The sequence below is a fragment of the Ursus americanus genome, chromosome 17, assembly GCF_024610735.1.
Source record: "Ursus americanus isolate L20-20 chromosome 17, mUrsAme1.1.p, whole genome shotgun sequence".
Lineage (NCBI taxonomy): Eukaryota > Metazoa > Chordata > Mammalia > Carnivora > Ursidae > Ursus > Ursus americanus.
Window position 1 is genome coordinate 189,527 of NC_142143.1, and position 121,896 is coordinate 311,422.

The 121,896-nt window shown below is 54.3% G+C and overlaps 9 protein-coding genes and 1 long non-coding RNA gene across 24 annotated transcripts; 5 read left to right on the top strand and 5 right to left on the bottom strand.

Annotated features, from left to right (window-relative positions):
* Window positions 1-11,544: 11,544 nt before the first annotated feature.
* Window positions 11,545-27,095, top strand: SYCE3 (synaptonemal complex central element protein 3). The gene is made up of 2 exons (XM_045815460.2): window positions 11,545-11,653; window positions 26,889-27,095. Exons 1-2 carry the CDS (start codon window positions 11,545-11,547, stop codon window positions 27,044-27,046), a joined length of 267 nt encoding a protein of 88 aa, XP_045671416.1. The 3' UTR covers window positions 27,047-27,095.
* A 1,272-nt stretch (window positions 27,096-28,367) lies between these two features.
* Window positions 28,368-32,134, bottom strand: KLHDC7B (kelch domain containing 7B). The gene has a single exon (XM_045815518.2). The coding sequence runs from the start codon at window positions 32,117-32,119 to the stop codon at window positions 28,487-28,489; it is 3,633 nt and encodes a 1,210-aa protein (XP_045671474.2). The 5' UTR covers window positions 32,120-32,134; the 3' UTR covers window positions 28,368-28,486.
* Window positions 32,135-47,378: 15,244 nt separating this feature from the next.
* LOC123803771 (uncharacterized) lies at window positions 47,379-55,463 on the bottom strand. 2 transcript variants are annotated; one of them, XR_015727056.1, is made up of 3 exons: window positions 55,314-55,463; window positions 53,936-54,130; window positions 47,379-48,559 (listed from the first exon to the last, which is right to left on the bottom strand). It is a non-coding gene; the product is annotated as an uncharacterized LOC123803771 (long non-coding RNA). The 2 variants fall into 2 exon arrangements; XR_015727055.1 differs by lacking the exon at window positions 55,314-55,463 and having other exon boundaries at window positions 53,936-55,135.
* CIMAP1B (ciliary microtubule associated protein 1B) lies at window positions 50,170-53,609 on the top strand. 6 transcript variants are annotated; one of them, XR_015727053.1, is made up of 6 exons: window positions 50,170-50,721; window positions 50,856-51,059; window positions 51,305-51,409; window positions 51,554-51,601; window positions 51,813-51,953; window positions 52,065-52,192. XR_015727053.1 is itself a non-coding variant. In XM_045815458.2 (6 exons), the coding sequence occupies exons 1-6, from the start codon at window positions 50,572-50,574 to the stop codon at window positions 52,143-52,145; spliced, it is 786 nt and encodes a 261-aa protein (XP_045671414.1). In that variant the 5' UTR covers window positions 50,430-50,571; the 3' UTR covers window positions 52,146-53,609. The 6 variants fall into 6 exon arrangements, 5 of the variants coding, with proteins under 5 accessions (XP_087724707.1, XP_045671414.1, XP_045671413.1 ...); XM_045815458.2 differs by having other exon boundaries at window positions 50,430-50,680; window positions 51,554-51,675; window positions 51,813-51,977; window positions 52,065-53,609; XM_045815457.2 differs by having other exon boundaries at window positions 50,430-50,680; window positions 51,554-51,675; window positions 52,065-53,609.
* Window positions 55,464-56,344: 881 nt separating the features above from the next.
* NCAPH2 (non-SMC condensin II complex subunit H2) lies at window positions 56,345-69,943 on the bottom strand. Of its 6 annotated transcripts, none has more exons than XM_045815453.2 (22): window positions 69,680-69,820; window positions 69,030-69,125; window positions 68,225-68,334; window positions 65,110-65,211; window positions 62,470-62,525; window positions 62,276-62,360; window positions 62,130-62,198; window positions 61,924-62,003; window positions 61,700-61,833; window positions 61,345-61,425; window positions 60,785-60,915; window positions 60,042-60,104; window positions 59,622-59,688; window positions 59,322-59,429; window positions 59,169-59,222; window positions 58,945-59,015; window positions 58,776-58,866; window positions 58,611-58,682; window positions 58,469-58,524; window positions 58,288-58,389; window positions 58,045-58,194; window positions 56,345-57,979 (listed from the first exon to the last, which is right to left on the bottom strand). In XM_045815453.2, the coding sequence occupies exons 3-22, from the start codon at window positions 68,225-68,227 to the stop codon at window positions 57,839-57,841; spliced, it is 1,716 nt and encodes a 571-aa protein (XP_045671409.1). In that variant the 5' UTR covers window positions 68,228-68,334; window positions 69,030-69,125; window positions 69,680-69,820; the 3' UTR covers window positions 56,345-57,838. The 6 variants fall into 6 exon arrangements, with proteins under 6 accessions (XP_045671409.1, XP_045671411.1, XP_045671410.1 ...); XM_045815455.2 differs by having other exon boundaries at window positions 68,199-68,334; XM_045815454.2 differs by lacking the exon at window positions 69,030-69,125 and having other exon boundaries at window positions 69,680-69,818.
* Window positions 56,737-57,565, top strand: SCO2 (synthesis of cytochrome C oxidase 2). The gene has a single exon (XM_045815456.2). The coding sequence runs from the start codon at window positions 56,737-56,739 to the stop codon at window positions 57,535-57,537; it is 801 nt and encodes a 266-aa protein (XP_045671412.2). The 3' UTR covers window positions 57,538-57,565.
* A 113-nt stretch (window positions 69,944-70,056) lies between the features above and the next one.
* LMF2 (lipase maturation factor 2) lies at window positions 70,057-74,731 on the top strand. The gene is made up of 14 exons (XM_045815494.2): window positions 70,057-70,197; window positions 70,730-70,983; window positions 71,137-71,165; window positions 71,295-71,512; window positions 71,588-71,766; window positions 72,205-72,346; window positions 72,485-72,619; window positions 72,690-72,795; window positions 72,870-72,966; window positions 73,037-73,219; window positions 73,304-73,472; window positions 73,620-73,731; window positions 73,805-73,901; window positions 73,992-74,731. Exons 1-14 carry the CDS (start codon window positions 70,104-70,106, stop codon window positions 74,292-74,294), a joined length of 2,118 nt encoding a protein of 705 aa, XP_045671450.1. The 5' UTR covers window positions 70,057-70,103; the 3' UTR covers window positions 74,295-74,731.
* An 8,891-nt stretch (window positions 74,732-83,622) lies between these two features.
* On the bottom strand, window positions 83,623-86,331 carry MIOX (myo-inositol oxygenase). Of its 2 annotated transcripts, none has more exons than XM_045815486.2 (11): window positions 86,276-86,331; window positions 86,026-86,092; window positions 85,438-85,518; window positions 85,166-85,246; window positions 84,881-85,043; window positions 84,667-84,734; window positions 84,419-84,450; window positions 84,277-84,344; window positions 84,135-84,184; window positions 83,925-84,037; window positions 83,623-83,831 (listed from the first exon to the last, which is right to left on the bottom strand). In XM_045815486.2, exons 2-11 carry the CDS (start codon window positions 86,038-86,040, stop codon window positions 83,723-83,725), a joined length of 780 nt encoding a protein of 259 aa, XP_045671442.1. In that variant the 5' UTR covers window positions 86,041-86,092; window positions 86,276-86,331; the 3' UTR covers window positions 83,623-83,722. The 2 variants fall into 2 exon arrangements, with proteins under 2 accessions (XP_045671442.1, XP_045671441.1); XM_045815485.2 differs by having other exon boundaries at window positions 84,419-84,528; window positions 86,276-86,329.
* A 148-nt stretch (window positions 86,332-86,479) lies between these two features.
* Window positions 86,480-91,906, bottom strand: ADM2 (adrenomedullin 2). Its single transcript, XM_045815487.2, has 3 exons — window positions 91,346-91,906; window positions 91,098-91,218; window positions 86,480-90,055 (listed from the first exon to the last, which is right to left on the bottom strand). The coding sequence occupies exons 2-3, from the start codon at window positions 91,205-91,207 to the stop codon at window positions 89,737-89,739; spliced, it is 429 nt and encodes a 142-aa protein (XP_045671443.2). The 5' UTR covers window positions 91,208-91,218; window positions 91,346-91,906; the 3' UTR covers window positions 86,480-89,736.
* A 3,753-nt stretch (window positions 91,907-95,659) lies between these two features.
* Window positions 95,660-121,657, top strand: SBF1 (SET binding factor 1). Of its 3 annotated transcripts, none has more exons than XM_045815504.2 (41): window positions 95,660-95,873; window positions 102,211-102,296; window positions 102,723-102,860; window positions 103,087-103,245; window positions 103,331-103,441; window positions 104,044-104,149; window positions 104,256-104,388; window positions 104,466-104,574; window positions 104,665-104,778; window positions 104,871-104,948; window positions 105,343-105,456; window positions 105,535-105,663; window positions 105,747-105,845; window positions 105,950-106,154; window positions 106,235-106,347; window positions 107,212-107,361; window positions 107,668-107,736; window positions 107,814-107,972; window positions 108,049-108,314; window positions 108,401-108,573; window positions 108,657-108,730; window positions 108,808-109,003; window positions 109,260-109,387; window positions 109,833-110,011; window positions 110,120-110,256; window positions 110,365-110,572; window positions 110,705-110,901; window positions 110,982-111,119; window positions 113,907-113,984; window positions 114,297-114,478; window positions 114,556-114,735; window positions 115,047-115,148; window positions 115,223-115,408; window positions 115,477-115,603; window positions 115,688-115,818; window positions 115,888-116,118; window positions 119,730-119,837; window positions 119,932-120,143; window positions 120,785-120,872; window positions 120,979-121,110; window positions 121,195-121,657. In XM_045815504.2, exons 1-41 carry the CDS (start codon window positions 95,819-95,821, stop codon window positions 121,291-121,293), a joined length of 5,679 nt encoding a protein of 1,892 aa, XP_045671460.2. In that variant the 5' UTR covers window positions 95,660-95,818; the 3' UTR covers window positions 121,294-121,657. The 3 variants fall into 3 exon arrangements, with proteins under 3 accessions (XP_045671460.2, XP_087724699.1, XP_087724698.1); XM_087868573.1 differs by having other exon boundaries at window positions 114,420-114,478; XM_087868572.1 differs by lacking the exon at window positions 113,907-113,984.
* The last annotated feature ends 239 nt before the right edge of the window (window positions 121,658-121,896 follow it).

Genomic DNA, 121,896 nt, shown 5'->3' on the forward strand with positions numbered 1-121,896 from the left:
CTCTCTCCCACGGCTCCCCACCTGGGCCAGTGGGACCTCCCTCCGGCCCCCACCCCACTCCTTTCTGCCTCACCTCCCACGTAACCGAGCCGGTCACGTCTGCCTTCCGAATGGCTTTGCCCATGTGCTTCCCTCCAGCACGACCACCGGGCGGTCCACATCTCCAACATCATCCACCCAAACAGCCCGCTCACCTCGCCCTCCGAAGACCCCGACACCGCGTCGCTCCTCTGCTTCCTGCCCTTCCAAGGTGCCCGCAGCACTCTAAGTAGAGACCGAGCTCCTTGGAGCGGCCCGCGGAGGCACGAGCCGTCTCTCTGGTCTCCGCCCGACCGCCGCGGTGCGTGCCCGCCTCGGGGATCTGCGCTTCTCCTGCCTGCAGGCCGGCGGCGCCGGGCGGACCTGGGCTGGCACCAGTGCTCGCTCTTCCGGCACAGGTACCCCAGTCCCCGCGCCACCGCCCTGAGCCGCAGCTTCCTGCGCTGAGACACGTGCGACCACGCACGCCAGCACGGTCGTCGTCAAACGTAGAACACTCGGGCACTGCGCTAACTGAACAGACGCTCACTAGCACCTGCTGGGCCGAGGGCTGTCCGGCACACTGAGGACACAGCGGTCAGGAGGGCAGGGCTCTGCGTGCATGGCCTGGCACTCACGAACCACGGAGGAACACACAACCGTCAGGACCACGAGCGGCCCTCCCTTGAATTTTGCTCTCCCGCCACCTCAGCCAGGGCTCAGTCAGGCGAGACCAGGCAGGGCGACCCCGCCCCTTCCGCTCCGGAGCCCAGCCAATGAGACCTCGAGGCCGAGATTCCGAACCGGCCAGAGGGCAGCGCACTCACGTGTTTGCGGCCCAGCCCCTTCCGCCCCGGCAGACTAGCCAATGAGGGCGAGAAGCTATCTCCGGGGGGCGGGTCTGGTAACGGAAAGGGGCGGGGTGCTGTTCCCGGTTCGGCCGCGTGCGCGCTGCAGCACGGGTGGGCCGCGGATACCCACGCGAGAGCCGGCGGCGCAGGAGGTGAGCGAGGCCGGCCCGGCCACGGGTCCCGGGCCCTCCCTGCGCGCCCTGACCCCCGGGACCACGACGCCCCCGAATGTGCCCGCCGCCTCACCCGGTATCCCGCCCTCACCCGTCCCCTCGCCGCGGGCTGCTCGTCGCCTCCCGCACCCCCCCCCACTCCCGGCTCCTCGCCCCCCACACCCCACCCTCACCCCCCCCTCACCCCCCTCACCCCGGGCTCCTCGCCCCCCACACCCCGCCCTCACCCCCCTCATCCTCGCCCCCCCCACACCCCCTCACCCCCCTCATCCTCTTCCCCCATACCCCCCTCAACCCCCCAAACCCCCCTCACCCCCCTCATCCTCGCCCCCCCATACCCCCTCACCCTAGCCCCTAGTCCCCCACACCCCTCTCACCCCGGGCTCCTTGCCCCCCACACCCCGCCCCCACCGCGGGCTCCTTGCCTCCCCCCACACCCCTCCTCACGCCTGGCTCCTCGGCCCCCCCACACTCCACCCTCACCCCAGTTCCTTCACTCCACATCTCCAGACCCTTTACACTGCACATTCCAGACCCTGGACTTCCCACAGAACCTAACCCTCTCACCTGTTGCTCCCACACCTGGAACACCTGCACTCCACACACCACACACTCCAGTCCCTGACATCTGCACACCAGGGGTGCTCCCAGAGCCTCCTGCCTCTCTGACTCCAGGACTTCCACCACACATGCACATGCTATTCCTGTGCTGTTCACACACACGCACCCCTCACAAAGAACCTCTGACCCAAGAGCCCCTCTTCTCCTTTCCAGTTCTCATTTCCAGGGGGATCCCAGCCTCTACCAAACTCTTCAGACCAGGCAAGACCCTGAGACTCAAGGGCCCTTGAGCTCTGCACACCCCTGGAGTATCCAGTCCCCGGGACCCCTGTGACCTCAAGCCCTTCACACCCAAAGTGATCCTCAAGCCCATCCTCTCCCACTCCCACACTCCTTCTGCCCACCTAATGCCATTAGTCTGCTGTTACTCTCATTCCCTTGGGCTCTGACACTGGTCTAGCCCTCCTTTCCATCCTAGTCTTGCTCACCTGCAGCAACCTCATCAGGAAGGAAAGCTATGGACTCCAATCCCATGGTCTTCCTCTGCCTCAGCTCACACCCTTTCCCTCGATCTGCCCGTCCCTCCTCCGAAATCCAACATCACTCTGGTCACAACCTCCATCCCCAGTCCACCTGCCCCTCAACTAGATGGTCTCCATGCTTCTGCTTTGTCCCCACCCATCATCTTATACACTTCTTAATCCACCCTCTAACCTGTGCCCTCACCTTGTCTGTCCACCACACATATGTTTCAAAATCCCAGGTCAGCTACACTCCATCCCTTTTCTCTGTGGTACCCTAGAGTCCTGAGGGTACTGTGCAGCCATGTGGCCCCAGCCACACAACCACTGCTTCTCTGCTGCATATCCAAGTGCCTCTAGTGAGGCACACAGCTTTGCCAAACCTGTATCATTCTCCTGAAACCAAGAATGTCTGTTAGGAGAAGAACATTTTCACTGCCATTCGTGGGTGAGCTAGAGACCTCAGACCTGAACCTGGATCACCTGGACCCTTACCTACCTTACCCTTCTCTTCCCTTCATGGGGTAAGGTGACCTTTTTCCTCTCCGAAACCAGCCCATGCACCATCAGTTACCCTTTCTCCTGATTTCAGACTTCTCTGTTCAACTAGTTCTTTCCACATAAACATAAGACAGGCAAATCTCTGCCTCTGTAAATTAAAAAAGAGAAAACCTTCCCTCTATCATCTTGTCATTAATGATCTCCTGTTTCTCCTACCTGTCTCAACTGAATCTGCATTCCCTGTCTATTTTGTCTAATGCTCCGTTAATTCTTTACTCATGGAGATCTTGTTGTCATTGTTACTGTTATTCAGTTACTCACTGAGACCTGACACCCAAATAAAATGTCCTAAATTCATTGGGCCCTTTTGTAATATTTGACACTGGTGTAACGTCTCCCAACTTAAAAACAAAAGACACCTATAACTCCACATTACATTCCAGCTACTGGCCCTTTCTCTGCTTCTCTTTGAGCCAGAACACACAAGTTTTACTTCTCTTCTTCCTTTCTCTTTAAACACATTGCAGTCAGGCTTTTTTCCCTGCCACCCCATGAAAACAGCTTCTGTCAGGTTTGCCAGTGACCTTCAGATTGTCGAATCCATGGTCACTTTTTATTCCTTACACTACTTTATATGAGACACAATTGATCACTCTTTGTTTGCTTTCTTTGCTTGGCTTCCAAGACTTGGCTTCCATTGATCTCTCCTGGTTCTTCTGGCTCACTGGCTGCTGCTTTTCATTCTCCTTTGCTGGTTCCTCTTCTTTCCAAATTCTACACATTGGAGAGCTCAGATATCCCTTCCATCCACCCTCACTTCCCAGGAGATCTCAGCTATTCCCTGGGCCTTAAGTGTCATCTGTACCCCAGTGACTCCCCAATATAGATGTTCAGCCAGGCTTTTCACCACACTGCAGATTTATATTTCTACTTGAATGTCAGCACATACTGTTGGCTCCATGTTTCCAGCATATTTAGAATCCAGTCACTTCTCACTACTGCCACTTCTCATACTCTGGTCCAAGCCCTGTCATCCCTTACCTGGCGTTTTGCAGCAGCCTCCTCTCTGCTCCACCATCCCATCCCAGTCTGCTCTCAACATTGACGCCAGAATGATTCTTTGATTTATTTGTTTGTTTTAGAGAGAGACAGTGAGCACATGTGCATAAGTGGGGCTGGTGGTCAGAGGAAGAGACAGAATCATAAGCAAGCCCCACATCCAGTGTGGAGCCTGACCCGGGGCTCGATCCTACAACCCTGAGATCATGACCTGAGCTGAAACCAAGAGTCGGACGCTCCCAGAGAAATCCTTTTAAATCATAATTCAAATCGTGTCACTCCCTCAAATTTCTCTAATATCTCCTAATCTCACTCAGAATAAAAGTCATTACATAAACTGCAATATCCTCCCTAGCTTCTCAACTTCATCTCTAACATCCTGCCCTCCTTCATTCCTCTCCAGCGTTTCTAGCCTTCTTGTTCTTCTTTAACCACATTCAAGCACAGTTAGTCTCAAGGCTTTTTCATCCCTGTTTCCTCTGCATAGAACTCTTATCTGAGGTATCCGTAGGGTTCACATGCTCACTTTCTTGAGTCTATTTGAAGACTCACATTCTCAGAGGGGATTTCCGTAGTTCACCATAGATGGAGGGGGTTCTTGCCACTCCATTATTGTGTAAGCTACCTTACTTTGTTTTATTTTCTATTACCACCTGACATTTTATATATTTATGTGTTTATTGCTTATCTCCCTTGACTAGAATGTAAACTCTACAAGGGCAAGTATTGTCTTTTGTTTGCTAATATACTCCTAGCACCTAAAACAGTGCCTGATATTCAATAAATATTTGTTGACTAAATGAATTAACTGGCCCGTCCCTCCTCTCTTCTGTTGGTCTCAACTACACACTCTCCAGTTCTCTGCATCTGTTCATCAGTGTCTTTTATGGGCTTGTTTCCTTCTGCTTTTAAGAGCTGATTTTTAAGGGCTTCTTCCAAGTCCATTTTCTCTTCTTTTATACATTCACTGTAAATGATTTTATCTTTTCCCATAATTTAAACCACCATCAAATCTTTATTTTCAGATTACCCCCTCTCTAGGGCTCTAATCCTGTATTTCAGCTGTTGAATAGCTTGCCTGGATACACCAGAGGCATCACACACTCAAGCTGCCCCAAATTGAGTTCATTGTTTAGCCTCTTCATTCCATTCCTCTACCCCCATTCTTTGTCCTTTGTTCCATCCCTCCTGACAGTCAAGCTCAAAACCACCCACTGTATTGTCTGAGGCAGTTCTAAGAAAATGTCATGCTAACTAGTTCCACCTCTAGAATCAGGACTACAGTCCAGCTCTACTACTGTTTGGCTGTGTGACTTCGGTTAGTTTCTTCCACAATCCTCAGTTTCCTTATCTGTACAACAGGGAGGGTAATAGCACTTACTTGGTTACATGGTTGTGAAATCATCAGTGCTCGTTGAGAACTTACACAGTTCCTGGCACATATTAAGCATGAAATAAATGTTAGCTTTTGTATTATTGGCTTCCTATCTCTTTCTCACCTCCTTATAGTAAAATATTTTCTGAGCAACTACTCCGTCTGTACCTGTTGTTACACTTATAGTCATGACAACTATTTCATTTGGTAAATGTGGGCGCCTACTATACCCATAGCTGTGTGCATCTTCACAATAACCTGCAAAGGAGCTATTATTTCCATTTTACAGAAGAGGAAGCTGAGGCTTAAGGAGATGGGGTAACTTGCCAGGCTTTCACAGCCGATACGTGGCAGAGCCTGCATTCTAGCCTGGGATTTCAGCGTACACACAAGTTCTTCTTTAGTTGCTTACTACATCTCGTTAGTTCTGTTCACTCACGTGTTTATCAAGAATTAATGGCATACCAGTAGTATGATGTGTGAGCACACAGACTGGAGCCAGATTCTCAGGGCCCGGCTCTCAGATCTGTGTCTTTGCTGTCTGATCTTGGGCAACTTAATTCATTTCTCTGAGCCTTGCTTTTCTCATCTGTAAATTGGAATAATAATAGTACTTACTTTTTAGGGTTCTTCTAAAGATGTAAATGCTTAGAACAGTGTCTGGCTGGAAGAGGTGCAGAAGCTGTGGGAATATAAAAGAGGTGCGACCTTCAGAGTTGGCAATGGGAAATGTGAGGAAAGACTTCTAGAGGTGACCCTTGAGCTGAATCTTTAAAAACAAGAGAGAGTGAGGGAAGGGTGTTTCAGTAGACTAATATATGTAAACACATGGAGGCAAGAGTGAATGTGGTGTTTTCAGAGTTCTCAATGACATGGCTATAAGGGCCATTTTATATGAGAAGGCTTTGGTTTGAAACCGAGCAAGGACATCTGGATGAATGGCTATGGCTCTTTAAAGAATCTTGCTTCACAACAGGTTTCTTTTTGCCAGACTTATTTCCTTGATGGCAGGACTGAGTACCTATTTATTTTTTAATCCCCAGTTTTTGTAGTGCTGGTTGGCATATGGTAGATACCCCAATTTACCAAATATTGGATATGACTGAAGCTTAGGGTAAATATGAGGGCATGCCTAGATATTGATAAATATGAGCTTTGGTGACTTTAAAGGCATTACTTAGAGAAAAGAATATTTGAACGTTTACTTTGGTTTTTAAAATTAATATTTATTTTATTAAAGTTACTAATATTAAAAATCCAATCTTTCTTGAGCATTTACATTTAATTTATGTTCTAAATCAGATTATTAGATTATTCTTAATAAGATTATCTCATTCTAAACTCTTAATCTTATTCTAGGTCTTGCAAATTTAAACAGTAATAATGTTATGTTTTTGTTCCATGTACAAACTTAAATTCATTGTGTGTGTGTGTGTTTTAAGAAAAGTTTAATCCCTATTCCCATAAGGTCGTCACACATGTGCAAGACTCTAGAACAACTGCTCTCCGTGTGGGCGGCTCAGCATTCCAGACTACTTTGACCCTGTGGCCCCTATTTCTGTGTGGGCTTCCATGATTGACGCAGGAAGAGTACTACAGAGTCTTGGAAGTACCCTCAGTTGTCTTAACAACAAACCTTCCCACTTTCTTAAATAATTTTATAAATATCATAAATCAAACTTCTATATATGGTGAACTTCAAGTTCTCTTAAATGTCCTAAAGCTCTTTGTAAAGTTACAAAGATTTTGTTTTTGTTTTTAAAGATTTTATTTATTTATTTGACAAAGAGAGACAGAGAGAGAGGGAACACAAGCAGGGGGAGTGGGAGAGGAAGAAGCAGGCTCCCAGCTGAGAGTAGGGAGCCCGATGAGGAGCTCAATCCCAGGACTCTGGGATCACACCCTGAGCCGAAGGCAGACGCTTAACGACTGAGCCACCCAGGTGCCCCTAAGGTTACAAAGATTTTGACTTAAAATCATAACCCATAATCAGGGGTTCCTGGGTGGCTCAGTCGGTTGAGCATCTGTCTTCAGCTTGGGTCATGATCTCGGGGTCCTGGGATGGAATTCCGTGTTGGGCTCCCTGCTCAGTGGGGTGTCTGCTTCTCCCTCTGCCCCTCCCCCTACCCCCCAGTTTTGTACTCTCTGTCAAATAAATATAAGCTTTTAAAAATAAAATAAAATTATAACCCATAATCAATTTCACATTTTAAACTAGAATGACAAAGCTGACCTGTTACTCTAATAAGCCAAATTCTCTTAAACATAGAAATGCTTAAAATACCAAATATTCATAGGAATTCTACCTTTTTTTAAAGATTTTATTGATTTATTTGAGAGAAAGAGAGAGAATAAGAGAGAGCACAAGTAGGGAGCCCAATGCAGGGCTTGATCCCAGAACCCTGGGATCATGATCTGAGCCAAAGGCGGACGCTTACCCAACTGAGCTACCCAGGCACCTGATGAATTCTACTTTTTTATGCTTTTCATCATGTCCTGTCTTAATTCCTTACCGTCTCAGCATTATAAGTTATTCACCCATTAAGGAAGCACCTATTTTAGCCCATACAGTTTTTGGAATTCCCATCTCTTGTACTCTTCAGAGTTGTCTTCTCAGCTTGCTGAGATTTCTTGTGATCAGAGGACATAAGCTGGTGTCCAGCGACTCTGAGAGTCTGGACTTGACTTAGGAGTTGGGACTGGTTCTCCTTCTACCTCTCTGGCTCTTCTTCCTCAGTCTCTTTGGTTCCTTCACATCTCCCCAAACTTGATGGACCTCTTCTCCATCTGTATTATTTCCCTTGATCTCATCCATTCTTGTGTCTTAAATAGCATCTGTATGCTAATGACTCCCAAATTTCTATCTTCAGCCTACTCTCTCCTCTGAATTCATTTATCCAGTTGCTTACTCAGCTTCCCCACTTGGATGCCTCATAGGCATCTTAACATATTCAAAACTGAGTTCTTTCTTCCCCACACAACCCAGTGTCTTCTAGTTTTCCCCCATCTCAGTTAACGGTATCTCCATCTCTGGTTGCCCAGCCAAAAATCTTCGTGTTGTCTCTGACTCCATGTTGACTCATCAGCAAATCTTGTTGGCTCTGCCCTCAAAATGTACCCTGAATTATCCTTTCATACTACTTTCATCATTTCTATGCCAATCCAAGCTGTTATTATCTCTCACCGGCATTATTCTAGTGGACTCCTAGTCTCCCTACTTCCATCCAGGTCCAGACAAGCTACTTTCAACCTAGTGATTTATTAACATGTAAATCAGATTATCACCCTCCAGACTCCCATCTCACTCAAAGAAAGTGTCTTTTTGGTGGCCTACAAGGCCCACCATAATTCTAGCCCCGACATTTTGACTTTATCTATTACTCTCCCCTTCCCTCTCTCTATACCTACTACATTGCCCTTGTTGCTCTTCCTCCAGCTCGTCCAGCTGACTCCAGGGTCAGGGCCTTTGTTCTTACTCTTTTCTCTGCCTGGGATGCACTTTTCCCAGATATCTGTATGGCCCATTCTCTCACTTCCTGCAACTCTCTTGTCAAAATGACTTCAGTGAGGCCTTCCCTGCACACTTATTTATTTCTAAGTTTTTATTTAAATTCCATTTAGTTAACATGCAGTGTAATATTAATTTCAGGTGTACAATACAGTGATTCAACACTTTTAATCAAGACTCGGTGCTCATCACAAGTGCACTCCTTAATCTCTATCACCTATTTAACCAATCCCCCCACCCACCTCCCTTCTGGTAACTGTCAGTTTGTTCTCCATAGTTAAGAGTCTGTTTCTTGTTTTACCTCTCTCTTTCTTTTTTTCCCCCTTTGCTCCTTTGTTTTGTTTCTTTTTTTTTAAGTTTTTATTTAAATTCTAGTTAGTTGACATACAGTGTAATATTAGTTTCAGGCGTACAATATAGTAATTCAGCACTTCCATACAACACTCTGTGCTCATCACAACAAGCCTGTACACTTATCTAAATTGCAGCCACCCCCTTCACACACACTCTTCCACCTCCATCTCTGGTTGACTTTTTTCCTTGGTGCCTATCCCCTCATATTTATTTCACTTATTAATCTTGTTTATGTTCTCCTCTTACCACTAGAATATAAATTCCATGAGACCAAGAATTTTAACCTGTTTTGTTCACTGCTGTATCCTCAAAAATCTAAAATAGTGCTCAGTAAATATGTGTTGAACGTATGGGTAAAAGAATATAACTAGTATCTTATAAATTAATGAGTTGAGCAAGTAGCCCACACGACTTAGATATAAATTGTGTCGTTATCTACTTCTTTGCCTTCACACAGATTTTATAACCACCTATATGATAGAATGATTTTATTCCATTCTGTATTTCTTTAGCTCTTTTATAGGAATACTGTAAATTTTCTAACTTTACAGAGTTTTGTGTTTTTTCATGGGTCTTTTTAAATCACATCCCATGGAAATACACAACTCTTAAAGATTTTAATTTGAGATCTCTTAAGGTTTTCTTCAGTTACCTGGTCACAACCCAAAACTGGATGAGAATGGGAACAGTCAGGAGCTAGGTTATAAAGGATCTTATATATGTAGTAAAGAGATTATATTTTGTCCCAAAATGGGAGTTATTGAAGGGTTGTAAACAGAGTGACATGGTCAGATGCATGTTAGGTAAAGTCATTCGGGAGGTGAACTGGAAAATGGATTTGACAAGATGAAGCCAGAAGCAGGGAGAGCAGTTAGGAGTTTATGAAAATAGTTCAAGTGAAAGGTGAAGAGAGCATGCACCATTAGTTCCGTACTTTTTATTTTCAGCTCCAACCTTTCTCCTGAACTCCAGGCTTATATATTCAACTACGTATTTGAATCTCTACTCAGAGCCCTAATAGGCATCTCACGTTAACAGATTCAAAACAGAGCATTTTGGGGGGCACCTGGCTGGCTCAATTGGCGGAGTATGTGACTCTTAATCTCAGGGTTGTTAAGTTCAAGCCCCACATTGGGTGGAGATTACTTAAATAAATAAAACTTTTTTAAAAAATCGAGCATTTGGTTTCCCTTCTAATCTGTTCTTCTCTTAGTCTTCCCCACTTCAGTTAGTAACACCATCACGTATCAAGTTGTTCTCATCAAAATGAGGAGTCATTTTGATTTTTCTCTTCCCACCACTTACCCCTGCAAACCTAGACACATCAGATCCTTTTCCAAATTCTTTTGTCTCATCTTCCAAAATATAGCCTGAATCCTTCCACTTTTCACCATTGATATTGTTACCTACCACCCTAGCCCAAAGCTACTTCCATCTCTAGACCATTCTAGTGCTCTCTTAACTAACTGGTTCTCCCACTCTTACCTCCTCTCAACCTTCCGTAGTAGTCCGTTTTCCAAACAGCAGCTGAAGTCATTATCTTAAAACATAATCCCCTGCTCTCAGTTTCCAGTGGCTTTTCCTCACACTCAAAACAAAACCAAAATTCTTGCCTACCGAACTCATCTCGCCTCATACCACTTTTCTGCTCAACCTCATTCTGTACTTTCTTTCCATGCTTTAAAACATGTAAGAACCACTCCCACCTTTTCTTGAGCCATTCTATCTGTAACCCTTCCCCTAGCTCTTTACATGTCAACTCCCTTTTATCATTCAAGTGTCAGCGGTGCCTGGGTGGCTCAGTCGGTTGAGCATCTGCCTTCAGCTCAAGTCATGATCTCAGGGTCCTGGAATTGAGCTGCATGTCAAGTTCCCTGCTTAGCAGGGAATCTGCTTGTCCCTCTGCCACTGCCCCTCCCCCAGCTCATGCTCTCTCTCTTACTCTCTCTCAAATAAGTAAAATAAAATAAAATCTTAAAAATCCTTATCATTGAAGTGTCAATTCAAACACCGCTTCATTAGAAAGAACTTAGCTGACTTGACAAGCTAAAGGACCCCTCCTCGTGAAAGATCCTCCTTGTTAAACCATGATGTTTTGTTTTCTTTGTGCAGTGACCACAGACTGAAGGTATCTCTACCATTCTGTTTATTATTTATGTCTCCCCCTGGAATGGAAGCTCGGTGAGAGCATGGATTTTATCTGTCTGGATCCACAAATATACCACAGTATCTACAGAGCCATAGTAGATGTCTGGCACATAGTAGATGTTCAGTAAATCTATTCAATGGTGGGTGATAGAATGGACCTCAAGTAAAGCTGCAACCTTGAAGAGGGGCGGATAAAGACTTTAAAGAGCTGGGTGAGGCTATGAGTTCCACAAAGGCAGTGTTCACTGGCAACTCCCAAGCATTGGGCCTTCTTGACCCATAGATGAGCAAATATTCCATGAACAAATAAAATGGGTGAGTTTCAGTGACCCCTTAGGTCAGGAAAATAAGATAAGGAGGAATTAAAGATGACCTCAGATTTCTGGCTTGGGCTATCCAGGTGTGAGAAATAGAGCTGGAATTGAAACATCAGTCTATCTCACTGTGTCTTCTTTCTGTGCACTGCCTAGACTAGATGGCTGATTCTGACCCTGGAGAAAGAAACTATGACAACATGCTGAAAATGCTGTCAGACCTGAATAAAGACTTGGAAAAGCTATTGGAAGAGATGGAGAAAATCTCAGGTAGGTGGTTTTCCCGCTTATTTCCAGTAGCTCAAATTCTTCCTACACTTCTGAGCTCAAATCAACTACCTTAACAAGGCCTCCCTTGACCACCTCCCAACTTCTATACCATGTAACTACTATATCACAAAATTGACACTACCACTAAATATTGCCTTGAAGTGTTTTCTGATTACTTTATGTGTGTTTGTATCTTATTTCTGCTACTGGACTCTTACCTTCCTGAGGGTAGAAATAGTGATTTCTTTTTTGTAACTGGGCACAGTACCAGACCCAAGCTCAAATGCTCAGCAAATGACAAACAATATTAATATAACACCTGTGAACAGAATTGGAACTTCCTTTCTATGAGTTGTTTAAATAAAGAATTCAGAGTAATAGTGCTAAGACGGATGAGGTGTTGAAATGGGAGGTACAGTTAGTTCAGCAGAATAAAGGAGTAATGGAGTTGAACAAATTTCTCCATTTTGGGAAAAGAATGTTAGTCTGTTATTCAGTATGTTTCCATTAAGTGATAAACATCTGTGGTAGTGATACCATTATAATTTCTTTATTTTTTTAAAGATTTTATTTTTAAGTAATCTCACAACCAATGTGAGGCTCAAACTCATAACCCTGAGGTCAAGAGTCATACGTTCCACCGACTGAGCCAGCCAGGCACCCCCCCATTATAATTTCTTTAATTTGTTCTAATTCAGAATCTGTATAATTCTTTAATTTGTAAGCCTAAGTTATATTAGAGAAAATACTAATATAAAACAAATTTTAGAAAGCATGCATACTCTACTCAAATGAGAAACAAACTATTTTTAAGGATGGTATTAGTTTGCAAATAATCTCCATTTATTACAATAGGCTTTAGAAAATTTCCACTTAGAAATGTTTGCAATTTTTTTGTCTTTGTAGTTGAAAGTTTTTTATATTTTTAAACCACCTTTTTAAAAAGTTCTATAATTCGGGGTGCCTGAGTGGCTCAGTTGGTTAAGTGGCTGCCTTCGGCTCAGGTTGTGATCCTGGGGTCCTAGGATCAAGCCCCACATGGGGCTCCCACCTCAGTGGGAAGTCTGCTTCTCCCTCTGCCCTTCCTCCAGCTCATGCTCTCTCTAGTACTCTCTCTGTCTCTCAAATAAATAAAATCTTCTTTAAAAAAAAGTTCTATAATTAGTTTTCTACCAAAAGTTATATAATTCCTTCAATCTAATGAAATACTCTCCTAACAGCATTCACTTAGCACCCACTATGTCCTATTCTAGGATTAAAGTTGAATAGAGAGGGGCACCTGGGTGGCTCAGTCAGTTAAGTGTCTGCTCAGTGGGGAGTCTGCTTCTCCCTCTCCCTCTCCCTCTCCCTCTGCCCTTCCCCTGCTTATGCTCTCTCTCTCTCTTTCTCTCAAATAAATAAATGAATAAAATCTTAAATAAATAAACAAACAAACAAGCAAATAAAGTTGAATAGAGATGTCAAATAGAGATGCTCCTTCATCAGAAGAAGTAGGTAGGGGCCAGAAACAGACATCAAGATGACTAATTATAATTTAAATATGTAAATTAAAACACATTTTAATTTTACATTAAAACTATAATCTGGCAAATGCTGATAATGGTATATACCAAGTACTGGGGAGGGAACAGAGAAGAAAGAGAGGCTGATGCTTGGGGAGGCAAGTGAGGTTTTTAACAGAGCATTAGGGAAGGAATTGAGATTGGACAGATGAGGTGGGGATGCTGGAGGTAGACAGGAAGGGCAACCCTATAGAAGAGATAGCCAAAGCTGTGTGCCAGTGAAGGAAAGCCAGGCATAGTCAGGGAACGAGATTAGTGCATGGGAATCACAAGACCACAGGCCAAAGAAAGAAGAGGGTGAAAAGGTGAGAAGGGTCTCAGTGCCAAGCTAAGGAGTTTGACCTTTCTTATTTAGGTAATAGGAAGCCATTTGGGATTTCAAGGAAGACACTTGTGTCTTAGAAAGATACCTCTGGCGGTGCCCGGGTGGCACAGTCAGTTGAAGCTTCTGACTCTTCTTCAACTCAGGTCTTGATCTCAAGATTGTGAGATTGAGCCCCATATGGGGCTCCTCGTTCAGTGAGGAGTCTGGTTGAGTTTCTCTCTCACCTTCTGCCCCTCCCCCCTGCTTGTGCTCTTTTTCTCTCCTCAAATAAATAAATCTTTTAAAGAAAGAAAGAGAGAGGGAGGGAGGAAGGAAGGAAGAGAAAAGGAAGGAAGGCAGGAGAAAAAGAGAAAGAAAGAAAGAAAGAAAGAAAGAAAGAAAGAAAGAAAGAAAGAAAGAAAGAAAGAAAGAAAGAAAGAAAGAAAGGAGAAAGAAAGAAAGAAAGAAAAAGAAAGAGGAAGGAAGGAAAAGAAAGAGAAAGAAAGAGAAGAAAGAGAAGAAAAAGAAAGAAAGAAAGAAAGAAAGAAAGAAAGAAAGAAAGAAAGAAAGAAAGAAAGAAAGAAAAAGGGAGGGAGGGAGGGAAGGAAGGAACGAACAAACGAACTTCTGGTAACCTAGGAGGGATGATTTGGAAAGGGAAGACTAGAAGAAAGATCATTTAGGAAGCTTTGCAAAACTAAAAGCTAAAAAGGGGGCCCCTTGGGTAGTTTAGTCAGTTAAGCTACCAACTCTTGATTTCACCTCAGATCATGATCTCAGGGTCGTGTGAGATCAATCCCCACATTACATGGAGTCTGCTTAAGATTCTCTCTCTGTCTCTCAAAAATAAATAAAATGAAACAACATGAAAACTAAAATCAACAAAATTTAGTCACCCAGAATTAACTATTCACATTGTTGAACCTTATGGCAAGTCTCTGTCTATGCAAAAATAGAATGAAAGATCAATAGATTGATGCATGAAGGAATCTCTTTTTTTTTATAGATATGCTTTCATTAAAATGGACTCATACTATATAAGCTACTTTTAAAATAGTGTATTCCCCTTAATTTTACTTAAGAATTTAAATTGAAGTGAAAATGAAGAAATTCTTCGCTTTAAGATTTTATTTATTTATTTATTTTATATTTTATTTATTTATTTGAGAGAGAAAGAGCGAGAGTGAGAGAGTACAAGTAGGTGGGAGGGGCAGAGGGAGAAGCAGACTCCTGCTGAGCGGGGAGCCCTACCCGGGGCTTGATCCCAGGACCCCAGGATCATGACCTTACCTGAAGGCAGACGCTCAAACACTGAGCCACCCAGGTGCCCCAAAATTCTTCACTTTAAACAAATATTTCCTCACCATAAAAAATACATTAGCTTCTATAAGATTGTTCCAAAATTAAGAAAGTTTGTGGGAAAATACCAAGGAAACTCATGTTATTTCTTCAGCTATTTCATTTATCTTTGTTCAGGATCTAATAACACTAATCAGTAACATTTATTCGGTACTTATTAAATGCTAGATGCTGTTCTAAGCACTTTACATGAAGTAGTTCATTTAATCCTCACAACATTTTTATGAGCTATCCCTATTTTACAGATGAAGAAATTGAGGCACAACTGCCATTTATTATACTAGTATTTGTTCATTATCAACTACAAATAACATTTATATTAATAATATTTACAACACTCACATTCTGTTCTCTAATCATAAATCCTACAGTTGTTGAGATTTACATATTCTGTATTCAGATGGTTCAAATATTTAAACCTAGAAACTATACCTATGGATATCATGTTCCTCGAAGTTGTAAAGGCAGGGGCACCTGGGTGGCTTAGTCAATAGAGTATGTGACTCTTGATCTTGGGGTTGTAGGTTCGAGCGTCATGTTGGGTGTGGGATTACTTAAAAATAAAATTTAAAAAATATATCTACATTTATAACTGGGTGGTAATTTGTTTAGGTGATAATTTTCTTTACAAACTTAGAAGATGTTTTCAGCATTTAGTGGCTCTGTGGAATAGTGTGAAGCCTGCCCATGTGTTTCCTCTTGAAAGTGACTTACTTTTTCTGCCTCTAAGATTCTTTATTCCGAAAGTTCTATACTTCACCAGCATAACATTGGTGTTACTATTCTCTTAACACTTTTCCTGGGATACGTTAGACCTCTAGAGCTGTAGACTTGAGTGTTTTTTTGGTTTTTTGGTTTTGTTTTTATTTTGAGAGAGAGCATACACATACAAGCGGGGGTAGGGGCAGAGGGAAAGGGAAAGAGAGAGTCTTAGGCAGGCTCCATGCCCAGCACAGAGCCAGATGCAGGGCTCGATTTCACCACCCTGAGATCATGACCTGAGCAGAGATCAAGAGTTGGACGCTAAACTGACTGAACCATTCAGGCGGTCCTTTAGTATTTTTTGTAAGAACTTTTTCATTTATCATATCTTGGGATACTTTTTGTGCTGTTTCTTTGGTTTACTTCTTCAGAAATCCAGGTATTCATATTGTACATCTCTTTTTGTGTTTTCCTCTTTATCATCATCTCTGTAATCTGTTTTATTACTTTGTCATTTTCCATTTTATTTTCTGTTGGTTCCTCAAGACTGTTCCTCTAGTCCCTGACTGTGCTGTTGCAGAACAAATTGTTTGTTCGTTTTCGGTCTCTGACGTAGAAAACTGATTTTATCATACCGCTCAGCTCATGGTACGTTATGATCATTGGCCCATGAAGGACCCCTCTAGTTTATTTTTTTATTCATTCCCTTCTTCCCGTAGCCCATTCCCTTTCCTCTCTCCCATAGACAACAATTCTAATACATACTTTTGTGTGTGTGTGTTCTTGTGAAATGTATATTGCTATTTTATAAATTTATTTTAAATTTCTATAAATAGTATTGTGTTATATGTCTCGTGCTATTTTTTTCATTCAGAACCATGTATGTCAGCTCTTTCCAAGGTGCTATATATACATCCAATCTATTGCTTTTAAATGCTGAGAAGTTCGCACATGCAGTAGTGTACGTCATTCATAGCCAGGATCGGCTAAGCCGCGTGGGTGATAACATGGAAGTTAAAGCTCAGGCCATCTATAGGACCTGTGGATGAAGACAAATTCTCAGGGAAGGGCATTTGGGCCAGGAGAGCATCTCAATATGTATTTATTTTTCCGTATTTGAGCTTAATTGGATTTCTAGGCTTTTTCCTCCAGCCTTTCCTAATTTTTTTATTATTGTTTTATTAAACCTTTGCATTGAATACTTTTGTTTATTCACTTTTATTCCTTTTTTATTTCTTTTTAAGTCATGAAAACATTTGGGGCTGTGAATTTATCTCTAGATATTTTTACTGCAATCCATAAGAATTGATAAATTGTGTTCTTGTTTTTTATTGTTAAGTCATCTTTATTTAGGTATAATTTACAAACAATAAAATAAGCACATTTTAAGTGTGCAGTTCACTGAGTTTTGCCAAATGTATACACCAGTGTAACCCACACAACTGTCAAAATACAGAATATTTCTATCACTCTGAAAGTTTTTCTTCTGCCCCTCCCCAGTCATTTCCCACTCCTCCTTCCCCAGTACCAGGCAACAACTGATATAATTGCCTAGAGTTTCATATAAATGGACTTACACAGTATATATTTTTGTGTCTGGCTTCTTTTGCTCAGCAGGTCCAGTCAGCCTAGTATCATCAGTGTAATGGACCAGCTTGATGTCCTGTGGAAGAGAATGGCATTAAATGTCCCTGCCCACTAAATTGTGACACAGAGCTGGAGAGTTGATACACCTGAGTTAGGGTAGTGAAGATGCGTTGTTAGTGTTGTCAGCAGAAAACAACTGCTTCTGGTGGCCTTTACTAATAAGTACAGAGAAAAAGCATCTGCCAGATCAATAGCTGCGTATCAGATATCAGGGTGCGTTAATTTGCTCAAGCCACAATACCTCATCTGGAATAGCGGCTACAACTGGAGCCACCGTCTGACTGAGTTCAGAATAATTCACTGTCATTCTCTAAGATCTGTCTTCAGTTCAGGTCAGATAAGCAAATTGAATGGGAATCTGGTGAGAATTACCCCCTGCATCTTTCAAATCCTTACTCGTGGCACCAATCTCCGCCATCCCTCCAGGAATGCAGTGTTGCTTTTGCTTTACTGCTTTCATAGGCAGAAGCAGTTCTAGTGGTTTCCACTTGGCCTTCCCTACCACACTACCCCTCACTCCATGGATCAGGGAATAAATGTGGGGATTCTCCCAGTTGCCAAGTGATCTATTTCAGTTATGCATACTGAAACTGGGAAAATTTTCACAAATTGAGCCCACTGTGAGACAGACTTGAGCTAGAATTCCATTGACAACCTGACCTCCCTAAGCCCCTATTCTGACTGGCAGATCACTCTACTGATGGCTAGTGATGTTCTGGATCTCCAGGAATTAGTATCAATTCAGAGCCAGTGTCCAGTAATCCCCAAAACGTCTGATTATGTCCCTTTTCCCAGTGTACAGCCCTGCAACAGTATTGTGATAAGGTCCCTGTTCCTAAAGCTGGTGGTCACAGAAGGAAGAAAAATAACTAAAAAGTAATTACTTTTCTGGGCTCCTCCTCTGGGAGCCTGTTTCTCCCTCTCCCACTCCCCCTGCCTGTGTTCCCTCTCTCGCTGGCTGTCTTTCTCTCTGTCAAATAAAAAAAAAAAAATCTTAAAAAGTAATTACTTTTGATGAATATTAAGATTGAATAGTTTACCTGGTACTATGAGATAGCCAAGAAGGGGACTTAATTTTAAAAAAAGGGGAGCCAAGAAAGGCATCCTAGAGTAAATGACTTCTCATCTAAGACTAAAATATGGGCATGAGTTAAAAAGGAGCAGGTTTGAAAGGAGATGGGGGAACGTGAGTTCAGTTATGGACATGCCGAGTTGGAAGTATCAGTTTTACATGGAGGTGAAGGTGTTCTACACACTGTCAAAAATGTGATCATAGAGCCCAATGTAAATTGGTACAGCCATGTGAGCATAGCTGCCTTCCAAATACATGAAATGATAAGCCACTGGGAGTGAAAGTCCCCAGAAACAGGAGTCAACATATTTAGATCTCCACAGACTGTAGATGATGTCAGATGCAGAGTGTAAGTAGCTGTGTATAAAAGGTCTGAAGAGGTAATGGCTGCAAGTACAAAGTTGAGCATAAAAGAAACTCAGGAATAGACAGATTGAAAAACAAAAACAAAAACAAATGGAGCCTCTCAAAAGGAAAAGTAAAATTGTAAGATAAAAAAGAAATCAACAACAGTTGAAGAAATAAACAATTGGAAAATAATGCATCAAAAAGAGATAAAGTAAAAGTATGAAGAGATAAAGAGACTTGTGATGTAGACCAAGAAGGTCTAACGTATATCTAGTTGGAGTCTCAGGGGAAAAGACATGAGAGACAGTGGAACAATAACAATATATTAACAATATAATGTCTCTGAGTTTCCCAGAACTGATGAAAAATGAAATCACAAATCCAAGAAACAAAACACATCCAAAGCAAAATAAAATGATATCTATACCTAGACACATAATAGCAAAACTTCAGAACACCGAAGACAGAGAGAAGAACTACAGGAAAGCAGAGAGAAAGAAAACAGAAGGAGTGACCGCTTGAGTGGAATTTTCGGCAATAATCATGAGAACCACAAATTAGTGGAATAATATCTAAATGTCATAAAAACACTATTGACCCAGAATAATGGATCCAGCAAAATTTTCTTTCAATAATGAGGGGAAGATAGGGCTACTACTGGGGTCAGCTTGGAGGCTGGCTGCCAATTTATGAAGAGTGTCTAGAACATATATTATTAGAAATAATAAAGCTTAGCAAGGCGGCTGCAGATAAGATCAGTATACAAAAGTTAATTGCATTTTTACATACTAGCAACAAAGAATTAGAGCACATTTTTAAAAGGCATTTACAACAGTAACACACACACTCACACACACAGGTGTGTGCGCACACACACATCTATGAATTCCCCTGGAAAAAATTTAACAAGAAATGTACAAGGCCTATATGCAGAAAATTATAAAACTTGACTAACAGAAGATACTAAAGATCAAATAAACGGAGCTATAGCGACATTCGTGAATAGAAAGACTTAAAGCAATCAATGTGTCTATTCTCCCCAAATTTCATCCTAGGCTTTAAAGTAGTTTTAGTGAAAATCCTAATAGGGTTTTTCATGGAACTTGACAAGTTTATTCTAAAACATTTATGAGAGACTTAAGAGCCAAAAATAGCTGCTATATTTCTGAGGAAGACAAGGACAGGGGATTTACCCTACCATTAGCAAGATTTATCATAAAACCGTATAGTTAAGGGGCGCCTCGGTGGCTCAGTTGGTTAAGCGTCTGCCTTCGGCTCAGGTCATGATCTCAGAGTCATGGGATTGAGCCCCACATTGGGCTCCACGCTCAGCGGAGAGCCTGCTTCTCCCTCTGCCCTTCCTTGTGCTCTCTCTTTCTGTCTCAAATAAATAAAATCTTAAAAAGATATATATTTTAAAACTGTATGGTTAAGATAGTGTCATGTTGACTTAGGAATAGAGAAGTTGAGCAACAGAATACAATGGAGAGCCCAGAAACAGACACACACGCACTCACACAGACATACACACATGACACATTCATATACACACATATACACATTTGCACACACGTAACACACACACTGTTATACACACACAAGAATTTTTATTTATTTATTTTATTTGTTTATTTGACAGAGAGAACACGCGAGCAGCAGAGGGAGAGGGTGAAGCAGGAGCCTGATGCTGGACTCGATCCCAGGACTCTGGGATCATGACCTGAGCTGAAGGCAGATGCTTAACCAACTGCGCCCCCAGGCACCCAAGAATTTTTATATGTAACAGAGGTGAAATGGCAGATCAGTGGAGGAAAAGGAGGAACTATTTAATAAGTAATCTGGAGAAATTGGTTATCCGTAAGAATAAAAATTTGAAAAGGATTCCTACCCACGTATACACACAATAGCGTCAGAATGATGAAAACTTAAGTGTCAAAAATAAGTATAAAACATGGGAAGAAAATAGGGGAGAGTATCTTATGACTTTGAGGGTAGGGTAGAATTTCTTCTTAAACAAGAGGCAAATGCTAAACACAGAATAAAGGATTGGTAGACTGAGGGGCGCCTGGGTGGCTCAGTCAGTTAAGTGTCTGCCTTCGGCTCAGGTCATGGGCCCAGGGTCATGGGATTGAGTCTCAAGTCAGGCTCCCTGCTCAGTGGGGAGCCTGCTTCTTCCTCAGCCTGCCACTCCCTCTGCTTGTGCTCTCTCTCTGCTCTCTCTGTGTCAGGCAAATAAATAAAAATCTTTAAAAAAATAAAAATAAAAGATTGATAAATTGAGCTACATTAACAATAAGAACTTCATCAAAAGGTAATTTAAATGTCACTTTCTCAGTGAAGTTTCCTGAGCGCCCTTCTTAAAATTGCAAATCCTTTTTCCCCTGCCACTCTCAACCCTCCTTCATTGATTTTTCTTCTCAGTACTTACTGCCTTTTAACATACTACGTAAGTTTACTTACTGTTATTTATTATATAATGGTCATGAGGACAAGACTTTTTGACATTTTTTCTCATTGCTCCAACCCCAGAGCTTAAATAGGTGCTGACCCATACCAGGTATTCAGTAGATATTGTTTAAATGAATGAATGTGTCTTAGCTCCCTGACTTTTTAATGCATTTTTTTAAAGATTTTATTTCTTTATTTATTTGTCAGAGAGAGAGCCAGAGCACAAGCAGGGGGAGCTCCAGGCAGAGGGAGAAGCAGACTGCCCACTGAGCAGGGAGCCTGACTCGATTCCAGGGTCCCAGAATCATGACATGAGCCAAAGGCAGATGCTTAACCAGCTGAGCCACCCAGGCATCCCAACTTTTTATGTATTTTAAGAAAGCTTATATCTTAATCTTCTTGACATCGTCCTTGCCTAGAACAGTGCTAACAATGAAATAGGTATTGGAGTATGATTGTCTCCTTAGTACCTCCTTACATGGCACAGTGAGGAAAATGGGTTTTTTTCAATTTGTGATTGATAATAAATAATCCCCTCTCTACCATAGTGGGTCCTTCATTTATTGTTTTCTGATGATTTTGGTTTTGTTGATTTGTTTTTCTTAGTGGTTCTCTGGCGGAGAGTTTGGCTTACTTCTCAGTTCACAGCATGTTATCATCACTGATCCATATAACAACCTTCGCTTATTTGTTTACATTCTTTTATTTCCATTTCTTTTTTTTTTCTTATCCCCTTTCTGTGTGTTTTTGTAAATTTTGTACTTTTGTTTTTATGCATATATTTTTAAGTTACATAAACTATATTGCATTTTATCTCCAACCTGTACCTTCCTTTATAAACTCAGCTGTATTATGAATATCTATTTGAGGGGCATCTGGGTGGCTCAGTCGCTAAGCATCTGCCTTCAACCCAGGGCATGATCCCGGGGTCCTGGGATCGAGCCCCGCATAAGGCTCCCTGTTGCGCTGCGAAGACTGCTTCTTTCTCTCCCACTCCCACTGCTTGTGTTCCCTCTCTCGCTAGCTATGTCTCTCTCTCTGTCAAATAAATAAATAAAATCTTTAAAAAAAAATGAAGATCTATTTGAGTAGAGTTCCAGACTTTCTTCATATGCTTATTAGTCTTTTGGATTTCTTCTTATGGACCATAAGAAGTAGTGTACTGTAGGTAGTTAAAAATATGGACTCTGGTGGGGTGCCTGGCTGGCTCAGGCAGTAGCGTATATGACTCTTGATTTTGGAGTCATGAGTTCAAGCCCCATGTTGTGTGTAGAGCTTACTTAAAAATAAATAACCAGGGGTTCCTGGGTGGCTCAGTCAGTTAAGTGTACAACTCTTAGTATTGGCTCAGGTCATGGTCTCGCGGTCGTGGAATTGAGCCCCACGTCGTGCTCAGCAGAAAATCTGCTTCAAATTCTCTCTCCCTCTCCCTCCCACTCACTCTCTCTCTCTCAAATAAATAAATAAAATTTAAAAAAAATGTTAGGTGAAATTCACACACCATATAATTAACCATTTTATTTTTTTAAAGATTTTATTTGAGAAAGAGTGAATGAGAGAGTATGAGGGGGGGAGGGTCAGAGGGAGAAGCAGACTATGTATATATATACATATATATACCCGTATACCACACTATTTTTTAAAATATGACCTAATAGGGGAGCATCTGGGTGGCTCAGATGGTTAAGCGTCTGCCTTTGGCTCAGCTCATGATCTCAGGGTCCTGGGATCGAGTTCTGCTTTGGGCTCCTGCTCAGCAGGGAGTCTGCTTCTCCCTCTCTCTCTGCCCCTACCCCTGCTTGTGCTCCCTCTCTCTCTCTCTCAAATAAATAAATAAAATCTTTAAATATATATATATATATATATATATATATATATATATATATATATATATATATATATATATGACTTTATAGGATGTCTTGATATCTGATAAGGCATATTTCCCCCTTCTGGCTTTTATTTTCTAAAATTGACTTAGCTATTAGATCTTTCTTTGTTCACATACATTTTTATAATTTACAAATACTGATAGTTTGTTTTTTGTTTGTTTGTTTTAGAGAAAAAGAGAGCGCACAAGTGGAGGGAGGGGCAGAGGGAGAGGGAGAGAGAATCTGAAGCAGATTCCCTGCTAAGTGCGGATCCTTTGTTGTCATGGTGGGGCTTGATCTCAGGACTCTGATAGTATTATCTCTTACCTTCCAATCCTTACACCTGTACTTCTTTTTAAATTCTTTATTCCATTTACCAGCATCTCCTATACCAGTAACATTGTTAGGTATCCTTGTTTGATCCCAGTTTTAAAAGGAATATATACATTGTTTCTCCATTAAATATAATGTTCCTTGTAGGTTTTGGTATATTACTTTTAATAAGTTAAGGGTGTCTCATTCTATTTCCAGTTTGTTAGAATTTTTATTTTTTTAATTATAAATAGGTATTAAACTTTGTTAACTGCCTTTTTTTTGCCTTTAACTGGGATATTCCTCTGATTTCCCCTTTTTTATTAATGTGATTACACTGATTGGTTTTCTGATACTCAGTCATCCTTGAATTTCTTTTACAAACTCTACTTGATCATAACATACTATTTTAACTCACTGTTAGATTTGATTAGTTCATATTATATTTAGAGTTTTACATCTATATTGATATAAAACAGACTTATGATTTTTTCATATAATCTTTGATTTTAGCACAAACCAGCTTAGGGAAAATTGCGTTTTAATTTTTGCTTATCTGTGTTCTCAAATTTCCTATAATGTAAATGGAAAGCTTCTATACCTATACAGTGTGATTATCAGTCTTCTTTTCCTAATTTCTGGAATCACTTGTATTATATAAGAATGAACTGTTCTTTCAAAGTTTGGTAGAATTCAACTGTAAGACCATCTGGGGCCTGAGACTGGGAGGTAGAACTTCACCATTTACATTTTAAAATGTTGATTGGTCTATTGTGCCAAAGGTGGGAATTTGCATATGGCTGTAAACCCCAGGCCCATCTCTGTCCCTTCATCGCATGATTCAGCTGGCCCTCTTATCATTGTTCCTTTACTCTCTGGTCTCCATTTTTACCTTCCAGGCCCACCCAGCAAATTCACTTAGGACGTCACTAAGCGATACCCTCCCCTGTCCTGCAGCAGATTCTTGGAGCACTTTATTTGCACCCTTTATCGAACCCTGCATGTAGCTGTACATCTTGACCACTTTTTCTTAATTTCTCTGGGAGAACTTCAACCTTACCAGAAGGTTATCAGAGTATTTGGGGTGAGCCCTAACTGGCTTCTTAGAATACCTGCTGTTCAGGCTTTTCCAGAGATGATGACCTTGACCTTACCAAAATCTCACAGAGAGAGCCTGCCCTTACCGCCTGGTTTAAAGTAAGATTCCTCCTACCCGTTTCTCCGTCACAACACACACTGCTTATCGCCTTCACAACCTGTGACTGCCCTCTGTGTCCCTTCTGTCCCCTCCCACGGCAGCCAGCGCCGAGGCTTCATGAAGGCAGGGTGTGTCTGTCTCCTACACTGCTGTATTGCCAGGGCTGCCGTGGCAAAATGCCGGCACAAACGTGCTCACTAAGTATTGAATGAATGAAAAACTCAAGAGACATGTATTTCTGGAGAGTTTTCTGATGATCATGAATCCTTCCTATTCTATGTATTCTGAATTTTCTTCCTTGGACCAAATCAAAGAGGGCTTTGCTCCCAATACAGTGTTTCGGTGTCTCATTGACTTGCCTGCTCAGAGCTGTGCTTCGGCGCTGAGCCCCGCGCTCACATGTAGCTATAGTCATAGGGGAACCACCTTGCGTTTAAAGTAGGGACCCAGTCAGTTGAGCAGCCGACTCTTGATTCTGGCTCTGGTCGTGATCTCAGGGTCCTGGGAGCTTCAGCTCTGGCGTCAGGCTCTGTGCTCAGTACAGGGTCTGCTTGAGATTCTCCCTCTCTCTCCCTTTGACCCTCCCCCCCTAAAAATAAATAATCTTTTAAAAAATAAAATAGGATGTTGTCAAGGACATTTTCAACTATAATACATACGTCTCAAAAAATATACCTATCAGAAATTTTTTCTTAGGATAAAAGTGTCTTAATGGGTTTGTTTTTATTTTATGGTCACTGAGTCTTAAACCTGAGCGTGTTTCCTCTGCTTTGGCCTTAGGAAACTCAGAGACAGAATTCCAGCTACCATGTGGAACCACATGAGACTCATTTCTGCAAGCTCTTTTTTTTCTCCTAAATTTTTATTTCTTACCACCCTAACCCTGTTCCCTGAGTATCTCAATTATTCATTTTGTAGTAAGAGTTTCTCCCGTCTTGAACACCCTAATGTGTTCTAGGCAAATTACATATATCCTCCATTTAATCTTCATAGCAAGCCGTGAGATTGGGATGTTGTCTGTCCTTTACAAATGAGGTTAATAAATTTAAGTCACTTGTTCCTGGTCACATAGGTAGCAAGCGGAGAGCCCAGAAGCCAACTGCTCTGACTCCCAGGTGCATGCTCCATCTGCTGTCCAGGTGGTCTGGAAGGGTGGTCTACTTACCAAGATACAGGTTCCTGGGCACCACTCCTAACCTGCTAAATCAGAACCTCTTTGAGGGGCACCTGGGTGGCCAAGTCATTAAGCATCTGCCCTCAGCTCAGGTCATGATCCTAGGGTCCTGGGATTGAGCCCCACATCCGGCTCCTTGCTCTGGGGGAGCCTGCTTCTTCCTCTCCCTCTGTCCTTGCTTGTGTTCCCTCTCTGTCTCTCTCTGTGTGTCAAAAAAATAAAATCTGGGGCGCCTGGGTGGTGCAGGCATTAAGCATCTGCCTTCAGCTCAGGGCGTGATCCCGGCGTTATGGGATCGAGCCCCACATCAGGCTCCTCCGCTATGAGCCTGCTTCTTCCTCTCCCACTCCCCCTGCTTGTGTTCCCTCTCTCGCTGGCTGTCTCTATCTCTGTCAAATAAATAAATAAAATCTTTAAAAATAAAATAAAATAAAACCTTAAAAAAAAATAACCTCTTTGAGTTGTGGGAGGAGCCAGTAACCTGCACTTCAATAGGTGTCCCAAGTGACTCTCATGCATCCAAAAGCTCGAGAATTCCTGTACAAGCTATATGCCCTCTGTCTGTTGAGACTCTGCATATAGCTTTTCTAACAATTCTTCCCTAACCAAACAGATATCACTTGCTATAAAACACCAGGTCTGTCATGCTGCTGACCTCGATCGTGTGTAGATTTTCATATGCAATTATTATGATTCATTCTACCTATCCTTCTTTGGACTGGCCCTAATGAAACACAGAGGTACCCAGATAGAAGTGGGCAGGCATCCCAGGCCACTATACATATGGTAACATAAGGCTCAGGACCTTGCTGGAGTAAGAGTAGTCGCCCCTACATGAGCTTGGATAGGCGTTATGACTCCTCAGAGTTCACCCTGCAACCACTAGCTGCGAGCTGTTGACGAGTAAGGACTTAAGTTTGCTCTAATTCTTCCTAACGTTTTATAGCAGACTGGCCTCCAGCCTTAATGTCATGGGCTGATGCATCCAGAAGTTCAGACCTGGGTGAGTTCAGAGAAGTCTCAGTACTGCACTGTGTAGGGAGAAGTTTTAATAGGGGTTTTTATGAACCCTGTAGCATGTAGCCTGCCAGTTTCCTCTCCTTAGAGAAATTGGGTAACTCAGCGGGATCTAGTCCCTGGGATGCTCAGCATGGTTGGAGGCATGTGGCCCTCCCGGGGGCGCTCCAGAGCCCCAGCCCCACTCTGTGGCCTGATCGGGGCCTGTCTGGTTGTTGCAGTGCAAGCCACGTGGATGGCCTACGACATGGTGGTGATGCGCACCAACCCCGCGCTGGCAGAGTCCATGCGCCGGCTGGAGGACGCGTTCCTCAACTGCAAGGAGGAGATGGAGAAGAACTGGCAAGAGCTGCTCAATGAGACCAAGCACAAACAGTAGGCCCCCTGCCCACCCACGGCCACCATCCTGCCGTCTGCTGATGTGGAGAAGCCCCTGAGGCACGGAGTCTTCTCTGCTGGCAGAGTAACAGCGACCGAAATATAGAGCTATATGAACAGTACTGTTTCTCAATAAACTTATTTTTAAGAACAACCTGAGGACCCCTTTCTGTCCTACCCAGCAGCATATCGAAGCTTGTGAACAAAAAATGAGAATTAGAAGATGTGATGCTTTGAATGAATTAAACGTACTTAGTGCCAGTAGCACCAAGCATAGAATAAAAAGCAAACATGGGGCCAGAGAGGGACAAACCAGGTCAGAGGGTCGGACAGGCAGCAGTATCAGTCAGATTTATTTACCTTCCGATGGTGGATTCCAGAGTAGGCAAAGAGGAACATTATTTATTCATCCCGGGCACTGTGCTAGGTGCTCACTTATGTGACCTTATGTTCTCACAACTCTCCTGAGTAACAGATGTTCATTATTCCCATTTCACAGATGAGAAGAATGAAATTAGATGTCTCTTCTAAGTCCACAGCGAACAAGGGGAAGAGCTCAGCAGAAACCTGGGTCTCACAGAAGAACGGGGGTTGCTGGGAAGTGAGGCTGGCTTCTAGAGCAGGTGGGCGAGACCCCACAGAGGGGCATGAGCCCAAGCGGTCCTGGCCAGGCCTGGGTTGGGGTTACAGGCGGGGGCTGCAGACCGCAGAACGGTTTCATAGACAAGGGTTCTGGGCCTCTGGGGACCAATTAGACAAAGGAGGGCTACAGAGTTGTTCCTAGGAAGAGCCAAGCCAGGCTCCCGAGGCCTGAGGCAAGCACGTTTTCCTGGGGAATTTTCTGTTCCTTGTTCCCCCTTCCCACTCCCTTGTAGACTCCTTGCCCAGCTTGGAGCCCTAGGGACAGAACACAGGAAGTGTGACTGTGTTTCTAGCCACGTCCTTCCTCTGCTCAGCAGTCACTCAGCTCCTGCACAGGCCAAATCCTGGTCCTTGAGGACACATCAGTCCCTGGTTCTCAGAGTAGCAGTAGACCCACAGACCGATGTTTTTCCAGGCAGTGCAGTGCTGGGAGAGGGAGCTGGGCCCTGAAGCCCAGAGAAGGAGAACCATCCTGGAGGAGGAGCTGTGTGAGCCAGCTGAGGTGTGAGGGCAAGAACTAAGTCCTACAGACAGTAGCCGGTATGCTGTGGTGGGAGGGTGGGAAGCAGGCTAGGGAGGCCCTTCAACCAGCTCACAGGTACAAGGAGCCTGAGCTCCCAGGCAGAGAAATCTCTCTTACCGGGTGGGGAGTATGGAAGGGGTAAATCACGAGTCGTCTTATAACAGAAAAAGAAATCTGTCCCAGAAACAACGCCAGAAAGTTCTGGATCCCAGCCACCTTCTGTGCCCCAGCTGCCCTCAGACCCCCAGCCCCCGGGTCTCCCTGGGGAGCAGCAGCTCAGAGGGCAGTCTGCAGTGCATCCGTGGCAGGCAGAGTCAGGATGAATGGACAGAGGACCCCCTTACTCCCCAGAGGAAAGGGCTGCAGCTCCCTGGCCTGGAACTGGGCAGTCCCCTCGGAGACCGTAAAGGTGGCTGTGACCTGGTGGTTGAGGCAGTAAATGGTGTTGCCCAGCGCGGTGCAGTGGAGCGGGGCCGGGTCGGGCAGGGGCAAGGAGGCCGCCCGGCTCCAGGAGCCGGTCACGGTGTTGTAGCGCATTACCGCAGCGCCCACGCCCCGCAGAAGGTCGAAGCGGTAGAGGAAGCCTCCCAACGCCACCATGTCGCTGGAACGCCGGTGGCTGGCGCTGTAGGGGCACTCATCCCACGCATCCTTCCCAGGGCTGTACCTCAGCAGGCGGTAGAAGAGGTGGCCCCCAGTGACATAGATGTCCCCGCGGCAGGCCACAGCCTCGTGCGCCACAGGGAAGGTACCCGCAGGGAGGGGCGCGCGCGAGGTCCAGGCATCCGTGCGCGGGTCATAGCGCTCCATGCTATACAGGCACTCGCCACCGATGGCGTAAAGCAGCCCGTCCAGGGCCACCAGCTTGAGCTGGGCACGGGCCTGCTGCATGGGCCGCACTCGGCTCCAGATGTTGGTCAGCGGGTTGTAGCAGAAGACCTCGTTGGAGCAGACGGCCTTGGCCCCAGAGCCACGGATGCCGCCCGCCAGGAACAGGTAGTTGTGCATGGTGCAGAGACCGCAGCCCCGCAGCGGGGCCTCCTCCGGCACCTGAGTCAGGGGTCGCCAGGTGTTTTCTCGGGGGTTGAACACGTGCAGGTGCGTGCGGGGAGGCAGGGGTGCAGGCCCTGCGGTAGGAGCCTCCTCCCCACAAGGGCCCCTGGTGAGCCCCGAGCGGCTCACCTGGTAGAGGCTGGGCAGCACAAGGACCCCCAGCACCGCCTGGCCCCGGCCAGTCCGAAGGCTCAGGATGCGCTCCCGGTCCGCCCCACTCAGCTGCCGGTAGAGGTTCGGGTCTCCCAGCACGTGCAGCAGGTTGTCGCTCATCAAGGCATAGGTCTCCTGCGCCAGGCGGGGCTCCCCGTGCCGCTGGGCGAAGGCCAGGACGTCCAGGCAGTTGCCCAGGTCCAGCCGTTGTCGCAGAGCTGCTGCTGAAGCCGGCTCTCGGACGAGGGAGCTGGGCCTCCGCGGCCCCTCCACCACCCCCCAGCTCCCCGGCCTCTGCAGAAGCACCATGAGCTTTCGGGCCTCTTTCTGCTTTTCGATGAAGACTACCCCGCTGCCTGCAGGGCGGGGCTTCTCCCCTGGAGCCTGTCCCTGGCGCCTCGGTGGTGGCAACGCCTGGCTCACCCCACGCTCAGAGCTCTCTGCTCTTTCACACACGCTGCGTTTCCGTGGCTGCGGGACCCGCGGCGAGGCGCCCCCCCCAGTGGGGGAGGGTTCGGGGCCAGGTTGCGGCGGCTCAGGGGGCTGTGATGGGGCCCTGGGCATTGCGGCTCTGGGCAGCCTCCGCTGCCCGCCTTCTGCACGCTTCTCCTCCACTGCATCGCCTCTCAGAGCTGAGGGAGGGTCTGGGGTGGGAGCCTCCTTGGTCTCTAAGCTGCTCGGCTGTGGCTGACGTCCAGCCTCAGCCACGCCCCCTGTGTCTGCCCCTGGGACCATTCCATCTGAGGAGCCATTCCTGACCTCCAGGCGGGGGGCTTCGCCTTCAGGGGGAGAACCAGACTCTCTGTTCTCAGAGGGTGCACCAGTGCTGGGATCTCTAGGGCTCCCGGGAGCTGCCCTTGGGGCTCTCCCTTGGGGTCTCTCTTGCCTGGGGAAAGGGTGACTCCTAAGAACCATGGAAATAAGGTTTTCCCAGCTGGTTGAGATTTGCTCCTCCTGCTTGTCCTTGTGGAGAGCCACACTGTGCTCCTGGGACATAGGCCTTGACCCACTACTGGGGGCACAGGATGGGGCTGGGGCTGGGGTCAGGGATGGGGTTGGGGCTGACTCTAGGGCTGGGGATGCGGCTGAGGCTTGGGCTGCGGCTGGAATTGGGGCTGGGGCTGGGGCTGCAGCGGGGGCTCTCACTGCACTGAGAGTTTCATCCTCCGCAGGACCCTGGCTAACTCTGAGGTACAAAGAGTCTGAAGGAGAGATCAGAAGAGTTGGGCCTTCAGGTAAGAGACCTCCGTGGGGACGCGCTGTCAGAGGGGAAGCCAAGGGTGGAAGGGGCGTAGGGATGCGTGGGGAGGGCATGGCTGAGGGACTCAGGGAGGGGACGCTGCAGGCTGTGTCTGTGGAGGGCTTTCCTCTGTCCCCACCGCCTCCTTCCCGCTCACTGCTAGACTGCCCCTGGCCTTGCTGGGATTCTTTCCCGTCTCTGATGCCGTGGCCCACTTGCTCCTCTGTCCCACCCGGCCCTGAGCTGAAGAAAGAGCCAACTTCAGAGCCGTCAGCCCCAGCCTTTTCCGCATTGCTGGAGTCTGTGGTCCCCCACCCTTGAGACAAGAGTGGGTGTCCACACTGCGACCCCCCTGGCCATGGGCCCATGGAGCCTGGGGCCTGGCTGAAGCTCCTGGTGACAAGAATGTCCCTCCTCTCCCAGGGCCAGCCTTCCACGGAGGCTGGGGATCCCTGAGACTCCCTGGGAGCCTGGGGCCCAGCCTCCCTGCTCTCCAGAGCTAGGACTGGAGCTGGTTGGAGGCTGCTCTCCCTGCACCCCTTCTCTGTGCCCTCAGCCAGGGCCCCACTCTGAGTGGTGTGTGATGGAGGCAGCTCCTGGGGGATAGGGGGCCTCTGAGAGCCTGTGGAGAGGCTGCTGGCTGCACCCACAGCCTCCCACACACTCACCACAGCACCCAGGCGCAGGGAGTCCAGCTTCGGGAAGTGGAGGCTTCTATCTGCTGAGCTGCGGCCCACCTGCCACCGCCGGCTGCTGGGGCCTCTCTCTAGTGAGCCAGGTGGCCCTACACCTTGTTGCCAGGGACTGGTGTCCAGTTCTGTGGTGTGGACCAGGCCCTGGTGAGTTGGCACCTTGACTTGGACGCCTCCTGCCTCCACCTGTCCTTCCATCTGTCTGCCAGGACTCCGAGGGGTGAAGTGTATCAGGATGGGGCCAGATGTCCCCCCTACTTTGCTCCTACCCAGGAGGGCAGTACCTGGCCTGAGAGGCTCCCTTCCTTTACCTTGGGGGGCTTCTGGACTGGCATTACCTTGCTGCTGCCCCAAGGCCCCTCCAGTGGTCACCTCGCCAGTTGTCTTGCGTGGAGTCACAGCTGCGGCAGCCAGACCTCCACCTCCCCAGAGCTTCTGATCCTGGGTCCCTGCTGCAGCCGGACTCCCCTGGCCACATCCTGGAGGGTCTGGTTTCCCCTGCCCTGAGCTGTGTCCCTCGACGTCACCACTGACCTTGGACTTCAGGGACAGGACTGGCCTGGCTCCTCCCGCCTGAGAAGGCTGGGCCCCAGGGGTTGTGGATGCGGGTCCTGCTGCCTCCTGGTCCTGCCCAGAGCCAAACCAGTGCAAGGCCAGTGCCGTGGCAGCCACCACAGCCAGTGCCAGCAGGGTCAGGACAGTGCCGTCCCAGTCATCCTCCCCATCCCAGCCCCAGCCGAGGCCATCAGGCTCCAAGGCACCCTGGAGCATGGTGCTGGGCTGCAGACTCAGCGTGAGGAACCGGGTCAGTAGGCTGGAAGCTGCGTGTGCTGCATGCAAGTCGGTCCTGCACTCAGGCCTGGGCTGCTGTCTGCACAGACGCATCGATGAGCCCCGCCCACAGGGCTGCGCAGTTAGGGTGGACCTGTGCTGGGGGACGGTGCTCTGCCTGGCCCAGGAGGGGGTGGGTCTCTGTGCCCGCACCTGGATTGCCAGTGGAGCCTAGGTGGAGCTACCAGGAGACAACATCATATCCAAGAGCTCTGGGAGCTCAGGGGCCTCTCCAGGACCCCCTGCCCCCCTTCCTTTTCCACAGGGCCAGTGGCAAATGGCATTGTTCCTCACCACTGTTCTGGATCCCAGCCAACCTGCTTCTACCTACAGACCCTCAGACCCCCGCCAAACGTCTACCCCGATGTTCCGACTCTGAGCCTGGGTCCAGCCTCAGGGGCTCTGTCAGGGAGAGTTACCCAGAGGGAGATGTTATCTGTAGGGTTAGCAACATGATGCAGCCCTGATGAAATTACCAGAAACCCAAGAAGACAGTTCCACTGTGGGCCAGCGGGGGAGGGGTGGGAGAGGCACACGCCCCACGGTGCCAACCCTGCAGGCTGCTCTCAGACTGAGGGAGACCACGGAGGGCATGCGTCCTGACAGTAAGCACGGCCTTAGAAAGTGCAGCCTCCTGTCACCTCAGGTGTGAAGTGGAGAGTTGCCCTCCTCTCCCAGGTCGCATAAGGGTGCTTGAGAGGGGCCAAGGCTAAAGCCCCCACCTCCCCTCTTTCAGCAGCCTCTGGACTTCCTTTACCCTGAGTTCAGCAGAGATGGGATAGAGTTTTCTAAAGGAAATTTCTAAGCTGTCAAGAGAAAAAAAAAAAATGAACAAAATAAAGAAAATCTGAAAGCTGTATTTCTGTCTTTATCGGCCTGGCTTATTACAACCCACCTGCCCTTTCTAGAACGTCCTGGGCCTCCCCCTGCACCCTATGGGCCATCTTGACCACTCAGATGCCTCTGTCATGGTGCTCCTAGAAAGCCCTGAGCCCAGCTGCTCTTACCCCTGTTCCCTCATCAGCCAGCCCCCAGGATCCCTCAGAGACCCTCCTCTGACCCCAGGTAATCTATCAGCCTGACTTCTGGGAATCCCATCTCATTCTTTGGCCTTCCCTCATCTCAGCCAAATCACTCCACTCCAGTGTCCTCACTGGAACTCAGCCCCTTTACAGGTCAGCATGCACCTGGCCTCCCTCAGCTTGGTTTCTCAGGGGAGGAGCCACGTCTCCTCCATCTGCTTCTCACTTAACCTGATCTCGGGAATAAGTCTTGGGACAAGTGGGGCCCAGATATGAAAAAGAGCTAGGAGTCTCTGGGACAAAAGCAGGCCCCCACAACACGTATTCATTCCTTTTCTAGGACACAGGACTTCTCCCTGACTCAGGCAGTGAGGAGATGGCCAAGGAGCGTCCCTGGCACCCAGCCTGGGCTCTGCTGGACCTCAGGTACCTCACCCATCTGGTCACCTCCCAGCTCCCCTGAGCATATTAGATGACAGTAGGAGGGTGGAAGGCGGGCCCGTGCGTTAAGGTGGACCTCAAGTTGGTGGCAGGCTTTATGGACATCGCACTTATTCCTGTCCCAGATCCTGCCTCTTGGTCGTTTGGGGTCCAAAGACCTTGAAAAGTGGGAGATGACATGCCCACCTGCACCTCGTTATAGGCCATGCCGTACCCTCTCAGGCATTTCTACCCAGCTTCTGAAAACACCTGTTGTTAGCAGAACGTCAGGCTGCTGTCAGAGGACAGGAGGGGTCTCCAGTGATACCTTAGGCTGCCATGGTGGGAAGGAACCAAGCACAGGAAATCACCCCATCAATTTCACAAGGTGTCAAGGACTGTGAGGGGTCTTGGTGGCACAAGGTCACCAAGGAAGGGCCTAGTCCCATTCTCTGTGGAAAGAAAATACCTCCCTTTGTCAAAATCCACAGGGAGGGAAAAACTCTGCTGCATGGAGAAACTCCCTATTGGGAAGGTGACTGGGGACATGTTACCTCCCTAAATTGTGGGAGATTCACCCTCCTAACTTCCCAGAGAAAGTAAAAATGTAGTACTGTTGGAAAGGTGACAGAGCATGAAGTCACCTAGACAAACTGTGAAACAGAAACTGTTTTCTAGTCGGGCTACAAGACAGCGTAAATATCAAAGTTACTGTCAAGGTGAGAAACATCCAGAAAGGGGACCTGACCGTTAGTGGAACCCTGCTGAGGCAGAAACCCTGTTCCAGTCTACAAGGAAGAGAGAGGGAGTCATGTCTAGTACCGGAAGCTTCTGTTTCCTCAGACAGCCTCCTGCCTATCAGCGACCAAGCATCCGTACACTGGGAGCCTAGGAAGAGAAGACGTGTCCACACAGGAGCTGGTCCACCGCAGTCCCTCACAGAAGAGCCCAGGGCTACCCAGTCACTGACCCTGAACAAAGCTGGACGGTGCCCTGGCCACCGGTGTGCCCTCTCCGAAACATTTAGTGGAAGAAAAGCACAGTGACGTGATGACATAATTCCAAACGGAGAGCTAACACACATAAGATGAGCAGCAAACCTCATCAAATGTAGGGTTTCTCCATTACTGGAATTTTTAAAAGCAGGAAATACTGTATAATCAGAAATGATATAAAACAAAGAATATTAGAAAAACGAAGAATATAATATATAATCCTACACTTAAAAGTATACATGTATTTTTATATGTGTATAAATAAGCCTAGAATAATGTTTAAGGCTTAGAAAATATAAATCCCAGATTTAATAATCACACCCTACAGGGAATGCCTCTTAAGGAATTCATCTGACATGGGAAAAGATTTATGCAAAAAAGAAAAAAGTTACTTTAAAAAAAACAATACAATATGATTTAAAATGGAAAAAACTAAAACATGTAACCTTTCAACAATATGGGAATGATGAAAACATGTGGTTTTGAAAAACTTAAATAATTATTAATAATGTAGCTGTGAAGTTTCATACCAATATTAATGGAGAGCCCATAATAGAAAAGGCATAATAAGAGGCATAATATTTTAAAATAAAGACAAAGGATGGGAAGGGAGGAGAAGAGATAAAGCATAATGAAAGTCCCCTCGTATTCCAAAGGGAAGACTGTGTATCTAAATCTTGAAATCAGTTGTTAAACTCAGTTCAAATGTAAGTATAATTTTTTTTTAATTCTAAATTGATGTAGACATTTACCACGTTCAGGGATTGGAAAATTTAATGTCATAAAGATAACAACTGATGAAGACAATTCAAGATTCAAAAGACACAATGAATGTCAAGCGGGAGAAATAAAAAGAAAATCGTATCAAGATACACCAGAGTAAAAAACTGCAGCAAAGACAAAAGATGGAAAAATCTCAAGAGCAACCCCCAAAAAGACAGATCACCTACAGAGGAATGACAGCCTTCAGCTGACCTCTCAATGACAAAAGAACCGTAGCCCAAAAGACAACTTTAATGAAATGTTCAATGTGCTGAAACAAAATAACTACCAATAGCTGGAAGACATAGCTTTCAAGAACGAAGACAAAACAAAAACCTTTCCAGATAAATACTGAGAGTCTTCACTGAAGGAAATGCTAAACTCTCTCTGAATTTCAGGCATAAAGAAAATCATACCAGATGAGAGAACTAAAAATGCCAGAAGGAAAGAAGAGCAAACACAACAAAAATGGCAAGATTGTGAATAAAATCTAAATGAACATTGACTTTGTAAAACAATAACAACTTCTTGTGAGTGTCTTAATTATTTAGAATTAAAAGAAAAACAATAGAATCAATGAAACCAAAGTTGGTTCTTTGCAAAGATCAACAAAATTGACAAGCCTTTTTAGCTAGACTAGCAAAGAAAAAAAGGGAGAAGACACAAAAAACTAAAATCAGAAGTGAAAGTGGGAATGGTACTACCAACCCTACAGGGAAGAAAAGGGTTATAAGAGAACACCGTGAACAACTGTCCACCAACAAATTAGATAGCCTAGATGAAGTGGACAAATTCCTAGAGACACACAAACTACCAAAACAGACTCAGAAGAAATAGAAAATATCAACAGGTCTATAATAAGAGATGGAATCTGTAATCACACAGCTCCTAGCAGGGACGCCTGGGGGCTCAGTCGTTATGTGTCTGCCTTCAGCTCAGGTCATGGTCCCGGGGTCCTGGGAACAAGCCCCACATCAGGCTCCCCCCTTGGTGGAGGGCCTGCTTCTCCCTCTCCCTCTGCCTGCCTCTCCCCCTGCTTGTGCTTGCTCTCCCTCCCTCTCTCTCTCTCTGTCAAATAAATAAATAAAATCCCAAACAAACAAACACAGCTCCCAACAAAGAAAATTCCAGGACTAGATGGCTTCACTCGTGAGTTCCACCAAACATTTAATGAATTAACATCAATCCTTCTCAAACTCTTCCAAAAAATTGAAGAGGTAAGAATACTTCCTTATTCTATAGGGCCAGCATTACCCTGATACCAAAGCCACATAAACACATCACAAGAAAAGAAAATTACAGACCAATATCTCTTATGAATATAGATGCAAAAATCCTCAACAAAATACTAGCAAACTGAACCCAATAGCATATTAAAGAGATTATATACCATGACCCAATAGGGTTTATCCCAGGAGTGCAAGGGTGATTCAACAAAAAAAATCAATCAGTAATACATTGATTAGAATACATTACTGTAAATAGAACAAAGGGAAAAAATACATGATCATCTGAACTGACACAGAAAAAGCACTTGGCAAAATCCAATATCCTTTCATGATAAAAACACTCAGAAAACTAGAAATTAAAAGGAAAGAGCTCAACATGATACAGGGAATTGAAGAAAAACCCACAGCTAACATCATTCCCAACGGTGAAAGATTGAAGATGTTCTCCCCACCTATGATCAGAAACAAGGAAAGAATGCCTGCTTTCACCTCCGCTATTCAGCGCTGTGCCAGAAGCTCTAGCCAGAGCTATTAGCGAATAAAAACAAATAAAAAGGCTCCCAGATTCAAAAGGAGGAGGCAAAACTCTCTATGCGCAGATGATGTGATCTTATACACAGACAATCCCAAAGAATCACCAAGAAAACAACTAGAGGTAGTAAAAGAAATTTCAGCAAAATTGCAACAAGAATAACACACAAAAATCAGTTGTGTCTCTACACACCAGCAACGAACAATATGAAAAGGAAATTAAGAAAGCAGCTCCACTTACAATACTACTTAAAAGAATTAAAAACTTGGGAACAAATCTAACCAAGGAGGTGACAGACTTGTATGCTGAAAAGTACAAACCCTGCTGAAAGAAATTAAAGCCCTAAATATGGAAAGACATCCATGTTCATGGATTGGAAGACTTACTATTGTTAAGATGCCAACACTACCTATGTGACCTATACATTCAATGCAACCTCTATCAAAATTCCAATGCCCACTTTTGCAGAAATGGCAAAAACAACCCTCAAATTCATATGGAATTGCAAGAGGCCTCAAACAGACAAAACAAACTTGAAAGAGAACAAAATTAGAGAACTCACATTTTCCAACTCCAAAACTTAGTACCAATTTACAGCATTCGAAACAGTGTGGTACTTGGGGCACCTGGGTGGCTCAGTCCTTAAGTGTCTGCCTTCGGTTCAGGGCCTGATCCCGGGGACCTGGGATCAAGCCCCACATCGGGCTCCCCTCTCGGCGGGAGGCCTGCTTCTTCCTCTCCCACTCCCCCTGCTTGTGTTCCCTCTCTCGCTGGCTGTCTCTCTCTCTGTCAAATAAATAAATAAAATCTTTAAAAACAACAACAACAACAACAACACAGTGTGGTACTGGCACAAGGATAGACATACAGACCAATGGAATAGAACTGAAAGCCCAGAAATAAATCCACGGATCTATGACCAGTTGAGTTTCGGCAAGGGTGCGAAGGCCGTTCAATGCAGAGTAGTCAGACTACTGAAGTTGGACCCCGACATCACAACACACACAAAAATTAACCTCAAATGCACCAACAATCTGAGATCTAAAACCATAAAACTCTTAGAAGAAAACATAGGGGGAAATATTCATGACCTTGGTTTTAACAATGGATTCTTAGAGAATGACATCAGCAAAATGAGCAGAAAAGGGGGCACCTGGGTGGCTCAGTTGGTAAAGTGTCCAACTCTTGATTTTGGCTAAAATTGTGATCTTGGGGTCCTGGGATCAAGTCCCGCGTCGGGGTCCGCACTCACTGGGGAGTCTGCTTGAGGATTCTCTCTCTCCCTCTCCCTCTGCCCCTCCTGCTCACGCTCACTATCTCGCTCTCTCTCTCAAATAAATCAATCTTTTTAAAAAATGAGCAACAAAAGAAAAAGTAGATAGACTAAAACTTTTGTGTATCAAAGGACATTATCAAGAAAATGACAACTTGCAGAATGGGAGGAAATTATTTTCAAATCATATTTCTGATCAGGGTCTAGTATCCAGAATATACAAAGAACACTTACAACCAGCCACAAAAAGACAATAACCCATTGTTTGTAAATAGGCAAAGACCCTGAATAGGCGTTTCACCAAAGGAGATGGAGAAATCACCAGCAAGCTCATGAAGAGATGCTCAATGTCGTTAGGGAGACGCAAATCAAAACCACAATGAGGTTTCACTTCACACCCACTAGGGTGGCTATAAATGGAAGAGAGAAAAGGAAAGTGTCGGCACAGACATGCAGAAACTAGAACGCACACACACTTCTGGTAAGAATGTAAATGGTTCAGCCACTGGGGAAAACAATTTGTTAGGTTTTCAAAAAGCTAAACATAGAATTACCATATGACCTACCAATTTGGTATATACCTAAACATTAAAAACAGACACTCTGGCAGACGGACACACAAGTTCGCAACCGCAGTGTTCATCAGAGCCAAAAGGAAGAAACAGCCGCGATGCCCTTAATAGAGGTAACCTGGTGCTGAGCACAATAAGCCAGACACGAAAGGACAGTGCGTGTTTCACTTGTATGAGGCACCTGGGCTGGTCGGATTCATAGAGACAGACAGTGGGTTGGAGGTTACCAGGGCCTGGGAGATGAGGAGAAGGAGTTTTGTTTCATGAGTACAGAGCTTATGTTGGCAATGATGAAAAAGTCTTGGATATAGATGGTGGTGATGGGTACAGAACACTGTGAACGTCTCTGATGCCACTGAATTGTGCCCGTGCAGATGGTCACCATGGTGAATATTACACACAGTCCCCAAACTGTCATTATCCTGCAGCACAGACCAGCCGCAGATGTTCTGAAGGCATCACGTCGGGTCCCAACGGCGAGGGTGGCCAGGAGCACTCAGCACTTTATATACCTCTAGGGCCCGCAGAGGGGGACTAGGCACGTCTAGTTTGTCCAAGTGACAAGAAATGAATCAAAGAATTTCCAAGCCCAGGAAGAGCCCTAGGAGAGTGAGCACATAGAGGAGCCCGGCAACAAGAACGTGGACGTCACCAAGGCCTTGCTGTCTCCCGCCAGACTGGCTCAATCCAGGTGGGTCTGCTCTCAACACAGCCCCTGAAGAGGGAAGGAATGTCTAGACCCCTGCCTCAACCATTAAGAGTCACTAGGCTGGGGCACCTGGGTGGCCCAGTCAGTGAAGCGTCTGACTGCGGTTCAGGCCATGATCCCAAGGTCCTGGGATCAAGTCCCACATCAGGCTCCTTGCTCAGGGGGGAGCCTGCTTCTCCCTCTGCCCCTCCCCACCCACCCCCGCCCCCAGCTCATGCGCTCTCTCTCTTGCTCACTCTCAAATAAATAAATAAAATCTTTTTAAACATTAAAAAAAGTCACTAGGCTAATTGCTACCATCGACAACCAGTATTTAATAAATGAAACAATCAAGGAGTGACAGTGGAGAAATGTGTTTTCTTTACAGGTACTTCGAACAACTTGAAGTGTACACATTCCCACAGGTACGCATTGCTCTCAGGTGCACGAATGCCACTGGCTGTGTGATCGTAGGTAGACTTTTCCTCGTTTCCCTTTTCTTGCTCTACTCCCAGGACCACATCAGCACCTGCAGCCCACTCACACTTAGCGTAAGAATGCATTTATTGTATTCCTTAAATTTTACTTTGTTTCTAATTTTTACAGTGTTTTTCCTCTCCTCCCCTCCCCCATGGGGGGGTAGGGGGACAGGGTCTCCGTTTTCTGGCTTTTTCATTTGGAAACTTCCCAAACTTTTCTATTCCACATTTTCCTGCTGCACATTTTCCTTCCCTGCCCTCTGAATTCAGATACTCACGATCCCATCACTGGTTACAAACCAAATGTCTAGTATGTTCTCCCAACAAGATCCCTCCACAAGACAAAACCTCTAGAATAATTTCCCTGTCCCTTCCCTCTCCCTGAACTCCGATCCCCATGAGAAGTTTGGAAGGATTTTACTTCTCCCAAGCATCTGTTCTTAAGCTTTATTAGAACCTCTCTCTCCCTCTCTGTCTCTCTCCCTGTTTCTCTCTGTGTGTCTATCTCTGTCTCTCTGTGTGCGTGTCTCTCTCTCTGTTTCTCTCTGTCTGTCTGTCTCTGTGTGTGTCTCTCTCTGTGTCTCTCCATCTCTGTCTCTCTGTCTCGGTGTCTCATTTCCACCATGTGTGTCGGGATAGAGAGATTCCTTGCTCAATGATATTTCTTTTTGCTCTCATGTTGGGGTCCGGTTCTGGTGTGTTTGCTGTTGGCTTGCGGTCTTTCCCTACTATTTCCCTCACCGGATGCTCTGCCCCTGACTCCTGGCACATCCCAGCGCTGTGCCATGCTTGGACCAGTGGGGGCTGTGCTCATGGAGCCATGGGTTCCTGGCTGGTCTCTTCCTACAGCGATCTTCTTGCTATCCTACTGTCCTCCGGCTCCCAGTGTTGAAGACAACATGCCTGATGCCATCTGGTTTTGCCTTTTGTAGGTTAAGCTGGGTTTTCTTCCTAGAAGCTTGTAGGGTATCTTTTCAAGTAATCTCTACACCCAATGTGGGACTCGAACTCAGGACCCTGAGATCAAGAGTTGCACACTCTACCCACCCAGCCAACCAGGTGCCCCAGGACATCTTTATCTTAGAATCAAAACGGGCAGAGGACCTGAATAGACATTTTAAAAAAAAAGAAGAAGAATCGGATCGTTGTCTCGTCTTGTCAGGCTGGCCTGGAATTCAGGGAGCTCCTTGCCAACCAGACTCAAGCCTTCTCCAGCTGAGCAGATGCTCTTGTAGCTTTGCGCCAGGAATGGCCGCTGTACCAGCCTTTCCTTTTTCCCCTTTGGGACCTTACACCTCCTACTCCTCTCCTCCAAGTTGCTCATCTTTTTCGCATCTCTTGGTTCCCATCTCTTGGTTTTCCCCGTGCTGTGAGAGGCTTCTTCTAGACGGTGTTCCAGGCCTCCCGCTCACATTTTGGCCATGACCACTCTCTACTGAGGGTCAGATTAGGAGAGTTGGAACCTGGCATAGCATGATTCTGAAGTGCGCGTATCACCTGAGAGAGCTTTGAGTTGTCGGGGCGTTGTTTCCGAGTGCGTGTGTTTGCACGCTGCACTTGTACCTTTCCCCGTGCTCTTACTGTTGGTCTAGTCAAGAGTTCGGCTGTTTTCCTCACCATCGGTTCCATTTCACTGGCTTCGAGAAATGGCCTTCCTCATGGGGCCTGGGTGGCTCAGCAGTTAAGTGTCTGCCTTCGCCCAATCATGATCTCAGGGTCCTGGGATGGAGCCCCGCATCGAGCTCCCCTGCTCGGCAGGGAGCCTGCTTCTTCCTCCCTCTCTTTCAATCTCAATCTCGCTCTGTCAAGTAAACAAATCTTAAAAACAACAGCGACTCTCTCCCTCCCTCTCTGCCCCTTGCTCCTCTCAAAATGAATAAACAAATCTTTAAAACAAAACAAACAAAAAGAAAAGAAATGGCCTTCCTCAGTTTCTCACCGACGTTAAACAGCTGGCCAGTGTGACCCCATCACTGGTTGCTGGTTCCTCCTCTTCTTCCCACCCAAACGTGTGTGCAGGTCTGTTGTGGCCTGGCCAGGCCTTGAGCTTGGCCCTCCCAAGCCTTGCAGACGACAGTGACCATTGTGCGGACCCTGCTCCACATGAATGATGCCTAATGTGGGCAGGACACCTCGATGGCCCTGGGGACATAAACAGAGATTGCACCAGGAGCCCTGGTGCAGACCCAGGTGACGTTCGTCGTAAACAGCCTTCGTCCCAGCCATGTAGGGCACCGACGCGGGGTTACGTCAGGGTAACGTGGTTGGGGAGGTCTTCCTGCCATCTGACAGGCTCTCAGTCTGGAGAGCACGATACTGTGCTGCCGACGTGACCGTCACCCGTGAGGACTCTCGAACCTTGAGAAGCTGTGCTCGCCAAAGGTCCCGCCACCTGATGGCTCTCGAGATTGTTAGCTGAGACGTGGCCTTGGAGCTGAGCCCAGGAGACTGTCACTTCCTTATGAATTATGTATCGAGGACTCACTGCTGTCAAATCTCTAGCCGGGGACGACTGCAGTACCCAAGAGCTCAGTGCTCCTTCTGCTCTGCCTCACCCATGTCCACGCCAAGTCAGGGGTCTGCAATGTCTATTTTTGTAAGGAGCCAGATTAGAACTACGTTTGCCTTTGCAGGTCATATGGTCTCTGCTCTGCTCTCGTAGCATGAAAGCAGCCACAGGAACTAGCAAGTGAGGTAGGCTGGGCTCAGCGGCCCTACTTGGAGGAATCCATTCCCACGGCTTGCGGACATTGCCTCCCCGCTGAGCCCCAGGTGTGTGTGTCTAACCCATTTAACACATTCACTTGAGGGAGTAATAGACGTCTGGAGCCTCAGGGGCTCAAATCTAGACTTTTGATTTTCCACTAATCTGAGTATGGCCAACTGCATTCAAACCTCATTCTCATCGGCTGCTTCTATTTATTTTCCTGTATTTTAGAACCAAAAAGCGAAACACATTTTTCAGACTCCCTTGCAGCGGTACTTCTGAGTGTGATGTGGGAAAGAAGGGCGGACGAGAAATTATTGAATTGCGTTAGTCCCTACAGCCCATCGATGAGTCCTTGAAACAGGCAGAGAGATGCTGCTCTCAGGGCTCAGCTGCCGTGATGTTAGTACTTTGCTGAGGGCAAAAGGCAGTCCGAGCCCGAGCCGCCCCACCCCCCAGGACCCTCTAAGTCTACTTTAACGTAGAAAAGTTCCTTTAGAAATGTCCTTTATCTCTAAACCCCCCAAGATCCACGTTGGCAATCACCCCCCAAGCATAAGGCCCACCGATATACATCTGAAGGGTCTTGTGACTAAGATTTTATTAGACAGTAAAAATGACATTTTCCCAACAACAGCTGGCCCCCTCAAGGTCCTGGAAACCTTGCTTCCAAATTTCTTAGAGACTTACACTAACCCTAACCCCCTCCCAACTTGAGGGCATATAATGGGCCACCCCTCATGACTCTGGGGCAGCTCTCTCTGCCCACGGGTCCTGTCCCTGTGCTTTAATAAAATCACATTTTTGCATCAAAGACATCTCAAGAATTCTTTCTTGGCCGTCGGCTTTGAACCCTAATGTCTTTCCTACATCAAGTGGACTTCTTGCCTCCACGTGCGACAGCCACAGACGGAGCTGCCCAGAGGGGCGTCACGGAGCTGGCCGGTGCAAATGCCAAGGTCCCAGGTTCCTGGTCTCCCGCACGCAAGGGGCCACCTTGCAGCTGCTACGCCGCCAGCCCATCCGATGGCTTCGCAACATTCCCTGTAATGAATCCACACGCGCCGTAAATACTTCACAATGGTTTCTGTTTTCTGCACTGACCCCTGACTGATATACCCACCCAAACTGCTCTGCTCCCCATCATCTCAGTAAATGACATCTCCATCCATACCTGTGAATTCAGTTCCAGTCAGAAGAGTAAAAACCACACCAGTAATGCAAAATGGAAAAAAAAATAATATAAAGAATTGTTGGGATGCCTGGGTGGCTCTGTCCACTGAGCATCTGCCTTCGGCTCAGGTCATGATCTCGGAGTCCTGGGATCAAGTCCCGCATCAGGCTTTCTGCTCGGCGGGGAGTCTGTTTCTCCCTCTCCCTGTGCCCCTCCTCCCTGTTTGTGTTCTCTGTGTGTGTGTGTGTCAGATAAATAAAATCTTTAAAAATTTTTTTTAAATTTAAAAAATGAAAGAAAAAAAGAATTATTAACTAGGAAAAGGAGGCTACCCACTGAGGTAGTTGGAAGAGCTCCAAGGGATGCAGGAGGAGAGAACATGGGAAGTTTCTGCTATGGCCGACCCCTGAGCAATGTAGGAGATGGGGTACTGGCCCCTCCTCACACTGTCAAAAATCCACATAAAACTGTTGATCCCCCAAACCTAACTACTAATAGCTTACTGTTGACCAGAAAGGGAGCCTTATGATGACACAAATATGTGAAAACAACTGTCTGGTGTGTTACATGTATTATATACTGTGTTCTTACAATGAAGCTAGAGATGTCATCAAGAAAATCATAAGGGGGCTCCTGGGTGGCTTAGTCGGTTGAGTGACCAACTCTTGGTTTCAGCTCAGGTCATGATCTCAGGGTCGTGGGATCGAGCCCCATTTCCGGCTCCGCACTCAGCAGAAAATCTGCTTTTCTCCCTCTCTCTACCCCTCCCTCCGCGTTCTCTCTCTAAAATGAATAAATAAATCTTAAAAAAAAAAAAAGAAAAGAAAAGAAAATACATTTACAGTTCTGTACTGTATTTATCAAAAAAAGTCAGCATATAAGTGGACCTGTGGGACACCTGTGCTGTCCAAGGCTCCCCACTGTACCCGCAGGGCTGAAGGAGAGAAGAGCCCCGCCCCCGCCACAGGGTGCGGCCGCCACAGGTGGCCAGGACAGGAGGGGGCGCGTCTGAGCTGCCTGCAGGAGCAGCTGCCACACGGCGGAGAAACTCGAGAGGAGGCAAGCGGGAAGCAGCTGCCCGGGAGGGCTGCTCGGGTGACAGACAGCCTCCCACCTCCTGCCATCGGACCCCGGCCACCGCACCAAAGGGCCGCACTCCAGCGCAAGAAATGAAGGCCCTTCTCTAGGCCAGTCCTGGCCGTGTCCCTCCAGCACCCTCTATGGACAAAACGTAAGACCACACGAGCGGGCAAAAGGGAGGCCATGCGTGGGGCCCCTCCAGGGTCAGGGGTTTAGGGCTGGGAGGAGCTAGAGTGACGGGGGCACACTGCGCAGTCCATCGAGCCAAATCGCAACTCGCCACCCCCACTTTCCCTTCATCTCTTATGGCCAGTATATTACCGAAGCAGGTCAGTTTTACGTCCAAAAATACCTCCAGCCACGCTCTCTCTCTCCATCACAACAGATCCAACCTGGACCTGCAGAAATATAACCTGTTCCTAAACGGGAAACTCAAAACCATAACCTAGCCCATCCTCCCCAAAGTAATCTACACAGCCAACGCAATGCCTATCAATTTCAACTGATTCAGAAATTCACCTAGAAATAAAATGTCTAAAATTATCCAAGTGATTGGGTCTCCTGGGTGGCTCAGTTGGGTAAGCGTCTGCCTTCCGCTCAGGTCATGATCTCAGAGTCATGGGACGGAGCCCCACATCAGGCTCCCTGCTCAGTGGGGAGCCTGCTTCTCCCTCTCCCTCTGCTGCTCCCCCTGCTTGTGCTCTTTCTCTCTCTCTGACAAATAAATAGATCTTTAAAAAAATAAATAAAATAAAATATAAAATAAAATAATCCAAGTAATTTTGGAAAGGAAGCCAAAAGAGAAGGGACTTGCCCTATCAGAAATCAAAGGCACTAGAAAGCCTAATAAAACATTACAGCATTGGTACAGGAATAGACAGGCATGCAGAGCCCAGAAACAAACCTATGGGAGCTTAGAATATGACCAAATAATCAGGGAAATTATTTTCTTTGATGAATGGTATTGAAGGAGGGGAGGATATACTATATTATTCCTTCATTCTATACATAGAGTAAATTCCGAGTGATGAAAACTTCGAAGTCATAGGTGTGTGTGTGTGAGTGTGCATGCTAGAAGAAACCACAGAACGGTGCTCTTTGTGCCACGAATCTAGAAGCCCCAATACAAACATGCGACATATGCGACTATATAAAAATGTCTGTCATTCTTCCGTACAGCAGAAATTACCAATAACAAAATAGAATGAAAAATAACAAATCTGGAAAACATATGACCCCCCCAAAAAAGTTAACACATGTAACAAAAACATCCTGGACGCCTGGATGGCTCAGTCAGTAAACTGTGAGACTCTTGATCTCAGGATCATGAGTTCGAGCCCCAAGCTGGTCATACAGATTAAAAATATAATATTTTTGTGGGCGCCTGGGTGGTTCAGTCGTTAAGCGTCTGCCTTCGGCTCAGGGCGTGATCCGAGGGTCTAGGAATTGAGCCCGCATCGGGCTCCCTGCTCCACTGGGAGCCTGCTTCTTCCTCTCCCACTCCCCCTGCTTGTGTTCCCTCTCTCACTGGCTGTCTCTCTGTCAAGTAAATAAATAAAATCTTTAAATAAAAATAAAATATTTTTTAAAGATTTATTTTGGGGGGTAGGGGCAGAGGGAGAATCTCCAGCAGACTCCCCTCTGAGCTCAGAGCCCAACACAGGGTGTGATCTCACGACCCCGAGATCATGACCTGAGACGAAATCGAGAAGTTGGGTGCTTAATCCACTGAGCCCCCCAGGCGCCCCCAAAATAAAATCTTTTTTAAAAAATGTCCTAAAAGTCAATAAGAAAAATATGAAGAAACCAACAGAAAAACTGGCAAAAACACATTAACAGGCAGTTTGCCAAAATATATTGGCCAATAAATACATGAATTATGTTCATTCTTCCTAAGAATCAATGAAACTCAAATCTTAACAAAATAAGACCTTATTTTCATGTGCAATTGGCCAATTTTTAGAGGCAGTGTGATTCACTAAGGATCTGGAGTGGGAGAGCCAGAGAGTTTGGATTTGAATCTCACTTTCTAAGCATGTAGCCCTTCGTGTCTGTTTCCTTATCAGTAAAATTGGAATAAATAATAGCACTTAACTCTAAGCTTCGCTGTGAGGATTAAACAATGTCAGTAAATTAGTACTCAGAATAGTGCCTGACACATAACACATGCTCTATAAATATATTTGGCTATTACTACTTAAAAGGTTGATCTTAACTTTCCCTGGTTAGGGCATACAGAAATAGAACCACTCATAATCCACTGAAAAAAAGTATAAATGTGTTTATTTATTCACCAAATATTTATGACCCACTAGGGACACAACAGTGAGCAAAAGGGACTCAGACTCTACCCTCACCGGCCAGCATTCTCGGGAGGTCTGAACCTTTGAGGAGGGCAAATAGGCAACATATGCTAAATCATAAAATGTTTACCCCTTGACCCTCCAGTTCCACATTAGGAAGTTGATCCTGAAGAAGTATTTGGGGAAACTTATGAAGGTTTATTTAGTGGCATTCATAGTCCCTGGGATCCCAGTCTTAAAGCTGCAGGACCGACCGAAGTGTGAGCACTGGTTAAATCGACCACAGGACGTCATGCAGCCTCACACAGGAAGTGCCGTCCCTGCTGAGCGGGGGCAGGCACTCTGGGGCAGCACAAGCCCAGGGGACGTCCTGCTCCGGGCTGTGTGTCCTTCCGCACTGGCTGGCTTTTCCTTGCGGCGGGATGCACCATGCTCGTGTCTTGTGTAGAATTCAAGCTATTTCCATGGGAGGAGTGAAACAGAGGACTCATTGACTGAAAAACCATGGCCTCTCACTCACTGTCCACGACCCCAAGCATGCAGTCCCGTCCCCAGTCCTCACTTTCTGCCCACATTCTGGGAGCGCATCCTTCTCTGTCTTTTCACAGCTGCTGCTTCTCCTGGTGCCTGAGTGAAGGCAGAGTCCGGGGCACAGGGGTGCACACTGGCCTTAGGACTGCCTTCGCAGGTCCCCAGTCCCATGAAAATGCTGGCCCTGGATGGCCAAGCCGCTAGGAGTGCCTCGGAGCCCACAGCTCAGCACACCCCAGAGATCCCACATCTAGGTGGACAAACCTGGTATCTCTGATCCCAGCTTGGATCTTTGGTCAACACCCCCTCTGCTATACTGCAACATGATTTTCAGTAATAATCATCTAATAATCAGCAACAATTATTCATTCTTTAAATAAGCAATCAAAATTAGCAATTTTTAAATACTTCTGTTTTTAAAATATTCAAATTCAGTAAGATATTTCACATATGAAATAAAGTTTGCACCAACCAAACAAAATTATTACAGCTTTTAAATTTTAAACAGAAATAAAAACTCCAAACGGTCACAGAATTATAGAAGTGAGAAAGCTGAAGTTGTTTCTTCCTTGTTACAATCACTCTGGTGTCACTGTCCATCTCAAATCTAAGGCTTAAAGAGAGAAATATGTGTTATCACAGGGAGAGGAGACCCTACCTGCCCCTTGAGTTCTAAAAACCATTCACAATCCCCAACCATGAGGCACTTAGCCTCCTAAGAAAACCTTGCAGTGAGTCTGAATTACTGTCCATACAGAATACAATGTTTCCTAAAGGATGGGTAATAAAAATGGCTAATCGGAATCTTACATATGCCCTACTAAGATTCAACAGTAACCACAGTATTGTTTAAAACTTGACCAAAAAAAGATTTGTGGAGTAGGAGTATTTTATCTCTGACCTTTAGAATTGCAGGTCTCATGAGGATAATAAAACCTGATCACCTTTGCCTCACTGTATTATTTTTAAATTCTCTACAGACAGTGCACCCTGGACCTGCCTCTCCCTTTCAACCCTCAGGTCCCCTTGGAGGGCCCGGAGCTCCCAGCAATCCCCACCTCGGTTCCCATTTCCATGCCACACTGGGCTCCGTGCTCCGTTGGCAAAGACCAGAATCCCCACAAACCACTGGGCCCTCCCCAGCCCCTGCCTGCTCCTGGCAGAGCTCAGTAGAATGGACACTCTTTCACTTTACCTGGTTTTTCTTTTCCCTGTTTCTAAGATAAATAAGAAGTTTCTTTATATTTAATTTTTTCTTCATTAAGGTTGTGTGTTTTTCTCTGAACACAGCTTCAGCTATGTCTTACAGGGTTGGGTATGCGGTATCCACCTTTGCAAGGTTTTATATATAATGTGTAACGTCACATTTGAGTTTCTCTTTGATCCAGTGGTTTTTAAGAGAATTTGTTAATATCTAAGTACTTAAGTTTGTTTCTTTTTAAAAATATTTTATTGTTTGCTTAGATGTATTTTGGACTTTGGGGGCACCTGGGAGACTCAGTTGGTTCAGCCTGGGACTCTTGGTTTGGCTGAGGTCATGATCCCGGGGTGGAGGGATGGAGCCCCACCTCTGACTCCAGGCTCAGGGCAGAGACCGCTTGAGATTCTCTGCCCCTCCCTCTCCCCCGCCCCTGCTCACAGACCTGCGTGCACACGCACGCACGCACGCTCGCTCTTTCGCGGGCTCGCGCTCTCTCAAATAAATAAATAAAACTTAAAAAAAATTATTTTGGACTTTGATCAAATATGTGTCCTATGTCTATATTCAATTTGTAGGTTTTCAGTTTTGCTTTGTGGCCCAGATTATTTTTGCAAATATTCCGTGGGCTTAAATAGATGCAAAGTTCTCTCTCTACACGTAACAACTAACTTGAACTTGCTGTTTGTACTATTTATTTTCTTTATTCTCATATTTGGCTTTTTTCTGCAGATTCGTCCATTTCTGGAATGGGTGTATTGAAGCCTGGGGAAGGGTGGCGCCAGTGCTGGGGTCCAAGGCCCAGCCTGCAGGTCTCCAGCGAGTACCAAGGACTCCGAAGAGAAGCCCCGCTGGCAGGAGGTGGGGGGGAATGGGCGGAGCCAGGATGGGGTAAGGGGAGGTCAGTCCCCGTTGCCAGGAGGCGGGATCTGGACACAATGGGGTCTGGGAGTTGGGCTGGGCGGGGGCGGGAATCCAGGCACCCCACCTTGGCTTCCCCACCCGGAGCCACAAAAACAGGTTAGTGCATCAACTTTGGGGCCCCCTCCGGGCACCGGGTTCCCCACGCCGCACCCTCACCCCGGTGTCCTTGCCCGATGCCCCTAAAATATCCCGGCCCCCCAGAACCCCAGGGAATTGCTTTCCCGAAGGATTGAGACCAAACTTTGCGCGCTCGCACACCCCCTAACTGCACTCGTTTTGGGGGCAGGGGATGGTACTTAGGCCTCCCGCCGCCCCCCACAGGGCCGGGAAAGCTCGGGTTTGTTTTCCCGGCTCCTGGGATACAGGATGGGCCCCGCCCCCAGAATCGGGAGGAGCTGGAGCGAAGAAGTGCGTTCTGCGGCACTTCTGGGTGGAGGGGCGGGGGCCGCCACCCTCTATCCACAGGTACCGCAGGCCGTAAGCGCACCCCACCCTTCCGCGCTATGGGCTCGGACGCCTGGGTCGGCCCTTGGAGGCCCCACCGGCCCCGCGGCCCCATCGCAGCGCTCTACAGAGGCCCGGGGCCCAAATACATGCTCCCACCGAACACCGGTACCGGCGTCGGGCGGGTGTAGAAGGAAGGGTCTAGCAAGGTCTGTGCCGGGAGGGGGGCGGCGTACCTGGGCTGCAGGGCGGCACGGAGGGAAGTCTGTTATGGGGGGACGGCGGGCTGTGCCCGGGGCAGGGAGCGGCGGGGCCCCATAGTGATGCTGGGACGCTCCCGCAGGCTACATCCTGCACGACCCGTCGCGGCCCCGCGCCCCGGCCTTCTCGTTCGGCGCGCGCCTCCCCACGCAGAAGACTTCTTGCGGCCCGGGGCCCGGCCACCTGGTTCCTGCTCGCATGACAGTACGCGGCCCCGACGGCACACCCGCCTACTCCATCTACGGCCGCCCCCGCCACGCAGCGCCCCTCCTCACTCCCGGACCGGGTCAGGACCCCTGGGACCCCGGTCTCCCCAACGCCGAGCCGCCTCCAGGAAGGCCCACCCGGGAACCCCCCCCCCCGAGCCCCGAGCCGCCCTCGTGTACCCTATCACTCCAAACTGGTACCCCCCACATCCGGATCTCACAAGAACTCCAAGCCCCACCGGGCTTTGACAAATCGTGCCTCGGATTCACCCTAACCCCTGGCCCCCAACCCTGTTGCGGCCCACACCCCCGGTCCGCCCCGTAGGCAGATACTTCCCGGAGCGAGCTGGGAACGCGACGTACCCCTGTGCGCCTCGGCATACCATCGCTCCCCGAAACTGGGGCATCCACGCGAAGCAGCAGACCCCAGGTGAGACCAGAAAGGCCCATTCCGGCACCGTAGACCTTCCCATCCCCTTCCCATCCCTACCACTCTGCAGGCTGCGGCGGGGAGACCCTGACCTGTCCGCGAAGACTCACCCCTAGACCCCACCCTTCGCTGGCTCCTCCCCAGGCCCTGGGACCTACACTGTGCCCTCGCTCTTGGGTCCGCGCGTCATCGGTAAAGTCTCGGCCCCAACTTACTCCATCTATGGCCGCAGCGCGGTGGGCAGCTTCTTTGAGGACCTCAGCAAGGTGGGGGAGGGGATGCCCGGCGGGGTGTAGCTAGGGGTCGGCGGGGCGGGCCACAGAGGATCACCAAGCAAGAGGTGAGGGCCAGTGGTCAGAGGGGAATGGAGGCCGGACCCAGCGCCCCTGCCGCCCTCCCACAGACCCCGGGCCCCTGCGCCTACCACGTGGTGAACACTGGGATCTACAAGTCTCGGGCCCCCCAGTTCTCGATGCTGGCGCGGACCTCGCTCCCCCAAGACAACACCCTGAATCCGGGGCCCGCAGCCTACAACGTGGACCAGGTGTTCTGGAGTACCGGGTCAAGGGTCAGAGGCGGGGGATGAGGGTCAGGGTCCGGGGGGTCCCGGCTCGGGGCCACCCCGCGAGCTCAGCGACGTCTCCTGGGCCTGCAGCACCGGAAGCCCCGCGGCTGGAGCTTCGGGATCCGGCACTCGGACTACCTGGCCCGGGTCCTGACCAATGCGGACGACTGACCGGCTGGGCGGGCGCGGCCCCGCAGACGTTTGCTTAAAGCTTCCCGAGCCAGCAGCGTGTCCGCCCCTCTGTGTTCGCGGCGGTCGTGTGGGGCGGTGAGCGTGCGCGTCTGGACACTGGGGCCCACGGGCTCCCAGACCCCCTCGGGCCCACTGGCCCGGGGAGTCCCGGAAGTCGCGCGCCCGCGGGCATTCGTGATTGGTCGGGGCAGAAGTGAGCAGGGTCGTCCCGCCCCCTAAGGTGGCCATTGGCCTAGAGTCCCGCCTGTCTGGGCGGCCCCGCCCACCCGCCATCATCCTGCGGCGGCGGGCCGGCCGGGCGGAACCCGGGTGGAATCTAAAGCAGGACGGGCGAGGGCCACTGTCTGGGACAGGTACAGGCCGGGCTTAAGTTGTGAGGCCGAGAAGTGGGAGCCAGACACGGAGACACGCACATGGGCAACACAGACACGGAACGGAGGGGGCGGATACGAAAGGGAGAAACCGGATCCAGTTGGGACAAGTGCACCTGCCGCAGAGACACAGACAAAGGGCGGCGGCAGGTTCCAGCTGTCTCGCACTCCGCAGGCCCGGAGCGATGGGGCCACAGGGAGCTAGGGCCCTTCAGACCCCACCGCCAGAGCCCACGCAACTCCCGGAGCTGATCCGCCTGAACGAGACAGGCCGCCTGAGCTAGGGGGACATCAGGGGCTTCATGCGCGCTGTGGACGGCAGCGCGGAGGGCGCGCAAATTGGTGCGCGGGAACTTCTGGGTGCCTTTGACCCCAAGGTCAACGCCAGAGACCGCCTGCCTCCGGGGGCCCCACAGAGCCCCACCACTGTCAGTGACCCCAGGATACCCCACGACTGTGGGAACACCCCCGTCGTGTTGGCTACACCACCGTATCCCATGTCTCGGGGCCATGCAAACGGCCATGCCACTGCAGGGCATGGGTCTGGAGAAGACAGTGGCGCTGGCCCTGGCCAAGTCTGGGCAGCAGCTCACAGACAACTATTCCACAGGGAATAGTTTCAAGCCTGATTTCAAGCCCGGCCTAGATGGAGTCCCCAAAGGCAGACCCCAGGCTTCTCACCCCCAGGACAGAACTAAGGTTCCCTCTCCCCATTAGCCCCCATAACAAGACCAAGTTATCCAGCTCCTTGGGTACCCCAGTCAGGACTCCCAAGGGAAGAGCTGGCTATTCCTCTCTCTTGGTTCCCCAGACTTGAGCCCTCAGGATACGTACTGGGCTCCTCCTCTTCGCTCCCCATACCAAAACAGGACAATTTCTTTTCCTTCTCCACCAGCTGCACGTCCACTACAAACTGCCTAGAACTCCAACTGACGTCCTAACCAGGGAAGGTAAAGGGAGTAGCTTGTGCAGGTGTGCTCAGCACCCCTGCCCAGCACATACCAATGATCAACAGATGTGGTCTGGAGCAAGGGGGGAGCACAACTTGGATAAACTGGAGTCTATTTCTGGATTCACTGTCATCCAAAGCTCAGAGCAGGTACAGATGGGCTGACTGATCACTGATCTAGTAACATTGATATTGATATTATTGATAGTAACATTGGCCAGAATCTCTGAAGGATCACTGATACGTCATTCATCAGGGTTGGATATTGATCAAAGTTTTCTATGGGTCATTGATGGTCATTGAACTTTGGTCATCAGAGAAACTTCAGTTGGAGTCATTAATAGGGACTTGATCAAAATCACTGTTGGGACTCTAATCAATCATTAATGGGCCATAGGATATTGGTCAATACCCCTGATGGGTCAGACCAGTCATTAATGAGGACTTACCAGAATTGTTCATAAGTCTCTGGTCATGGTCTTGGACACTCGTCATGGTTGCTGATGACAGTGTCAGTGCAGGGGTCACTGAAGGTCACTGGGAGTCCTGATACAGGGGAGTTTGGTCAGATGTAAGGGCTGCTAGGGGGAGTGAGCTGCTGTCCTGCGGGTCAGGGCAGGAGGCTGGTTCCTGTCGATGGAATCCTGTATGAAGCCAGAGATGTCAGCCCTCATTAACAGCCTACTAGTCATCACAGGTAACCTGACCCGACTCTGGGTCTACCTCCTGCGTATTAAAGACACCTGACCTCTGACTGTACAAAGGCCAGATCCCCATTAGGGGACCAGGGGACCTCCCCCAAAACAGGTGATCTGAACCAACCCCGGGGTCAGTGTCCCGTCATCACATGATGCCTGACCACCCAGGCGCCTGCCTGGTTCAGTTGATAGAGCATGCAACTCTTGATGTCGGGGTCGTGATTTCGAGCCCCACATTGGGTGTAGAGATTATTTAAAAAACAAGATACCTGACCACCAACTCCAGAGGGTGACCTGATTGATGCCCTACCCCCATAGGGAACTTGGTCCTCAATGTTCAGGGTCCTTAACCCTTCGTGACTGACCCAAGATTAAGCATTCCCCACATCTCCCAGGAACTCCAGCCTCCTTATCACCTCCAGTCCCCTCTGCCTTCAACCTCGGTCAGAAAATGGTGCAGAACCCATCCGCTCTGGTGGTGGATTTGGAGGGGCAAGTATTCACTAACCATGCCCGGGAGCTGGCTAGAGCACTGGTGAGCACCTGTGCCTGCTGGACCCTGTGTGGCCTCTGTCTGGTGGGTCTCCTAATGTGCGCTCAATCTCCCTTTCGTAACGCTGGCAGTTTGGTCCCATAGCTTCTTGGGAGCTGGACGACCGCTCAATCCCGGGGCCGCTTCGAGAGGAAGCTCGGGCGCAGAGCCTGGATCTGGGCCTGGCCCGAGACCTATGCTCCGGGACCCCCACGCCCGTGAGCAGGAGGAGTTCCACGCGCCCGTGGACGGTGGGCGCCGGGAGACCCCGGTCCCTCCCCACCAAACCCGGCCCCTTCCCTTCTCTGAGTTCCCATCCCCTTTCCTTCCCCGAGCCCTGACCCTGGGCACTCTCCTTCCTGAGTTCCGGATTCTCACCCGCGGCCCCAGGCCCTCCCACCCTCCCCCTGGGACACCACCCCCCCACCCCCCGTCCCTCGCCGCGGAGCCTCCGGCCAGCTCCGAGGAGCTCGTCCGGGGACAGCCGCGCAGGGGATCGGCTCCGGCGGCGGTGGGCTCAAGGCTGCGCTGCGGCCAGGGCCGATCCCCGCCCCTCCTCGCGCCCGGTGGCCTGCAGGGGACGTCGTGCCCTCGCACCGCGCGCCCTGCGCCGACCGACACAGCAGCAGAGTCGGAGAACGCGAAGCCAGGGTCCGTGCCCGGCGCGCGGGCGGTCTGCGGAAGGCGGGAAAGGCGCTAGCCCGGGCGCTTCCGAAGGAAGTGCAGCGGCCGCCGAAGGGAGCAGGGAGGGGCGGGCCCAGGGAGGAAGCCCCGCCTCGCCCGGCACGCGGACTCAGGCGGTGCCCACCACCTTTCGCGCACGCGCGCGGAGGCTGGGGACGGTGGGAAGGAAGAGGGGAGGCCCTCTTCCTGCGCGTGCGTGAAGCCCTTGACGCATGCGCGCTGGCGCCGAGCGTGCCGATAGCTCCGCAGCCTAGCGACCCCGACCGTGCATCGTGGCCAAGGCCGCGGCGGCGACTAGCTCGCAGAGAGCGGGGCTGACCCCCGACTCGCGATACTGACGCTGGGTCCCAGGGAGCCTGGGTCGTGCCCGGTGCCTGGTGTCCCCCTTTCTGACCTTACCGCTGGGCAGACAGCTGCGCGGCCCGGGGGGCGCTCTGGAAGTGGGGGCTCCTGGAAGAGAGGGGCCCAGGAAGTATCCACAGGCTGTCTTTGCTTGTCAGGCACATCCCGTGCACAGCTTAGAGCGCGTATGTAAAGGAGGAAGCTAGGTGGAGAGGCTGTGGGACGTGCTGAAGGTCATCCAGCCCCAAGCGCAAGCCACCGGACGCGGCGGAGACCAGACGTGTATCCCCGGGAGGGTCTTTTCAGCAGCTGGACAGGTGAGGGGGAGTCTTAGGACCTCCACCTAGCAAACGTTCCAGGGGCTCCTGCCCACCGCGGAGGACACCGAATTCGGTGTCGGAATCCCACATATGAAGAGGGTGGGCTTGTGCCAAGTAGAGACCTCGCTTCTCTCCCGGGGTGAGAGCACCAGGAAAGCTCGACGTGGAAGGTGCGCCTTGTGGGCGGCCTCGCGTGGGCGCACAGAGTTGCTACTGAGCGCCGGGTGGGCAGGCCGCAGGAGTCCGTCTTTGAGGCTTGAAACCAGAGACTCACCCGCCTCCTTTCAAGAAATGGGGGTTTATTGCAAACAGGTACACACGCTCAGGAACTCGGCAAGGCATGCACTTGGAATGCTTGGTCAGCTGAGATGGTGAGGTGCAGGAGTGCTTCCCCAGGCCACACAGTGCTGCAGGCGCAGGACCCAGGGCCAGGGTGGGAGGACAGGCGTAACAGCCATGGGCACCGGGGGACACCTAAGCTGGAGCTTTTTCTCATCGGTGAAGCACTTGTGTGCTCTACAGAGCACTAAGGGAGCAGCTGCAGTGAGCAGGAGTGTGGGCTTGGTCTTTCACACAGTGGCAAGTCTCCCCAGAGCCACCCCAAGTCTGACCCAGGAGGCTGAGGCCACTACAGGCTCCTGACAGCTGTGCTCTCTTCCAGGAGCATCAGGCCCATGCTGCTGCTGATTTGGGCACCCAAGGTTTGGCACAGGCTCTCTCCTCTCAAGCCCCCAGCGCTCCTTTGGACCCCGGGAGGTGAGGCCGTACATGTGAGGTACCGGCTCCTGTCAAGGCAGGGCCCTGGAGAGAGGGGCAGGCAGACCCAGCCCCAGGGCCCTGGGTTTCGGACCAGGCTGTTGATCACTGGTTTGTTTGGGGCTGGATTGGGCGGGGCCTGGCTGGCTGCAAGGGCTGAGAAGGAGCGGCGGCGACAGCAACAGCGGACCGAGGCCCTGCGCCAGGCAGCTGTGGGCCAGGGCGACTTCAGCCTGCTGGACCACCGGGGACAAGCGCGCTGCAAAGCTGACTTCCGGGGTCAGTGGGTGCTGATGTACTTTGGGTTCACTCACTGCCCCGACATCTGCCCCGACGAGCTGGAGAAGCTGGTGCAGGTGGTACAGGAGCTGGAGGCCGAGCCCGGCCTGCCCCCGGTGCAGCCTGTCTTCATCACTGTGGACCCCGAACGGGACACCGTTGCAGCCATGGCCCGCTACGTACAGGACTTCCACCCACGGCTGCTGGGCCTGACCGGTTCTGCTGAGCAGGTAGCCCAGGTGAGCCGCAGCTACCGCGTGTACTACAGCGCTGGCCCTAAGGATGAGGACCAGGATTACATCGTGGATCACTCCATTGCCATCTACCTGCTCAGCCCTGACGGCCTCTTCACAGACTACTACAGCCGGGCCAGGTCAGCACAGCAGATTGCGGACAGCGTGAGGCGCCACATGGCTGCCTTCCGCAGCGTCCTGCACTGAGTCGGGTCATTAAAGAGGGTGAGACAAAGCTGTGTGCCTGTCATCTGTCCCAGCGGCCCCAGGAGGCCGGGCAGGAAAGGGCTCAGGACCTGGTCACTTGCCAGGGGTGTAGGGCATAGGCAGGCAGCCCTTTCCCTGCACAGAGCAGGAGTTTAAGTTTTTTTAAGGGTTGGGTGGGATGGCAACACCACTTTATTGGGCTGGGCCAGCCAGGAAACAAGGGTAGAGTGAGCAGATGCACACCCAGCACCCGTGAGGGATGGACCTCCAGAGCCCACCCCTCAGCCTCAGTGCTTCCCACTCAGGGCTGGGCCATGGAGGGGGCAGCGTAGGTCTGGAAGCGCTTGTGGGCCCGCTGGTGCGTGAGTAGTCTCAGGGACATGGTGTCCACGGCCGCCTCCAGCCCCGGCTGCTGGGTGATCTCCACCGTGTGGTCGTTGGCCTGTAGGGATGAGGTATCAGCGGAGTCGGGGACCACTTCCCTCCCAGGCTCCCCGGGCCACTCACCAGCTGCAGGGATGCCAGCATGGAACGACACACCTCGAAGGCAGGTTGGCCAGCTACCAGCTCCGCAAAGGGACACCACTGGTTGAGCTGGCTGAACCTTGAGACTATCTGGTCCCCATAAGTATGGATGTCAAAGGGCACGTGCTGTTCCTGCAAGGAGGAGGGGCAAGATCCTGGGGCAAAACCAAGGCAGGCAGCAGGGGAGTCCCCACTTCTCAGCCAGAGCTTGGCCCAACCCCTCACCTGCTCTTGGAGCAGGGGCTGGATAGTGTCCTCCCAGTCCCTGATGCGCTGGCTCAGCTCCGTCTCCTGGACGAACTTCTGAGAGGTGGCGATGAAGAGCTCCTAGGGGAGGACCAGGGAGCTGCCACCTTCTGTACAGGGACCCCTCGCCCAGCAACCCACTGCTCTAACTCAGACTTACCACATTCCTTCGGACCAGCTCTTCATAGCTCAGGGACGCTGGCATGGCCTCTGCTTCTGGAGAAGGGGCAACTATGAGCTGCTGTGGCCACAGGCCACACCCTTTCCTCCTTCCCCTGTCCTCGGGCCCCTCTCAGACCTACCCAGGTCTGCAGCTTCCCCAGGCTTTGCCTCCTGAGGCTCGGCATACTCCTCAGGCTCCAGAAAGTCATCCGCTAGTAGACAGAGAAGCCCCAGCAGGAGGCAGGTTTGCTGGCAGTGGATGCTGAACGCCCCCACCCACCAGGCCTATCCCAGTAGGCTCCCACCTGCTGCCTCCAGATCCTCCAAGGAGTCCTCCAGCTGGTCCTCCACAGGCCACAGCCCCTCCTCAGGCCTCGGCAGCCACCGCTCAGCCATCTGTGCAGAGAGCATCTATGATGCACTGCTGTCCCCACTAGGGGCCCTGCGGGGGTCCAGACAGTGGCCAGTACTTGCCTCCCTCCTCTGCAGCTTCCGGAGAGTCTCCAGTTGCTCCTTCACGTGCTTCCAGTACAGGACCTCCATGTCTGCACACGAAGGCCTTGTGAGAGGGGCTCCCTGTCCTGCCCAGGTACCCCCAGTCCACCTAGAGCCTTAGGCACCCCCAGGTCACGGGGAGGCAGGCAGAATATGGCATGGCACCACTGTCCCTCTGGAGTGCACACACGGCTCTGCCTCACCTGCAAAGGACGGGCCCTTTCGCCGGGGCCTCCTGCTGTCAGCGTGGTCAGCATCTTTCAAGAGAATTTGGTCAGCGGGAACCAAGTCAGGTCCCTGTAGGCTGTACCCAGACCCTCCCGTGCTGGCCCAGTCCCACCACCACCACCACTCACAGGCAGCCAGGTACCACTGGTGGAAGTCCTGCAGCTTGCTGGCACCCTTCCTCTTGCGCTTCTGTCCTGGAACTTCCTCCACACAGGGGGGCACAGAGTAAGGCCTACCTGGGGGCAAACGACTATGTCTCAGAGCACAACTTCCTACCCTGGGGTAGCTATGGCACCCACACGCTCTAGGAACAACTGCACAAGGGAGCACAGTCCCCACCAGGCTAATGCCCCAGCCTCATCAACCGCTAGTGCTCCGGAGAACCCATCCACAGATGCCCAAGTGAAGGTGTCCCTCCACCCAATTACCTTTCTTGAAGGGCTTAGAGTCCAGGGAATCAAAGGGGTCCAGGCTCTGCCAGGGGTCTGGAGTCTCCTAAGCACACAGGACAAGCAGACACTGTGGCGGGGGGCGGGGGGGAGCAAGGGATGTGCACCCTCCCCCACAAGCCCAGACACGGAGTGCAGTGACAGCCAGAGAAGGCCTAGCCACGTTCAATCCAGGACCCAAGGGTGACACACTAGGGAGGGAGGTGCCCCAGAGCAGCAGAAGAGGTGATTCAATTTCTGGAGGAAGGAAGATTCTTCGAAAAAGAGAGCCAGCACAAAGGGCCTCAGGCTAGGAGCCCAGGCATCCAGGGCTCTGAAAGCTAGCAGGAGTAAGGGGTGGGCAGTGGAGCCTCAAGCACATCCTCCCTGGTAGGGGGTCTGAGCCTCACTACCCCTCACCTTCAGCAGGGACGCTGGCTCCCGTCGCTCCCGCAGCACACACCTACTAGGCTGGGCAGCACTCTGTAAAGAAACAGCCCCAGGGATCCCTCTCTCCTCCTCCCCCACCCAAGGCTCAGGCAACCCAGCAGCTGTGCTCTGGGGTCAGACGTCAAGAACCCTGCAGGGACCCTCTGAGGGCAAACAAAAACTCTAGGAAAAATTTTAGGAGAACATACAAACCAATGAACTAGTGACCATGGGGTACTTTTTTTTTTTCTAAATACCAAATAATAATGATGATGATGATATGATAAACATCACACATCTACCAAACAAAATTAACATGTTAACATTTTTCCTATGTGCACCAGTTTTAATAAAAAGATTTCTCAGCTCCAGGCTGAAACACAAAGCTGACCCTTGGGGGTAGAGGGAAGCAGCAAAAGCCTCCAAAGCCCATCCCCTCCTGCCAAAGGGTCAGCTTTCGAAACCAGCTGCCATGCTAGGTGGTAGCCATGAACACCACAGGGCTCAGACCCTTGAACCCCAGCTCCTTTCTGAGGAGCCGCGGCTGTTCTACTCAGAAAGAGGAAGGCAGTCTGGAGGATGCACCTGCAGCCCTGGTGTGCAAGGCCCAGAGGGAAGAAGCAGAGACCTACGGGCCTGGGGGCAAAGCCCACAGGACTGCCTATCCCATGTAAGTGTGGGGAAGCTTGCCCAGCTGACGGCTTGAGCTTCGCAGGCCTCAGCTGGGGTCCCACCTGCTGTGGGCTTCTGGGTTCCTGGGGCTCCTGAGGGACCTCGGAGGCTGTGGCCTCAGGGAGCTCTGCTGCCCCCTCTGCATCCTCATCCTCACCACCACCTCCAGGCATCGGGCCTTCTGGAGAGGCACCTGAGCAGGGGAGTAAGAGACCAGACAGCAGGTGGGAGGCTGAGCCTGGCCAACACCCAGGAGAACCTGCGAGGCCCTTCCTTCACTCAGCCGCATTCACCAGACCCAGCGAACGTAGCAGAGCATTTCGCACTCCTCTCGTCATGCCACTCTGTTTTGTTTGGCTCCTTTTACTTTTCAGCAATTTTCCTCCTGAAATGCTGCCATCCGTGCTTGCCCAGGAAGGAGGGGTAGGTCCAAACCTCACAGGCCCAAGAATGGTCAGAGCATTGAGACCAAGACAGCACAGTGGGCCAAGGTGGGGGGGAGGCCGAGGCCAGGCTTCCTTGCTCCCTGCACCTCACCCCTGGGGTGGCTGAGCACAGCCCTGTGCAGAGCCCCATCACCCCCACCCTCACCCTGCAAGTCCACCACGTCCTCTCTTCTCACCTGGCTCCTGGGAGATGCTGAGCACAGGGACAGGACTGCACACAGAGACTTCCATTGGCTGCTCCTCAGCCCTCTCAGCCTCTGGGAAAGATGGGAGATTGGAGAGGGTCAGCCCAACCCCTCCCCCAGGGGGCAGGGAGAGTAGAAATCTGGCACAGGACTCAGGTACCCTAGGGTGACCCAGCTATGGGCAAAGAGGGGGCAAAGGGGAAGTGCCCCAACAGACCCATCTTCAGTGCAGGTGCCTGGGGAAGGAAGTGGGACCAGAGCTGGCAGGCACAGGCACAGGGGACCCGACAAGAGGTCCAGCCCACAAGACCCTTCCTTCCTAAGCCCCTCACAGCCAAGCCCTCACCGTTCTGGTTCCTCGGCAGCAGTGTCTCCACGGGGGAGATGCCCACTGGCTCCAACATGAAGGCTCCTTGGGGGTGGGGGGTGCACGTATTCATCCTAAAATCCTTCCGGCTGGCCAGGACCTCCCCCTGACAGCTGTGCAGGCAAAAACACAGCCACTGCAGAGACCCTTCTCAGGCAGCCCTCTCCCCTTATGACTCCCCTCAGCCAGGCTCAGGCTGGTACCTGTACAGGGGGTTGACATTCTTCTCCACCTCATCAGGAGCCACAAGGGCCATGGGCAGGAGAGGGACGATGAGGACCTCCTACGCGGAGGCCAAGAGTGGGTGAGCCACAGGTCCCATGGGCTCCAGGTGGGGAACCCATATGGGATGACACCTTCCAACACCCCCCTCAGTTACTGCAGCCCCTACAGAAGGACGGGTACTCACCCGGGGGGGCAGGTCATTCCTCAGATCCACATTAGCACGGGAGTCAGGGAGGTCATCCAGTGACAGGAACTGTGGGGAGATAGAGCTCAGGGGCAGCGCCTGGCACGTGCTCAGTGGGCAGTGGCCACGCACCCAAGAAATCTCACCTGGTCCTCCACCTCCTGGGGAGCCGTGGACATGCTGTCCCCATTGGCCCCATTTTCCCGCACTGAGGAGAGCTGCTTGGCCCGCCTGAGAGAGAATCAATGCGTGGACACGTCAGAGGCTGCAGGGGCCTCCCCCAAGCTGCACACGGGGCAGACACACAGGCCTCCGCCTCCTGGCTCAGACCAGTACTCACTTCTTGCCAGAGATGAAATCAAGAGCCTGGTAGACCAGCGAGTAGAGGTATTCCACCTGGTGACCAGAAGTAGACCGTGAGGAGCGGAAAGAAAAGCCTACCCAGATGCTCCACGGCCCTCCCCAGAGCCCTTGCTGTGTACGTACACGGAGAAGCCCACTGTCCTCTCCAAAACTTCCAGCACAAGTCCTGCCAATGTGGCTGCCAGAAAGACGTCTCTAGTCCAACTAGCATGTCTCATCAGTTGTGGTCCTCTCCTCTTCCTCTGTCCCCACACTCCACACAGCCACACAAGTAGCTGCCTCAGGCAGCCCTGCTTGCCTTCACGCCCTGCACACCGGCCTGCGTGTGGTCCACTGGCCCATCTCTGTGCTGCTCCTGCCCAGCACCCATAGCTGGCTCCCGCAGGCGCGGGCCACCAGTGCCCCACCTCCAGAAGCCCCGGCCACACCGGTGGGACCCCACCATTATGGTGAGGGTCAGGACTTCTGAGATGCTGGCCAGCAGGGTATGCATGTGGGCCACCTCTGGGCCATTGCTTCTGGAGTAACAGTCCCCAAGAGCACACGCAACTCTCTCTTCTTGGTCCTGCCTTTTTCCCCCACCCAACAGATGTTTATTCCACTTCTTTTATGTATGGGGCTTGGCACTGGACACAGTGGTGAGCGCAACGGATGGCGGCCCCTCAAGACATGGGCCCCGTTTAATAGGACTAATAAACATTAACTTAAGCGTTTGCCACGTATACAGGACTGTGTTCGTGCTTCATCCCACCCGGTCTGTCTGAAGTAGGTATCACTGCTGTTCCCACTCCATAGAATAACTGAGAGAGATAAAGCTGCCTGGATCAGCGGTGGGTCCAGGATTTGCACCCAGGGATGTGTGAATCCCAGGCTGCATGACCTGATCTGCAACCACTAGCTACATGTGACTTTACCCATTTCAGTAAAGTTGGCCAAGTTAGTAACACTCAAAATTCCTCCTCCACACTGGCCACATTTCAAGGGCTTGGCAGCCGCATGTAACTAGTACTTACCAGCTTTGATGGCCCAGATCACAGAACATCTCCATCGTTTCAGCAAGTCCTAGTGGACGCTACTGACCCCACACCTTCCAGACTTCCCTGTTAACACGTCTCTGCACCTGCTTTACCACACACCCATGTGTCTGTCACCTCGTGTCCTGTGCGAAGTTAGCTGTAGACACTCCTTCTTAGGACAGATGCAGGACATAGGAATCTGATTTAATGGGATTATCTAGGACAAAATTAACGAGATCTTCAACTGTCTTAATAACTTCTGGTGCCTAGAGGTAAATCCACTGTGTCCTGTGCAAGTTAAGCCTGAGTGTAGGTCACTCACCCTTCCCCAGCTGGGACCCTGTTAGACACTTCCAAATGCTTACCTCCTGTGCACCTTTTCTCCTTCTCCCGCCGCCCACTAAACTGCCAATTCTGGATCAGCGCTGTCACCCACTTTTCCTTGCTCCTACACCAGGGGTGGCTAAGCATGGCTGGAGGAAGCTCACGCAAGTGCAAGATGCACTGAGCGTCCATCAGACTGCCGGTGCCCTCGGTCATGACTGTCTTGTTTTGCATTCCCCTCAGGAGTACTTTGAACTTTCACCAAATTTCACTCTCCAAATTTTCTACCCAGTAGCTGATTCTCACAACTGACTTTTATTCTCTGTTATGAAAACTGGGGCCCTCGGCAGGAACTCCCAAATGCCTGTGTCCAACTTCTCTACCTCAAAACGGACTTCTCCCTCCAGACTCCTGAGATGAGGCCCAGCAACCACAGCCCTGACCCACTCCTCAACTATTTCCACCGCGATCCTGTTTCATCTGCTGCCCCACCTACCCTTTTACCCTTCAGCTCCGTGGTGTTCAATCTTGTCTGTCACTAAGGATAGTTTAAGAAAACCTGATCTCACCAGGCCAGGCAAGGGCCAGGAGCTGGGCATGAGGTGGACCACAGCTGGGTGGAGGACCGCTGCTTTACTTACTGCCCATCCTCGTCCCCTCCCTGTAACCTCTCCTACAAGGGGTCAAATGGTGCCTCCTCGCCTCTCTCCACCCCAGTCTCACCCTCCTCTCGCTGAAACCCCTGGTGACCTTCCAATTACAGACCCACTAGACACCTGAAAACCTTCCCTGTGTGGGTCAATTCACTAAATTCAACAATTTTGGTCTTTTTTCTTCCCCTTTAAAATTCTCTACATCTCTGATTTCTGGACATTTTTTTAATTTGCCTTTCTCTGACTTTTCCTTCTGGTGGGCACTTCCTAGATATTGGTTTTTCCCAAGATATTCCCTTCATTCTGCTTTTCCTCTCAATCTATAACATGGTTTCTGGGCTTTGGGACTACTGACGTTTTAGACTGGATAATTCTCTGTTACGTGGGGCTCTCCTGTACATTGCGGGATGTCTAGCATTAGCAGCAGGCCCTGCAATTATAAATCCAGGCTTGTTCCTCAATTATAATTGTTCAATTATATATCCAAGTTGTGTTACAAGGTGGTGAGGAATAGGAAAGACAGGAGACGCCGGCGAGGCAGGGAACAGACAGGTGAGCCTGCCACCTGCCCCAGCAGGACAGTGAACCTCAGTCCCATTAGACCAGCAGCCAGGGGGTGCCCACCTTCTTACTGTAGACACAGGCAGACCCCTGGATCAATAGCGCTGCCTCAATGAAGTTCATTGTAGTTTTCCCTTCGTCAAAAGAAATGCAGATCTGGTCCAGCTGCAAGACACAACACCAGGGCGTTGGGGAGCCAAAATCTGTACACTTCTCCCCAAAGAGCCCACCCGGCACCCAGCCTGCAGTGCCTGGTCACCACAAGGCACCCCTCAGAGCACTGGCTCTGCTCGGGACTCTCTAGTTGTCCTTTTTTTAATTTTTGGAGGGGAGAGGCAGGTCTTTGTGATTTCTCCTACTGCCTATAACCTCTGAGACCTAGTGCTTTGGAAAACGGAGGCCCCTAGAGTATATCAGCCACAGACGGCTAGAGCTGCACAGCAGTTCCCTTCTGGAGGCCTGCAGGTGCTCCACACTGAGCCCATCCAAGTCAAGGCCAACTTGGATAGAATCGGGCAGGAAGACCCGTCACCTGAGAGAAGGAAAGGGGAATCTCAGCGGCGGGGATGGCAGACACAAATTGCTGGGGTCTAAACCCTTTAAGCGGAAACTAAGGAAACACTTCCAAGTGAGTCCTCCTCCTTCCTCTGCAACCCCTGACCCCAAGATTCCCCCAAGCCCCAGCTCCTACCACCTCTTTTTTTTTTTTTAAGATTTTTATTTATTTATTCGACAGAGATAGAGACAGCCAGCGAGAGAGGGAACACAAGCAGGGGGAGTGGGAGAGGAAGAAGCAGGCTCATAGCGGAGGAGCCTGATGTGGGGCTCGATCCCAGAACGCCGGGATCACGCCCTGAGCCGAAGGCAGACGCTTAACCGCTGTGCCACCCAGGCGCCCCTCAGCTCCTACCACCTCTTAAGTGTCAGTGGTCCACAGACCATATGCCAACAATTCCCAAACCCAGCTACAGCAGCGCGCTCTCCTACACTGCAGGACTGCCCTTAGCGCCACCCCAACAAATCTAAATGTCCCCAAACTTTTTATCTCCATTCTTAACCCAGGGGCCCCCCACAACCTGGGCCCCGCCTGCACACCTCTCAGCAAACAGCACTCTGAAGCCCCACATGTTTTTTCAAGCCCTTTGCCTTTGCCTTCCATCTGCCTAGAACGCCCGCTCCCAGCTGTGCGGGTGTGAATACTCCTGCAGTGTGGCTCACAGGCCGGGGGCTTCTCACCGCCTTGTTAGGGCCAATTCCAGCCTCCACCTCAGGGCCTGAAGTTAGGGTCCAACAAGTGTTTGATGAACAAAGGAAATGCTGACATCAGAGCTAAGCCTGAAAGACAGCTACTCCCCAGAGAGATGAAGGGAGTGGCCTTTTAGAAAGAACCACTCCCACAAAAGACAGTTAGCAGACCCGGGATCCAGCTACTTAGGAAAGTGAGTATTATGCACACGTGCCCAACGTGCAGGGTGTGCTGGGGAGCAAGGTTAGACATTAGGCAATATGGGGGCCCAAAGAAGGGGGAGTCTGCGCGGACACTACCAAGTGGCCACTTCTACTAATTCCTGAAGGACAGAGGGAGTTTTCCAGGTCAGTGGAAGAGCATGACAGCCTGAGAGAGTGCAGAGGATTCTGGAAATAAATGAGGGCTTTCCCTGAAAGGACGGAATATGAAGGAGAGGACAGCTGAGTCACCCAGGCCTTGAGCTACAGAGGTGGCCCTTTTCTTCTCAGCCTAGGCTGGCTCACCCACTTGCAGGACCTCACACTCCACTGCCTTCAAACAATTCCTAAACACATGCTCCAGATTGGACCTCCTGTCTAAGCCTAAACCCATATATCCAACTGCCTTCTTCAAACACCACTTGGATGTCTTAACCAAAATTCATACTGGACAGGTCCACACTGAACCCTAGATATCCCCCCAACCACCTGTCCACAAACCTGCAAGTCTTAGCTCCTTCCTGTCGTCTCTCACTTCCTCCATTCAGTCCATGCCACATTCCCTGACATTTCCATGCTCCACTCTAACCTGTCTGCTCCTCTCCACACTGACTACCACTCACGCTCAGCCAGCCCCACCTCTTGCCTGGACCTTGGCAGTAACTTGGTTCTTCCCGCCCTTCACTCCCCTCCAGCCTACTCTTCACAAGCAGGTGCCTGTCTGAAGACACAAGGCAGATTACATCACTCCACTCAGAACCCTAATGGCTTTCTGCCACTCTTAGGAAAAAAAACCCAAATCCTAAAGAGAGCCTCGCATGCTAACCAGCTTCCCTCTCCAGTTACCCACTCTCCCCTACTCGCTGTACAGTGGTCACACAGGACTCCCTCTCCAGGTCCCCCATGGAGCCAAGCACTTTCCCACCTCAGAACCTTGGAACATTCTTCAGCTCACTATGACTGCCAACTCCTTTCACCAAAGTTAGGTCCCCCAGGTAAACTCTTCTTGGAGCCCTCAACTTTTCTTCTGAATCTCTCATCAGTTAGTTTTTACACTAAGACACAGTGAGGAGGCGGCCTCTGCTCTGCCACCTATTAGCTAGGCCTTGGAGCCCATCTCTTAACCTCTCTGTAGAACTAAACCTGTTCCAACAACTCTGCTGGTTACTTCCTTAGGATCCACCTTCCCACAGGGGGAAGCAGGGACTACTGTTTCCTTGCCACTATTTTCTCAGGGTTTAACAAGATTCTTGGCTACAACAGACGCTCAACAACAATAAACAAATAAATGGATGAAAGAGAAGAGCAACATGATACAATGTGTTAAAATTTAAAAAAGAAAACTTTCTGATAGCTGCATGGAAAATGAAGAGAAAGACAAAACTAGAAGCAGGGAAATCAGGACTTCGTTGGTTAAGCATCCAATTCTTGGTTTTGGCTCAGGTCTCAAACTCAGGGTCAAAAGATCAAGCCCCTCGTCAGGTTCCATGCTGAGCACAGAGTCTGCTTGAGATTCTCTCTCCTCCTCCCCGCCCCTCCTCCCTACGTGCTCTCTCTTGAAAAAAAAATTTTAAATTAAATATTAAAATATTTTTTTAAAAAACCAGAAGGAAGAAAGGAAAGAAGGGAGGGAGGAAGGGAGGGAGGGAGGGAGGGAGGGAGGGGCGGGCAGGAAGGGAGCTGACCAAGCTAGAAAGTAGATTTACCAGGCATCACCAAACACTCTGCTCACCATGGAAACCTGAATCCACAGTAGGCCCACCCAGCAGAGTTCTCCAAATTTTCTCAGCAGTCTATGTGTACAAGCAGAGGAGGATGGGGCCAAAAACAGCTGTAAGGAGCCTAGGAAGGAAGGTTTTACGTGAATCTGAGATAAAGAACAGATGAATTCAAATGAAATTCTGTGTGGTGTAACTGACAGGATTCATGGGTGAACTGGGTGTAAAGCATGGGGTTTCACTAGAGCAGCTCTTAGCTCTCACCTTTCGTTGATCAGTAGTGCTATTTACCAGATCAGGAAGACTGGGATTTAGGCAAGAGCTCCATGTTACTTTTTTTCTTAAGATTTTATTTATTTACTTGAGAAAGAGCACAAGCAGGGGGAGGGGGAGAGAGGGCGAGGCAGAAACAGACTCTCCACTGAGCAGTGAGCCTGAGGCGGGGCTTCATCCCAGGACCTGAGATCATGACCTGAGCCGAAGGCAGATGCTTATTAGACTGAGCTATCCAAGCACCCCAAAAGCTCTGTTTTAATGTATTAAATCTGAGATGCTATCATGGAACATCTAAGTAGAATGTCAAAAGTGACTACCTGGACACAGAAAATAAATTCAGAGAAAAGATCTGGGATGGAGATATAAATCTGAGATTTATCCTCATACATGTAATACTTAAAATCATGGAAATAAGTGAGATTGTTTGGAGGAGATATATAAGAAGATGGCCCAGACTCTGCTCAGGGGAGCTCAACACACAAAGACTGGACAGCAGAGAAAAAGTAAGCAAATGACATGGGGAAAAAATCAGAGCAGGTAAACCTGTTCCAAAAAGAGGGAGTGGTCTGCCCAACAAATGTTGCTGGCCGAATAAGGTCACATTTCCAGCGTCCCTTGGATTTGGCAGGATGGACGTCACTGTTGATAAAGATGAGAGCAGTCCAAGTGGGTTGCGGAATGAAAGCGATGTGCACAAATGGAGCAGACAGCTCATCACAAGGCCTAGACCCGGCTGTCAAGCAGGAAAAAAGACTAAATACTGACGAGGGGAAACATGACAGTAGCTTGAAACCGGTTTGAAAATCCAAGATAAAAAAATCCCTCTTCACCCATGATCCAGCTCTCTCAAATACCCAAACATGCACACAAATACTAGTCTATTCTGTTACACTAGAGAAAAATGCTAGTCACCACCCACTAAATCCATTTCGCGGCTCACTAACAGGTAGCGACCTGTGATGACAACTCCAGGCTACTTTAATAAGGGGTAATTTCAAGAGGCAGAGGTGGAATTGGGGAAAGAGAAAAAAAAAAAAAAGAGAGAAGAAACAAGCCTGAGAACGAGTTCGGCCAGAGCGCGGACAGACACAGACGAGGAGGCGGGGCGCGGCCGCCCAGCGGCCCCCGGCCCGCCGCCCCGCCTCGCGGCCTCGCCCGCCCACCCCGCGCCACTCCCCCGGGTCCGCGCTCACCTCCTCTAAATACTCGCCCAGCTGGGCCGCCACGTCCACCTCCCAGTTCTTAGTGAGGTCGCGAATGGGCTGCAGCAGGTGGGCGAAGCGCGCCTCCACGTCCTCCATGTCCGGGCAGGGCCGGGGCGGCCCGGGGACCGCAGGGCCGTCTTCCAGGGGAGCCAGCGTCCTCAGCCCGCCACTAGCTCTGGCGCCATTTTGCTGTTCCCGCCCAGGGAAAGGACGTAGCACGCGACGCCGCGCGCACATCTATGACGCACGCGGCCATAGCCGGCGAGGACGCACCCCGGCGGCGCCACGCGCCTCACAGGAGGCGGGGCGGGGCCGGGGCCGGGGCCGGGCGGGGGCGGGGCTTGCCGTTGCAGCCAGCGGGGCGGGGCCGGGCGTACCCGCGGGCGCGTCTGCAGCCGGCGGCGTAGCGGACATGGCGGGCTCCCGGCTCCCGCGGCAGCTTTTCCTTCAGGGCGTAGCCGCCGTCTTCATGTTCGCCTTCGCGTCCCTCTACACGCAGATCCCGGGTGAGGGCGCCGAGGAGGGGACGCCCCCTAGCCCGCGTCCTCTGTCCGCTCACGTCCCCGCCGGCACTCCGCCGAGTGGGGTGGGGGGGTTAGGAATGGAGTGAGGACCAGGCCTCGGAGCCCGGGGTAGCGGCTTCGGTTCGCCTGCTGCGGGCGCTGGGGGCTTGCGGAGGAATGGGGGCGTGCAGTGGCCAGTTTCCCGTAGGTTGCGGGTTCTCACCTGGGGCCGGGGCAGAATCCTGAGCGGGGTGGGCCCGGACCTGGCAGGGCCGGTGGGAGAAAAGACAATGAGCAGGACCGGGGGTGGGGGGAAGCTCAGCACCGCTGGGTGGAAGGCTCTAACCTGGGGAGTCTGGTAGGCCTGCTCGGGTCTGGTCCGGAAGGGGCTGGGGATCAGCGGGTTCGCACCCGTTGGCCAGCGTCTGCGGGTCCTGCAGTCTAGACCTCAGGAGGTGGGTCTGCAGGCCCTGCCTGGTGGGGGGAGTCTAGCCTTGGAGGGTAGTGTCCAGGGCCCTGACGTGCCCTCCCACAGGCCTGTATGGTGCCGAGGGCATCCTGCCTGCACGGAGGACCCTGAGGCCACAGGGCAAAGGGCGCTGGCAGCAGCTGTGGGAGACCCCGACGCTGCTGTGGGAGGCTCCGCAACTGGGGCTGGACACCTCGCAGGGCCTGGAGCTGCTGAGCCTGCTGGGCGCCCTGCTGGCCCTGGGCGCGCTACTGCTGCGCCGGCTGCGGACCCTCTTCATCTACCTGCTGCTCTGGGCTGCCTACCTGTCGGTTTGCCAGGCAAGTGGGGGCTGCCTGCTGCTCCCCTACACCACTGGGACCCATGTCACCAATTCAGTCCAGTCCTGTCCACCCTGCACCTCCCCCTGTCTCTGCCTTGCCTGCCTCCACAGACACACACACCCTGCTCCCTGACAACCCTTCTCCCTGCAGGTGGGCCAGGTGTTTCTTTATTTCCAGTGGTGAGTGACTTCTGGGTGAGGGGCTGCAGGAGGTGGGGGGGTGGAATATGTTTGCTTCTCCAGGGAGGACCCTCGGAGGGGAACAGCCTTGATGGGGGGGGCCCTTTGTGCTCTTCCTTCTCCCCATAGGGATTCTCTGCTGCTGGAGACTGGCTTCCTGGCGGTGCTGGTGGCCCCCCTGAGGCAGCCCCCCCACCATAAGCAGGGCCCTCAGGGCGGGCTGGCAGGGGCCTCGCCCCACGAAGGCCTCCCCTTCTGGCTCGTGCGCTGGCTGCTGTTTCGCCTCATGTTTGCCTCGGGTGTGGTCAAGCTGACCAGCCGTTGCCCCGCATGGTGGGGGCTTACTGGTGAGGGTCCCATCCTGAATGTGGGGCAGTGTTGGGGGTTCTGCCTCGCCCTGACCACCCACTTATCATCTGCAGCCCTCACCTACCACTATGAAACACAGTGCCTGCCCACACCTGCCTCCTGGTTCGCCCACCAGCTGCCCATCTGGCTGCACAAACTCTCTGTGGTGGCCACGTTCCTCATCGAGATCGCAATACCCCCTCTGTTCTTCGCCCCTATTCGCCGCCTGCGCTTGGCAGCTTTCTACTCCCAGGTAGGTGGGGACCTCAGCCATCAGGAAGAGAGGACGTGGCATTTTTCAGCACCGCCCAGTGGGTCCCCTCGGGATCGGGTGGCTGCTGCAGGCGGTCAAGAAGGCCTCATGAGCGGAGGCACGAGTTAACTCAGGACGTGAAGGCCAGCCTGTGGAGCAGGGCCGCAACCTCACTAGAGGGTGTCAGGTTAGCAGAGGCGAGTGGGGAAGGGCTGCACGAGGCATGCTGAGTGAGCTTGGGTTTTCTCCAGGTGATGGGGAGCCATGGAAGGTATGAACAGGAGCTAGGGGACAGTTGGACTGGGAGCATAATGGGCCAGGGGGTGATGAGGAGGGGATGGATGCCTGCAGGAGAGCCCCAGGCATGGGGTACAGGGGGCTTGGAAGGGCCAGGAATGGGGTGGACCTCAGGACCTCTCAGTGCAGACCCTTTTCTAGGTTTTGTTGCAAGTCCTGATTATTGTCACTGGCAACTATAACTTCTTCAACCTGCTCACCCTGGTACTCACCACCGCTCTTCTGGATGACGTGTGCTTGAGTGCTGGGTCTGGCAACAGCCGCTACAAGAAGAAACCTACTTGTGAGTGTCTGCGTGTCCCAGATAGCCAGGCATTGTCAGCCCAGCTGCCCACCAGCAAGTTTCCTTCCCTCCAATACCCCTCAAGTGACCCTTGCTCTAGTTCCACCCCAGCCGATCTGTGACTTTCTTGCTCGGCAGCCTGGCCAAGGGCACTTCTGGCTATGCCGTCTCTGCTGTTGGAATTTACCGTCTATGGACTGCTGGCGTATGGCACCGTGCACTACTTTGGCCTGGAAGTTGACTGGGAGCAGCATGCTGTCCACTCCAGAACCAGTGAGTGCCAGCTGGGGGGCCAGAGAACGGAGGCTGGACCACCCCTCCTCACACCCCTTTCTTTCTGCAGCCTTTACCTTCCACCAGTTTTCCCAGTGGCTGAAGATGGTGACCCTGCCTACCATGTGGCTGGGGGTGGTCTCCCTCACCTGGGAACTGCTGACTGCCCTCTGGAGGTATGTGGTCCAAGGGGGCGGGGTAGAGCTGTGCAGGGCAGGCCTGACGGCACTTGGGTCCCCCGCCCCCCCAGGTGGACCCAGGTGCGAGGGTGGCTGAGGAAGTTCTGCACTGCAGTCCAGCTGTTCATCTTTGGCACTGCCACGGTGGCCTTGTTTGTGATCAGCCTGGTGGGTAGCACTTGGGGAGGAGGGTGGGGGCTGGAGGGACAGCACTGAGCTTCTGCCCACCTGCCTCCAGGTGCCATACTCCTACATCGAGCCCTCGAGCCATGGGCATCTCTGGACCGGGGCACACCGCCTGTTTGGTGCCGTGGAGCACCTGCAGCTGGCTAACTCCTACGGCCTCTTCCGCCGGATGACTGGTCTGGGCGGGCGGCCCGAGGTGGTGCTGGAGGGTAGCTATGACGGACACCACTGGACGGTAAACGCTCCCGCAGGCCACGCAGGGAAGGGGGAAGGGGTCCCTCCAGTCCAGCGGGTAGTGCTCACGTGCTGTGCTGGGCAGGAGATCGAGTTCATGTACAAGCCCGGGAATGTGAGTCGGCCGCCCCCTGTCGTGGTGCCCCACCAGCCCCGCCTCGATTGGCAGATGTGGTTTGCAGCCCTGGGCCCGCACTCTCACAGCCCTTGGTTCACGAGCCTGGTCCTGCGCCTGCTGCAGGGCAAGGACCCTGGTGAGGCCCAGTGGGGAGTGGGGGGGTGGCTCGTGGGAAAGTGGAAGGGTATTGTGGGAGGGGTGGGGTCTAGGGGAGCAGGGTGTGTGGGAAGGGGAAGCTGGGGCTGAGGGAGCACTGGCTGTGCTGAGCCCCAGTCCCTTGCAGTGATCCGCCTCATCCAGAACGATGTGGCTAGGTACCCCTTCCACAAGCAGCCGCCCACCTACGTGCGGGCCCAGCGCTACAAGTACTGGTTCTCACATCCTGGGGAGCAGAGGTAAGACCAGGGTGCCAAGTGGGGTGCTGGGGTCTGGGCTCAGGCGCCCCCTGAACACCCTGTCCTGTTGCAGCCTGTGGTGGCGACGCCAGTGGGTGGAGGAATTCTTCCCGCCAGTGTCCTTGGGGGACCCAACGTTGGACATGCTGCTCAGACAGTTTGGCCTCCAGGTGGGAAGGTGTTAGGGAGGGGGGAGTGGCAGGGGTGACGCTCCCCACAGGGGTGGTCCCTGTGGACCTTCCTCAATCCTGCACCCATAGGACAAGAGCCCACCCCGAGCCCGCAGCTCCAGCAACGCCCTGGCCCAGACCCTCCACTGGATACGGAAACAGCTGTCCCCTCTGGAGGCTTCCACCCTGCTCTGGGGGCTCCTCGCCACAGTGGGGGCCATTAGGGTTATGCAGGCCCTGCTGGGGCCCCATTCCTCCCGCTCCTCCCCTCTGACCAAGGAGGAGAAGCACAGGCCAGCCCCCAAGAAGGACTCTGGAGCTGCCAGCAAACAGGCCGCCCCAGCCCCTGACAACTGCAGCAGCAGCTCCCAGACTCCCAGGAGGAAGAAGTAGCTGCGTTCTGTCAGCCCTGTGTCCAGAGAGGGTCAGGGTGCCCACACATCTCTGGCCTTCTATGGCAGGACATGATCCCAGCCAGCGTGCCTTAGCCGATTGACAGATGCAGGTTAGGGTGCTGTCCTCTAGGGCAGGCTTTGGCTGCCCTGCTGCTTGGAGGGTCCACTCACCCCAAGATACATGCCAACCGTGTCCCTTCCCAGGATACCCCTGGCCTCGACCCACAAGGCAGGTGTATGACCCAGCTCAGGGTCTTTCCCAGTATGTTGTAACCAGGGCTGTGAGAAGCCCTTTGCCTCTGTAAGGAGCCAAGGCTGATGCCCCTGACCCCCACCCCTGCACAAGAGGGGGTGAGGCAGACCTGATGAGGAAGCGAGGGAAGAGGAGGGAAGATCCCCAGATCCAGGAACCAATAAAGGTGCCTCTGTGCTCGACCTCGTGTCTGATGTCTCCTTCCCACTTCACAGTCCTGAGGACAGCGGGCCTTCCCTGCCTCTGGTGGGGGATGTGGCGCAGATGCTATCCTGCTGATAGCTGACCTGGCTTCTGGGATGCCTTCACTCTCCACTCCTCAACGTTCCCCTATAAAGTAGACATAAGAACGTGGTCCAGCATGGCCTGGTCAACCTGTCAGCACCACACATCAAGTCTGCGGGGCAGCCGATGGTAGAATGTGGGGCCTAGAACCATCCTGAGGGCCTGAGAACTCACCAGAACCTGGCCCCTTCCTTCTTTCCTGCCCCTGCTTCCTTGTCTCAGGAAACGGCTGAAGGGTCGGGACACTGGACTTCCCTTGGGCAGAACGGGCACCACATTCAGGCCACTGGCTAAGGGTGCTACAGGGAGAAGGAGGAGGCCCTGGGGCAAGGGTGGAGAAGGGAGAACCTATCTGACCACCCAGGAAGAAGACGCGTGGCAGCAGGGTTGAGGGCACTGCTCAGGTCTCTGTTCAGGGTTCTGTGGTCAGTCGGGAGTTCCCTGCCCTCAGAACATGTAGTACTGCCCCCCTGGACCCAACTGTCCCGGGCCCCCACCTCTCATGCTCTGAGCCCAAGGACGCCAGGTCCACCCCCAATGCGCTCAGCTCCTCACCCCACGTCACTGAACCCCCACCTTGACCCATTCAAACAGAACTCCGAGCTCAGTCTGTGCGCACAGCCACGTGTGGCTTACTCGGACCCTGACCTGAGCTTCTGGGTGCCTTCAGATGCTCTTACAGGTGGATTCAACCATCTGTAAGTTGACTTTTGGTTTAAGACAGTTGTGTATTTAAAATTCAAAACTGTTCTTTTTCTTTAGGAATTTTTTTTTTTTGCATGTCATAAAACACATTTTTTAAAGATTTTATTTGTTTATTTGACAGCCAGCAAGAGAGGGAACACAAGCAGGGGGAGTGGGAGAGGAAGAGGCAGGCTCCCAGCGGAGAGCAGGGAGCCCAATGTGGGGCTCGATCCCAGGACTCTGGGATCACGCCCTGAGCCGAAGGCAGACGCTTAACGACTGAGCCACCCAGGCGCCCCCATAAAACACATTCTTTTATGACTATCAAAGTAATATGTTCACTGCAGAGAATATTTTTTGAAAACCACAGAAAGCAAAATGAGTTCTGTTTCTCCCACTTTAAACACACACACACACACACACACACACACACACACACACACACACACTCCTGGTAAGGAGACACGCGTACCAATGTTGGCTTTGTTCCATAGAACTGAATCTGTACTGTATCTGAAGTTTTTGAATCTTGCAATTTTATTATTTCTATGCTTGTACAGTCCCTCGTCATCAAGTGACTAAATGGCTAATTCATCCATAATTTCTAAATTCTTGAGGTTTTCCTATTTATGTTTTCCTTTTTAATCCATCTGAAATGAATTTGATCATATCGTGAAACACAAGAACAGTTTTTTTCCCCAAGTAGCCAACATTTTCAGTACTATTTGTTGAATAATGAACCTTTTTCTCATCGATTTCTTTGACGCTGCTTCTAGTGTATAGAATGTTATCTTGTGTACTATTTCAAGGCTAGCTCGTTTGTTCTTTAGAGTTTTAAATTCAGTTTATGAATTTTTTGGGTTTTTGTCTTGTTTCCTATAACAAATTTTTAAAAAAAAGATTTTATTTATTTATTGAAAGAGAGAGATAGAGCGTGCACGTGCAGGGGGAGGGGCAGAGGGACAAGCAGACTCTCTACTGAGCATGGAGCCCAACATGGGACTCGATCCCAGGACCCTGAGATCATGATCTGAGCCGAAATCAAGAGTCAAAGGCTTAGCCAACTTAGCCACCCAGGCACCCCAAGCGTCCAACTTGATTTTGGCTCAGGTCATGATCTCAGCGTCATGGGATCAAGCCCAGCATCAGACTCCATGCTTAGTGTGGCGTCCGCTTGGGATTCTCTCTCCCTTCCCGTCCCTTTGCTCTGCGACCCCCCACCACTCTCATGCTCTCTCAAATAAATAAATAAAATATATATTTTTTAATGCATAATTCAGGGGTACCTGGGTGGCTCAGTCGGTTAAGCATCTGCCTTCAGTTCAGGTCATGATCCCGGGGTCCTGGGATCGAGTCCCACATCCTGCTCCCTGCTCAGTGGGGAGTCCGCTTCTCCCTCTGCCACTGCTTGTGCTCTCTATCAAACAGACCTATAAAAAATGCGTAATTGATTGGCTGTCAGTGGAGTCACAGAGTTGTGCACTCATCACTTTAGTCAATTTTAAAACTCGTTCATACCCTCAAGAATCCTCGTTCCCTTTAGCTGGCATATTCCAACCCCTCCCTACCATGCCCCATGCAACCACTAATCTACTTTCTATCTCTGACACTTCATGTGAGTAGAATCATACAATTTGTGCCCTTTTATGTCTGGCTGCTTTCACTCAGCATCATGTTTTCAAGATCCATTCCGAGTTGCATTCCATGTTATGGCTGAATATAATCCCGCTGTCCGTTTATACCACATTTTGATGATTCACTCATCTATCGATGCATCTTTGCGTTGTTCGCACCTGCTTGGGCTGTCGTGAATAACGTACACGAACGTTGACGTACGAGTACCTGTTGGAGTCCCTGCTTTCCGCTGTTTTGGCTGCACACGCGGGCGTGGACAAGGCAGGATCGGCAGTTCCGTGGTGGACTTTCCGAGGAACCAGCAAACTGCCGCAGCGGCTGCACCTTTCCGTCCTCTCCCTCCTGGCATGAACCAGTGCGTGCTCACTAACGTGTGTTAGTTTATCTGTTTGGTGATAATCACCCTGACGGGTATGAAGTGGTGCCTCAGGGTGGTTGAGAGTTCCATTTGCCTAATGACTGATGATGTCGGGCATCTTCATGTGCTTTTTGGCCATTCGTGTATCTTTGAAGAAATGTCTATTCCGGTCCTTTCCCTATTATTTAATCAGTTATTTGTTTTTTGTTATTGAATTGTACTTTTTTATATATTCTGAATACTAATCTCTCATCAGATATATGATTTGCAAGTATTTTCCCATCTGCAGATTGCCTTTTCAGTCTCTTTATAGTGTTCTCTGGTCCCCAAATTTTTAATTTTTATGAAGTCCAACTTACCTGTTTTTTCTTTAATTGCTCATACTTTTGGTGTCATATCCGAGAAATCACTGCCAAATCCAAGGTCATGAAGATTTCCCCCTATTCCCCCTCTATTTCTTCTAAGAGCTGTATAGTTTCAGCTCTTACATTTAGGTTTTTGATCCACTTTGAGTTAATTTTTTGCATATGGTGTGAGGTAGGGGTCCAACATCATTCTTCTGCATGTGGACGTCCAGTTTTCTCAGCATCATTTGTTGAAAAGACAGTGCTTTCCCCAAACGAATGGTCTTAGCAACATTGTCAAAAATCAACTAACCATATAGGTGAGGTCTTCTTTCTGGGATCTCTGATCTCTTCCATTGGTCTATATATCTGTCTTTATGATGGGACGACAATGTTTTGACTACTGTAGCTTTGTAGTAACCTTTGAAATTGGGAAATGCAAGTCCTCCAGCTTTATTCTTCTGTCTCAGACTGTTTTGGCAATTCAGGGTCCCTTGAGATACCATATTAATTTTAAAATGGACTTTTCTATTTATGAAAAAAATACCATTGGGATTTTTGATGGGAATGCGTTGGCCCTGTAGATTGCTTTGGTAGTGTTCTCCTCTCAACAAAATTCAGCCTCCCGATCTATGTAATTTAACTTTGTCTTCTGTTTAGATCCAGCAGATTCGTTGTTGTTGTTGTTTTAGATTTAGCAGGTTTTAGCAATAACTCTGGAGGATTCCATGGTGAAGTTTTAAATGCCTAAAGTATTTTAACTGCTTTACAAATCTAGGGTCTTTGTTAACCGTTCAGTCATCTGACCTAACACAGCCTTTCCAAGCTTCAAAAACCACATACGTGAATGCAGACACAAATGCAGGGAGCCAGCGATTCTCTTAAATGTCCCCATACCACAAATAAACTAAGACTGACCATGACCAAAACTTGGCCTGGCCTGGTGAGGACCCACTGTGCCTGGACGCGGTTCCGTTTGAGGGCCTCCTCCCAGCTTCAGATTTGGAGTCCAGGGTAGCCAGGTTAGAACACGGGCCCCATGGCTCCTCTTCTTTCTGGCTTCCAGAAGGAGAGGTGGAGGAGGGGCCGTGCTGCCTCCTGCCCGGACTCAGGAGAAGGCAGATCCCCCACCCACGGGAAATCTGACAGGACACCTAACCCCCGGGGTGCCCAGGACGCTGATGAATCCGTCCCGATTTATATTCCCCAACCCCACAGACGGCTGTCGCGCTAATAGGAGACAGCCATTCCACACTCCGCACAAAAACCCTAGCTCACGCCGAGGTGTGGAGGCACCCAAAACCTGGTCCATTCCTGCACCCACCTCACCACCCGGTTCCAGCTTGACACTTACCTTCCCTTGAGCTCAGTACAATTCCATCTCGAAATTCTGCCTTTCACATGCTCAACTGTGAAGTTAGCCACCAGGAAAGAAGCCAAGATTTGGTCTGAGTTTGTAGGACCTCAAGGAAAAAAATACAGGTTGTGCTTATTTCAGGAACTCGGCGTCTGTCTATAGAGGGTGCTGCAGTCTTCCACTGACACGGGCCACTACACGTGGCAGTTCACCGGTAGCCGGGGTCGCCAGGAGCCGAGGTCCTGCAGCAGCAGCCATCGGCCTGTGGAGGTCAGCACCGCTCACACCTCACTTGCCTGCTCCCCCAGCCACAGAGGCACTCAGCCCTAGCCTTGTGCTCAGCCACGTCCAGTTCCAGGGAAGCACTGCTGTGTCTCTGGGGAAAAGCACTGCTTCCTTAAGAACCACATCCCACAATGCCGCCTTACCCAGAGTCACCAGAACAGGCCACAGCAGTTTCATGGGGGGGGGGGGGGGGCCGCAGGAGTGAGAGGTGCTCACCCGTGGGCACCAGACGGCTCGCAGACACTGTGCTTCAGGCTCAACACACAGGGCATTGTCCACAAGCTGGCACCACGGCTGGGCCTTCAGCTGTCTGCTCCATCATTCCACCCGATTGTTGATTTGGGGTCACACACACCAGCCTCTGCTTTACATCTTTCAGTCTGAAGAATGGCTTTGGCCAGAGGCAGTGTTGTGCAGGTACCTTGGTGACGGGCTTCGCGAGTCAGTGGACAGTGATGCTGGAGGAGGCACGGGGACAAGGACAGCAAGTCCAAATACATTACAGGGTGTTCATGATGACGAGTCACTGCCCAGCATCACGGACAGCGTCCACCACGGTGGTGGACCGCTGCCCTTGGAGGAGGTTCACGCTGTGGGCTCTGGACCGGCGTAGGCCCCCGAGTTTGGGGAGAACGCTACACGTGGTCGCACTCGCATGTGGCCTCCACTTCTGCCCTCCTGGAGCCTGTGCGGCAAGCACTGCGGTTCCCACAAAAGGAAGTCTGCTGGCATCCATGGACCAGGTTGCTGGGTCTCAGGACTCCTTTACATTCTTAAAAATTATCGAGACCCCAAAGGGCTTTTGTTTATGAGGGATATAGCTATCAATATTTACCACATTAAAAATTAAACTGAGAAATTTTTTAGGACGCCTGGGTGGCTCAGTCGGTGAAGCGTCTGCCTTCAGCTCGGGTCATGATCTCAGGGTCCTGGGATTGAGCCCCACGTTGGGGGCTCTGCTCAGTGGAGAGCCTGCTTCTCCCTCTGCCTCTGCTGCTCTCCCTGCTTGTGTGCATGCTCTCTCTCAAATAAATAAAATCTGAAAGAAAGATGAAAGAACGAAAGAAAGGAAAAAGGACAGAGTGGAAGGGTGCTGGAAGGCTGAGCCCCGGGCCTCGGGAATAGGCATCACCCGGCTGCTAGGGCGGGAGGGAGGGCGGCCTGCCGCCAGTGGACCGTTCAGGGGCAGGAATGCCAGCCAGTGGAGGGGAGCCAAGCACCACTCCTGTCTGCAGGCTCCTCAGCCGCCCCGATGCCCTGGAGGTCCCCTGGGTGGTTGGAAATATGGGGCCTTGGCCCCCACTGCCCTACCCCCACCCTGGGGCTTTTGGAGGTGGCCTAGTTAGGGTCTGCAAGGAGCACAGAGAGGGTCTGGGGACTCTGGGACAGGGGCAAAGATGGCTTCTCCTGCTCTGCACAGTGGGGAGGCTCCCCAGGGGCAGGATCAGGATAGTAACGTTGGATGTGGAGAAGCAGCCTGCCAAGCATCCCCCTTCCCCACCCCAGCCTCCACGGAGAAGGTAGAAAGCCTTCAGCACACCCTCAATGCCCCGTCACCCAGGACCCTCTCTTCTGGCCCCTCTAGTGCCCCCCACCGGCACTCCATGAAGCAGCTCTAGGGAGGGACCCCCTCAGCACTCTGCACCTGCGCTGCTGAGCTCACAGGCTGGGAGGGAGTGTGGAGGAGGCCGCCCACACCTGGTGAGGCTGCCCAGGGCAGGTCGCAATTTTCCAGAAGGAAGCACACATGAGCTGGGAGCTGGGAGCAAGTCTCTGACACACTTGAGCCCATGCTCTCCTGATGGCAGCACTCAGCAGGTGCGGAGGTCCACGGGAGGTGCAGGGCAGGGAGGGCAGCCTGCAGCACCACCTCCAGCAGCCACACCAGGGCTTGGAGTGGAGGTGAGCATTCAAGGCTGCGTCTTTAGCCCCCAACATATGGATATGAAATATCATTTCCTACTCCGAGAGCCCAGGACTCCCTGGAGAGACAGCAGATTCCAGGTCTGGGGCAGCCCCTGTGTAAGCCGGAAAATAGCCCCTGTTGGGGAAGGCCAGAGAACGTGCTACCTCGGGTGGACCCGTGAGCTGACCCTCCCCCATCTTTGCAGTGCACCCCACGTGCCTTCCCTGCTCTCAGAAGCTGCTCCAAGAACACAGCCCTGAGACAGTGATGTGGTGTTGAGCCCCTCTGCATGGGGCATGCTACTGAACCCCATTAAGGCCTCTCTATACACTTTCAAGATTCTATCCTTGTTTAAGTAAGCTCTGTGCTCAATGCGGGGCTCAAACTCACAACCCTGAGATCAAGAGTCACATGTTCTACTCACTGAGCCATCCAGGTGCCCCTAAACTTTTAAGATTCTGGCGGGCAAATGCAAAGACTTACGTCTTGTGGCTGCCCAGGACAAGCCTCATATGTAAGTTCCCTTGCTTATGAAACCTGCCACCTACCCATCTGGAGTGGCCTGTCTCTGCCGTGTCTCCCTGCCCTGAGTATGGATGCTGGTGGCAGGTTACAACTGGGAAGCTTCCGAGGGGCTTGGGAACAGGCAGCCGCCCAACAGATGTTCACATCAAATCCCTGGAATTTGTGAATGACTTTACTTAGAAAAAGCATCTTGCAGATGTGATTAAGAGATGAGATCATCCTGGATTACCTGGATAGGCCCATCACAAGGGTCCTTGTAGGAGAGAGGCAGAGGGGCGCGGACAGGCAGAGAAGCCATGTGAAGACAGAGCAGGGAGGTGCAGTCATGAGCCAGGGGATGCAGGCAGCCCCCTGAAGCTGAGAGGCAAGGAGGGACCCTCCCTGGACCCTGTGGAGGGATCACAGTCCTGCCGAACACCGTACCATGATCTGACTTCTGGCTTCCACAACTCAGGAGAATCCATTTTTGTTTTAAGCCACCAAGTGTGTCCCCAGCCGTGGCCGAGGGGAGTCTGAGCACCAGTGAGGGTGGCCATCCAAGGAACTGAAGCTGGAATATGCTGAAATCTATGCATTCTTAACACACAGCAGACAACCGATCACCTTTGCATGGTGCTAGGAGCCAACTCTTGCAAACTGTTGAGAGGAAGACTGGAGTCTTCACTTGCCTTTCCTATAGGAACTAACCAACGAGCACTTCCCCCTACTGCCCGGTCATCTCAGATGAGTTGGGGGGCGGGGGGACGGATGGACGCGGCTTGTCCACCTTCTCATGTTGTAATCTGAACTAGGTGGCTTCCAACAACACAGCCTGTGCTGCCCGGATAAAGAATACGCCACAGCCTCTACAGCACTCTTGCCCCCAACAAGCCAAATCTGAATCTGATGAGGCCTCTATACATTTACCAATTAGGAAGCACCCACGAAATGTTTCACCACAGGGATGCACTTAGCAAAATAGCAACAGAAGGAAGCTCCCTGAGACAAACGGTCCACTTTCTTCCAAGAAATAAGCTGCTAGGAGTGCCTGGGTGACTCCACAGTGACATGTCTGCCTTCGGGGGGTCATGATGCCAGGGTCCTGGGATGGAGCCCCGCATCGGGCTCCCTGCTATGCAGGAAGTCTGCTTCTCCCTCTCCCACTCCCCCTGCTTGTGTTCCCTCTCTCGCTCTCTGTCAAGTCAATAAATAAAATCTTCAAAAAAAATACAAATAAATACAATAAAAAAAGAAAGAAGCTGCTGGAAGGTAGGGAGGAAGCCAGTGCTAAACTGTAAGCATTGAGGGACATATACTTGGGGGGGGGTGTGAAACAACATACAAAGGAGGTTATTGGCCCACCCAAGATGCACCGGGCACGGGGCACAGGGAGGCCCCTGGGCTGCTGTCCATGCCTTAGCCTCACTGCCCTTAACCGTGCATGTGTTATACAAGGTTCTCTGTAATCTGTTTTTTGCTTCGTCTTGTTTTTTTAGGGACACGGAGCCCAGGGCACTTGACGACTGTTTTGAGAGTGTGAGGATGGACAGGGCGACCCCAGGTTCTGATGCCAGAACTGGAATGGTGAGCAATAGGCTTGCGGTGGCAGGCGTGACGGGACACACGTGTCCAAGGGGCCACGACCTGCCTCCCCCTGCACAGAGTGCCCTGTTGCCACGACAGGCCCCCATCTCAGTGAAGCTCGGACTCACAGCCTGCTTCGAGGTCTTTATTGCCACTGGGCAGAGTGGTCAGGGCAGGGAGCGTGGGCCTAGGTGTGCATGCAGAGTCCCCTCGGGCACCTGGCCAGGCTGGTCACCAGCTCAGCACACCAGGGCAGTACTTGTCGATGAGGCCCTGGTAGTAGGGCCGCAGCGTGTCCACATCTGGCAGTTCGGAACTCTTGGTGTAGAGGTCAAATTTGCTGCAGCAGGGGAGGGACAGTGCCTTGTGAGGAAGCCCCCAGCCCCTCCACCCCTCGTCCCTCCCCACCAGCCCCCCACGGGGATGGCCATACTTAAACTCCTGCACCCAGGGAAGCATGGCCAGGTCCTGCTCACTGCACAGCTGCCGGTAGTCGCCACCCGTGTGCCAAGGGTAGAAGGAGTGGAATCGGACCACGTAGAAGGCCTGAGGGCGGGAGGAAGCCACGCCCAGCACGCTCCAGGCGGGATGCGGCAGGGCGGGGCGGGGCGGGGTTCTGGGCTTGGCCCCTCCCCTCCCCTACCTCCGGCGGAAGAGAGAATTTGTTGAACTTCATCATCTGGTACATGTACTCTGTGGGAGACGCGGTGTCACCCCGGGCTCCCAGAGCCGTGGCCCCCACCGTGTCCCCATCGTCCCCGCGGCCCGCCTCTAACTGGCCTCACCATCATGGCCCCAGCACATGAGGACGTTCTCCAGGCCGCAGTGAGGCCGGTACATGCCGAGCTCGGTGCTGCCGGGAAAGAGAGGGTGAGGGCCGAGGGAGCAACGTGGGGAGGAGGAGGGCCGGCAGCCGGGGAGGAGCACCTGTATCGAGGATCCTGGAGGTCCGGGTTGTCCTGGAAGGTGGAGTCACAGAAAACCACAGAGGCCTGGGGACGGCAGCCAACTGGGAAGGTGTCTCCAACGACCGCCCACTGCGGACACGCAGCCACGGTGGGTGGGACTGGCCTGCCCACATGGCGGGTTTCCAGAGCCCCGAGTCCAGGCTGTCCCAGCCTCACCCTGCTGCACCCCTCCACCCCTGCCCTTACCTGGGGCACCCCTGCCCTTACCTGGGGCTCCCCTGCCAGAACCAGGACCTTCCCCAGGTCATGCAGCAGCCCCACCAGGTGGAACCAGTCTGGGAGGGACAGTGACAGAGCAGGCTAGTGGGGGTAGCAAGACTAGGGCGGAGGAGGAGGGGGCTTGGAGCTCAGGGGTGAGGCCAGGAAAGGGCCATGACCCATCTGCCTTCCCACGGCAGCCCACCACGGAAGGGAGGCACACCCTTGTCAGGATGGGCTTTCCGGATGCCCTCAGCAGTCTGGAAGGCATGGAAGGAATTGGGGAAGTCCACGTCTGGGTCCGACTCGTCCACGAGTCCATCCAGCATGTCCACAGCTTCCAAGACAGTCATTTTCTTGTAGGAGAAGCCCCCAAACTGGGTGTGCTAGGCCAGGAAGGGGAGGTCAGCATGGCCATGGGGTTGGCTGGATCAGGGCCCAGTCCCTCTCCATCCATCCATTTGGCCTGGGGAGGTGGGGGCTGGCGGCAGAGGAAGCTGCCAAGTACCTTTTTCCTGACGAAGTCCACGGTCTGCTGCGTGTGCATTTGCTTGTACGTGGCAAAGACACGGTCCAGGAGTGGGCCGGACTGCAAGCCAGAGGGTCAGCCAGGAGGCTCACCAATCCCTGCCCTTCACACCCACTGCGCTGGTCTCCCACGCTTGGCCCCAAAGGTGTGAATGGGGGCGTCCAAGGGCAGACCCTGGGGGCCATGCCGCCCTCTCCAGAGAAAGACGGGGCTAGGGTGGGGATGGGGCGGGGCCGGGGTGGGGCCCTTACCGTGAAGTTTCGGAACCTGCCCTTATCTTTGGCTACCTCTGGGTCCACATCAGGCCGGTAGACCAGGGAAGGGTCTGGGCCCTGGTTGGGTGGGGGATTAAAGCCATTTCACCATGACGCGAGCTCCATGAGGAAGTGAGGACATCCCCATGGGGAACCAGAGCCTAGGAGGTGGATCAGCAGCGAGGCTGGTGGACAGCAGGGCGCAGCCCCTCCCAAGCACACCCGCCATCAGAGGCAACCTCGCTCTGGGGGTCCTTCTCTGCAAAGTGGATGTCAGCCCGACGCCCGCTTCCAGGCGTTGCAGGGGTGCACGGGATGCGGTGTGGGACCACCAGGCACCCGGCATCTCCTCCTCGGGACCTGGGTCTGCAGGGAGCCCAAGGGTGGGGCTGCTGACCCTTGCCCCAGCTAACCCTGAACCGCAGCAGGAAGACAGGAAGGAGGGAGCCCTTTGACCGGGACCAGCAGACTGGCGGGAACCAGCTGGGAGAGGGTGGGGGGCTGCCGCTCCTTCCCATGAGTGACAACCAGCTGCTGGGTGAACAGTCTGTGCGGCCACATGTGCACTGGATCTGGGGTACTCACCACAGCCACCTTCATCTTGACGGAGCAGACTTGGCAGGTGGGTGAGAGTCCCACGGGCCGCGTGCCCCTATATATGCCCACAGGTTACATAAGTGACCGCACACCACCCAGCCCCTTGGCCTTGGCTCTCGGTAATGAGTGACCATCCACCGTCCTCCTGGCCTCAGAAGTTAATGTGTCAGCACAGGAGCAGCTCCCAGCACCCCGGCCCCAGCCCCCTCCCCGACTTTGGCCTCCCTGAGCCACTGACCTGATTAGGACCCGAGGCCTGAGAAGGGAGGCCTGAGCGCACTGCCAGCCTCCTGCGCTTCCCCCAAAGGTTTTAAACACCTCCAGGCCCACAGTAGGCCCCTCCCAACAGGTCACGCAGACCCCAGACCCCACCCATCAGCCTCAGGCACTTGGGATTCTGGGAAGGGCAGGGGCTTATAGAAAAAGTTGTTCTGACACTTGCTAAATGGGAGTGAAAGCTTTTATTCGCCACTATTGCAATAGGGGAGAGAGAATCCAGCAGAGACAGCAGGGGATTGACTGTCAGTAAGCAGAGTGGGGTCAGTGGATGGAAAATTGCTAAGGCCAGATATCAAGGGTGGGGGGTTGCTTGCTAAAAGGCCAGCCAGGTGATCAGCTCTCAAGGGCGGGGGAGTCTTGCTAACCCTGGGTGAGGCCTAGTGGAGCAGCCTGGCTGGTTTAGTCAAGGGTGGGCTCTTTGGCTTCTGAGGTGAGGGGCTCTATGTGGAGTCAGGGCAGAGACGAGTTCGACCAGCACTTACCGTGCACGGACAGGGCTGGGCACTGCAGACACAGGAGGCAGCTAACGGATGCTTAGCCTGCCTGGGAGCTGACATTGTCCAAGGGGGAGGCAGACACACAAGTCCTTGTCGCCTATGGAAAGGCCGGTGCTCTTGAGAAAGACAGTGGGGGGGTCTGAGTATGGTCAGGTCAGGACCGTCTGGAGGTGGAGAGAGCCCAGTGCGTGACACTCAAGGAGTCAGCCTCCACCGGGCAGGGGTGTGGGTCAGAAAACCTGCTCCACTTCACGGAGGCAAGAAGGCTGTGGGGGTGGGGGGCTGCTCCTGCCTGTGCTGAGAATAAACTGGAGAGGGAGTGCTGGGGCCCCTCATTTAAAATGGCAAAGTGCAACCTGCCTTCAGGACTCTCCCAGCGCTGGACACGAGATTTTACCCCGAGGTTCTTTTCCTTCTGCCTCCTCCCACTATGATGTCAGGTGGGAGGGGGTAGTCACTCGTGTTTCTCACATGCTCAGCAAACAATGCTGAAGGGATGGAGGGGGCTCCAGGGCCAGGGAGGTCCCCGTAGCCATCACCCTAAAAGCAGGTGGTGGCTTGGACAGAAAAAGGAGCAAACGGCATTTGTCTGAGGAAGATGTGGCTGGTGGGGGCTCTGGGGGAGCTCGGGTGCTGCCACTGAAAGTCCAAGTGGGGTATCAGGTAGGTGGCCCCGACATGGCCTGGAGCTCAGGGGGCCGGGTGGATGCCACATGTCATGGCACAGGGATGCCTTGAGGCCGACAGTCCATCCTGCTTTGAGGAAAATCCACCCCACACTTTGGAGTGGCTCAGCAAGGACCCAGGGCATGGGACCCTGGCGGTCTGGCAGCTCTGACCATCGAGGAGGGGACAGCGTAGGGGGGGTCCCCGGCAGAAAGAACACCCTATGCGGAGGACCAGACCACGCACCGGCCCAGGACTGGGAGCCTGGGGGGTCTTGGCCACGTGGCGCTCCTAACTGTCCGGGTTTGACCCTCCTAGACCCCTCCTCTTCCTCTCTGCACGGTCCCCCTTGCCACTCCTCACTGTGTGCTCTCCCTGCCTGCCCTGCTGACACCCTTCGGTGGCTCTGAGGCCCGGCCCACTGGCCTCTCCTGCCCTCACTCCCTCATGCTGGTTCCAGCCTCTCTTAGCTACTTTTTTTTTGGGGGGGGGTCCCCCAGCCATACTCACACCTCCTGTGGATTTGGGGTCTTGGCAGTCTCAGCTCCTTCCCCCTGGGACCCTTGCAATCCTCAAAACTACACTCCCTCCAGGCAGCCTTTCCCACCTGCCTTGCTCTGCTTCCCACCACAACACGGACACCCTCACTGCAGGGCATGAACCAGCTGAACTGTCCCCGCAGGCCCTGATGGAGGGAGGGTGCCTTACCTGGCCAGGCGACTCCCAAGCCAGAAGAGGAAGCACAAGGGTGGGACCCAGATGGGCGTTTCCAGGAGCTTCCCACCCTTGGGGGGCCCAGGGCCTCTGAGGGGCACCCCGACCTCTGTCTGCGGTTTCTGCTTCTAGAGCTGGGAGAATGATAGCGTTCTCCTCACAGGGTGACTGTCGGGGAGACGGGCAAATGTTGACAGATCAAGGGACGTGATGAGTGTTTGCCGAGTACTAGAACCACCTTTCTCTGGGGCACCTGGGGGGCTCCGATGGCTAAGTGTCTGCCTTCTGCTCAGGTCGTGATCTCAGGGTCCCTGCTTGGCGGGGAATCTGCTTCTCCCTCTCACTCTACCTCTGTGCTCTCTCGCTCTCTCTCTCAAATAAATAAATTAAAAATCTTTAAAAAAAGAAAAGAAAAAGAAACCACCTTTCTGAACGCTGGGTCATGCCTGCATGACATGGGGGTGTCAGTAATCAAGGGCTAGCAAAGGCTCAGGGGTCACAACACATAAAGGCCCAGCCTGGGGCCAATAGACACCAGAACGGGCCCGAGATCTTGTTCTAACCTTTGAAGGACAATCTGCCTCCCCAAATTCTTGACAAGCTTGCTCCAGCCTCCTGCCATCCCTGTGCCTGCCCCCAGTGGGTCCCCAAGCTGGGAAGGGTGGGGTCAGGGAGACTCTGTTGCGTGTGGTGCCCCCCACCCTTGTTTGGCCACCCCACCCCACTTGAGGTGGTGATGGTTCTGACTTCATTGACCTATTTGGGCTGGAAGATCTTGCCCCACCCAGCCTCACCCTCCCCTGAGGGATGGGAAGAGGCATTCTGCTCTGGGCCGCCCTGTCCCCAAATGCCCCAGTGTGCCTCTGGAACCTCTATACCCTCTCCCAGGCTCCCCAGCGACCTGGCTAGAGATCCAGGGAGGGGTTTCCATTTTCACCTCGAGCCCAGGCTCCAGAGTTGGCAACTGGACAACACAGTTCCCAGCATGGCCTGTCCTCCCTTTACCCTGGCCCTGGGGATGGGGACCATAGTGGGGTCCTCCTCCCTGCTGCCCTCCCAGTCTTAGGGCACAGGGAGTGGAAAGACTGGGGACTTGGGACAGGCAAAGTGTGCATGCCCAAAGCCAGGGTTGAATCTGATGATATCAGGACGTTGGGGAGATGGGGGTCATGCTGGGCCAACTAGTGCTTGCCCAGCACAGCCCTGGGTACTCAGGACCCTGGCTTCTGCTCCACATCCTTGGGCAGACCCTGCCCCTCTGAAACCCTCTTCAGGATCCAGACTGCCTGCAGATCTGCTTGGGTCTACACATGTGTGTGGGTTTCCACGTCCAAAGCTGTTCAAGGTCGTCTGCCACGGAACCTGGTGGGGGTGGGGTGGGGAGGGACTCGCCTCAGGGGCCTGCACGGCTCTGGTTACTGAGGTGTGCAGGAGGTCCAGGGGGCTGGGTGGGGGCGGGGCCCAGATGCAGCTCTGGGGTTGAGGTGCAGCGACCCGCTCCACCTCAGCCGACCCGCTCCACCTCGACCCGACCCGCTCCACCTCAGCCGTAGCTGTGGGGGCTGCTGGGGTCCATGGGGGCGGAGTCCCGTGGGCCGGCCGACCCAACCAGCTGCCACAGGCGGTGGCCGAGGTTCTGCACCTGGCAGGTGCCCAGCGCACAGCCCACCCGCAGGAGCTGGGCTCGGGACCTGCGGGGGCCCAAGTGTCGGTGGGGGCCGCCCCGGAGAGGCCGCCCCATCGCAGGGGCTCGGCTGGCGCTCCTCTGCGGCTGGAGGGCCTCGTGTAGCTTCCAGACCCCATGCTGAGGTGCAGGGTGTCGAGGCTTCGGGACCCTGGAAGGGGTCCGGGCTGGGGGCTCCCTGCAGAGGGAGATGGAGGAAATAAATCTGATGGCCAAATCTCTCAGGGACACCCCCCCCAAACCCACCCACTTTCCCCTCCACACGGGCCTGGCGTCATTGGCAGGGGAAGCCCAGTTCCCCCAATAGCCTGGAGCACTGCCAGGGGAAGTCCACGGCGCCCCTTCATTACCCAGCAGGCCAGGGGAAGCCCACGGCACCCCTCCACGCGCACACACAGCCTGGAGCACTGCCAGGGGAAGTCCACGGCGCCCCCTTCATTACCCAGCAGGCCAGGGGAAGCCCACGGCACCCCTCCACGCGCACACACAGCCTGGAGCACGGCCAGGGGAAGCCCGTGGCCCCTTGGGAGCTCTGGGCTTGGGTCCTGGCTCTCAGCCACCTCAGCAGCCCAGGTCACATGTCCATTCACCTGTGCCTCCCTGGGCAAAGGGCGGCGCTGGCCTCTGTGGGTCACTAAGTTGCCGATCCCGTGTGAGCGCCCCTTCCCAGCCCTCCCCTTAGGGTGGGGGATGGTGGGCAATCCGAGGATCCCTCCAGCCTCGCCTCTCCTAGCCAACCTCTCCCTGAGGGGGTTGCTCTACCAATGGGGGAGGGGACTGCCCTAGGAGGGAGGCAAACAAAGAGGGGCCTCTTGCCCTGCTCAGGATTTGCTGAAGGCATATTTTCTTTTTTTTTTTTTTTTTTTTAAGATTTATTTTATTATTTATTTGACAGAGATAGAGACAGCCAGCGAGAGAGGGAACACAAGCAGGGGGAGTGGGAGAGGAAGAAGCAGGCTCACAGCGGAGGAGCCCGACGTGGGGCTCGATCCCGGAACGCCGGGATCACGCCCTGAGCCGAAGGCAGACGCTTAACCGCTGTGCCACCCAGGCGCCCCTGAAGGCATATTTTCTGGCCCTTGGTTTAGGAGGTAAACCCTAGCAGCAGGTGGGGGGGTTTCCCCAAGGCTGGAGGAATGCGAGGAGGGGAGGGGAGTGGAGGGAAATTCTGGTTTCCTTCCCTGTGGGCCACGGTTTGGGCTGGTGTGAACCCCACTCACCTGTGTGGGGCAGGCCGCGGGTTCCTGCCCAGGCTGCGGGACCGCGTGCCCGGGAGCAGCAGGTAGAGAAGGCTGATGCAACCGAACGTGACCGTCAGGAGCCGGGCCATGGCGGGCGGGGCTGGAGCGAGGGTGAGCCAGGCAGGTGTGGGGGACAGCCAGCCCTCACCTCCAAGCACCCCTCCCCCCCCCCCCCCGCCCCGCACGTTGGGAAGCCCTGGTGGTCGCGCGGACAGGCAAGCTCGTACCTACGTCCGTCCGTCGTCCGTCGGCGAGTAGGTGTCAGGCGAGAAGCAAGAAGTGAGAAGCGGGTGGTGGGTCTGCTGTTGGCTGGGCCGGGAGCACCAGGTGGGGACCTCCTGTCAGTCTGTGGTCTGCGGTCGGTCGGGGTCCTGCGTGGGAGCTGGCCTCAGCACCTCCAAAATTAAATAGTCTTTCCAGGAGGAGGCGGAGCCGGATGCCCCAGCTGGGCGGGGAGCCCGGCCCTCCTGCTCCCTACTCCTGCCCTGCCCGCTGGGGAGCACGGAGGGTGCGGACAAGGGGGACAGCCTGACAGGAGCCCCATCCCGCTGGGAAGTGCTCCGACGGGCCAGGGACCCTAGCGGCTACCAGCCTCATCTCTAGCGCCTTCTGGTGGACAACACTGTCCTGGAGCCTGGGAATCTTCAGGCTGGAGGAGTGGGTGTCGGTGCAGTCAGCCAGGCCGGGGCCCACCCCTAGCTGTCTGCCCTGAGGAGTGGCCTGGGGGCCTGGCCAGAACCACTGCTGGAGAACAGCAGGCTGGCTGGTCAGTGCCTCACAAAGGTGATTTGGAGACCCTTCCTCCAGAGCCCCTCCCAGCTGTGTTCTGGAAAACCTCCACCCTCTTTCCCCCCATTCCTGAAGGATTAAATGGTTTCTGTAAGAAATTTAAATAAGCAAAAGGTGAGACCCCTGCATTGCCACCCACTGTGGGTTCTTCTGGGCGGTCGCCGCACTGCTGCCTCTTGCTCGCGCTAGGGTACTGCACTGGGGCAGGTGAGCAGAAACGCGTGTGTGGAGAGACCTCCACCCCTTCTCGTGACTGGCCCTCCTCCAGCACGTAGGCGCTCTGTAACTTTGCAATGGACCTTTTCCTAATGAGCAAACAGGCGACGTCTGGTCTTCCCAAGAGCAAGAACCCTTCTGTCGTGAGCTCAGAGAAGTGTCTGTATAGGATACTTTCCCAGACGTGGAAACTCTGGCTGAGGGTAAGGCTATGTTTGTGTTGACAGCACCCAGCTGTTCTCCACAAAGCTTCTGCCGTCCACTCTCAACTGATAATGGGCTTGGCATTCGCCGTTCTTTGGGTCTTTGCCAATCTGAGAAGGGACAGTTACCCCATCAACCCCCCCAGATGTTTCTTTGATCATCTGAGCATCTCTGTGTCCATTCACATCTCCTCCTCTGTCTTAGCAGCTCCAGTCCCGCTCCCTCTGTCAAGTCATCACGGATGACCTGGTCACTCTCTGTTCCTCCCGCTGCACGCACCGCGGGAGCTCAATAAACATTTGCTGGGTGAATAAATCAACAAGTGTTGAGCGCATGACATGTGAAAGAGCTTGGTTTGCATCCTGAAGGAGGTAGGGAAGCATCAGCAGCTAGTCCAGTTTCTATTTGTTTATTTATTTTTACCACCTGGGGGAGGAGAGCGAGTAAAGCCACCACACTTATATTAGAAAAGTGCCACGCAGCAGGAGGGGTGCCCGGGGGGGGGGGGCAAGCAGATGGGTCTAAGAGAAACTGAGCGACACTGGGGGGCAGGTGAGGAGGGTCGGGCCTTCTGTTTGCTGATGTAGGGACCGAGAGAGGGTAGGGTCTGGCTGCCTGGGCTCTTCCTGGCAGAGCTTCCCGGCTGCCCTCTAGCCTCGTGGGCCTGGGCCTGAAGAGAGGGCAGACCTGGAACACAGGTGTGGGAGTATCACAGATGGCAGGGGCTCTGGGAGGCGAGAGGTGTGGTGAGCTCTGTCCCCAGACAGTGCAGAAAGAGGACAGAAGCCACATGCCGGCTCTGGGGGAACCACCAGGGAAGGAGTGAGCAGAGGGCCCCGGGGCAGCCAACCCCCTCCCTCTAGTCTGTCTGCCACAGTCGCCAGTGCCATCTTTCCAAAACTCATAAGTGATCATACTACTCGCCCCTCCAATAAAGAAAAAATTAAATCAAAATTCCTTGTCTCTGCAAGATTGTTTAATCTGGGAAAGCGAAGGTAAACCTCAGCCCACTGCATTCTTTCTTTCAGAATACTTGCTGCCACCGTGGGCCTGTGGTCCTGTATGCCCCCAAACCCACAGATGCATGGGGTGTCCTCTGGCCCCCATCTCTCAGCCTGGCTGCTTATTTTGCCCTGGTCCCTGCTGACTGGATGAGAGGCCCCTTCTGCGGCCCCACAGCGCCGTGGACAGCACATCTGGAGGCCCTTACTGTCTGTAAGGGTGCATGTGTCCTCCAAGGGGAGACCCAAGGGCTACCTTCAGTTATGCTCAGTTGCAGGAGCTGCTCACCCGTGGAAATTCGCAAGAAGCCCAGAGGTTTCCCTGGCGAGTGGGGACTGGGCCACAGGAGGCAGGCGGTGCTGGCGACCTTGAAAGAATGCTTCAGAGAAGAAATTTGTGTGGGGCAAGAACAGCTAGGGTGGAGGCTGGCTGGACGAATGGCTTAAAGAGAGGTTTTGCTCGGATGTTTTAAGGTGGGGAGATTGAGTTTAACCCTCATGGCCAGGATCCGTAGAGAGGGCACGAGTGAGGATGGGGGGCATTGATGGGGAACGGCAAGCGGTGGGGAGGAAGGTGGGAGGGTGTGAGGGGCAGAGCCTCAGTGGTAACTGTGGAAGGAGGAGTTGGGGTGTGAGGTGGCAGACTTGGGGTTTGGTAATGCAACACAAGGCCTCCCATCTGATGGCTTTGTTCCCTCTGTGAAGGAGGGTCAGTGGGGTCATGTCTGAGACACAGCAGGTGGGGTCAGAGACTGACCGGTATCAGCAGGCTGGGCAGTCTGGGGAATGTCCGTGGTGTCATCATGGCCACTTGGCACTGTATGGTGGTGCAGGACCGTTCGTGGCTGGGGTTTGCCAGATGGGGACGGTGAAAACAAAGTCAGAGAGGCGGGGGCTGACAAGGACATGGGCAGGATGACAGGCAATGGGAGCCATGGTGGGTGGGATAAAAGGAGGGAAGGAGGAAGCCAGGGAGAATCAGGACCTGCAAGAGGGCTGAACCTGCTGGAGAGAAGAGGTGCAGGACAGGCACGGTGCCCGGGAAGAGGGGGAAGCAGGCAGAAGCATGTGCCTCTGAGGGTGACATGGACAATGCAGTGGTCAGGAGACTCAATGGTGAGAAACTCGGGGGGGATCACGGTCTAGAAGGGACCCCAAACTTACCCTTGACCCTAAGGCACCTCTGAGAGGGCTGCAAGGAATGGGCTCCTTAGGGCATGAGAGTGGGGGAGTGGGGCACAGGGTCTCCACAGTCTCTGAGGGACAGCCAGCCCTGGACTCAGGCGCCAGGCCAGAGGACTTGCCGGGGACCCTGCCTGCCCATGCACAGCGCAATGGTGTGGCAATGTGGTAGTGAGGACCTTTTTGGGTGTTAGTGACAGACACCGACTCAAGCCACCTGGGGCCAAGAGGAGGGTTTTTCAGCCTGTGGACCCAATACCCAACGGAAGCAGAGGAGGGTGTGGCTGCACCTGCACCCCAGGCCCAGGAGCAGAGGGAAGCTTGCGCCTCGTGGGCTCTCTGGGCTCGTGTCACTCATTCTCCAGCCGGCTCCTGCAAGGGGGGGTGCTCCTGGATGTGGGCGGCCGGTTCCTTCCTAGGTTCTCCCGCAGCCAAGAGTCTAAACGCAAGCCCAATCCTGCCAGCCCCCTCCCAGCTCGTCAGCGCGTGGCCCTGAGGCTCCCTCCAGCTCTCCAGCTCCTCTCCCAGCACGTCCTGCCCTCGACTCCGTGTCCCCCTCGCCCATCCCTGCGCCGCGGCGGGGAGGCCCCGGCACCGCACCCGGCCTCCGGGTGCTCTCCGCTGAGCACGCTGCTCTTCACAGCGGGACGGGCAGCGCACCTTTCTGCACGACACCCCACCTAGACGGGGCTTCCAAGTGGGGCCCGAACCCTCCGCGGGCCGCGAACCCCAAGGGCAAGTCCTGAGTTCTCCCCCGCAATCGCCAGGTTGGCAGCTCCTGAGCGGACGGCCCCGGGCTCGTCCTGCGCCCCAGGCTTGGGAGATCTGGGGGCAGGCCCGGGTCCTTCTGCCTTCCTCCAAACTGACAGAGCCGGGGTACAGCGGGATCCCCGGGAGCTCCCAGGAGAGAGGCACTCCCGGTCTCCTCCCCGGCGTAGGAGCCCGGAGCTCCAGCCCAGCTCCGACCCCGGCCGCGCCTGCCTTTGACCCGCGCGAGCCGCCGTCGCTGTCAGCACCCGGGGGGCGGGGCCGAATGGGGCCCCGCCCCCCGGGAACCGAGCCCGCGCCGACTGGCCCAATGGGAGCACGTAGCTCCTGGCCCCGCCCGTGACGGGGGCGGGGCGAGACCGCGCAGGCGCACGGCGCGGCCGGGCGGGCCGGCTGGCTGGGAAGATGGCGGCGGGAGCCCTGGCCGCCGCCGCGGAGCGGGCCTGGGGCGTCCGGGGAGCGCGGGCCAGGGCCGGGATCGGGCCATGAGCGCGCCGCCCTCGCGTCCCCGAGCCGCGGAGCCCGCCCGCGCACTTCGCCATGGCGCGGCTCGCGGACTACTTCGTGCTGGTGGCGTTCGGGCCGCACCCGCGCGGTGAGTGCCGGGCCCGCGGCCGAGGGTCGAGGGCGGACGGCCGGAGACCGGGAATGGTCAGCCGGCGCGGCGGGACAGGCGCGCCGGGGCAGTCGCTGGGACATGTGAGGCGCGCGGGCCGCGGCCGCCGGGCCGACGCGAGGGTCGTCCGGGGCACCTGCCGGGCTGGGGTCCGGGGTCGGGGGTCGGGGAGGGGTGGCCCCTCTGAGGCAGTGCGATACGGCGAGCTGAACCTGCCCACCAAACTCAGGACCGAACCGGGTCAGGCAGAGCTTTGGCATGGGCCTGGGAGGTGGGAGGGCCCCGAGACTGCTCGGCCTCCCGGCTCCCAGTTGGGTGGGATGGGCCCTCTCTGCCTTGGCCGACTGCCGGGTAGCTCTGCCTCCAGGGGCACGGATCCTTCGCTTGCAAGCCCCTCCTCTGACCCCCAGTGCCTCTGGTCTGGAGCCTCCGCCCTGCCCGTGTGGGATGTCTTAGGTCCAGGAGGCTTGGTGGGATGCAGAAGAGGGGTGGAATTTAAGGACTACTTCATGAAGAGGTGGTGTTTGAGCTGTAACTGGGAGGACTTCAGGAGGAAATGCGAGGAGGAGAGAGAGAAGAGCATTCCTGGCAGAGGGCCTGCGGTCCTCATGCCTGCAAGCCAAGCCCTGGGTGGGGGATCATTGTGGTGACTGTGCCGATGTCCAGGAGGTCCATGTCTAGGGTCAGCGCCTGTGTCTGAGAGCTCTTCAGCCCAGGGGGTAGGAGAAAACAGAGCCTGACAATGACATCAGCAACAGTCATGGAGACAGTGGGTTGGGGAGCGCGCTCGGTGTGCCAGGCCCTGCACAGCCCTTTGTGTGTGTGATCTCATTTCTTCCTCCCAGCAGCCCACCAAGGTTTCCTTGCCCTCTCCCTCATCTGTAGAGTGGAGCTGGGCAGAGAGGTTGATTGCCTGGTCCGAGGCCCCCAGAGGCTAACCCAGCACCAAGCCATGGGCTCAAATCCCATCTGCAGAGGGGCAGTACATGTCCTCGGGATGCCTGCGTGGTCAGGCTGAGGCTTAATCTCGAGACTGAAGGTGGGGTTGAGCCCCCAGTCTGTGCTGCTTCTTGTCAGCCCAGTTGCCACTGTCATCACCCAGGACCCAGACTTTCTCTCCTCTTTGCCTTTCTTGCTGAGACTCCACCTGCTGGACCCTGCACACTCCAGACCCTCCTCAGTGCCCTCATAGGACTCGCTCCTGTTCTCTGCTCCTGTGTGTGCCCTGACACCCTCGGTGATGAGCGTGTCTTCCTCCAGCGAGGGAGGTTTTGCAGCAAGAACCAGTCATCTTTGTCGCCCAGTCTGCACGTGGCACGTTCACTGTCAGTGTTGTACAGGCCCACAGAGAGAGAACTGTCTGTTCCAAGGGGCATGTGGGGAGCAGTGAAGAGGCCATGCCACCTGGAGCAGAGGGATGCATGGGGTCCAGGGGAACAAGGTTGGCCGAGGGGCTGCTCCAGCATGAGGGGCCCTAGGCTGGAGCTGCATGAACACAGTGGGCTTGGAGGCTGAGAATGCTGAGAGTGGTGTGGGAAGGGTCTGGGGAGGCAGAGACCACAGGCAGAGGCCAGGTGGTAGCAACAGGGGTGGGGAGTTGAGGGTGAATTATGGAGGTGGGAGGCGGCATGGGTGGGCTCCATGGCAAGCTGGCTGTGACACGGAGGGGGGGGGGGCACTCCTGGCATTTGTGGCCTCTGATAAACACAGGGGAGAAGGCTAGAGTCCATAATGCCTGCTTTCCCTGAGTGTCCGCTGCAGTAGGGGTGAGGGCCATGGAGCCCCCTCACCACTGCCTTCCAGGGCTGGAGCTGGTCAGTTGCTGGCTGGCCACCCAGCTTCAGGGCCTCTGTTGGCAGGACTCATCCATCCCTGTGAGAAATAAGCCCACAGGCTAGGACCCTGGCCGTAGGGCTGAGGGCAGAGCCCAGTGGTGGGGGGAAGACTGAGGCAGAGCACTACATGGGGGAGTCAGTGGTACCTGCTTTGCTACTTGATAGCTCTTGACCTTGGGCCAGTCTTCCAGCTCTCTGCACCTCCAGCTTTTTCATCTGGAGTTGGAATGAGTCACACAGACCTTCCAGGCTGCCGTGAGCTTGCGGTGGACACAAATGTGAAGCTGTTCACACGGGAGGCTCCAGGAAATAATGGATGTCTTATGAATGATGAGCAGCGGGTGTGTGGACACCCATAGGTACTGACACAGTGGGCAGTTCTGCTGGAGGTGGCAGACCCTGTGTGCTGGCAGGCCTAGGACATCAGGACAGGGGTGCGGGGTCTTCTGGGTTTGGTGGTGGGGGTAGGAGTCGGGGATATCTTGTCCTTGGCCTGGGTCTAGACAGCCTGTCTAGGCAGGGCCTGGGTACAGGAGTCCTGCCTGAGGGAGCATCTGGTTTTATGGTTACCATCTGGCAGACCTCTCCAGACAGGAGCATGGGGAGGCGGCTGGATGGGACCCCAACTTTAAGAGTACAGGCCCCTTGCCTGGTGAGTGGGGGGAGCTCCTTCACTAAGGACATGGGTTTAGCACCTTCTGCACCCTGGGCCCAGCTCTGGGAACACTGGAGGCCAGTCAGATCACACCTGTCCAGCTTCTGGGCTGGGAAGGCCCTGACAGTGGTTAGCTGATTGAACACAGCATGGCCAGTGTCAGGTTATGTCTTTGGGAGCAGGAGACACTCTTGACCTGACCAGGCGGCTGAGTGCATGTCTACCAGGGAGAAGGGGCTGGACCTCTCCTTGTTCACCCCCTTCCCATGTCCATCCCCACCCCTAGCATTTGAGAAGAAGACCTTCTGCCCCATGGTCTGGCCTCTCTCAGACCTGACTGTGCTGAGCCGGCCACATTCTTGGGCCCCATCTACTCTCCCCACCCATGTCCTGCCCTCTGGAGCAGGTTGGGGCTGTTTGGAATGGCCTCAGCTGGCTTCCAGCCCCCACCCTGGGAGCCGGTCTGGTCTGCCTGGGGGAAGGTTGGGGAGGACCACTGGGGACGCTGCAGCCCCTCTGCACACATCCTGTTGCTGTGGCTGGCTGGGAGGGCCTGTGTGTTGAGGTTGGGTGGGTGGGGCAGCAGGAAGGTCCCGTCCTTCCTTCACCCTCTTCCTATAGCTGAGCTAGTCCTAGGGCGTCTACGCTGGGGTGTGTGGAGGAACGGGAGGGGCAGGCAGAGGAGGCTGCCATCCTCCCTTGCCTCTGCTCACAGTGCATGCTGGCCTGGGCTGGCCCTCCAGGCGTCGGAGCCTGGCACTGGCGACGGCCACTGCCAGCAGATGACAGAACGCGTGCTCTGTGTTCTCTCGCCCTGTGTTCAGGCCTACAGCCCACACAGGGCTGGCTGCGGGGATATGGTTGCAAGAGGAAGTGCTTGTCCCCGTCTGTGTCTCAGGGGACTTTGGTGCCCTTCCTCCTAAGGCCTCCCAAAGAGTCCCGCCCTGGGACGCCTGATGGTGCTGGTTAGATTAGTTCTATCACTGTGGGGTGATAGGGTGCCCTTCCTCCTCCAGGGGAAGCTCTGGTGGGGTAGGGAGCTCATCTGCTGCAGATCACCTCCATGGCCGCAAGGGCTCAGGTGGGTGGGGGACACTGGGAGACACAGCAGAGCTGCCACCTCCCCCAGGATGCAGGCCAGCAGCCAGGTTGCAGCCTGGCCCCTGCTAGCACAGAGCTGAAGTGTGGGCCGGATTTCAGAGAGGGTTGGAATGAGACCAGGAGTCAGGGCCTCCCTATGGCGTGCCCTTCCAGGGAGGGCTTGCCTGTCCTGGAGCACTCTGGGGCTCCGAAAGCTGCCCTGCACTTCTGATTAAGGAACCTGTTTGCTTGTGGGGTGTGAGTGGGCCTGGGTGTGAGAGGGTGGTTGTGTAGCTGGCTGTATGCATTCAGCAAGCCCTAATTAGGCAGCGGGCTGTGCCAGGCACAGGTGCAGCGATGGATACAGAGATGTAGTTTCTTGCTTATGGAGCTCCCATCTGGCCCAGCCAGCCAGCAGGTGCACCAGGAATCACAGAGGGGTATAGTGGAGAGAGGGAGGTCCTGGGGGTCCTGCTGTAGGCCCCAGGCTCAGGCAGGGTGCAGAGAACTGCTGGAGGAGGGGGCACTCTTTTGGCTGAGACCTGAAGGCTAAGTTTGGGACCATGATGGCCCAAAGAAGGAGCTGCAGGTAGTGGGGGGATGCTTACTGGCATAGGGGCAGTTGAAGGAAAGCCTCCAGTTGGTTCTTCAGAGGGTGGAGCCCTGCAAGTGGGAGTTGATGTTTCACAGGATAAATGGGGTGGGGAGGGTGGGTGGTGGACAATGGCCAGTTACGTTGTCTGCTTCCCTGTGGAGAGAGGCTGCTGAGAGCAGCCCTCCAAAGGCTGTCTGGCCTTGGGAGGGAGGCTGTGGGGCAGAGGCTGCTGTCCCTGTCTGCACACACCCCCTCTTCCTTCCTCCGCCCGCTGCCTCGTGGCAAGAACTGGGTGAGCCCTGGGTGCCAGCCAGGCCCAGGCCCAGGCCCAGATGGTGGTTTGGGGCTGTGCACAAATCAGCCCTTGGGGGAGTGGGTGGGGAGGGAAGCCATGGCTCAGGGTGAGCTGGCCTGGGCCTGTTGAGGGCGGCCCTTGGGAGTGGGCCTGGAGGGACCCCAAGTGGGCCGTATGCGTGTATGCATGCTTATGTGTAAATAGGTATGGTACCAACAGACACCTGTTCTCTTCCCTGCCTCATCTTATCTTGTCTACTGTCTTTTCAGAGTGTCAGTAGTGGGAGGAGGAGGGGAACAGGAAACTGAGGTTTTGTGAGTCAGAGTCACGGCCCCTCCTTACCCCACCGGCAGCAACCTGCCCGCTGCTGACCTCCTTGGCATTGCCTCCATGATCCTGGCGGGAGGGTGGTCTCCTGAGATTGTAGCTCAGCTCCTCTGTTGTCGAGTTACTGGGTCTGCTCACCAGTGCCCAGGACCCTTGCTCTGTCCGAGGCTCCTGTGAACGTTCAGGGTGGACCAGGCTGGCTGGCTGGGCCGGTGGGGTGGGGGGGAGCTGTATCCAGCAAGTCCTCAGAGGCCGTGCACCTTGGCTTTCTGGGCCTTGGGGCAGGCCCTTAGAGGGGCTTCATGCCCAGTCCCACTCCTTACCTAGTTGCTCCTGCTCTTCTGCGGGTTCTGGCAGTGGTGTCGAAGCTGGTTTGAGCAAAGGATGGGGACATCTGTGCCTGGGGACCTGCCTGTAGTGTGTGGGAGGTGAAGGTAAGGAGGTTTCTGTCTTACCTGCTTTACCCTGCTGCCGTGCTGGGTGGGAGCTGGAGGTGGGACAGAGACTTCTGTCCACCCTCTACTGGTCTTGTGAGGTGAGTGGTCCCCTGGCAGGGCCCTCATCATGCCTGCTAGTTTGGCTCTGTAGGGGGTGAGCAAGAGGCAAGGGCCTGACTCTACCAATGTGGACCGGAGCTGGGAATAGTGCCCTGGGCATAGAGTGGGGGAAGCATCCCTGGGCCTCCTGCCCCCGGCCCTCCTCCCTGGCCCAGGGGACCTAGGGCTGCCCTCAGCGCCCCCGGTCTGTGTGGCTGTGTACCGTGTTCTGCGCAGGCAGAGGACAGGCCTATGTGTGCCATCACCTTCAGTGCTCCTGAACGTGGCCGGATCCTCAGCGTTCAGGAGGGTACTCCTTCAGTGGGTGTCCTGAGACCTACCACTCCTAGGTCCCATGCTGGGCCTGTCTGTCTCTGAGGCAATGGTACAAGCAGCAGTTTGGGCCTGGGTGTTCTCTCCCCTGACACAGACAACAGATGTGAGACCTCTGTCTCTTGAGTGGGCTCAGAGCTGGCAGGTGAGGTGAACCAGGGACTGGGGCTAGGCACTGAATGGGGTGCCCCTGTCCTCATGGCGCTCACTGCCTGGCGGGGGCTGTGCTGAAGCTGGTGGTTGGCTGTGGAACAGTCCAGAGCTGCTCTGCCCTTGATGGAGGGCTGACCTGCTGGCGTGCAGCGGGCTGGAGGTGGGTTCTGGCTGGGGGTGTTGGTGTGTTGGGGAGAGGCACGGGACTGGCATTAGGCTGGGGCTTCCATTGTTTTTGTGCCTGGCCTAGCCAGAGGCTCTCAGCACTGCCTGTCCCATATCGGGGGCTTCTCTTGGTGCCCTCTGGGGGCCCTGGGGGCCGTGGCTGCCTAGTGGCCACCCCTCACAAGACTATTTTTAGGGAAATGATAGGTCTGGGAGCTGAGGCTGGTCTGATCCCACACGAAGGCCGGGCTGGGAGGTTTCCATCTGAGACCCTTGAGGCTCCTGACTGGGTGGGGGGTGTGGGAGGTGGGAGGTGCTCTGACTACCTGCTCCTGTCCTCAGGGAGTGGGGAAGGCCAGGGCCAGATCCTTCAGCGCTTCCCAGAGAAGGACTGGGAGGACAACCCGTTCCCCCAGGGCATCGAGCTGGTGAGTGGGGGGTGCTGAGGTGGGGGTGGGGCAGGCCGGCCCTGGTTTCCCCAGGACTGTAAGGAACCTCAGCAGTGCCCAGCCTGACGGGCACAAGGAAATATCTGAGCTGCTGCAAAGGGTGGAGTGCGGGGGTCACGGGCTTGGCTGGCAGGGTGCTTGGTGCCCTCATCATGTCATGTTGGCTGTCCCTTGTGATGGGGGCGACCGTGCCTCACAGGGGTCTCTGGCCACACAGTGAGACCAGAGGCTGTGACTTCCTTTTGGGGGGAAGGGTTGAGGTCTAGGAGGTGAGATGTACCCAGGGTCTCAGAGTGAGGTACTGCCTGCTACACTGGAACCTGGTGTCCATGCCCTGGGTGCAGACTTGTGAGGGCAGGGAGACAGGGAGCTAACTGCTGACCCCTCACCCCACCTTCCCCGCAGTTCTGCCAGCCCAGCGGGTGGCAGCTGTGTCCTGAGAGGAACCCACCAACCTTCTTTGTTGCTGTCCTCACCGACATCAACTCTGAGCGGCACTACTGCGCCTGCTTGACCTTCTGGGAGCCAGCAGAGCCCACACAGGTCATCTTGGGGGCTCTGGGGTACAGTCTGCATGGGGTTCTGGCTATGGCCGACTCCCTCTGCCTCTGTCCGTGGGTGCGTCTCCCTGTCTGTGGCAAGTCCTGGTGCCTCAACCCCACGGAGGCCTGAGTTCCCAGAGGGCTGCTCCCATCTGAGTCACCTGTGTCTTCCCCCTGGGCCCGTGGGACATGCCTGAGACCGGGGCAGACGGGGCTTCTGTCCACAGGAAGTGGTGTGCACCGAGGACGCCGCTGAGCGGGAGGAGGAGGCGGACGAGGGTGGCCCAGCGCAACTGTCACCTGCGACGCCTGGCCCACCTGGCCAGCTGTTCGCGCCAAAGACACTGGTGCTGGTGTCTCGACTGGACCACGCGGAGGTGTTCAGGGTGAGGCGGGCAGCCAGGGTTCGAGGCGGGATATGGGGTGCCCCCACTGGTGGCGCCACCATTCCCCAGTCTGTGGTCCTTGCAGAACAGCCTGGGCCTCATTTACACCATCCATGTGGAGGGCCTGAATGTGGGCCTGGAGAATGTGATCGGAAACCTGCTCACGTGCGTCATCCCCCTGGCTGGGGGCTCACAGGTGGGTCCTGCGGACAGCTGCTGGCCGCCCATAGCCACGGCCCTCCTGGTGTCCCAAGCCATGAGGGTGGGGCCTGTGGGCTCTCAGAGTCTGGCCGGGCTCAGCATGGCCCAGACCTTGGACACTCTTCTGCATCTTGGTGCTGCCGTCACCTGTCTTCCCTTCTTGGCCCTGCCTGCTCACCTGTGTGTCTTGTCTTGCCTGGCTCCCTTCCTGGCTCCCTTCGGTTTCTCTGTCCTCTTGCTCCTTGGGTGTGCCTGTGTCTGGATGTTGGTGTCAGCGTATCTGTCTGCTCCCTGGTCAGTACCCCCACCTGTGGGTGCGTCTAACTGTGTTTCTCTGCCTGTCTGTCCTGTGCAGCTGGACTCTGTTGAGGACGGAGTGGTATGGATTCTTTGTTTCTTCTGCCCACCCAGGCCCCACCCTGCCCCAGGTCAGAGGCCCTGAGTTTTCTCTACAGCACGGCTCAGGCTGGCAGGCCAGGCGTGGCCTTTCCCTCATGTTAGAGGCCCGTTTTGGCCAGTCTCACCTCAGCTCATAGAGCTCTGGGCTGACCCGGGTCTGGTCAGAGCAGCTGAACACTGGTCCCTCTCTTTCCACAGAGAACCATCTCTTTGGGGGCTGGTGACCGGCAGGTCATCCAGACCCCGCTAGCCGACTCGCTGCCCATCAGCCGCTGCAGTGTCGCCCTGCTCTTCCGCCAGCTGGGTAAGCGCAGCCGTCCCCATCCTGCGCACGCCTCCCTCTCCTCTCCTGTGCCTGGGGGCTGGTGGTCTGAGGTGGGCTCTTACTCAGCCTGTGGTTTTCCCTCCAGGCATCACCAACGTGCTGTCTTTGTTCTGCGCTGCGCTCACGGAGCACAAGGTGCTCTTCCTGTCCCGGAGCTACCAGCGGCTCTCAGATGCCTGCCGGGGGCTCCTGGCACTGCTGTTCCCTCTCAGATACAGGTGCCCCTGCTGTCACCCAGCCCCTCCTCCCAGCCCCGCCCTCTGGGCTCCCTGCACTGAGCCCTCACCTGTTGCAGCTTCACCTACGTGCCCATCCTGCCGGCGCAGCTTCTGGAGGTCCTCAGCACACCCACACCCTTCATCATCGGTGTCAATGCGGCCTTCCAGGCAGAGACCCAAGAGCTGGTGAGGGCTGTGGCCTGGGCCTGCCTCCCTGCTCCAGGCCGTGCTGACTGGCTGGTGGGTCCCTGACTGCTTGCTCCCTCTGGTCCATAGCTGGACGTGATCGTTGCTGATCTCGATGGAGGGACGGTGACGGTCCCTGAGTGTGTGCACATCCCGCCCCTGCCGGAGCCTCTGCAAAGTCAGACACACAGTGTGCTGAGCATGGTGAGGCAGGGCCAGCGGCTTCAGGGAGGCTGAGCAAGGGGAGCCCCGGGCCCTGGGTGTGCAGCCATCCCTGCTCCCCTCTGCCTCTGCAGGTCCTGGATCCAGAGCTGGAGTTGGCAGATCTTGCCTTCCCACCACCCTCAACCAGCGCCTCCTCCCTGAAGATGCAGGTGGGGGTCACTACAGTCCCAGCACAGGGGTCTGCGCTGACCCTGCGCCCTCTCCTTAGGTCTGCTGCCACCGATGGCCAGCGGGCAGTGCCAGTCACACCGTGCAGCCACTCCTTCTGGGCCGGTCGCAGGGGACCGCATGGGGGGTGTGAGTCTTCAAGGGTCCCGTGCAGGAGTGGTTGTCAGCACTGAGTCTCAGAGGAAACGCTGTGGCTTTGTGTGAAAGAAGGTTGGAGGGGCAGGACGGGGCAGAGGTGCCCGAGGGGCCTGGGTAGGGCATGGATAGGTGTGTTGGAGTGCGTCGGGGCGGAGCCTGGGTAGGTGGAGGGCTGCCGCGTGCAGGGCTGGGGCAAGCCTGTGGCCTAGCCCTCACCTGCCCTCACCTGTGCCCCAGGACAAGGAGCTGCGCGCTGTCTTTCTGCGGCTCTTTGCTCAGCTCCTGCAGGGCTATCGTTGGTGTCTGCACATGGTCCGCATCCATCCAGAGCCCGTCATCCGCTTTCATAAGGTGGGCCACGGGGGACGCTGGGGGTGGAGGCAGGCAGGAAGTCAATGCTGAGGGGCTGACCCCCTTGTGTGCCCCCAGGCAGCCTTCCTGGGCCAGCGTGGGCTGGTGGAGGATGATTTCCTGATGAAGGTGCTGGAGGGCATGGCCTTCGCAGGCTTCGTGTCAGAGCGTGGGGTTCCTTACCGTGCTACGGACCTGTTCGATGAGGTGCACCCCCACCCCAGTTGGGAGGAGCCCCCGCCACCACTCCCCGCCTCGCCCAGCCTGCCTGACCCTGCCTCTTCCCCCAGCTGGTGGCCCACGAGGTGGCACGGATGCGGGCAGATGAGAACCACCCCCAGCGCATCCTCCGTCACGTCAAAGAGCTGGCGGAGCAGCTTTACAAGAATGTATGGCGGGTGACACAAGGGGGCGGACCAGCCTAGCTAGGTCATCGTGCCACCTAGCACCAGGTAGCTTGCCCACACTTGCCTGTGTCCCCCCCCCCCCCCAGGAGAACCCATACCCCACTGTGGCTATGCACAAGGTGCAGAGGCCGGGGGAAGCCAGTCACCTGCGGCGGGTACCCCGCCCCTTCCCCCGACTGGATGACGGCATGGTGCAGTGGATCGTGGACCAGGCCACAGCCAAGATGCAGGGTGCACCCCCGGCCGTGAAGGCTGAGAGGAGGACCACCGTGCCCTCAGGGCCCCCCATGAGTACGTAATGGGGAGGGGGCCCAGGAGTGTGGCCCAGGGCGGGCCTGAGGTCGGAGATGAGTGCATTTTCTCCTCCCCAGCTGCCATCTTGGAGCGGAGTAGCGGGCTCCATGGCAACAGTGCACGCCGGCTGGAGGTGGTGCGGAACTGTATCTCCTACGTGTTTGAGGGGAAGATGCTTGAGGCCAAGAAGGTGAGGGCAGGTGGGCGCAGGGAGCACCTGTGAAGGGGGCTGAACCTGGGGTCCATACACCTGGTGGCGGCTGGAGGGAGCTGGGATGGCAGGAGGGAGCAGGAGGGGCAGATGACACCAGGTGTCAGGCCCCTTCCTCAGTGCAGCTGGACAGAGCCTACTGGGGAGGCTCGTAAGAGGGATTTACTTCTTTAAGACATCAGAACCCCCTAAAGGTTTCTACTCCTGAGTTTCTTTTTCATCCTTCCTGGAAAAATCGTTGGCCCTCGCCAGTTTCGTGTGTTTGTCTTGCCCTTTGTGGTGCTCACGAGCACTTTCGGGTTTCACAGCAGCCAGTGTGAATCATGACTGCACGGTCTCCTGGGAGGGGCCTGCAGGGTTCCCAGCGGTTTTATGATGAAAAATAACAAGAGAACAAGAACACGGCCCTTTCTGTGTCCTGCCCGGTGCCGAGCCGGCCACCAGCTCTGCATTAGGCTTGTGCTTTTTGGACACCGAGGCCCCAGCCAGCAGCAGAGCTGCAGACGTGGGAGCTGGTGCCTGCTGGGGCTCAGGGCCAAGGGCCCGCACCCCTTAGCACACGTACACCCTGGCTGTGGATGTGCGGCATCTCTGTCTCTGCGGGCTTTTGCATGTGCAGAAGGCTGGGTCGGCCAGAAACATCCGTCTCTGCGGGGCGGTGAACTCCCAGAGTCTAGGCGCACCTGACCTGGACCACTTCCAGATCCCCTCTGTGCTTAGAGGCTGGGCTCTGGCCTCCTGGGGGCCCACTGCCCTCCCCTCCTGGGCTCTGTGCCCTGTGCCTCCCGCGCGTCCCTCCAGGGCATGGTTGGGTGCCCCAGCCCCGTGTTCCCCTGTCCCCAGCTGCTCCCAGCCGTGCTGAGGGCCCTGAAGGGGCGTGCGGCCCGCCGCTGCCTCACGCAGGAGCTGCACCTGCACGTGCAGCAGAACCGGGCGGTCCTGGACCACCAGCAGTTTGACTTCGTCGTCCGCATGATGAACTGCTGCCTGCAGGTGAGGCCGGGCTCCCACCCTGCTGCCGATCTGGCCACAAGGTGGGGGCAGGCGGGGCTTCCCCAGTCTACCCATAAGGATGCATCTTCTGGTAGTGCCGACAGCTGGGGAGATCCTGGTCCGGGGGTGGGGGTGGTGGGGGGAGGACTCTTTTTGGAGGGGGCCTCTTGCCCTGAACCTCTGGGCGGCCCTTCGGGAGCAGGCGCGGACCGCTCAGGGACAGTGGTGGGAGACGCTCTGGTGGCGGGGCCAGTCAGGGCAGGGTGGGCGTGTGGGGACGGTTCGGACGGCTCACGGCTCTTGCAGGACTGCACCTCCCTGGACGAGCATGGCATCGCAGCTGCTCTGCTGCCCCTGGTCACAGCCTTCTGCCGGGTGAGCGCTGGGGTCGCCCCGCTGTCCTTCCCTAGCCCTCTCCTGCTGCACCTGTTGACTCCCCCTGGCTCCTGCAGAAGCTGAGCCCGGGAGTGACCCAGTTTGCGTACAGCTGCGTGCAGGAGCACGTGGTGTGGAGCACCCCACAGTTCTGGGAGGCCATGTTCTACGGGGATGTGCAGACCCACATCCGGGCCCTCTACCTGGAGCCCGCTGAGGACCGAGACCACTTGCAGGTGTGCGGGGACTCCTGGGCCCGGGGCGGTGAGGGCCGCCCAGGCCGGGCCCGGCTCACCTGAAGCGCTGTGGCAGGTGGGGGAGGTGTCCATGCAGGAGGGCGAGCGCTCCGCCCTGGATGTGGCGTCGGAGCAGCGGCGTCTGTGGCCAACCCTGAGCCGAGAAAAGCAGCAAGAGCTGGTGCAGAAGGAGGAGAGCACGGTGTTCAGCCAGGCCATCCACTACGCTAACCGCATGAGCTACCTGCTGTTGCCCCTGGACAGCAGCAAGAGCCGCCTCCTGCGGGAGCGCGCAGGCCTGGGCGACCTGGAGAGCGCCAGCAACAGCCTGGTCACCAGCAGGTGCGGGAGGGGCCTCGTGGGCCTTGGAGGGTGGGTGGGACTCAGGCGGGGCAGCCTGTGCCCACCGTGCCCCCTCCCTGGCCCAGCATGGCGGGCAGTGTGGCGGAGAGCTATGACACGGAAAGTGGCTTTGAGGACGCAGAGACCTGTGATGTGGCCGGGGCCGTGGTCCGCTTCATTAACCGCTTCGTGGACAAGGTCTGCACAGAGAGTGGGGTCACCAGCGACCACCTCAAGGGGCTGCATGTCATGGTGCCAGGTATGGGGGGTCTGGGTGTGGACATGCTCTCCTTAGCCGGGCCGGCGTGGGGGGCCCAGGGTGTGAAAATGACTGTCCCCCAGACATCGTCCAGATGCACATCGAGACTCTGGAGGCTGTGCACCGTGAGAGCAAGAGGCTGCCCCCCATCCAAAAGGTGAGCGGGGACCCGGCCAGGCTGCCAGCCCCAGGCCGTGGGCGGTGCTCTGAGGTGCCATTCTTGTCCCTGAGCAGCCCAAACTGCTGCGGCCACGCCTGCTGCCCGGCGAGGAGTGTGTGCTGGACGGCCTGCGTGTCTACCTGCTGCCCGATGGGCGTGAGGAGGGTGCGGGGGGCAGTGGGGGGGGGCCTGCACTGCTCCCGGCTGAGGGTGCCGTCTTCCTTACCACATACCGGGTGATCTTCACAGGGATGCCCACCGACCCCCTGGGTGAGCCTTCAGACCCTTCGTCTGTCCCCACCCTCCCTTCCCCTCTCTCTTCCTCACCCAGGTTCTTGCGGGGGGGGGGGGGAATAGGACTCTTCGCGGCCCCCCCTTTCCCTCCTCAGGGGTGCGGGGTCTCTGTGCAAGATAGGTCATTGTCTGCCCCCCTCCCACCTGCCTGGGACCTCCGTAGCTCTGGTACCCCAAGACACAGTGGCCCCCTCCCCTCCCCTCCCCCTGACTCTGCCCGACCTGTGATAAGTCGGGGAGCAGGTGGTGGTGCGCTCCTTCCCGGTGGCTGCGCTGACCAAGGAGAAACGCATCAGTGTGCAGACCCCTGTGGACCAGCTCCTGCAGGACGGGCTGCAGCTGCGCTCCTGCACATTCCAGGTCGGGCCGGGGGACGTGCTGGGGGTGTTCAGGGCCCCCGGGTCGTGGCTCTCACAGTTCCACAGGCATTTGGGCCCCCAGTCTCGTTCTCATGAGCTGGTGTCAGGCTGGACCTCACCCGTGTGTTTACGCGCAAGCTTGGTGTCACCTGCCTGTGTGACGTGCTGGCCTTTAGGGCTCTTGTGTGCCTGTGAGGGGACCCTGACGCTGGCATCCGCGTCTGGAACATGCACTGTAGCCCGCACAACTGACAGTCACTCAAACGAATACGACACTTGGTGAAGGACCAGGTCCCTCAGCCCGGAGGCCACACACAGCATGACGAGTAGCCTCTGTGCATGCCCGCTGTCCCTCCAGAGGACGCCCCTGCCAGGCTCCAGGGTGTGCCCAGCTTCTTGCCAGGGCCTGCGTGCCTAGACCTCTGAGAGCCTCTTGTCTGACGCAGCTGCTGAAGATGGCCTTTGACGAGGAGGTGGGGTCCGACAGCGCTGAGCTCTTCCGCAAGCAGCTACACAAGCTACGGTACCCGCCGGACATCAGGGGCACCTTCGCCTTCACCCTGGGCTCCACCCACACACCCGGCCGGCCGCCCCGCACCACCAAGGACAAGGGCCCTTCCCTCAGGTGTGGAGCTGGGCCCCAGGGCCAGGGCCTGCACCCCTCCCTGTGTGCGTGTCCCCGTCGTGTCCATTCTGCTCGCCTCTGCTGACCCTGTGCCTGCACTCCCTCCAGGACCCTGTCCCGGAATCTCGTGAAGAACGCCAAGAAGACCATCGGGCGGCAGTACGTCACCCGGAAGAAGTACAACCCCCCCAGCTGGGAGCACCGGGGCCAGCCACCTCCTGAGGACCAGGAGGACGAGATCTCAGGTGGGGGCGCAGGAAGCCCCGGGTGGTCTGGGTGAAGACCGCCGTGTGCAGGGCAGGGCGCCTGGGCGCTCTGTGGGTGACGTCCCCCATGCGTCTGGCCTGCCTCAGTGTCGGAGGAGCTGGAGCCCAGCACGCTGACCCCTTCCTCGGCCCTGAAGCCCTCGGATCGCATGACCATGAGCAGCCTGGTGGAGCGGGCGTGCTGCCGGGACTACCAGCGTCTGGGGCTGGGCACACTGAGCAGCAGCCTGAGCCGCGCCAAATCCGAGCCCTTCCGGATCTCCCCCGTGAACCGCATGTATGCCATCTGCCGCAGGTGAGCGGCCGCTGAGAAGCCGCGCCCCGGCCCCTGCCAGATGCCGCGCGTGCGGGGAGAGCCGCGGAGGCTGTGGGCAGGGGCGTGCCGTGTCCCTTGCGGCCTCGCTCTGACAAGTCTGACTCCTCACAGCTACCCGGGGCTGCTGATCGTCCCCCAGAGCGTCCAGGACAACGCCCTGCAGCGTGTCTCCCGCTGCTACCGCCAGAACCGCTTCCCTGTGGTGTGCTGGCGCAGCGGGCGCTCCAAGGCGGTGCTGCTGCGCTCCGGCGGCCTGCACGGCAAGGGCGTCGTCGGCCTGTTCAAGGCCCAGAACGCGCCTTCTCCAGGTACGCTCCCCCGTCCGTGTCCGCGCGTGGGCCCTGCGCCCCACCCCGCCGGGCTCCAGCGCCTCCTCCTCCCCACCCAGGCCAGTCCCAGGCCGACTCCAGCAGCTTAGAGCAGGAGAAGTACCTGCAGGCCGTGGTCAGCTCCATGCCCCGCTATGCGGATGCGTCCGGACGGAACACCCTCAGCGGCTTCTCCTCCGCCCACGTGGGCAGCCACGGTGAGGGGTGCTTGAGGGCGGGAGGACTTCTGGGGGGCTGTGCTGGCATTTGTGGAAGGCAGGCCAGCTAGGGGCCAGAATGAGTGGGGTGCGGGATCACGTAAGTATCCTGAAGCCCTGCTCTGATGGTCCCGTCTCCTGCCTGGGCTGAGCTTCTTGACCTCCTCGTCTTCCCTGCCCATGGCCTGCCTCCAGGTCACCGGACACAGCTGACCCTTGAACCCCCCACCTGGGCCCCATCCCTCCTTTGTGGTCCCCCCGACAGTCCCCCCCTGCCGCTGTCACTGTGGCCCCCCTTTGTCCTGTCCCCCTTGAACTCGCCCCCTTTGTCAAGGCCACCTGACTGCTTGGGCTCCAGGGTTCATCTGTCCTGGCTCCTTCAGTCGTGACGGTACTGGTCTCCCCATCCCCGTCCCCACCACAGGCACACTCAACGCCCACCGGCCCCACTGTCCCCACGTGGATCCAGGCCCTTTAGACCTGGCCCTGACTTTGTCCGGTGTGCAGGTGGCAGAGAGGCACCAGGCCTGGGGAGGTTGGGGCCATCAGTGGGCCCTGCCCCTCACCTTCGGGGCACTGGTGTGGGGCGGCCACAGAGGGGTTCGGTGACGCGAGCACGTATGCTGCCGTCCAAGGAGTACCTGGCCACTGTGGAGGCTGGTCTGATCTCCTGGTGACAGGCGGGGATCTTGCTGGGGAGGTGAGCTGTCTTTGTGCTGGGTTTCTGGGGAGGCTTGCAGATGGGAAAGGACACCCTTGGGGGCCATATTCTGTAAGTCAGGGGAGGAGGCGGTGTCAGAATGGGGGCGGCCTCCTCCTCCAGGGCCCTTGCTCCAAGGCAGTCACTTCTGCATCGTGCTTACCTCCCAACTGAGCCCATTTGCTTCTCCATCTCTCTGTCCTCCCCCATCCCCCCAGGTCTCCGCATCTCCCCCACCCCTCCACCTGATCACCCGTCTGACCCTGACCTTCCCTCTTCCCCCACCCCATTTCCTCCGTGTGCCCCTGTTCTCTGTGACTGCTCTCTCCTTGCCCTGTCTCACCCCAGCTGGTGCCGTGTCCCCCAACCCCCTCATCGTGCCCATCTCCCCCTCCCGCCTGCCTGGGTCCCCACGGATGCCTCATCCTCTTGGTCTGGCTGATAGATCCTCAGGGGTTAGTCCTTGCACTTAGGACTTCAGCTGCTGTCCAGCCCATGCTGGCCCTCTGTGCTTGGGGCCTGGTGCCCAGTGGCCTGTCAGTCTGGGCTTGATCTGTGAGGCTCCCCTTGCTGGCCTGGGCCTGTCCCCCACCCCAGCCTGGTGCCTGCCCGGGAGATGTGCTGCTGTGACTGATGTAGACCCACGTGGTTCAGGGTCGGTGTAGGTGTCACGCCAGGGTTCCCCGTCGGTCAAGCCTCGCTGACCCTCTGTCCCTCCCCTCATACTCACCTGCACTGCCCCAGCTCCCAGATGCACTGGGTGTGCGGGTGGGTTTGGGGGGCTGGTGGCACCGCTGGTGGGTGGGGCATCCTGGAAGCGTGCCCATCCGGCCTGACTCTTCCTGTTCTGCACACTCCACAGGGCCTCGCAGTGGCCCTGCCACCCCTTTCTGTAGTGGGGCGGGGGGCGGGTGTCTCCAGAACACATGAGGGCCTTCACCTGTCCCGGTGGAGGCTGAGGAGGCCCCGCACGCTGTTGCTGCCCCTGCTGGGGGTCGCTCTGCACACCGGCCTCCGTTCCTGTTGAACCTGGAGGTCTAGGCGCGCACTAAAGGGCGCTCTGCCTTCTGGTTGTGTCCGCTTGGTGGGCACCGGGGCCAAGGGGGCCTGGAACGGGGCAGCCAGGGTGCCCTTGTGGTCACTTACGGGGGGGCCAGCCTTGGCCCCCTGCCAGTCCCTTCTTGGTCCTCGTTCAAGTGGCTTTTGGTCTCTGAACGTCAACGTCTGTCATCACGTGGGTTTTGTGGCTCCACTGTGTGCAGAGATCCGAGTAGTGTCCGCGGGCGGCACCTTCCCCACAGGATTCTTTGTCCCCGGTGCCTCGTCTTCCCCCACTGTGGCCTGGGCATCCTTGACTGTTCCCAGAGCCCCCTGGTGCTGCCTCCCTGTGTCCCCCAAGTTCAGAGCAAGGCCCCTCATTGCCTGGGGGCATCTGGGGGCTCCACCGCGTGTGGGTTCTCGCTGAGACACACCGTGTGCTTGCTGCGCGTGATCTTGTGCCTGCCTGCAGCGTGGCAGGCTGGTGTGCTTGTCCGCGGCCACTGCTGCAGACGCGGCTGAGCCAGGGCACCAGGGAGCATCCTCCCCCAGGCTCCCTGCACCTCCAGGCCTGGCCGTCCCAGCCTGTAAGTCGGGCGCCTGGCCCTGCTCTGCCACTGCTGCCCCTGGGGCTCAGGCCCGCCCGTGTCCACGGTTCCGGGTGAGGAGCTCCAGGCTCCAGGCTTCCTCTTCTCCGCGCTGTACCTTCCGGCCACTCCTCCTGGTGCGTGCCGTGAGCAGCTCCCGGCAGTGCCCGTGGGGGCTGAGGGTACAGGGATAGGCTGTGGAGGGGGCGTTGGAGGGAGAGCCCAGGTTTCTTGGCTCTCTTCTGATCCTACCTGCCACCAGCCCTCTGTTCCCTGGCCTGCCCTTGAGGGCCAAGAGGGCTCAGAGGGCCTTGGTATTGCCCCCCACTCTCTGTGGGGCCCCTGGGGGTCTTGGTGGGAACCCAGCCCTGTAGTTAGTCCCTTTGGACCACAGGCCCTCCATGCTGGGCACACCCTTGGGCCTGGGGTCAGACCTGAGCCTTTTCTCTGCTGTGCCCCCAGTTCCCAGCCCCAGAGCCAGGGTCACCACGCTGTCCAACCCCATATCAGCCTCGGCCTCCAGACGGACCACTCCCCGAGGTACCGTACTGGCCACACAGGCTGGCTCCCCCCACCTGGCACTGATGACCCCTGTGTGACTGAGTAGTCGTGGGCACTAACGTCCCCCCACATCTGGCACTAACAGCCCCGTGTGACGGCCAGCATAACCCAGCCCTTCCCACAGCCCTGGGCACTAACAGCCTGAGGCCCCAAGTCCCACCCCAGCCCCAACACTAACACAAATGCAGGCCCAGCTGGGGCCCCATTGGCCTCCTCTGCCTTGCCTGGGGAGCTCAGCACCAGGTTCAGCGGTGCCCCAGGCCTGGTTGCTCATCTGGTTTCTTCGTGCAGGTAAATGGGGCAGCGTCCGGGCCCCTGGGCGCAGTGGTGGGCTCGGCGTTGACGTGGGCTCCCGGCTAGCAGGCAGAGACATGCTGGGCCCGCCCCAGGCTAACGGGGCCCCCCCTGACCCAGGCTTTCTGCAGCCCCAGCGTGCAGCCCTCTACATCATTGGGGACAAAGCTCAGCTCAAGGTGACTGAGGTGGGGACACAGGGCCAGGCGGGGGGCTCAGGGCCTGGGCGCATCTCACCGCGGCTGGCCTTCTTCAGGGTGTGCGGCCAGACCCCCTGCAGCAGTGGGAGCTGGTGCCTATCGAGGTGTTTGAGGCACGGCAGGTGAAGGCCAGCTTTAAAAAGCTGCTGAAGGCATGTGTCCCGGGCTGCCCCGCCGCCGAGCCCAGCCCTGCCTCCTTCCTGCGCTCCCTGGAGGACTCAGAGTGGCTGATCCAGGTCTGTCAGCCCTGCCCCCGCTGTGGTCAGTTGGGGTGGCGCAGAGGAGGCGGGCAGGGGCTGGGGGACATGGGAGTGCCTGTTTACCTAGAGCCAAGGGCGGATGGGGTCACGCTTTGCCTGTCTGTGGCGTTGGGCCCCAGGAGAGGTGCTAGCCACTTCCCACCTGGATGGCAGTTCGGTATGGTGGAGGGAGGCTGGGGCCACCTGCTCTCTGTTGGGGTGGGGCAGGACAGCTCGGGAGCCCGCATGGGTGCCGGAGTCCGAGGGCTCTGGCTCCGGGAGGCGCTGAGGGGCTGCCCGTCCTGCAGATCCACAAGCTTCTGCAGGTGTCGGTGCTGGTGGTGGAGCTCCTAGACTCGGGCTCCTCTGTCCTGGTGAGCCTGGAGGACGGCTGGGACATCACCACCCAGGTGCGTGCTGGGCCAGGGGACAGCCCGGGCCGGGTCCCACGGGCGCGGTCCTGACAGGCAGGCGGTGCCGGCAGGTGGTGTCTCTGGTGCAGCTGCTCTCCGATCCCTTCTACCGCACGCTGGAGGGCTTCCGTCTGCTGGTGGAAAAGGAGTGGCTCTCCTTCGGCCATCGCTTCAGCCACCGCGGGGCCCACACGCTGGCTGGGCAGAGCAGTGGCTTCACGCCCGTCTTCCTGCAGTTCCTGGACTGTGTGCACCAGGTAAGCAGGTGGCCATGGTGGGGGCTGTGCCCGTTGATTCCTGGCCCCTGACCCGTCACCCCACACAGGTCCACCTGCAGTTCCCCATGGAGTTCGAGTTCAGCCCCTTCTACCTCAAGTTCCTTGGCTACCACCACGCATCCCGCCGCTTCCGGACCTTTCTGCTCGACTCGGACTATGAGCGCATTGAGCTGGGTATGAGGCAGGGCTGGGCCTGGGGGCCGGGGGCGGCTGGGGCTGGGCCTGGAGGGTGGCCAGGGCTCAGCACTACCCCTGCAGGGCTACTGTACGAGGAGAAGGGGGAGCGCAGGGGCCAGCAGGCGTGCAGGTCCGTGTGGGAGTACGTGGACCGGCTGAGCAAGAGGACGCCCGTGTTCTACAACTACATGTATGCGCCCGAGGACACGGAGGTGAGCCGGAGCCTGGCGGGGGCGGGCGGGCGCCTTCCGGCCCAGCCCCTCACGCCGGCTCCCCCCCAGGTCCTGCGGCCCTACAGCAACGTGTCCAACCTGAAGGTGTGGGACTTCTACACCGAGGAGACGCTGGCCGAGGGCCCCCCCTACGACTGGGAGCTGGCCCAGGGGCCTCCCGAGCCCCCGGAGGAAGAGCGGCCTGACGGGGGTGCGCCCCAGAGCAGGCGCCGTGTGGTGTGGCCCTGTTACGACAGCCGTCCCCGAGCCCAGCCAGACGCCATCTCGCGCCTGCTGGAGGTGAGCACCCACGGCGCTGTGGGTGCGGGCGTGTGAGGGCTTCGGTCCAGGGGCCCCGCCCCTGTCCCCACCCTGCGAAGCGCCTGCCAGCCTGGGGTGGCTGGCCCCACCCCGCACTGGGTCGTGTTTGCAGGCGGCGATGACCAGAGGCTGTTGTCCTGGGTCCCAGGAAGGGCTTCTTTGCTCTGGGCACGTGTACGGTCAGCCCTCAGGGAAGACAGCCTTTTCCCAGGGACTGTTCCTGCCCTCTCCCTGACCGCTGCACCTGCCTCCTGGGTGCGCCTGGCTGTCAGCCACCCTGAGGCCGTCAGAGGAAGGTGGGCCTGTGGGCCTGGAAGCTGGGAGTTGACGTTTAGGCCTCTTTGGCCCTTCCTCTGCCGTTCTTGGGGGGCACATGTGTTCAGCCCCAGGAGTCAGGATTCGCCAGGGCAGAGAGCCCTGTGTGCCTGAGCTGGCGTAGAGGGTGGCGGTGTAGCCGCCGGAGTGCTCGGCTCCAGAACACGGGGGATTTGCGTTCCCCTTCCATCAACCGGCCGTCCGGCTTTTGGGGGACGTCTGTGCACGTTGGAGCTTGTTTCGTTCTGGGGGAAGAGGGTGCTGATGCCGGCCTCTTGGGGAGGTGGGGAGGCGTAAACAGAGTGGTGTGTGTCGACGGTGCCTCACTGGGCCTGGCCTGACGGGGGTTGGGAGGACACAGGTGACCCAGAAGCTCAGAGGGCACGAGAGACCCTCTGTCTCGGGTGCGTCTCCCTGTCTTGGAGTCTGACGTGGATCATGCTGTCCGCTGCCTCACAGCGCCGTGTCACCGTGTGGCCTTGGGATTCGGACCCGTCCGTATCTTTCCATTTCAGCTGAGTTCCTGGTACTCAGCCTGTGGTGGTTTTTACCCACGCCGACAGTTTCTTTCACTGGCATTTTTAGTATCTTTCCACGTGGTCATTGACGTGGTTGGGTTGGAGTCTAGGTCTTTGTCGTTGTTTTAAGCAGTCTGCACGCCCACTGCGGGGCCTGAACTCCGTGCCGGGGTCAGGAGCCGCTTGCCAGCCTGAGCCGGCCGGGCGCCCTCGCTGCTGACTCTGCCGTGTTTCGTTTTCGCTCCTTTCTTCCTTTTCTGTTTTTTCCTCCTCACCATGGAGCATTCTGCCACATTTACCTCTTGAGCCACGCGTCCTCGTGCTCGTTTCAGCGCGTGCCAGGCCCGCCCGCTCACCCTCACGTGTTCTACGTGTGACGGACGCGCGGCACGCCCTGTGTTGTTGGCGGTCGGCTTCCTTTGGAGACGTCAGGAAACGAGGAAGAAGCCTCCTCCACTTGCTGTTTCTAGGGGTCGTCGCTCTTCAGTCAGAAGAACTTGGTTTCTCGTAATGCAGGTCGGCCAGTGACACGGTCCCTCGGCTCTCACTCCCCTGAAGGGGTCTTTGTTGTGCCTGCACTTACTGGGAAGGGTCCGGGTCCTTCGTTCTGTCCATCAGGCCGTGTTTTCTTGGGTGCTCAGGGCTCTTACTTGGCGTCACTGAGGCGCTGGATTTGAAACCGTTCAGGATTCCACCAGCGGGCACCGTGACCGGCCTCTCCCTCCTGTGGCGGCTGCGCTGCTCCGCGACCTGCTTGCCAGGGAGTCACTCCGTGCGGCTCTGCCTTGCCGTCGTCTGCTCGGTGCTTTGATCTCGGAGACGGTGCGTTTCCGGCCCAGGGAGACCTCGCGAAGCTGCAGACAAACCTGTGGCAGCCGCGCTGCTGGCTTGCGGTGACTTTGTGTCCAGTCCCCAGAGGGCCCTGAAAACACAGTGGCTTCTGGCTGGGCCTCCTATGCCTTTTGATTTTATTTTTAGTTTTATTTACTTCAGTACGCTCTACACCCAACATCGGGCTCAGCCCGCAACCCCAAAGTCAAGAGCCGCACCCTCCACTGACCGCTCCAGCCGCTGTTCCAGTGCCTGGGCGGCTCCGTCGGTGAAGCGTCTGCCTTCCGCTCAGGGCGTGATCCCGGGGTCCTGGGATCGAGTCCCGCATCGGGCTCTTGCTCAGCGAGGGAACCTGCTTGTCCCTCTCCCTCACCCCTCCCCCTGCTGGTGCACGCGCACATTCGCTCTCTCAGTTAATAAATAAAATCTGGGAAATCAGGGGTGTTTTCTTTGGATACAGAATTCTAGGTCGACAGCTTTTTACGCTCAGCAGTTTAAAGGTGTCCTCGTGCTATTCCTGGTGTAGAGTTGGTGCTTTTCCTTCCCCTGGTAAACTGCGTGTAACGTTGCCCTTTCTTTCTCTGACCACCTTTAAGATTCTCTCTTCATCTTTGGTTTCAGCAATTCGACCATCACGTGGGGTTTTAAAGTTTATTTAAGTAATCTCTACCGCCCTCCCCATGGGGCTCGAACTCACGACCCCCAAGATCGGGAGCTGCACACTCCACCCACTGAGCCAGCCAGGCGCCCCTGGGGGGGGTGTTTTGGTTCATCCTGCTTGGGGCTTTCTCAGCTTCTTGGATCTATGGGATGATTTCATCAGATTTAATGCAGTGTAGGCCATGATTTCTTTAACAGTTTTCGGCACGATCGCTCTCCCTTGTTTCCTCTGGGACTTGATTGTCCCATGGGTCCCTGAGGCGTGTTTATTTCTTCTTTGTGGTCCATCTTGGATGATTCCTGTGACCCTACCTTCAAGTTCACTGCTCTTTTCTTCGTTATGTTTAATATCCTCTTAAACCTATCTAATGAATTTTTCATTTTAGATATTGTATGTTTCAGCCCTAGAATTTCCATTTGTTTTTAAATACAGTTTCCGTTCTCTGTGGAGATTCCCCATCTGCTTGACCATGCGTCCATCTTTTTCTTTACATCTAAGGCGTATTTATAACAACTGTTTTGAATTTCTCGTATGCTAATTCCAATACCTGTTTCTTTTCTGGATCTATTTCTTTTAACATCTCCCCTAAGTATGGCTCTCATTTTCCTGCTTTTGGTCTGTCTTTAATGTTTTTAATAGTCGACATTGTGGATTCTGCACTGTTGAGGGTCCGGGTTGTGTTGTCTTCCTTGGACGAGTGTTGGGTCTTACCGTTGCCCTCAGTGAAGAATGTGTGGGTCCTCTTGGTCTCTTCAGGGGTGGCGGTCCGCTCCAGAGGCCTTTGTCCTGGGTGTAGAGGAGCCCGGCTCAGACACGGCCTGTCCGGGGCGTCAGCAAGGCACCGCCGCTCTGGCTGTTGGCAGTTGCTGCATCTTCCCGCACCGTGACCTCCGGAATGTGGACCTGGCTCACGGCGTCTTGGTGGCTGCCCTCTGCCAGGCTTGTGACATCCTGCTTGGCCCGTGGCACTTCACTCTGGATCTCTAGAGCTCCCGCTCCATCCCCACCCCCATCTCGAATGCCACCCCGTGGATCCATGCGTGCCCGCATCCCCGAGCGCCGCATCTTGGCCCAGTGCTCCTTGTTAGTTTTGCACAAGTAATTTTTGTTCTCTCCATCCCCTACCCTCACCCCCTTCTGTGCTCCAGTAATACAGGTCAGACCTTTCCATCACTTCAACTTCCTGTTTTCCATAGTTTTGTCTTTCCGTGTTTCAGTCTGGATATTGTCTCCTGAATGGTCTTAGTTTTCCGATTCTCCCCCAGGAGCTACAGCGGCTGGAGACGGAGCTGGGGCGCCCCCCTGAGCGCTGGAAGGACACCTGGGATCGGGTGAAGGCAGCACAGCGCCTCGAGGGCCGGCCAGATGGACGTGTGAGCGGGCGTGGGTTGTGGGTGGCCAGGGTGAGCTTGCTGTCGGGGAGGCGAAGGCCAGTGGCCCTGACACAGGCCCCCCTCCTGCCCCCAGGGCACCCCCAGTTCTCTGCTGGTGTCCAGCGTGCCTCACCACCGCCGCTCGCTAGGCGTGTACCTGCAGGAGGGGCCCGTGGGCTCCACTCTGAGCCTCAGCCTGGACAGCGACCAGAGCAGCAGCTCAACAGCTTCCAGCTCCCGCCAGGCAGCCCGTCGCAGCACCAGCACCCTGTACAGCCAGTTCCAGACGGCCGAGAGTGAGAACAGGTGTGTGTGTGCCCCCGCTTCAGCCTGCAATCCTCCGAGCTGGGGGACTGTGGGTGCCGGACAGTTCTCAGATTGGGGGCCGGGCCCTTGGGGAACTTCTGGCCATTTCTTGGAAGGATTCGTAGGGGAGGCCCTAATGCCATCGTGGTGGCTCAAGCATAGGCTGACAGTGGCTGGGAGAAAGCAGGAGGGCTCTTCTAGAAGGGGTTTGGGACGTAGAACCAGTGACCACAGCCAAGCCATGGTGGCTGCAGAGGAGCAGAGGGACAGCAGCGGTGGGGTAGCTGTGAGGGCAGGCAAGGCACTGGGGGGGTGGGGCCTGGCAGGCTGGAGAGGGGCCATCTTGCCACAGTCACCTCCCCAGACCCACCTGCTGCATGTGCCTCGTCTGAGGGCACCTGCCCTGCACGTGGGGCTGCTTCCCTGAGACCCTGGCGTTGGACCATCTCTAGCGTCCTGTCATGCAAGGGGTGAGGGGTGGGGACCCTTCTCCATCTCCTTTCTTTTCTAAGAACAGCCCCAGGGCTGCTTCCTGGCCCCCTGGCCAGTCTAGCCTTGGGTCTGAGGGCAGGGGCTGGCTGGTTCAGGGGGTAGGGGTGGCCCTGACAGCCAGCCTGGTCCTGGTTCTGCTGTCCATGCAGGTCGTACGAAGGCACCCTGTACAAGAAGGGGGCCTTCATGAAGCCCTGGAAGGCCCGCTGGTTTGTGCTGGACAAGACCAAGCACCAGGTGAGTGGTCAGGGAGCTGAGGGCGGTGGGGGTGGGGGTTAGGAGCTGGCAGGGGGGGAGGAGGGCTGCCCTGACTTCCTGCCCCTCCCGGCCACCCCCCCCCCAGCTGCGCTACTACGACCACCGTGTGGATACGGAATGCAAAGGTGTCATCGACCTGGCAGAAGTGGAGGCCGTGGCCCCCGGCACCCCCACCATGGGTGCCCCCAAGACCGTGGACGAGAAGGCCTTCTTTGACGTGAGCTGTGGCCAGGGTCCGGGGATGGCAGGGCAGGGGGTTCTGTGGGGTGGGACCATGGAGTCAGTGATCCGCCATCCCCAGGTGAAGACGACGCGTCGCGTTTACAACTTCTGTGCCCAGGACGTGCCCTCAGCCCAGCAGTGGGTGGACCAGATCCAGAGCTGCCTGTCAGATGCCTGAGCCCAGCTCTGCTCCGGCTGCTCTGCGTCCAGTCGTTAGAGACCACTAGGGGTGGGCAGGGCCCCCCGGCCATGTTTACAGCCCCCACCCTCGACAGTATTGAGGTCCCGCCCCCCCAAACTTATGTGTACAGCCCCTGCCAGCTCCCACCCCCGCCCACCCCCGCCCACCTGGCTAGCTGTAACTTATTTTGGAGTTATGGGTGAGCGCCGGCCGGGAGGCGGCCATGGTACAGCCCTCACGGTGGGCCTGTAAATAGACCACTCCCGCCCAGCCCTCCCCCCGTCAGCGTGCTGGTCCCAGCTGGCCAGCCGCAGGCAACCTGTTCCTAGAACCAGAGTCTATAAAGAGAGAACTAACAACACGCACACGCCTGTGTCTCCTCGGCTCGCCCAGAGCCCCCCGCCAACCACTCTATCCGGCACCCACGTCCGCTGTGTGGGGGACGAGCCCTGGTGCCAGGGGGAGGGGAAGGCAGCTTCTTCAGGCCCATGCTTGGTGCCCAGCCACCCTGAGGGGTGGTCTTGGGGCTGGCACCCCCCCTTCCACCGCACCCCCAAGCAGCCCCTGGACAGAAGGTGGCCATCAGCAGGTGTGCTGTGA

Coding starts and splice junctions, on each gene's coding strand:
- SYCE3 (XM_045815460.2), top strand. CDS start 11,545: ATGGCTGATTCTGACCCTGGAGAAAGAAACTATGACAACATGCTGAAA. Junction 11,654..26,888: donor AGAGATGGAGAAAATCTCAG/GTAGGTGGTTTT, acceptor TGGTTGTTGCAG/TGCAAGCCACGTGGATGGCC.
- KLHDC7B (XM_045815518.2), bottom strand. CDS start 32,119: ATGCTCCAGGGTGCCTTGGAGCCTGATGGCCTCGGCTGGGGCTGGGAT.
- CIMAP1B (XM_087868580.1), top strand. CDS start 50,572: ATGGGCTCGGACGCCTGGGTCGGCCCTTGGAGGCCCCACCGGCCCCGC. Junction 51,060..51,304: donor CCTCCTCACTCCCGGACCGG/GTCAGGACCCCT, acceptor TCCGCCCCGTAG/GCAGATACTTCCCGGAGCGA. Junction 51,602..51,812: donor CTTGGGTCCGCGCGTCATCG/GTAAAGTCTCGG, acceptor GCCCTCCCACAG/ACCCCGGGCCCCTGCGCCTA.
- SCO2 (XM_045815456.2), top strand. CDS start 56,737: ATGCTGCTGCTGATTTGGGCACCCAAGGTTTGGCACAGGCTCTCTCCT.
- NCAPH2 (XM_045815450.2), bottom strand. CDS start 69,928: ATGTGCGCGCGGCGTCGCGTGCTACGTCCTTTCCCTGGGCGGGAACAG. Junction 62,526..65,109: donor CCTGTGTCTACAGTAAGAAG/GTGGGCACCCCC, acceptor TCTGGTCACCAG/GTGGAATACCTCTACTCGCT. Junction 58,195..58,287: donor AGCCCCTGCTCCAAGAGCAG/GTGAGGGGTTGG, acceptor TCCTCCTTGCAG/GAACAGCACGTGCCCTTTGA.
- LMF2 (XM_045815494.2), top strand. CDS start 70,104: ATGGCGGGCTCCCGGCTCCCGCGGCAGCTTTTCCTTCAGGGCGTAGCC. Junction 72,347..72,484: donor CTACAAGAAGAAACCTACTT/GTGAGTGTCTGC, acceptor CTTGCTCGGCAG/CCTGGCCAAGGGCACTTCTG. Junction 73,732..73,804: donor TCACATCCTGGGGAGCAGAG/GTAAGACCAGGG, acceptor GTCCTGTTGCAG/CCTGTGGTGGCGACGCCAGT.
- MIOX (XM_045815485.2), bottom strand. Junction 84,735..84,880: donor GAAAGCCCATCCTGACAAGG/GTGTGCCTCCCT, acceptor TGTCCCTCCCAG/ACTGGTTCCACCTGGTGGGG. Junction 84,185..84,276: donor CATGTGCTGGGGCCATGATG/GTGAGGCCAGTT, acceptor CGTCTCCCACAG/AGTACATGTACCAGATGATG.
- ADM2 (XM_045815487.2), bottom strand. CDS start 91,207: ATGGCCCGGCTCCTGACGGTCACGTTCGGTTGCATCAGCCTTCTCTAC. Junction 90,056..91,097: donor CCGCGGCCTGCCCCACACAG/GTGAGTGGGGTT, acceptor CTCCCTCTGCAG/GGAGCCCCCAGCCCGGACCC.
- SBF1 (XM_045815504.2), top strand. CDS start 95,819: ATGGCGCGGCTCGCGGACTACTTCGTGCTGGTGGCGTTCGGGCCGCAC. Junction 105,457..105,534: donor CCGTCATCCGCTTTCATAAG/GTGGGCCACGGG, acceptor GTGTGCCCCCAG/GCAGCCTTCCTGGGCCAGCG. Junction 108,315..108,400: donor AACAGCCTGGTCACCAGCAG/GTGCGGGAGGGG, acceptor TCCCTGGCCCAG/CATGGCGGGCAGTGTGGCGG.